The sequence below is a fragment of the Dermacentor variabilis genome, chromosome 7, assembly GCF_050947875.1.
Source record: "Dermacentor variabilis isolate Ectoservices chromosome 7, ASM5094787v1, whole genome shotgun sequence".
NCBI lineage: Eukaryota > Metazoa > Arthropoda > Arachnida > Ixodida > Ixodidae > Dermacentor > Dermacentor variabilis.
In genome coordinates this window covers 45,550,807-45,694,985 of record NC_134574.1, presented here as the reverse complement: position 1 = coordinate 45,694,985, position 144,179 = coordinate 45,550,807, and the positions used below count along the sequence as shown (strand labels likewise).

At 45.3% G+C, this 144,179-nt stretch overlaps 1 protein-coding gene across 1 annotated transcript; it reads right to left on the bottom strand.

Moving 5' to 3' along the window:
* Nucleotides 1-46,476: 46,476 nt before the first annotated feature.
* On the bottom strand, nt 46,477-111,642 carry LOC142587418 (cytochrome P450 2U1-like). Its single transcript, XM_075698428.1, has 9 exons — nt 111,495-111,642; nt 94,002-94,248; nt 85,805-85,929; nt 84,162-84,268; nt 82,617-82,921; nt 79,320-79,435; nt 75,544-75,802; nt 54,367-54,557; nt 46,477-48,523 (listed from the first exon to the last, which is right to left on the bottom strand). The coding sequence occupies exons 2-9, from the start codon at nt 94,214-94,216 to the stop codon at nt 48,333-48,335; spliced, it is 1,509 nt and encodes a 502-aa protein (XP_075554543.1). The 5' UTR covers nt 94,217-94,248; nt 111,495-111,642; the 3' UTR covers nt 46,477-48,332.
* Nucleotides 111,643-144,179: the final 32,537 nt, after the last annotated feature.

Here is a 144,179-nt window from a genome sequence, read left to right as displayed (position 1 = left end):
ATGACAGCGTGGACGACAACGATGATAGTAATGAAGACAACGAGGAGGACAACGGATGGTCCTTTTTCAGCAAGCGGAAACCAAACAGAAAAGTCAAGCCCGAACAGCTTCGCCTCGAGCGGGTAAGTCGACCTCATTTTGCACTCTCGATCAGGCCACTTAACAAGGTACACGTCCATGACATACCTAAGCAGGCTATAACAGCAGCACTAGAGATGACGGCAAGAAGTTGGGAACTTGCAGAATTATCAATTTTCCGCTACGACCCTGCAGCGAACTGCATAAAGGTTACTGTCAGGGATGAAGAACACGCGAAGAGGCTTGCGGCGCTGACACGATTACCTGAGAAAATGAGCGGTCGCGTTCGTACGTATGAAGTGATAATTGAAAGAACACCAACACAGAAGGTGGGGAACAGCCGGGGGGTCATCAAGGTGCGTCCCGGCCAGACCATTGAATATATCAAGGATCACTTGAGATGCGAGACGGCAACTATCCTAGAGGCACGTCTGCTCGGGAAGACAAACATGCTGCTGCTAACATTTAATACGGAATCTCCCCCAAACAGGCTCGCGTTCGATTATGAGATCACAAGGGTGCATGAGTACAGACCGAAGGTTATAGCTTGCTACAATTGTCACGGCTTGGGACACATTGCCAAGTATTGCCCTTCAGACGAAGTGTGTAAACAGTGTGGTAGAAAACACCCTGAAGACAACGAATGCGATGAAGAGCTATTCTGTGTCGCATGCCAGAAACAGGGCCACATATCGCTAAACTCAGCATGTCCTAGCCGTGCACCGAAAGACATTAAGAAAGCCGTGCAGAAAATAGAAGAAGGTCAGAGGACAGTGACCTGGTCTGAAAAAGTACTGGCGGGAACATCCACACAACCCACGCTATCCGCTCACTATGAGCAACAAATAAAAGAACTAAGAAAAGAAAATCAGCAGTTGAGAGCAATGCTGCAGCAAATACTCGCACGACTACCACCAGAGCAACGAGATACGCAACCACCGCCAACGCCACGGCAACGTGAATCAGAGACGCCGACAGACCGAGAAAAACGCACGCGTTCTAACAGTCGGGTCAGGCGATCAATTAGTCGGAAAACCACGGCAAACTTTAGAAAGCTGCAACACGCAGGACCTGCACAGACCCAGCAGAACCAGGCACCGTCAGTGCCAAAACCACTAACAGCCCAAGACTCGGCGTATGCGCAGATGCTGAGCATCCTAAGGCAGGAAAGACACACTGAGACCCAGCGCCTCGAAAAGAACCTACGGGAGGAATTTCAGACAGTAACGAATGCAATACAAACTCAGATGCAGGCGATATTCACGGAAATTCAGAGAAATATTCAGAAACAACATGACGAACCTAAAAGGCGCAAGCCAGCAGATGAAAGATGACGGCACGGCCTATATGCATCCAATGGAACTGTCGAAATTTTACGCAGAATGGATCCACACTAAGACAGCAAATTAAAAAATTCAAACCCCTTGTTGTGCTTCTACAGGAGACAAGGGGACAATGCACTATTCGAGGTTACCGAACCTTTCAGCAGGCTACGATACGACACCAGGGCAAAGGAAACCAACAAGCGCAAGGCCAAGCTGCTCTTTTAGTAAGACATGACTGCACCGCAACCCAACTGCAGATACCAGATTTGTGTAATGATTTTAGAGAAATTGTGGCAGTAAAGCTATGTCCACACGGCCACCGGCCAATGGTTGCAATCTCCACGTACTACAGACCCCTAACGGGCAAGCACCGGAATGACTCCTACCAATGGCTCAGTAAGGTGCAGGCACAAGCCGGAGGCCTTCCCATTCTAGTGGGGGGCAATTTTAACGCCAAGCACCAAACATGGGGCTACGCCAAAGCTGACCCGAGAGGACGCATACTGCACGATGCAATAGAAATGTCAACTCTGGATATATGCAACACACCAGAAACACCAACCCGCATAGGGCTACACGCGCGACAACAGGACACAACGCCCGATCTGACACTAGCCACTCCAGGGCTCATAAGGCAATGGAACGTAGAATCGACGACATGGGGAAGCGACCATTTACCAATAATTATCACGCTCAATCGCAAAAAGATCCGAGAGAGGAGAGAAACGGTTCTTTTTGACTGGAAAAAATTTAGAATGGCTACCGGGGACTCTTTTGCGGACTTTGAACAATTCAGCGCTATGGTAGCGGAGGCACGGCCGGAGGCCAGGGAAACTATCCAATGCGATGACACTGCAACTCACATGGATATGCACCTTGCAAATCTATGGCGGAAGGTCAACCGCCTCACACAGCAATACGGGTATAAAGGAAAGCGTCACAAAGATCTAATGCGCCTTAAACATCAATACCGACTCATCAAGGAATACCAACAACAACTCGAAGCAGACACGTGGCACAATACGTGCGCGAAGCTTGGCCGGGAACCCGGCCTAAAAAGGCTATGGCAGATTTTAAGGAGCCTGCTTGGGAGCAAAAAAGGCGCACCTCCTCTCGCGGAGCTCTTTTTGCGAGATGAGCCTGCCGTGCTGCAGGACCGCGTCATCCACACTTTCTTCCCACATGCTGCCGAGGCACTTCCTGAACCGCTGCCTTCTGCAACGATAAACAACGCGAAAGAGGAGCTAGAAACGCCCTTTACGCTGGGTGAACTCGTAGCAGCCCTTGCACAAGGCAAAACGAAATCAACACCCGGGCACGATGGAGTGACTTGGCAAGAACTTCGAAACCTCAGCAATGAAGCTCAAGAACAGCTCTTAACAATTATCAATGAATCCTGGGAATCCGGACTAATGCCAGATTCACTAAAACTAGCTCTCATCTACCCCATACCGAAGCCGGGCAAAGACCACACGAAACCAGCTAACCTACGCCCCATAGCTCTAACGTCAACTGTCTGCAAATTGATGGAAAGAATGCTACACACAAGAATGCAGCACTACATCGAATATGTACAACCGGGTTTGCATCCTGCGCAGGCAGGTTTTCGGCCGAACATGGGCACACATGACTGCCTCTGGTTGCTCTGCAGAGTGATCAACCGTAAGTCTCGCAAACAGATGCCTGACTATATTCTTGCAGTCGATATGCGTAAAGCATTCGATAACGTGAAACAAGAGGCCATCTTACAGGAACTGGCAACCAGGTACCCTAGCCAAAGAACATACAATTGGATACGTAGCTTCCTCCAAAGCAGACCAATCCAGCTCCATGGCAAGGCACCGGGATGGAGTCCGAAGACCAATTACTTGGATAGGGGAGTGCCCCAGGGCTCCATCCTCGGACCTATGCTATTCAATCTGGCCATGACACGTGTGGCAGAAAGTCTTGAGCGAGACACTTCAGCCCGTTTTACTATTTACGCCGACGATATAACAATATGGACGGAAGCGGCGGATTATTCCGCCATACAGAGCATGCAAACTGAGCTGCAAGCAGCGATCCTGAGCCTTAGGAACACTTTAGATAACCTCGGACTGCAACTCTCGCCAGAGAAGACAGAATTGATCAGCGTAGACGGAAAGAAAGCAACCAATGTAAACAAGCAGATCACTTTACACATCGGCCAAAGCGATATTACGTCGGCCAATGGACAAATTAGGATTCTTGGAGCACAGATTGCTAGCTGCAACAGCCGCCAGCTATGGATTCGCACACTAAAGCAAAAATGGAGACCGCTGTTGCACATGGTTAGACGAATATCGAGCAAGTATGGCGGAGCGCGTCAGAAAGCGTGCCAAACGCTTGCAAAAGCGGTCGCGGTTGGAAGGATTCTTTACGGGGCACCCTTGTACGAATTCTCTGAACGAGACCTCGGCGACATCGAAAAGTTACACAGGGCCACCCTCCGTACGATCACTGGGCTACCAAAGCACACGAGGAACGAGGACCTGCTCAAGCTCGTAGCGATTCCACCCATACGGGACATAATCAGTGAAGCACGAATTCGAATGCGATCCCGGTTGGAAAACACGACCCAAGGAAAACAGATCATGGCATGGGATAAAGAAGTCCATGCGAATCCAGAGCCCGCGGAAGCGACCATAACGCCACCATGGGAAGCACCACTGGGCATACGGAGGCAACAACGCCCTATCGCCAAACGAAACGCGGAAGCTAGAAAAATATTTGAAAAGAGATTGGGATTAAGCACGCCGCAGCACACCACTGACATCTACACGGACGCTGCAATCACAAACGACATAGCAAGCATGGCCTGGGTTAGCACATCTGCACCCCAACACAATGGCTATCACACATGTCAGCTTCCTGGGGGTGCAACCTTGCACGCTGAGCTCTTAGCTATATGGGGAGCGGTCAACACCATTCCCATTGACATGGGAGACATTGTAGAGCAGAGTGTGCGAAATAATTATCGGATCCTTACTGATTCGTACGAAGCATTGGCCGAATTAACGGGGCCTACGACAGATGATGCGGTGGCCAACAACACCAGAAAAAAGCTAAAGAGAATACAGGACAATGGGACAAATGTTGAAATCCTATGGACACCGGGGCACACCGGCACGGATGGGGGAAACGCAGCCGCTCACGCAGCTGCCGCGCAAGCGGGTGGGCTTGATTACGCGTACAGCTCCCCACACTCCATTTCCTCGCCAAACCCCGTGGACCAAAATCCATACCTAAAGATATTGGCTGCAGGCTCTCCTAGCAGAGCACTGATGCATTACATTCGTACTAAAATAAAAGCAGACAGTAAACGGAGATTATTAGAAGCTACACCAGTACATTTGTTTGACGACAAGGGCGGGCTTACCCGCACGGAAGAGGTTTTCTTGAATAAGGTTATGGCCAACGCTGCATACACACCACACATACTTGAGAAATGGCACCAACCCAGACAAGCTACGATTGCGAAGACTTACACCCGATGTACACATTGCCAGGAGTCATGCAGAGCAGACTTGCAACACCTCATTTGGAGCTGTGCAGCTTTTTCACAAGGGAGATCCAACATTCAGCATCTACTACACGGAGACATTAGAACACTAGGAATTAAAATACAAACTAACCCTGAAACACAGAAAGCCATTGCGACATATGGCAGACAAAGTGGCCTGTTTCGAGTAGTGTAGAGGGGGTCGATCAGCCATTGTGAGAGCGGCGGAACTGAACATGCACCTGAGCCTGCATAAAGCGGAAGATCCCAGACTGAGATGAAGAAGTGTTTCAGCCAACAGTCTGGGTACCCACATTCCCTTCCCTCCTAATCCCCATCAGCGGCCTAGAGCCGTCCCCTTCCTTAAAATAAAGGCTTTATTCATTCATTCATTATACGCAAATACACCCATGCTCTCCGGCAGGGGCGAGTAGCCAGCGTCTGAGCGATCGGTGGCAGCCATCTTTTATTCCTTTCGGAACGGGGCAGCCTGCGGCTATTCCGAAGAAAATTCAGTTTTGTTCGGCATAATAATGCATCTTTATCGCGTACACATCACTTTGACGCGGTGAGTTTTTGCGGTTTTGTGACGTCGCGTGACAGGCAGGTGAAGTGGGCGCAGCCCGAAAATTTTTTACCAATAGCCGAGGGCTAATGGCGAAAAGGGGTCGAATCAGAAATAACTGTTTTTCTATTTTCTGTCGAATCACGCATAATCAGTGTGCACACATCATATCAGATGGGGAGGTATCGCGGTTTTCGTGACGTCGCGTGATAGACAGGTGAAGTGGGGGTGGTCGAAAAAAGCTTTTGACCAATCATGGAGGGCTGATAGCAGAATTGGAATAGAAAAGTTTGGAATAGTTTTACGTTATAGCACCCCAGTTTTAGATTTCACAATTTGGAAATGTGGCACATTGTGGCTCGCAACACACAATGCAAAATATATTCTTGGGACCGCTGGTGTGCGTCTATAATCAGAAAAAGTCATCCTCTGTCAATATTGCACGTAATTCGTATGCTTGTATAAATTTACTGCTTGGTTCTTCCACGCTTTTTTCTAACTAAAATGGAGTATATTCGATAATTTGTAAGAGAATGGACACATCCACATTGCACTAAACTTAATACAACAACAATATTCTCCCTCACATGTCCCTCAGCGGAAAATACACTTTTAGTCAATACCGACTTAAAAGAATGCTTATAATGGAGAAAATATATAAAAATTTCTACGCTTATAAATGGCTCATTCCAAGCAGACTACTGCATATGCCGCCTATTCCATGTGGCTCTCGCATGTTTGGCCCGCATTTAAGCGGCCCCATTTGTTGCAGAGAAGGGCAGCTTGGAAAATGCTCCGCATAACGGCAAATCTTCATGCGGTATTTCACATCAAATATGTCCCGCTTACTAAACTTCTCAAAAATTATGTGGCTCAAGATTACGCAGCCCTACGGAATTTTTCATCAAAAAAATATTTTTTATGGACAGGCCAGTGTCGGCCAGAGTCGTTTTTCACAAGGTTTCGTACATATAGCTGAGAACCACATTATATGAAATTGGTATCACTCATCACACAAATATCGAAACATACATTGCACAAACATGGACACACTGGTAATCGAACCCGGCTTGACTGTGTCATTACCGAACACTGCAGCTGCTGCATCAAATCACTACGCTGACACAGAGGGCTCGCATAGCTATTTGTACTTACATTTGTGCTTCCGACCTGCCGTTTTATGTCGATTGGTCATGTCGTGTCGATTGGTCGGTGATTGTGTGCTGTATACATATAGTTCGTGTAACTGTTGCCTACGCTTATGTGGTTGGAGATAGTAAAGATGTATTTAAATAAGTAGCAGAATGCGACTACGGCTTTCAACAGCTCTCATGTGCGGCGGAAAGCCTAAATAGGTAAGATAACCGAACATGGGAGCTGCGCGAAAAAAAAAGTGCTTCGACAGGCGAATGTTGTCCTTCTATGTTTTGTATTTATTGGCTGTGCTATGGATTTTTCGCTGCTGTGGCTGTTTAACCAGGAACTTGGCCGTTTCTCGTTCACAAGTTTCAGAATAATATGATCCGCCGCCAGCATGCACCAGCTGCTAATATAGGTAACTGCACTTGCTTCAAAGTGGCCCTGCCTCGACGGTATAATGGCAATACGGCTCCACTAATCTGAGACGTAGAATAAACGGGCGATATTCTGCCGGCCTGTCTAAGTTTGTTGAACCAACGAATATTTCTGTTCACTTCCGCTGGCCGCAACAGAGATGCCCCGTCAGTAAGAATGGCAGGTATAGGTATTGTGAGTACAAGAAAAAGGCTCTTGATCCGTGCATTTATGCCGCTCCATTATAGTTATTGATTCAGTATTTATTTTGAAGCAGAAAGGCGCATCACTATCTCTGTTCGCGAGCCTACCGTAACTGTATTGCAAATACCGGAAGCTTCAGTACTTTCAAAAGCCAGCTTGTTTTCATCTATTTACCTGCCGGGCGCATGTGACGTGACGAGCACCTATCGTGGCCATACCTGCAGTGCCATCGATGTTAAAAGAAGGAAGACAGGAAAGATATCAAAGAGTGCTTAAAGAATTTATTTTGTTGAACTTACCATCCCGGAACTCCTGTGGATTACGAGGGACGCAGTAATGGAGAGCTCAAGATTAATTGTGACCGAATGGGGTTAATTAGGACGCACCCAAAGGGTGATACAAGCGTTTTTGCATTTCAATCGAAATACGACCGGTGGGGCCGAAGCGCTAGACCCACCAGGATATCGCGGCGACTCTCGTCGAAATAAAGATTCAGCTGTTTGAAAATGTATAACTAGGCGCGATTTTTGCCTGCGTATCGAAGCGCCAACAGCTTCATTCCTAGCCTTTTAAGTGTATGGCTGCGACGCAAAATGAACCTGGAATAAACGCAATTTGCCCCTTGTCTTGTGGTACATTTGTATGATCAACACCACCGCAATCGGTGCTTTGTGCTTTCTGGAATGCAAGCAGTTCCCCGTGCGTAAGACGAGCCATATTTATGCACAAACTACTTATGTCTATACATATATGTACAAATTCCAACTGTATTATAGTAGATGTGCTGTATTGGGCGGGCACGACACTTATGTGCTGTGTGTCATGCAAAGTAAGGTGGGCCAAGCAGTGGGGCTACATGATTGCTCACCCAATTATCTCGAAGGAAAAACTGAATCAGGATTAAGGTATTGCGTAGAATAGTTAAGTGCCTCCGCCTTCATTATCTTTGTTTGTTATATCAACTGCACCCACCTACACCGTTATTAAAAGCATAAGTTTTTCTCTTACCACGCGAAGTATGCTTTACTAGAGTATCCACTTCAATTGTGTACGCAATCTCAAAGTGTGCTCTACATTCATGCCGACATGTTCATGCAGACATGTTCATGCAGACATGTTCATGCAGACATGTTCATGCAGGCTTAAACACATAACACATTTTTCAAAGGAAACTGATTTATTTACAATACAAGAAAGTGCGCAGCATAGTTTCACTGTAGGTTCTTAGCACAGAACGAGCACTTATATACCAAGCTATGACAGTAAAGAGTAAAAGAAAAACTGCAGAGGAAATGCGAAAGCAGACAGGCAGTATTCCCGCCTACACCTTTTAAAATGTGAAATAAGCATAACCTTGCATGAGCTTCATGCGGTTCTGACCAACAATAGTTGCTCCTCTCAGCTTGTCACTTTCTCCTTCATTAAAAAATTGTTTAGGACCAGAATTATGCAAAATAGGAGATAAGTAAGATATCACTCACAGAACATGCATACGTCCCAACCTTAATGTAACGTCACATTTTCCATAGATAGGGCCAGCGAAGTGTTGGCAGCTAATAACTAGATAGCTATCCATGACTAGCATGAAAAAAGAAAGAACGGTAGTGCTCCAAGAAAATGTACGCATTTGAATTGAAGAACACTTGTGGGCTCCAAGCAACATAATTCTTTTTGTCCTGTGGAGCACACTCGGTATAAGTGTCGCAATGTTTGGGTGAGCAAGGGGAGACGCTAGTAAAGTTCTGTATGTGTACATTGTCAATAAAAGAAAACAAAAGCCTTTTCAAATATTTCTTATTGACATCACTGCTTTGTCATCCCAATCACGTCAGCTATCCTTCGTATATATTCGGAATAATTTGGCTGTGGCGCCAGGACCTCTAATGAATTCTCCTACATGGAATGAAAAAGTTCCACTCAATGTTAGACACTTACAGAAACTGTTTCATATGTCCGCGTGGCCTAATGGGTAAAGCGTCTGACTTCGGATCAGAAGAATCTGTTTCACCTTGGCCCCGTCAGGGCTTTGTTTTGTTCAATAGTTGTTGAAGGCCAATATAGTAGTAATCTTGAACTAAATAGGTTTCACTGTTAACCGTGAACTTCTGAGGTTGTGAGATAATGATCCGAGATCTCTGATGTGACTGCCCTCATGGTGGTGTAGCGAGAAAACCAAACGCGAACGTACTTATTGAATCTTGTTTGGTGAGGGAACCAGTGCCGAGACTTTGCATAACGCCTTGCGTGGCGCTGCTACATTACATGCGGGCAGCTGCTAGAGTTGCATCGCATTCGTGTGCACACACTCGTTTCCTTTTTTTTGAAATATCGGATCTCCTGTTTCCTTTTATAACATTTATGGCTTTTCCCCAGCACCGAGTACTTCACTTCTATTTACGCTGCCTAACATGCCTATCTTCCAATCTTTCTTCCTCCTACTTTCAAGATTATGTGTCAGCATTATAAATCTTACCTAATGTGAAAGGCGCGATGACCGCAACGGACAATCAAGTCAAGCCAATCTAGCCAATCCACTCAAGCTAGTCAAGCGCAACATGGCTAACATGTGCCTGCTGAATGTTTTCAAGCCCTGCCCGCGTCAAGCTGTAGAGAGTTTTCTTAAGCACATTAAACGACGAACAGAGGCACACTGCCCCAACTTGTGCCAGTTTCCGTAGCAGAAAGAACCCTGGTGAAGTTGCGAATTCGCCGACTGGCCCAGGAGCCACCTCTTGAAGAAGAAAATGTTACCGTCATACGTTAAATACACGACATGTCGCGTCATTTTAACAAGAATGTCCAGTGGTGTAATAATGTAAACGTAGCGTTTTCTGCCCCGTGCAAGCTTTCAAGGATCTTCAGAATGGCAAGCCCTTTTTACGCAAGGCACCGACCTGTGTCACAAATCACGAAAATAAATGCATCAATTGTCAGGCAGGAGTCATTTATGAAGTTCCTTTGTCCTGTGGTAGAGAGCAGGTGGGACAGACCCAGAAATGCGGGAACGTAGGTCGAAGCAGTATCAAAACAATGTTAGGAATGGGTGGGAGGGTCACCTGGCAATCCATAGTAGAGATTGCAAATGTAGGCCAAATTTTCACGCCCACGAGGAGCCGTGGCCAATAGGTTTGTAATTGAGGCCAAAAGGATCAGTAAGCCAGGTGATAAGCGCATGAGTGTTGCACACAGGGCCGCCTGACCGTGTTGATAATGTGGGCAGACCATCGCTCTGACCAGTGGCCAAGCGCGAAAAACCCGGCATAGAATCGGAAAAGGCATAGCTACAAAATACCGGCCCTGGGCAGCTTGTCTTATCTAATTGTCTCAAAAGAGGCGAGGAGCATGCTCAAGTGGAGAGGGAGTCAATGGGGCCGAGCCACCACACTGAATATCGATAACCGGTTGAAGAGGGTCGTGCCGGCGTCTGCGATTGGTCCGCTTTCTCTTACTTAGCTTGCGGTGGCTCGTCGACAATCGCGGCGGCATGCAATGGCAGCTTAAGAATGACGCGAAAACGGATCCTCAGCAAGAAATAGTTGGCAGAACGAGGTCGTAAACGTACCAAAAGTTCTCGAAAACGTTTCACGGCCACACAAAAAGTTTTATTACGCGCAAATAAACCCATGCTCTCCGGCAGGGGCGAGTAGCCAGTGCCGGAGCGATCGGCGGCAGCCATCTTTTATTCCTTTCGGAACGGGGCAGCCTGCGGCTATTCAGAAGAAACTTCAGTTTTGTTCGGCATATTAATGCATCTTTAACGCGTACGCGTCACTTTGACGCGGTAAGTTTTTGCGGTTTTGAGACGTCGCGTGAGAGGCCGGTGAAGTAGGTGCAGCTCGAAAACTTTTGACCAATAGCTGAAGGCTAATGCAAAAAGGCGTCGAATCAGAAATAATTAATTTTGTTTTGTTCGATCAAATTATGCAAAATCAGCGTGTACACGTTATATCAGATGGGAAGCTACCGCGGTTTTCGTGACGTCGCGTTACAGACAGGTGAAGTGAGGGTGATCCAAAAATGTTTTTACCAATCGCGGTGAGCTCATTGCAGAATTGCAATAGAAAAGTTTGGAATAGTTTTACGTTATAGCGTCCTAGGTGGCCATTATTCACTACAGAAAGCTGAGCATTCTGTGTCAAACACTTCACATGTACATGACGTATAAGGGTTTGTGAATATGAGAATGTGTCCGACCTTTCAAGTTACAGCACCATGTTTGAAATTCCACTGGCATTATTAGCACCAAAGTCCATCGCAACTTAATCTGAATACTATGACTGCATGCATAGGATTCAAGCGAAAGCAATATACAAATACATCTAATGCTCTGAGCAAGCAACTAAAGCGAACAAAATGCGCCCAGTTGTGTTCTCCACATTCTGCACAAACACATTTGACATATACTTGTCCTCTTAAGAGATCAACTCAATGTGCTTTGGCCTATGGTTTATTTCGCAGACTTAATTCTTCACATTTGCAGGTAATAAAGAATTCACCTACATCGCCAGCTGGCACTCAGGTGCACTCATTTATGTCCCTTACACTTACCGGCTTTCAGCCGCACCCTCCTTGATTTACGCTTGCGTAAACTTAGTGACTTACCAATCTTGTAATATTGTCAGAAATGAGTGAGAGTGCTCTCTAATGTGTGTCTTGCTGTAATAATAGTACAGCGCGCGTGAGAGCTTGAATGTCATCCACATGCGGGCAATATTACAAACGCTTGTCTCTTTCTGCACCCCACCCCACTTTTGTGCTGGCAGAATATTAGTTTTTTCTTTCTTCTTCTGCTTCATCATAAGCACACGATCTTTGGGCACTACAATAAACAGTAATTCTGGGCCTGATTTTTGCTTATCGATGCTGCGGTCCACTCGATTGTTACACTGGAGAGCCAGTAGTTCTACTTGCTTTGGTGGCGTTGTTATTATTATTGATCTCTCTTGATTTATTCCGGTAATGAAAAAGAAAATCAGTTAGGTGATTATAAAAAGAAATTACAGAAATTTAATAATCTGAGAAACAAAACCTCCAAGGAAGTGCGTTATTAAGGCGAAATGTGGGGCCAGTGGGTATCTCAAAGTAAAAAATCAACACCACATAGCAATCACTATACATAGGCAAAATGTCCAATTTCTTATGCTTTTTCCATTCGTTCATAGTTTTTTAGCAATGCGGGGCTGCTTTTTGACAACATTATGAAATGACACAGGTACTCAAATCCACAGATATTGCAGTGACATATTTTATGAATGACATGGGAATATGCCCACCTTTCAAGTTACAGCTCTGTATGTTAAATTTCAATGGCATCACTAGCACCAATGTCCATCCCTATTTAACATACATAGAATGAGCGCATACGTAGTGTAAACCAAGTATTCAAGCCATGGCAATAAACGAACGCACGTAATGCTCTGAAGAAGCAAGTAAAGCGTGTAAAATACTCTCACTTGCGTTCTCCAGGTCGTGCATGAGCAAATTTCACATATATTGTCCTCTTCGATATCAACTTAATATGCTTGGCTTTTATAGTTTATTGCAAAGTCACATTTCTTCACACATGCAGGAAATGAACAATTCGCCCACAAATGTCAGCTTGCACTGAAGAGTACCCATTTGTGTCCCTTACCCTCACTGGCATACAGCTGCGCTTGCGTTCATTTACACTTTAAATTGACTCAGTGACTTCCTGCTCTTGTGAAATCAGCGGAAATGAGTCAATGTGCTCGTGAATTTGTGTCTACATGTAGTGATGGTACAGCACATGCAATTGCTTCAAGTCATCCGCATGCGAGAAATATTGCAAACAGTTGTCTTTTTCTGCACCCACCTCACTTTTCTGCTGGCAAAATATCAGGTTTTTTTGCGTGCTTCAGCATAAGCCCATAATCTTTTCGCAGCGCAATGAACGTCCATTCTGGGGCAGGTTTTTGCTTACCGGTGCTGTGGTATACTGTATAGTTGCATTGGGGAGCCGGAGATTCGGCTTTCTTTGGTAGCGTTGTTATTAGTGTCGACATCTCGCGCTTTGGTCCTGCATAGAAAAAGATTCCCTTATTTGGGAATATTAAAAATTGCAGAAATTTGGTAATTTGAGAAATTATTTTCAGGACAAAAGTCCTATTAATGTCTAATTTGGGGCTGGTGGGTACCTCATAGCCGAGAATCAAAGCTACATAGCAATCAAGAGACATAAGCAAAATGTACACAGGTTATAGTTTGTTTTTGTTCTGGCATAGTTTTTAGCAATCAAGAATGCAGCGCTGCTTTCTGATACACTATGAAACGACCAAGGTACAGGAATCCACAGATTTTTCAGTCTGCAATAAAACTTGAATCTTCTACCTTGACGTGAGACATCGCACCATTGAAATTTTACCAGTGGCATAGAACTCCGCCCTTTCTACAAGTAACGCGTGTACCACTCCTCTCCAAAAGATATTGTAACGGTGCAGTTCGACAGGACCGTGTGCAAGTGGGAGACGAAGAAGAAGTTGTCTACTCTCTCCTGGAGCTGTGACCTTTGTACCAGCCTGCGCAATTACCACTAACTTCCGCCATGTAAATAGTTGTAAATACATTTGTGCATTGGGCTTCCTCTTCGTAACATTTGGTGGACGAGTGGAGTAACGTCTGAAAATAGAGCTTCGCAGTTGCCGCCGCTTCAGTCCTTCACCGATATCGCAAGAGACCACGCCTAGTTCGGCAACGCATGCGTAGACTATCGAACTCACGCATCCACGTGATCCAGGAACCTTCTGCAGCACCAATGGCGCCGACGTCGACGTCCACGACTGGCTGGAGATGTATGAGCGGGATAGCAGCAACAACATATGGGATCGTACAGTGATGCTCACGACCATAATTTTTTACGTGAAGGGAACTGCGCCAGTGTGGATTCAAAACCACGAAGAACTCCGTGACTGGGATACCTGCAAGCAGAAGCAGAGAAATTTTTTCGGAAAACCACTGGCGTCAGAAGGTCGTCGCCAAGAAAGAGTTGGCATCATGCGATCAGACGTCCACGAAGGCTAGGCTGCATCTATACCAGACGTGCTGGCACTGTGCCACCTGTAATGCGACGCTAAAATGCTGGAGTTTTAAAAAATCGGACTTGTCTTAAAAGGTTTCACCGATGAGGTTATCAGTTTGCTCACGTGTAAAAGCTGTATTTTGGTTAATGGTATAATCATGGAGTCAAGCGTTTCGAGCAGGTGATAAGTTGTCGTATTTATCAGTCATTTGCACAACTTCGCAATATGGCAGCAACGTCGTCTTATAAAGAGTGACAGGACATTCTTTCACGGCAGCAGCAGCCTTCAGAGCAGCTGACGAAGATCGTGCTCCTTGAGCTGCAAGCCATGCGTCCCACGGCTCTGTACCCACCTGTCAACATTACATGCGCTCCTGCGGTTCCCATTTTTCAGGCTGTTCTACACCTAATTCTCGCCAATGCCTGCTTGGAATCAGTTTGCGACGTGACCAGTTCCTAGCAAACCGCACAACCTTCCGTCCTGCACATTGAAAATCAGTGGATCCCTCGATGTTCTCGCAACATGGCGGAATGGCGAAAACCGGATGACCGACCTATTTGCTTGAGTTGTCACCGCGTTGCTCATGTCGCCAGATACTGTCGCAACCGTTGGTCCTCGACGCGGTTCTCGAAGAGCCCTCGTCCAGACGATGGTTTTCGCCATATCCAGCCTCAAGCCCAGCCGAACATGCACACCACTGACAGTACGACCACATGGCGCCGTCGATCACCGTTTCCGAGCAGTCACCAGTCCCGTTCACCGCAAAGCCGTCGCCCGTCGTCCAGGTCGCCCCAGTCCTATCGCCCGTCGCCGTCATTCCGACCTGCACGCACTTAAAAGAAACTAAAGGATGCACATCCCGGAGGTAACGCTGCATTGTTGACGTCTCCGCCAAATCCTCGCACCTTGCCGACCAAACGTAATAAAGTCGATGTAGACGTTGACAGTGTATTTGTTCCAGCGCTTGTTGATGCCGGAGCCCATATCTCGGTGATGAGCAACCGTCTCCGCTGCCACTGGACGTGGTTACCTACACCTGCCGCATCTCGTGCTATCCGGGTTGCTGATGAAGCAACCAGCATTCTCCTTGGCATGTAGACTGCCCGAATAATTTGCTGGTTTCAACACTTCCGTTTTATTTGCTGTTCTGGAACGGTGTTCCCATGACTTGATCTACGGCCTCGACTTTTTATCGGACCATTTCACCGCTGATTGTCTGTACGGCTTGCCTCCTCCAACTCAAGCTGTCTATTTACTGCTGTGCTGCAAAACCAGCAGAGCCTTGTTCGTGTTCTGTAGCCTTCATATGGTTACCGCCTCAAGCCTCCAGATATATGCCTTTGATGTGCTTTGACGGTGACTATGTGCTGCATCCTAATGTCAGTGTTCTCCTGCCACGCACAGTTGTCGTTCCTCAAACCATTGTAGCTATCGCTGATAACTGCGGATTTCTTCCTGTTTTAAATTTTGCTTAAATACGAAACTTATGCCAAAAGGCATGTTGCTCGGCAACGCTTCTCCAATCGGCAATTCCGCCATCACTGTATTAGATTTGTGCTCGTCTGCAGCCACCTGCTGTCCCTCCAGTTCTGCAACGTCCGATCTCGGCATATTTTCGAAGATTATCGCTCAAGACCTGCTCCAGAGCTCGCTGCGGATCTTTGTCGCATCCTCGTGTCTTATTGTCACGTCTTTGATTTGCAGGATTTCGCGCTTGGACAAACTTCAGTAGCAAACCATAACATTGGCACCGGTGATGCTAGTCCTATTTGCCGACGACCTTATCGCGTGTATCACGCGGAACGCCCCATTATCCTAGCTGTAGTAGAGAAGATGCTAACCAAAATTGTAATTGAGCACTCTTCTAGTACTTGGTTGTCACCGATTGTAGTGGTCAAAAAGAAAGATGGCAGCTGGCGATCGTTTGTTGACTACCGTCAACTGAACCAGGCCACGAAAAAGGGTGTATGCCCTCTCCCGCGGATAGACTACGCTTTCGACTTCCTGCATTGATCGAAATACTTCTCTTTAATCTATCTCCCATCCGGTTATTCGCAGATTTCGATAGATGAACTCGACCGTGAGAAGACCGCCTTTGTTGTGCCGGACGGCCTTTACCAATTTAAGGTTATGCCTTTCGGGCATTGTAATGCCCAAGTAAATTTAGGAAGAATCATTCACTCTCTCCTTCAGGCCTATAAGTTGTCCACCTACTTATGTTATCTGCACGATGTCATCGTATTTTACCCTACGCTTGACAGCCACCACAGTCGCTTCGCCACTATTCTTGAAGCGTTTAGGGACTCTGATATTGTGAAAAATTCTCCTTCCAGCGGAAACCTACACTTTTTTTGCTGCTACTGCGTCGTCGGAATAATATTGTTATTTTCGCACCAAGCAAGCTTCAAGCTAAATTGGGCTTTGAATTCTAGTGAACTCGAAGACGTTGAAAAAACCACGTACAGGTTAAAGAAAGAGAAAATCCCTTGCTAAAAGGCTACACGTGATTACTAGCGACGCGTTAAAACGCAAGCCTTTGTGAAAATCCGATCATGATATTTCCACGTAAGAGCACCTGGCTACGCAAGCAAAAAATATCGCCACCAATAATGCAGTTTGAGGATACGGAAACGGAACTACGCCGGCAATTATTGATAGCTCACAAGCCAAAACTTCAATGCGCACGTCCGCATCAGTACTACCTGTTCACATGTTTAATCACCGAGATTCGTTATCTGCTTGCTCATAATAACGCAATGGAAGAAATTAATCATTTAGTATTATGGTAAGCAAAAACCCGCCTACCGAATCAATAGTGGTTCGCAGCTGTCCAGCACACACTTCAGGGTCCTGCGATCCAGTACACATGGAGGCCCACCGCTGCTGTTTGTTGCCTCGTGCACTGGCTGTTGCACTCGCTTCTTACAATTACCGGTAACATCGGCGGAATTTAACGTCACTGAGATCGTTCATTGAGGCCGCCGGATGCTCTCACATGGCGAACGCAGTCGCATAACGTCTCTCGTACATAGAAATGACGATAGTTGCCACTGAAATTAATCGCCTCGTCCGCCGGCTCAAGCCATGTTTTTGCTCTATCTGGCTGGCGCAGTCTTTCCTCCTCCTCCGTCAGCAAAGCTACGCGTAGAGGCGACATCTTTCTTATAATCTGTTCGTTCTCTCCTTTCGATTTCACATTTCTTGCTCTCTCACAGCTTCTCCCTCATCGCTCATTGCACCTTTGGCTTTGTAACGCTCTCGCAGCACTCCTGCGCGCTTTCTTGGGGCCAAGTTTGCAGCGCTGCGTATAAACGTTACGTGTGCTCATTGGTCGCATGCATCCGAGAGCAGCGGGTTGGCCGCGTTTTTTCACGCATGATCTCGCCTGAAAGTACGCTTATACGTGGTGGTCTGGGATGAACGGAGAACGTACCGCTTATGCGGAGGACGCTATGGAGAACTTTACTAAGTGAAGGCTTAATAATTCACAGGATCCATATTTATATATCGTCGTACTTGTTACGAGATTTTATATTCGAACTCAGTAGTCATGACAGAGTAGCCTATTTGATGAATTTTGCGCTAACAGGAAAATAAAGACTTAGGAAGGCAAGTGAGAAATGACAGTTCGAGCGCTGAACTTCAACTGATCCTATTCCCATAGCTGAGCAGGGTAAATCACCAAATGCGCATGCGTACAGCAGTGTAGTGTATAGCGATTAGAAAGACGTTTCAAACAGTTGCATTTCGTTGTCAAATAGAAAACCGGCGTATCGCTAATGCAACTCATGCGTATCTCTTTTATGGGCTATGCCTGCAAAAGTTATGGTGCTATCGTATCACCACACCTGCCAATTATCTTAATCTCACGCAGTAGTGCCGTACATCTGCCTGCCAAGCAAACCATTCAATGCGCAGGTAAATGCGCATTACTTTTGTTGATTATAGACAATTCATGCTCCCGTGGGCGGTCATTGATAAATATCCACGTTTAGTCGACGAAGGACTTCCCACATGTCAGCAGTATCTCGTATATAACGCCCGTCGCACATTTCAGGCATGGTCTGGTGTCGTTTTTTCTGGTATCCTGACATTTTTGTTATGCCTGCTTACGCGCGGACACAGTCCAGCCAAATTTTGGCCGTTCCACACGCGGACACTTCGGTCTATGCAGTTTATTTCATGTAGCTGTGCGGATAGCTGTTTGGCTGTCTGCGATGTTTAATAAATGTTCGCGGTCTCTTGCTGAAGCAGTTCGGGCACAGTTGTACCCGACTTGGTTGCGACGCAGGCAAGGAACTTTGTTCAGCTTGCTCCAGGTTCCAAGCTGACTGGCTCTTTAACGTCGATTTGCTAGCTCTCAACGCATCCGCGTCCATAATGGTACCGGTCGGCTCTAATCTGAACATACATCTTCTTCATGTTGTAACGGGTACGCCAAAAAGCTAAGGAAAAAAGAATGAGACGCTTTGTTTAGCCCGACATCTTTTTTCTCTTCTTTTGCACTCCCGCCGTCAGTGTCTGTCTTCTTCCTCTTCTTTGAAAAGTATAGGAGCCTAGTACATCCAATTTCTGAGATCGTTGAGTGATTCCTGTGCCCGTATTCCTAAACGAGACGCGTCCATATCAAGAATAGGATGATTGTTAAGAACAGCCTTGATTCGGACAGGTTTGGCACAAGGCACCAAACGGTCGTCTGTCTACAAACGCCTTAATTACGTTTTCCTTCACGCACCTTAAGATAAAATTCTTGAAGAGACCCGCACCGTAAACGTCGCGCAAGGTGCTTGAGTGTAACGTGCATAGGGCAACAAACGCCATTCTGAAACTTTCTGTGATAATATAGATTATGTGGGCACAGCATTTATTCACAAAGCAGTCAGGTGGTTTGTACAGACAACACCGACTATATTCCACAGACGCTGTAATCTTTACATTGACCCAAATCGGGAACAATGATAATCGTAATAGTCTATTATTTCTAGACTATAACAAATATGATTTTCTAGAATATCTGGCAAAGTCTGGAATACCTAACGCGTCTGAAACCCGCTGACCGTCCTACTCACCGGTGTGTCGTCTTGGTTGCCATAGAAGTTGTCGTCATGGGTGCTCCGCTACGCAGTCGGACGTCCAGTATCTCTCCGGTGACTTGTGCCGTGCCATGACTCGGCAGCAGTAGAAGCACAGAGCAAGCCGGCGGGACACTAGGCCGCTGCAGTACAGCTGAGTGGATAGCCAGCCGCTCTTGCCGTGAACTGCGGGTACATCAGATCGCCTGACCCGCAGGCGGTTCCCTCCTAGATAGCAGGACGCGAACGCCGCAAGCCACCAGCCCCTCCGATCAATTACGACGCCACGCGGCTATGACAGCCAGGTTCAGGTTGCCCAGTACACCCGGTCGAAAAGAAGCCAAGACTCGAGCCACATGTCAGCGAGCTGCGGCCCGAATCGCTTTACGCTCAATACTTTTGATCCTGTTTAGGTTATTCGCAACCCACTCCGGGGGATCGGCCATTACTCGGGCGGTGAAGGAACTGTTAGGATTTTTTTTTATATATTAGGATGAAATGAAAGAAGTATCTCGCAGATGGAATTTAAAGTGTGTACTGTTAAAGATATGAATAATCAATCATCTATGTAATTTGTGAATTTTGTTTGCGTAATAAGTATTTAGAAGAATTGTAGCATGAAATTTCTTTAGACTCAAACCGAAATATTCGCTCTAGCTGTTGTTGTTCTGAGAGGCTGGGGCCCATACCTTGCTTCTTCTTCCTCTCATCACGGGCACAAAATACACATCATCATACTGTCTAATGATTCCCAATGAGGGGACACAGTGTCATCGGCCACGCCTACGTACGAGGTCTACCAAGCGTGACACAGTTGGATTAAACAGCGTACTAGAACACGCGTTCGTCAGTGCTCCACTAATCAACGAAGCAACACCATCATCATAACGCACCATCATCCTATCAAGGGCGTACATTTGTTCACATACATACAGCCCACTTCTTCCACCAACATTTGGGAAACGAAACGCTCTACCTTTGTAACTATTACGTTATCAGTATGCGAGGCGTAAGAGACTAACTTGCGTGTCTCTTTATTTTGCGGAACTTTGCGAGAATAGGAGGGATTGATTTGCCACGGCAGTAGGCTGTTTAGGCAAAATACTTTCCTTTGAGGTTCCGGCATCTTGGTAAGTGCAGCTTTGTATGATTGAGTACAGAGTAACCGACTAGGGCTCCCTAGCTGAGCTCAACCTCTGTTTTTTTCCTGTAAATAAATTCTATGGTTATCATATGAGCGGTTTTTAAATAAACGATATTCAAGATACCAAAGCGTTGTGAAAATATTCTGATCGTACCTATGATAGTCGTTCTTTTTGTGGCATGACAACAAATAAAAGCTGTGAGAAAGGTCAGCGTATCTGTCTGTATTCTTGAGTCGGTTAACAAGTCGCAGTTCCAACCCAAATGCGAAGCATCGTTTGCGCTATGAAATTGGTGGATACGAACTAACGATCTTAGCTTTCTTGGCCATATAAACTTGTAAACCCACGCATACGCATTAATTTCATAAGGATGGTGTCATGCGCGCACAAGCAAGCAAGATCACATCTCACTCGTTGACCTCGGACTCTCGCTGTCCAAACACTGCAGTCAGGAAGCGTGGCAGCAGGAGCGAGCTAATTGCATTTCGTTATGGGTCTCGCATCCGCGCGAACTAAATCACGCAAACAAAGCACGCGGTGGAATCTGTGCACCACTCGGCGTGCAACGTGCCAGCACTCCTTAGCCTCTGCATGGAGCCTTGCGCGCGATGGTGGACGGCTCGCTTCCTTCCAGCATCCCTCCTTTGCGTACGTGGGATTGAGACGCGATCCCCTGCTCACCAGCGCACGCTTTAACTCATATATGCAGCATACGACGTGCATCAAAGATTGTATCGCCCTTAAACCTTATCTCGAACCTCACGCCGATGCCGACAGCGGTAGCAGAACTGGTCCAGGTGTGTCCGTGGTATTGCAATCAAAGTAGCTGGTGTAGTTGATGGTAGTACAACGGAGATACCACGTGTTTCGTCCAACACTTTCAAATTGTTCTTAAGTTACCTGTGACAGGGGGGACAGTGCGATTCCAGCCTATAAGCTGGTCTGCTGGAAGAGGCAGACATGCAAAAGAAAGAAATACGTCATCGACTAATGAAGAAAAATTGCTAAATATTGTTTAGCTTATTAACTTATGATACAGACTGCAATTTACAAATTCTAGCCGGGAAGTTTGTGAGACTAATCATCTTAGTAAGAATTCTTAAGATGACACCTGTTTTGAGATAATAATTACCGAACTTTGCGGAAAAACGCCATTGCGTTCCAGTGGTTTTTGAGCTTCAATGCACAAAACGACGCTTTGTTAAGAAAGTAAGTGGAATGACAGCGCATTTTTAATGCATCTTTTAATGCATACCACATCTCTCATAAGTGGTGTCATCAACACAATTTTTTACATCTCGATATGCCTTGAAGTCTCACACGCTAGAATTCTTAAATTGCAATATATGCCATAAGGTAATTAGCTAAAAACCTAATTAACGATAATCTGGTACTTATTCGATTGTGCATTCCAATTTTTTTGCAAGTAATCTGCGCCTCTTTGAGTACACCAGTACATGGAATAAAACTGGGTTGTCAGCCACGTGTAATTTTTTTTTCATTTGAAACTCTTCGCCGAAACACCGTTTATAAACTCCTGCTCGATCACTGAAATTTTTGGTACCTGAAATCATAACAGGAAATAGATATTTACTACAAACTGCCTCACATCCGTTATGCCAAATAATACGCATCCTGTTTCACTCAATCCAATCTGTCTTTCTCGCTTTGCACAAAAGGTGTGTCACACCCGTAAGGAGAATTTACAGCCATGTAGTTACTGAGCTCAGCTCTAGCCTAACCCGTACAATGGCCAACATTTTCTAATATTTGTTTAATTTATTCGTCGTATGCAGTCTTTGGCGACGCTCAAATATTTTTGCAAGCTTTATGGCTCAATTTTCTTTCAAAATAGTTCCAGATGAGGCATCTGCCCGACCAATTATTGACATCACTTATACCTATCACTGAAGCGAATTTCCGTTACCATCAGCGCATGCGCATGACTCATACAGCCGTGAATTTGCAACGCTATTACAGCGGAACACAAACAGAGAAGCTGGATTTCTGAGCAATAAACCCACCCTGCAATTAAGTGTAGCAAAGATCAGTATTTAAGTAACAGTCGCCGTGCCACTCTTCTGAATGTTTCAGGCGTTTCAGCAATTCCTAAGCATAATAACTGCCAATCACCAGTATTTAAGCTTCGCGTTAAAGCCACATTCTCCGACCTCGTTGTTGATATGTTCAAATAAGGATTTTCACTGGGGAAGGCGCAACTTCCTATCAGGTTCCTCAAAATTTTTATATCGGTAATGAAATGGCTCCATTCATTGGAAACGATCTTACTTCAGCATAGATCATTGCTAAAGTAGCATACGAATTGAATTATGGGGTTTAACGTTGGGGTACGGCGCAGTAGGTAATGAGGTTATGAGGAACGCTACAGCAGATGGTGCGGGCTCCAAATTATTAGAACACATAATTTACAAGCAGATTTTTTTCGTACATGTCTGCCAACAACTTGATAATAAGAAACTCGCCCATCTTTTGATTACGGTTTTCTACTATGACCCTACTGATCGAATTACCACAAGACATTGGCTCATCACTGAAACCAATTCTTCTAATTGACACTACATTGATCCACTATTCGAAAGCATGCAGTGCGATTTGTCATACCGAGCTTATTCTCATAATGGGGGACATATTTACTGGTAATCATTCTCACATTGTAGAAACAGTCAACCCGCCGCGATTGCTCAGTGGCTATGGTGTTAGGATGCTGAGCCCAAGGTCGCGGGGTCGAATCCCGGCCACGGCGGCCGTATTTCGATGGGGGCGAAATGCGAAAACATCCATGTACTTAGATTTAGGTGCACGTTAAAGAAGCTCAGGTGGTCGAAATTTTTGGAGTCTTCCACTACGGCGTGCCTCATAATCAGAAAGTGGTTTTGGCACGTAAAACCCCATAATATTTATTTAGAAACAGTAAACGGCATAACAGCAAAACTGCAAATCACGAAGCTAGCGGCTTAGTCGGATAACCTGAGCCTACTAGAACAAGTGACTGTCGAAGCACAACGATAGCGGTGAGCACTGTCGCCGATTGTCGAAAAGCTCATCTTTGGTTCAAGCGCATCAGCATTGATACGTCACTAGACGAGTGCTCCAGCATAGCCATTGGTGGACGGGTGCCTTCCAGAAGAAACTGCACCCTGCGCGCCCCGCATACGATCAGATTACTGAAGGCTAGGTAACAACGGAGAACGGATAGAACTATTACAAAAAATGAACAAACTTATGATATATCCAGGCGCATCCGGCGTTGAGCGATTACGTTTTTCATTTTAGCCGGTGAAAAGCGTTCACCGGAAAAACATACGCAAGTAGACGTGTCAATGCCCCCCTCTTAAGAAGCATCGTCCAGATGCTGAAAACAAACACTATAGTGAAAGCAAAAGTCCCCCGAAGAAAAGAAAAGAACAAAGAAAGAAAGCGCTAAAGTTCGTCAGTGTCAGCGGGCGTAGGAATGCTTAAGGTGTACCACGTGGGCGACTAAAGATCATACGTGGCGCCACTGTGGTTACAATATGTGATCTTGCACAACCCGATAGTGCAGTGCGCCAATAGGACGGATCATGTTTCAGGCTTCGAAATAGGGTCGAAATAGTTTGTCTACAAGTCCCAGTCGCGGTGCAGGCGTCCAACCGCAAACACAGTGGTCGGGTAGCTATTCCACCTAGCATCATCGAAGATTGCAGTGTCGACTATCCGTCCTTTGCTGGCTCTTGATGCTATGCCAGGCGAGCTGTCGGGCTTCTTGCGCGCTGAAGAAACCAGGATTTCTTCGGCGCGGCAATGTTGACATTTGCTTCATCGGTGACGTGCGGCAGCATGGCGTCGAGAGTAGTCGTCGTGTTCCTTCCGTAAACCAGCCTGAATGATGTCATTTGCATTCCTTCTTACATTGCCGTATAAGTGAAGGGTACGTAGCGCAGAACGATATTCCAGGTCTTGTGCTCGACGTCCACGCACCTCACTAACGCGTCGGCGAGCGTCTTGTTGAGTCGTTCCGTGGAAGCATTCGTCTGCGGTTAGTATAGGCAGTGGTCCTCCGGTGACTTCTCCGGGCATACAGCAGTATGGCTTGAGTCAGCTTGCATAAGTTGTCGGTGATCAGTGCTTTTGTAGTAGCATGTTGTAGCAGGATGTTCTTGATCAACAATGTCACTACTTCTGCCGCGTTCTCTTGGGCGATCCACCTGTTTCCGCATGTTGACGTCGTAAATGGCACAAGTCCACCCCAATTTGCTGGAAGGGTCTACAAGCTGGCTTGATCGGCTGCAACGATCCCGCTGGCGTTCTCGTGGTGTCCTCCGTAGCTGGCAATATCGGCATGCCCTGAAGTAGTGGAGATTATCGGTGGTGTATCGTGGCCAGTAATATTTTTGCTGAATGCACGCGACCGAACGGAAGAACCGTAGATTCCCTGCCATTGGATCATCATAAAGGCCTGAAGAACCTGTGGTCGCCGTGCAGAAGGTGCAAACAATAGGTAGTTGGTGAGGACTGGCGAAAAGATTTACAGCGAAGATGCTAGCCTCCGTCTCGTTAGGAATGTTGCGACGAGTCCTCACGAAAAAAAATGCCTTCAGTGTTTTAAATAGAAAGCCTTCAGCGATTGAAACGAAAAGCGCATAAATTCTTTAATATCACGCATCAAACATACAGCCCAGCACTGGTTTCAGTAAAGAACAAGTACTGAAGAAGCAACCAAACAACATCATTAATGACAAGGCGCTCCTGCTAACAGTGGGCATCACGTGTTGCTTCCCGCATACGTTTCCCGCTAAGGAAAACTGCGGCGCAAGTAGCCGCAGTGACGCCCGCTTGCGACGGGAGATTGACGTGACTAGCCTTTTGTTTATCCAAGAAGCGGCCTAGCCACTGCTTTCATTGTTGTTGCAGCACTTCTAGGGGAGGGAACTCATAGTTAGGACTCTCGAGGAGCAGTATGAATACACCGCGCGGAAAGGGAAAGCAAACGACAATACAAAAAGCAGCGGCGTGCTGCTAAAATTACCAACACTCGCAAAACTACCATTACCCTAACCTAACGTTAATATGAATACCAAGCAGTAAACAAAGCACGCCCTTTGCAGCAGTACTAGAGGTGGTTTTCATCAGCTTCGCTGGGCATCTACTCTTGTGTAATGGTATGGCGAGTCACTTTATTTGTTTAAAAAGAATTCATTTTGCAACTTTCTCGAAAATACCCTTGTAACAAAGTATTTCTTTCCTTTCAAGAACTATACAACGCCTCATAGCTCCGGGTCCACGAGCCGCTGTTCATCGAAGTCCTCCGCGCCTATTGTTCTCATGGAGGTGTTGTCATCCTCATCTTCTTGTGGCGTCGGGTCAATGGAGGCAAGTATAGGTCGACGGCATCCTAGTGTTTTCTTCCGGACTTGTAAACGACGGTGTTGTTATATTCCTTTCAAAATTATGGGGTTTTACGAGCCAAAAACACTTTCTGATTATGACGCATGCCGTAGCTGAGGATTCCGGAAATTTTGACCACCCGGGATTCGTTAACGTAGATCTAAATCTAAGTACACGGGCGTTTTCGCAATGGCGCCCATCGAAATGCAGTTGCCATGGCCGGGATTCGATCCCGTGACCTCGTGCTCAGCAGCTGAACACCATAGCCACTGAGCAACCACGGCGGTTTGTTATATCCCATGAGTGATTCCATCGTGCCAGGCGTCCTCAAGCATATCTTGGGAGCTCGGCTAAGTGGAGGCAATACGTTTTGACAGGTTGAGAACGGAGAGTTGACTTCCTTTATTCCACAGTAAAAGCAGGCTTGCTGAGTGGCTGTGGTTGCGCCCCTGTCGGGAAGCCACATCACTTCCAAGAAAGAGCTAGGCCAATGACCCCAACGTGGAGGTGGTTAGGCGAGGTAGCTAGATTTCTTAAAAGTGGGGTACAACCTACAGTGACGGACGGTCGCCTCAAAGGCTCATCCTCTAGAATGCGGGGGCTTAAGTGGGAATGGCGGAAGGAATCAGGCGGTAATTTTCACGATAGGCTGGCTTCAGGGGCTGTGACAACGCTGTCTCTTCTTATCCGCGTACGCCAATCTTCAAGGTTTTCTCTGAATGCGAAACCACACGAAAAGGGCCTTCATTGGAAGAGTCAACGGTGGCTTGATACAGTGTCGCCGCAGGTAGGCGTGCATGGTTGTCTTCATTGTTTGGAAACTAAATACAGGCTGTCCGCGGGCATCACGGTGCAGATCGAAGCTAGTTGAGACAGGTATGTAGCCTCCCTAACGGCTGCGTGGCCGCTGGTGGAGTGCCTTGCCTGGTGCCGAGAAAGTGGTGTTGAACGCGGATTGCTATTACATAGAGCAGCTCGGCTGCGATGATTCCGAGGCCATCCTTTGCTCGCAGTCCTAGGAGTACTAGGGGTGCCCTTTTCACCTAGTGCGGTCTCTCCATCGTAGCAGTCTATGATGCCTTCTGTTGTTGGTGGAGACGCTCGACCGTGCCATTGCTCTGTGGACGGTAAGACATGCTGTTATAAAATCGCTTACCAAGCAGTCTCGCCAGGGCAGGAATAAGCGAGCTTTTTAATTGTCAGCCTCAGTCAGTAGTTATTCGCAAAGGACTACCGTACTGCGAATCCATGTAGCAATAGACGCTTTCGCCGCTGTTTCGGCCGTGATATCATGCACAGGCATCGCATCAGGCTAACTTGAGTGCCAGTCGAAACACGTGAGGAGGTATCTGAATCCTTGGCAGGGCAGAATAGGTCCCACCAAGTCTAAATGCGCCTGGTCCAAACGGCTCTCTGATGGCCAAAACGGCTCTACCGCTGAATGCGTGTGAAAGTTCACTTTCAAGCTTGACCGGCTTGCCATCTTCTTGCCGAGCTTCGAATATCTTTCTTGATCCCAGACCGAAAGAAGCGGGCAGTGTTAAGCCTCTGTGTCACTTTAATTCCGGGACTGTTTAGCCCTTGCAGTGAATCGAATACTTGCCGCCCAAACTGATGGTACAGGAGCGGGCTAGGAGTTGCTTGCGATGCGTAGCACGTGACCAATATTGTTGTGTAAGGAAATGGCACCTCCGAAGGCTGGCTGGAGCGATGAACCTTTTTTCCACAATTGGCGGAGCACGGGGTTGTTTTGCTGGGCGCAGGCTAGAGCTTCGAAATCCACAGGGCCAGTCGACATCGCGCCGATTCACGAAAGCACGTCTACTGCTTGGTTTTTTATCCCTGAGATATGGCGGACGTCTACAGAAAATTTGGAGATAAAGCAACGTTGGCAAACCTGACGTTCTGAGTAAGAGAAACTGTTCTTCAAAACAAAAGTGAACAGCAAGTGGTCGGTCAGAAGGTAAAAACTATAGCCTTCTAGAAATAAAAACAGAAATAAACAGAATATATGGCCAATATCTCCCTCCCGAAGGTGCTATTGCTAGATTCTGTGGGTTTAAGGCGCTTTGAGTAGAATCCCAGTGACGTCCAGTGTCTGCGATTGTGCTGGTGCAGCACTGCATCCGCTTCCGTGTTCGACGCGTCTACCATAAGGAGAGGTGGGGCGTAGGGCATTGGATAAATCAGCAACACGGCGCAGGAGGTCGGTGAGGGTCTAAAGAACTTGCGCATAGGATGGTATGAAGCACCTGTGAAAACTTATAAGCACCAGAAACTCGCGTAACTTTCGGAAGGAGGTCATAGACGCGAAGTCTTTGATTTCCCGCACCCGTGATTCAGTTTGCTTGATGCGTCGGGGTGAAATGAGATGGCCGAGAAAATCCAGGGCTTCAACTCGGAAAAAGCATTTCTGGGTCTTTAGGACTAGGCCATGTTCGTCTCGGGGTTCAAATAGAAAGCGAAAGTGCTCTTTGTGCTCTTCATCTGTGCGATTTGCAAGGAGAAGGTCGTCAAGGTAGACGAAAATGAACTGGATTCTGCTCGTAACCTCGTCCATGAACTTTTGAAAAAAGTATGCGAAACTTTTTTCCAACCATATGGCATAAGGGCAAATTCAAATTGGTCAAATTCAGTACTGATTACTTTCTTTGGAATGTGGCTTTGATCAATAGGAATTTGGTGATACGCACTCATCAAATCGATCTAGCTCTATATTTTGCTTCCTGTAGACGAGAGCTGAAGCCAGGAGATATTGATCCGGAGTAGTGATGGTATTCAAAGCTCGGTAATCACTGCAAGGCTTCCAGTCGCCACTGTCCTGCTTATGGAAGCAGATCGGGAGTTGAAGACCACTTGCTGGAGAAAGGAAGGATAAAACCGAACTGTAGTATGTGTTTGAACTCATGGCGGATGGGCGATTGTCCGGAACCCATATGAAGCGACGGCAGTGTTGTTCACTGTGGGGAGGGTAGGTTCGGACTTAGGGGGGTGGCGATCTGCGCCAAAGGCGGGGGCGATAGGCAGCTCGGCTGCGGCATCGGGCTCTAGAATATGAGCAATGGTAGGTATCTTTTGTGGATCATGATGGACTTAAAATTGTTTGACGACGCGAACCAGAAACAGTTTTATTCTAGGTGAAGTGACACTTCTCCGATTTCAGAGTGAGAGCTGATTACTGGATGGCCGCCTAAGCTGATCGTCGAACTTCTTGGTAATGACAGCGATTTCTTTCAAGTGGACGAGAAAGGCTTGCCACTCGATAAAGATAAACGAATGACACCATGATGTTTTGATTGCTCAAGTGCATAACTGTCGTCTTACAATCAGGATTTCAATCTGATAACTTGATCGATCTCAGTCCTCAGCATTCAGGCTGTGTAAGGTGTGCCACAAAGCTGTGCAATGGGACCAATTTTGTTCCTTATTTATAGAAATGACAGCGGTAATTCATAGCTAACACCAGCACCTAAAGTTCTTCTATACGGAGATGAGTGGTTCGATGCTCAAACGTCAGTAATTCTCGAGACCAGGGAGTGCTTAATGATGTTTTCTCTTTCTTCTATGAACAGAGCTGCACATTTAAAATGAAAGTAAATTTGATATAAGCTGTTATTGTTATTTCACTAATAAGAAACATCCACTACACCTTTTCTATTCTCGCGGCGGACATCGCCTAAATACGAGATACACTTGCTTTGTTGGTGTGAAGTCATCTTCGGACCTCAAATGTCATAAACTCGTCACATTAATGGGGTTAGCCATTAAGTAAACTCAGCAATTGTAATCTTTTAGTTTTTATTTATTTTTACCAAAAATGACCCTACCTTCCTTTCTTCACGGCCTATGTCTCTTTCTCCCTATCCCAGCATAGCGCAGGACCTAGAAGTGATAGGTAGGACAAAGTGCAGTGATCATAGATTAGTGAGGGCTAGGATTTCACCTCAATTTGAACAGAGAAAGAAGTTTGCAGGCATGGCATGGCCACAATTAGTACATGACAGGGGTTGTTGGAGAAGTATGGGAGGGGCCTTTGCCCTCCAGTGGGCGTAACCATGCTGATGATGATGATGATGAATTGAAGTGGGAGGTAAGGCACCAAAGCAACCAGTAGGCATGAGCTCCCAAGTAACAAAGGGCCTATTAAAGAAACTACAAATAATCTAAACTGCTACTCAGTAGATAAGATACAATAGGCAGAAGTGTCAATAAGATATAATAAGTAGAAGTATCAACAATGCTCAATAAGGCAAAAGTAAGTGATATTCGTAACTATAACGTCAGAAAAATTGAAGAAGCCGTAAAAAATGGTCGCAGCCTGAAATCAGTGAGAATGAATCTTGGAGTAGAAGAAACAAAGATCTATAAACTCAAAGATAAGCAGGGTAATATCATCAGCAATATCGAAGTTATAGTAAAAGCAGTGGAAGATGTCTATACTGACCTGTACAATACCCACAGGAGCCGCGATACCTCCATTGGAAGCAGTAATGAACTGGTTGCAGAGACTCCGCCTATAACTAGTGGTGAGGTCAGAAGGGCCTTACAAGACATGAAACGGGGAAAATCGGCAGGAGAAGATGGAATAACAGTAGATTTAATCAAAGATGGATGAGGCACATGCTTGGTAAACTGGCAGCTCTCTATACGAAGTATCTATCGCCTGCAAGGTGTCAAGGAAAACTGGAAAAATACAAACATGCTAATCCACAAAAAGGGAGACGTTAAAGAATTGAAAAACCATAGGCCCACTAACTTACTCCCGGTATTATATAAAATATTTACCAAAATAATCTCGAATGGAATAGGGCCAACAGCGTACTTTAGTCAACCGATGGAACAGGCTGGTTTCAGGAAGGGATACTCTAGAATGGATCACATCCGTGCCATTATACAGGTAATCGAGAAATTCGCAAAGTATAATAAACCTCTCTATATGGCTTTCATCAATTACGAAAAGGTATTTGATTCAATAGAGATAGCAGAATCCATAGAGGCATTACGTAATCAAGGAGTACAGGACGCTTGCGTAAATATCTTGGAAAGTATCTACAGAGGTTCCACAGCTGCCTTAATTGTCCACAAGAAAAGTAGGAATATACCTATAAAGAAAGGGGTGAGACAAGGAGACACAATTTCTCCAATGCTATTCACTACTTCTAAGCCTTTCCAGTTTAATTGCTTGAGTACTTCTTTCAAGAACGCAGTGATCATTATCTTTGTCTTCTGCATACTAATCTTCAACGCCACTCTCACAGCCTCTCTGTTAATGTCCTCAATCATTTGTTGTAACTCGTCTGCAGTGTTGCTGAATAGAACAATGTCATCTTAAAATCGAAGGTTGCTGATATCTTCGACGTTGATCTTTACTTCTAAGCCTTCCCAGTTTAATTGCTTGAATACTTGTGTCAAGAACGCAAAGATCAACGTCGAATATATCAGCAACCTTCGATTTGCAGATGACATTGTTCTATTCAGCAACACTGCAGACGAGTTAGAACAAATGACTGAGGGCCTTGTCTGACCTCGTCAAGCTTCTAAGATCCAAGGCCGCGGCCACGGCTTGTGGTTGGAACTGTTTTCTTTAAATAATTTGTGCAAATACAATATATGCCGCAAAATTCTGATTCCTGGAACCGTCAAAATAAACACGGAAAATTTGTAGACGGGCGAATTATAAAGAAAAAAACCACGTGCTCACTCACGGATGCAGCACCACGCCATCTGGTTCAACGGTACGCTGTTCCCCGTTCCTCAGGACTCCCGTGGCCGAAGGCTCTTTCTTCTTCGCTGTTCCCAGTTTCTCAGGGCTGCTTTGGACGAAGGTTTAGCCTTGCCGCTGCCACAAGTTATTAGATCTTGACGTTGAGTGCGGGAGTTGGCCGACGTTGAGGAGGATTTTGAGAACTGAAGGTTTATTTAAATTATTTGCAGTAATAACGCATAGAAATCGAGTCATAAAGTCATCGACGGCAGGCAGCGATCAGGACGCTGCGGCCAGCGGCAAGAAGAACAAAAAAAATGAACGAATTAATGTCTCTTCTCTATGTCTGCCGCTTTTAACCCCTTCGGTATTTCGGGGTCGCGTCATTTTCAGCCAATCGCCGAGCCAGCTCACGTGTCGTCATTTTCCTCCAATGGTAGGCGCCCGAGCAAGTGCCGTCACATTCGGCCAATGGGGACGCTCCAAGGGTTCCACTGTCCGATGGGTGACTTGCCACCGGCGTTGCCTCCTTGCCCGCAAACGCTCAGCTGGAAGAGACGGCTTATTCTCGAACCACCTTCCATAGCTGCAAAGCAGCTTTCCTCGGGACCAAGATCAACTACCTGGAGCCGGGCCAGCCTCCCGTTGCACTTTCCGGAAGAGTCAAGCAGGGAGGGAGACAATAGCTCGACGCGCGGCGCATGAGGTGGGGGTCGCCAACCTGCCTGACGGGTCCGGAAACGTGGTAGACGCGCCCCTGCGCACCATAATTGGAAGGCGACGGCGATCAGATGTGGTCGGGGAACTTTAGTGATGCCAGGAAAAGAGTCCGTATCCAACACTACATTCAAATGACACCGAGACATTAATTACTAGCTATATGGGGAGCTCCATGGCTGGAATGTTTTGTCGAAAGTGAATGTTGCCAAAACATTGCGGGGTCGTTTTATCACTTCAGTCAACTTCTCCTAGGGAAAACCAAGATGTCCCATTAGGAAAATTTGTGGGCCATTTCCAAGAGATAAGTGGTTTTCGGCAAGAACCAAAATTTTACAAACCATTCCGCATAGCGCGCAGCTGGCTTTCCCACTCAACAAGCACGTGTAGAAGCGTTAAAGGCTCGTATATCAACGCTACGATTGAAACTGAACGCCACAGTAAGTCAGCTATCTTTCATAAATTGAAGAGCTCAATTATTAGCAAAAGTCTGCCGTTGTTTATTCCAGCAAGCCGACGTGGAAGCACCCGGTGCTTATTTCTCGCAGACTTTGATGCAACAGTTTCTTTTTTCTGGAATATGCGCACATGTATTACGGACTTAGGCGAGAATTGACGCTGATGAACCAGTTCATTTCACAGCCATAGAACTTTAATGCCTATCAGATCATTAGTGATATCTCACCCGGTTCATCACGGTTTGAGTGCACTCAAACTTCCGCGAAAAATATTCTTACGCAGTGTACCGGCGAGTAAAATTTGTTTTTGGAATACTCAACGCAGCGAGTAATATCAAGAAGCATCGGAATGTATTTGCTGCTGGGGAAGCTGTCATATAGCAAAAGCCTTAGACAGCTTGTGGGACGAAACATCATATATTTTGAGTTACACCGTCTGTTGTCTCGGCATCGAATATAGCGCCAAAATTTGTAGAGAGGCGAACCCGCGACCTTTAGTGAGACTCAAACCCTCGACCTTTAGTGAAAGTCGGACCCACATGGAGATGTGGGTGAACCGGCCATATCTCCAAGTTGTATTCAAGTTTCTATTGTGAAGGTGGAATGTTGAACCCACGTCTTTGGTGTTAATGAAGGCGAAGTTAATTAAAGCACAGGTAATTATGATATAGTTAATGAAGGCACCCCAACCCGCAAGCTTTGGTGGGAGTTGAAGCTCCGACCTTGACTCTAATTAGTGCGAATGTAATTAAGGTAGAGGTAAATAATGCACTCACAACCCGACCTTCCATGGGAAATAACTTTATTGCGCCTGCTGCGTGTTGGTGGGGAGGACCAAAGGCCTCACCTAGGTGACGGCCAGGAGTTCGTGGGTCCTGGCGGAATCCTCGGCCCGCTGGACGGCCCATAGTTGATCCTCGAGAGCGGCGCGGAGCAGCATGGCTTGCCAGCACGTGCGACGGCTGTTGCTAAAGGTCGCGTTCTCGTTATTATTACGTATCCATCGGCATTCCCAAAATATAGGCTCCAGAGTGGCTCTGGATTCACATGTGTTGCATTTGTCCGTTTGATATATATCCGGATATATGATGTGCAAGAGCACATGATTCGGATACGTCGTAGTTTATGACTGCCGCCATGCGACAGACAGCTTTTTTGTCAATTGTGGGTGGAGGAAAAAGAAGTAATAGGAAATAACGCATTCAAATGAAAATGTTAAGTAATGTAATGAATGTCTGGAGAGCGCACAGGTTTTTGCATTCATTCTCTTTAGCGTATGCATAAAGTCACTGCCAGCTTTTTATTTGCCACAGAAAAAATTTAACTTGAGCCAGAATATTTTCTAGTTGTAACGGGCCGAAAGCGAACTGAAATATAGACCGGGGAGGAGTGGAGGCTACTTTTCTGCTCTGCTTGAAAGCCGAAGGCAATAATTGCAGATAGCCTCATATTGGTCATAGTGCGCGTATTGATGGGCAGTTGTCTCGTTCATCTTGTTGTTCGTTGTTCCATAGTGTGCCGGAAAACGTATCGTTTGGTGTTATTGCAAGTGTAAGCGTTTGAGCTATTTCCTTTCACAGCCTAATTGCGGCAGCAGGCACCACTAGCATAGCAACGTCGTGTCGTCGATTCATGCTTGCCGTCAGTAGTCGATAGCAAGCACTGTCACTCACCACCGTATCATGACAAGTAACCTTGAAACTTGTGTTGCCACCTGCAGTTGGCTTCCTTCTATCGTATAACCACCTGAACAAGAAAGTAACGCATGGTGGATCCCTAGAACACCACAGATGCGGAAGCCTTCCGGCGAAGGACCGAGGGGAGCTATTTTTGTACACGTGTTAAGTTATCGGCCTTTGTTACTAAATCCCATTTCCGTCGATTCGTTGTTTTAAATGCACGGTTGCCCTTTGTTAAATTCGCACCGCATCAATGAAAACTCCTCACACAAGACTTTTCTACGGACGTGTTTGGCCCGGAGGACGTAATTCGACGACGAATGACTGGGCTAGTCGCTATTGTGGTGTGTGTGCTAGGTTTTTAACTCGTGCATCTGTAAGTCTCATTCTTCAGCCTCTCATGCGTATAGTCCACTCTTGCGTAGTGCCGATATTGTGAGTGATTCATTTATGGATATTATATCAAGCATCTATACCTGTCGGAGATTAGCAGATGACGAAGAAAAAGAATGGATCGTGGGCTGCTGCCTCCGCGCCTGGCGCCAAGAAGTGCGCGCACCTTTATCATCATCATGACACCTTTGTTGTCCGTCTCTCGGCATTAAAAAGGCTTTGGTGGGTGTCTCACGGCTCCGTTTTTTCTGGCGACGCGACCTATAAGCGGCCGGCATTCTGCAACATACGGTGCCGAAACCTGGGACAACGAGCGGATCCAAACAACGTGGACAACGAGCGACGGTGCCGACAAGTTTCTTCTAGAAACTGCAGCCGGAGCAACCTGATTATCATCGGAACGGCACCCAGGGAAGCACCGCGCGGAACCGGCTACAGTACGAGCAAGTAAGCCGCGATCCTCACGAAACATGGACCCCCTAAAAGCGCAACGCTCTGCAAGACGAACTCAATCAACGAAAATTATGAATGAGGCGACGACGCTGTTGGAAAGCAACTGCAACGACGGCACTGCGTTCATCAAGCTTTAGACAAGTTTGTCGCCAGCTGTGACGAGCTTCGCAAGATCAGTGCCGAGCTTGAGGACGTGATTCCCGTCGAGGATCTTGACAGAAAGTACGAGTCTGCAGCGCATTATGACGACCAGACGCTTGAGACTCTGACGCGTCTCCGGGGCCGTCTCGACGATCTCAGCATCGGAAGCACGGTACAGACTCCTCCCTCGACGATGCTCAATACGCCACCTGCCCCAACGACAGTTGCGTCACACAGCTTCGTACCTCGTCTCCCAGCGCTGACCATCAAGCCTTTCCATGGGGAGGTGTGTCAATGGACATTGTTTTGGGAGAAATTCAACGGCGCGGTCAACGCAAATACAACTCTGCGCACGACTGATACGTTCCATTACCTCCGCAACTACCTGGTGGGGGAAGCAGCAGCTGCCATTGCCGGACTGCCAACGACTGAAGCATGTTATGAGTATGCCATCCAGCTGCTAAAGCAGAGGTTCGGGGACAGGAGCTGGATTGTACAGCATCATTTCAGAGCGCTCCCCGAACTGCAGCCCATGACGTCTACATCGGATACGAGGGAGTTGCGCAGACTGTGCGATGAAGTCCAGCTGAATGCGCGCGGCCTCAACGTCCTAGTAGTTCCAACTAGCAGTTTGGGGGTGATGCTCTCCGACGTTCTGCTTCAATCCCTGCTACAATAAATCATCCTGGCGTTCCACCGCCATAGCCGTCTCCAGAATGACGCACAAGGCACGGCATCCTCTACTTCACGGGAGGCAATCACAACGTCTTGCAAGAAACTCGAGCGGCTCTTGCGATATAGACAGATAGAGCTAAAAACAAGAGAGCAGTGTGCTCCATCGGCATCCTCCTTGAAAGGCGGCGGGTCCTACAGAAAGAATGTGCCATTGTCATCTGACGTGTATGCATCGGAAGAATCGGAACAAATGCCCAACCAATGTTTCTTTTGCAAATCTACAAGACATGCAACCAAGGCAGCAAGCGCTACCTTCACAATATCACAGGAAAAAATCCGGCTGGCTCAAGCTGTGCGGTGATACCGATGTACTCTAACGGACCACCACGCAAACCAGTGCCGGAGGAAGTTGGTGGGCGCGGCATGCAAAGGCAGGCATGCTTCAGCGATCTGCGACCCAGATTATCGAGCGACAAGGGGCAAGAAATCACATAACGACGTATCTAATGCTACAAAGCCAATGAAGGCAGAGAGCCCGCGGTCGACTGCGGTGACAAGCTGTCAACACGACGAGGCCATTAATTTACAGACTTTTTGTTCTTGGATCTTCGGTTTGAACGAGACGTCGTGTATCAGCGGCATCTTCGATGGAGGCAGTCAACGCACGTTCATTAAGGATAACCTGGAGGGGCGGTTCGGAGTAAAAATTATTAGAAAGACATGCCTAGCGGTGAACACGTTTGCGCCAGACGCCCCTTCTCGTGTGAGAAATTGCAATGCCATCGAAGTTCGTCTGCGTAGTTAATTTGATGACAGCGAGCACATCATTGTAGCGATAACTATGCCAGTAATTTGCCACGACATCCCTACCACGGCTATGGAAAGTTCCTTCGCAGCTAAATTCGGCACCAGCTACTGCGAGTTCCCATAGATCCAAAGCATAACCTAGGAGACAAGCTAGAAGCAACGTCTTAGCCATCTAAGAATACGTAGCAGGAAGATGTCACCCATCATACTTTCAGTGTCTTAAAATTCTGTCTACAACTTTTAGATACATTTTTTGTATGATTTTACATTTTGCTGGATTTGTTTTCTTAGAAATCTTCAATAAATGCGAGCTAATGTTCGTAAGCGGAAGCGCTAGCAACGTGAATAATGCAATTCCGTGTGATGGCAAACAAGAACCAGGAAAGAAACTAATATATGGCGTTGCCCATTGCTACTTTGTACCACGAGCTAGCGTAGTTTATTGTCATCGTTTACTGTGCTGTATTAAAAGTCACAATAACTGGTTAGCTGCAACACCTTGGTCATTTATTTATGTCACGAGAACTTCAGCTCTAAATATTTGTGAGGCCGTCCGGAAGAACTGCGTTTTTTATTTTTTTGCTCTGCAACAGCGAAGTATAAATTGATGATTTAGTTACTCTGTGGCTTATCCTCCTGATTTGGAGCAGCGGTTGTCCTCTGCTCTTTGCCCGGTATACAGGTCTTGTAGCTACTTGTAGTTTTCTGTGGTGAAATAAGTGTTCAAAAGGGCAAATATTCTTTTTTTGGAAACTTATTGAACCTTGTAGCTTACAAGGACATCACGCAGTGGCCCAAGCTGAGAACTAGCTGACAGTGGAAGAGTGAACATACAAATCCGAGCGTTTTATGTGCCGAAACCAGGTGATTATAAAGCCATCGAGTAAAAGGGCACAGCAGAAAGCATCCTGATATAGAAGCTTCTTTTGCAAGGTAATTTCCCCCACATGGTCTTCAGCATGGTGTACTTCCCTGCATTAGAGCTTTGTTTCTGAAGCTTCTTGTGGGATTTGTCATAGTAGCTGAACGGCTGCACTCACAGGGTTGGGTGCTAAGTGCACTTGGGAGTTACTGCGGGGCAGCAAAAACACTGAGTCGTTTATACTAAGGCGAAAGACTTGAGTGTCTATGTTGTCGGAGCCCTTGGCGAAACTACGCCACGAGGGAAAATGGCCGCGCCGCAAATAGTGAATACACCGGAAAGAAATGCTAGTACTCAGGTCACATTTCTACGGGAGGGTCGTATAAACAAAGTAAGTTATTGGCTTTGAAAATAAAATATCGGGGCTTTTGTTGCAGGCGGGGAATCGAACACGCGCCTGCAGAGTGCGAGCCGTGCATGCTTCCCTGTATCCACATCTGATCCACAGTTCTGGCTTACGAAAGGCGTGCCAAGCGCGTGCCTGTTTCCACACGTCGCGTCGCAGCCAACTCGCTGACCAACGCGTGCGTCATTGCGGTGCACGTGACGGTGCGGAGGAGGTGGCGCCACGTCACGAATGAATAAAATGTGCGCGTTGATGATTTTTCTAAGGTCTACAAAGGGTGTAAGGCTTTCGCATACACGCAGGTAAGCAGTCTTGTCGGCCGAATTTTAAGTTTACTAATTGCTTTCGCGCCAGGTGCTGTTGCGAAGAAAACCGGGCGCGTGCACTCTGTGCATTCGTGTCACACTCGGAGCGGCAGCGGCGGCGAAGGTGAGCCCGCACGCTCGGGCAGCTCGCGAGCGCGACCACGCAAATACGCCACTGCGGAAGAAGTGCGCGCCGCAGCGCCTTAGTACCCCTCGCATGCTTCCCATCGCCACTCGTTTTGTCTTGCAAGAAGTCTGGCCCCGACTGTACAACTAAATGAATTACGAATATGTCTTACAAAGAAGTCTAACCCTGGTGAGATAACTGCGTGCATTACCGAATGTGAAGCAGGTGTTCGCATTGTTGCGTTACAAGAGTGTAACACCTCCCGAACTTTTTTGCCGGCCCTTCATGGAGCACGCAGCGGTCTGCACTTTACGGAATGTTGCAGTCACTTTCTGTATCGTGTGCTAGAATGGACGACATATTTCCCACTGGTCATGCGTCCAAACGTGATCCAGCACACAGAACCCTTATAAGAATTTCAATGCGACCAGTCTAGTCCCCTTACAAAGGGTACTATTTTGCCACAATTTCATAGTAATTTGCACACGATTTGGTGGAACTTGAGTGCCGCCGGATAAGTCTGTTATACAAAGGCATGTTTCAATTTGTCGTTGTAGTTTACTGTCCTACTCTTCCGCTTCTTTTTTTTTTTTTGTTTCACTCCCTTCTAATATATCTCCGGCTCTTTTTACTATTCTTTTTTCAATGTACCTCTTTCCTGAAGCAGCAGGCGTTGTGACCCTCCAGGTGGCACTTCCGGCTAGTCCTCCTCGTGCTAATTGATTTTATGCATACAAACGAAAACAAATAAACGACACAATTTGGACTACTTGGGAGTATTTCACGTGCACCTAATGCAGTGTAAACGAGTGTATTTTGCTGTTTCCTGAAAGAGCTGGTCAAGGACCTACCAAGTGTGCGCTTGAAATATTGTACGCAATATGGGCAGAGGAAACCACAAATCAAGAGAAGATCGGTGAATCACGTACCCATGTTTCTTTTTTTTCACATTGGCGTTCACTTGTTTATATGTAGCAAAAATGCACACACAAAAGTTCCATCCTTGCAGATTTGCTATGGAAGCCTGACCTTTCGGCTCTAAAGTCTAGTGTATTCAAATCTACAATATGAGCCCTTCATCCACTGCACAAAACAAAGGGAACTACGTGTGCCTTCATACTTGTTTAGACATGATCGTAGTGTAATCAGTTAAGGATGTGGCAACAATTTAGTTACCATGCCTTTATTTCTTGTGTATGTATTTGCAGAATGCTTCGCATTCTTGGCAGCTGCTTGGTATAGTGCTCGTTTCACCTGAGGCAATTTATCTCCTATTCCACTACAGCAAATGCAAATCCGCTTTTGCGCTGTCTACTTCTAAGTGCCGTATTATATGAAGATTTGCCAGCTGCTTTTGTAGATTCCATATGCCTAGTCTGTTGAAAACCGCCTACATATTCTCTGGAGTTGTCATGAAACATTTATAGGACGCTACGAGTTGGTACCAGCCAAGTATGAATGGAAAATAGGAAAAATAATTCCTTTGCACAAATCTGGCAGCAAAACATCTCCTACAAATTATCGCCCGATATCATTAACCAGTACCTGCTGCAAACTGCTAGAACACATTATTTTTACAAAAATTGCGGATTTTCTTGAATCTAGTTCATTTTTTTCGTCATCACGTGGTTTTCGAAAATAATTCTCATGTGAATCAGAATTATTAACATTTACTCACAAACTACACCAAATACTTGACTGTTCTTCTCTTGCCGATTGCATCTTTTTAGATTTTTCGAAAACCTTTGACAAAGTGTGTCATAAACTTTTACTTTATAAACTAAGTAAATTAAACCTCGATCATAACGTTCTCAAATGGATTGAGTCATTTCTCGCTAACCGTTCTCAGTTCGTAACGGATAATGGCCATGACTCACCTCATAGCGACGTTCACTCCGGTGTGCCCCTAGGTTCCGCCCTGGGACCTCCATTATTCCTTATCTGCATTAATGACTTACCTTCAACAATAACCTCTGACGTACATTTATTTGCAGACGACTGTGTAATCATCAGAGAAATAACTAACGAACACGAAATCTCCCTGCTTCATGCCGATCTCAATAACGTCAGCAAATAGTCCCAATTGTGGCGAATGGAACTCAACATTAATAAATGCAAATTTCTGGGTGTCCCGATCTAACGATAATCTGCCTGTGTACTACTTGAATAACGCTGCTTTAGAATCTACTAACTCATATAAGTACTTAGGCCTACATATAACATCTAAATTAACATGTGATCATCACGTCGAATACATAATCAAGCTAACCGCTTGATGGGATACTTACGCCGTAACTTTTCTCATGCTCTCTCTCCTTTAAAATTACTACTTTATAAAACCCTGTTACGGCCAAAATTAGAATACGCTGCAGCTATATGGGACCCTTACCACGAAAACCTAATACGTTCCCTTGAACTCATCCAAAACAACGCCACTCGTTTTATTCTTTGGAATTACTACCGTGGTGCGAGCGTATCTTCAATGAAATCGAATCTGGGTCTTCAACCGCTAGCAACACGTCGAAAAATTTCCCGCCTTTCATTTTTTCATAAGCTGTATCACCACCCTACACTTCATCCAAAATTCATGTCGCTACCATATTACTTATCTCACCGTTCTGATCATCATCATAAAGTTAGAATTGGTACATGTAACACGACACACTTTTTACATTCATTTTTGCCACGTACGTCGAAAGATTGGAATGAACTTCCTTCTGATATTGTTTCCGTTAATAACAATGATCATTTTCGAAAAGCACTAGCTAACAATGTACAATAGCAAACATTTGTACGAACTGCTCCTGGTGTTTTCCTTTTTCTTGTTTAATGTTACTTTTATATGTCATGTTCTATTACTGCTTTTATCATACTTTCAGCTAACATTGTATAGTTAGCAAATGTTGTGTATAAGCTCATGATTTATTTCCTTCTTATTTTTTGTATAACCCACTCCCCTCTCTAATGCCGGAAGGCCCTGAGGGTAAATAAATAAAAAATAAAAAAATAAAGTAGCCTTTAGGGACACTGTGTAGTCGATTCCGTACAGTAGTGGGATAAAAACGTTTACTCGCGGCCAAACTTTTCGTAGTGACGATACCGCAGTACCGACACCATAGGTGGTGAAAAAGGGATGCCTTAGCCAAAAACCAATTTTGCCAAAGGAACATGTCGCAATGCCTGTTCCAAGCTGCTATTCTACTCTTCATCTATTGTTGATAAATTACATGTTCAGCCAACAAAGATGTGACCAATTTTCTTCAATTTTGAATAATTGTGATTCATGACTGCATATTTCGATTGCTTACGGCACAGGCAATCGTTGAATTATTGAATTTGTGTAAACAGTCATCATCATCATCATCATCATCATCATCATCAGCCTAGTTACGCCCACTGCAGGGCAAAGGCCTCTCCCATACTTCTCCAACTACCCCGGTCATGTACTAATTGTGGCCATGTTGTCCCTGCAAACATCTTAATTTCATCCGCCCACCTAACTTTCTGCCGCCCCCTGCTACGCTTCCCTTCCCTTGGAATCCAGTCCGTAACCCTTAATGACCATCGGTTATCTTCCCTCCTCATTACATGTCCTGCCCATGCCCATTTCTTTTTCTTGATTTCAACTAAGATGTCGTTTACCCGCGTTTGTTGCCTCACCCAATCTGCTCTTTTCTTATCCCTTAACGTTACACCCATCATTCTTCTTTCCATAGCTCGTTGCGTCGTCCTCAATTTCAGCAGAACCCTTTTCGTAAGCCTCCAGGTTTCTGCCCCATATGTGAGTACTGGTAACACACAGCAGTTATACACTTTCCTTTTGAGGGATAGTGGCAACCTGCTGTTCATGATTTGAGAATGCCTGCCAAACGCACCCCAGCCCATTCTTATTCTTCTGGTTATTTCCATCTCAAGATCCCGATCCGCGGTCACTACCTGCCCTAAGTAGATATATTCCCTTACCACTTCCAGCGCCTCGCTACCTATCGTAAACTGCTGTTCTCTTCCGAGCCTGTTGAACGCTATTTTAGTTTTCTGCAGATTAATTTTCAGACCCACCCTTCTGCTTTGCCTCTCCAGGCCAGTGAGCATGCATTGCAATTGGTCTCCTGAGTTACTAAGCAAGGCAATATCATCAGCGAATCGCAAGTTGCTAAGGTATTCTCCATTAACTTTTATCCCCAATTCTTCCCACTCCAGGCCTCTGAATACCTCCTGTAAACATGCTGTGAATAGTATTGGAGATATCGTATCTCCCTGTCTGACGCCTTTCTTTATAGGAATTTTGTTACTTTCTTTGTGGAGGACTACGGTGGCTGTGGAGCCGCTATAGATATCTTCCAGTATTTTTACATATGGCTCATCTACACCCTGATTCCGTAATGCCTCCATGACTGCTGAGGTTTCGACTGAATCAAACGCTTTCTCGTAATCAATGAAAGCTATATATAAGGGTTGGTTATATTCTGCACATTTCTCTATCACTTGATTGACAGTGTGAATATGGTCTATTGTTGAGTAGCCTTTACGGAATCCTGCCTGGTCCTTTGGTTGACAGAAGTCTAAGGTGTTCCTGATTCTATTTGCGATTACCTTAGTAAATACTTTGTAGGCAACGGACAGTAAGCTGATCGGTCTATAATTTTTCAAGTCTTTGGCGTCCCCTTTCTTATGGATTAGGATTATGTTAGCGTTCTTCCAAGATTCCGGTACGCTCGAGGTTATGAGGCATTGCGTATACAGGGTGGCCAGTTTCTCCAGAACAATCTGACCACCATCCTTCAACAAATCTGCTGTTACCTGATCCTCCCCAGCTGCCTTCCCCCTTTGCATAGCTCCTAAGGCTTTCTTTACTTCTTCTGGCGTTACCTGTGGGATTTCGAATTCCTCTAGGCTATTCTCTCTTCCACTATCGTCGTGGGTACCACTGGTACTGTATAAATCTCCATATAACTCCTCAGCCACTTGAACTATCTCATCCATATTGGTAACGATATTGCCGGCTTTGTCTCTTAACGCACACGTCTGATTCTTGCCTATTCCTAGTTTCTTCTTCACTGTTTTTAGGCTTCCTCCGTTCCTGAGAGCCTGTTCAATTCTATCCATATTATAGTTTCTGATGTCCGCTGTCTTACGCTTGTTGATTAACTTAGAAAGTTCTGCCAGTTTTATTCTAGCTGTAGGGTTAGAGGCTTTCATACATTGGCGTTTCTTGATCAGATCTTTCGTCTCCTGCGATAGCTTACTGGTTTCCTGTATAACGGCGTTACCACCGACTTCTATTGCGCACTCCTTAATGATGCCCATGAGATTGTCGTGCATTGCTGCAACACTAAGGTCCTCTTCCTGAGTTAAAGCCGAGTACCTGTTCTGTAGCTTGATCCGGAATTCCTCTAGTTTCCCTCTTACCGCTAACTCATTGATTGGCTTCTTGTGTACCAGTTTCTTCCGTTCCCTCCTCAAGTCTAGGCTAATTCGAGTTCTTACCATTCTATGGTCACTGCAGCGTACCTTGCCGAGCACGTCTACATCTCGTATGATGCCAGGGTTCGCGCAGAGTATGAAGTCGATTTCATTTCTAGTCTCACCATTCGGGCTCCTCCACGTCCACTTTCGACTAACCCGCTTGCGGAAAAAGGTGTTCATTATCCGCATATTATTCTGTTCTGCAAACTCTACTAATAATTCTCCTCTGCTATTCCTAGAGCCTATGCCATATTCCCCCACTGACTTGTCTCCAGCCTGCTTCTTGCCTACCCTGGCATTGAAGTCGCCCATCAGTATAGTGTATTTTGTTTTGATTCCACGTCTTCATAAAAGCTTTCGACTTCCTGGTCATCATGACTGCATGTAGGGGCATAGACTTGTACCACCTTCAATTGTACCTCTTATTAAGCTTCACAACAAGACCTGCCACCCTCTCGTTAATGCTATAGAATTCCTGTAATGTTACCAGCTATTTCCTTATTAATCAGGAATCCGACTCCTAGTTCTCGTCTCTCTGCTAAGCCCCGGCAACACAGTACATGCCCGATTTTAGCACTGTATATGCTTCTTTTGCCCTCCTAACCTCACTGAGCCCTATTATATCCCATTACTACCCTCTAATTCCTCCAATAACACTGCTAGACTCGCCTCGCTAGATAGCGTTCTAACGTTAAACGTTGCCAGGTTCAGATTCCAATGGCGGCCTGTCCGGAGCCAGGTATTCTTAGCACTCTCTGCAGCGTCACAGATCTGACCGCCGCCGTGGTCAGTTGCTTCGCGGCTGCTGGGGACTGAGGGCCGGGGTTTGATTGTTGTATTCATATAGGAGGTTGTGGCCCAGTACTGCACCAGGGTGGCCAATCCTGCTCTGGTGAGAGAGTGCGTTAACGGTTCTGGTCACCGGGATCAGGCCGCACTCCAGGCCTGTTTGTGCAATTTTCTCAACACACGTTTTTTTTGTATTTTCCGGTGGAGAATTGCGCTGCACCGGGATTTGAATCACGGTCCTTTTGCACTGGAGACGGATACTCTACCGTCCCCGCAGGAGTTAAATTAAAAATTGGAGAATGGGGTTTTGCGTGACAAAACCACTTTCTGATTATGCACGCCTTAGTGGAGGACTCCGAAAATTTCGACCACCTGGGGTTCTTTAACGTGCACCAAATTCTAAGTACATGGGTGTTTTCGCATTTCGCCCCCATCGAAATGCGGCCGCCGTGGCCGGGGTCCGATCCCGCGACCTCGTGCTCTGCAGTCTAACACCATGACCACTGAGCAACCACGGCGGGTCCCGCAGGAGTTTTACGCCTCATTTAACCTACAGTGGTGCCCAATTTGATCAGTCAAGGTGGGCCAATCTGAGCTCGGTTATACCGCATGGATGGCACTCGGCTAGAGAACCTGGTATTTATGACCTGCACATGTGTGGCCACACATAATTGAGGATATATAATTTTTTCTTTTAGGAGGGTTTCCGTACAGTGATAAAATGAAGGCAAAGACATTAAAAAAAGAAAAAAAAGGGGGAAAAAAAGGAACATAACTTGTGATTTGAACTCGTGATCCTTCAATGTTGCCCGGAAAGGTAGCTCAGTCGGTTGGTTCGTCAAGCCAGCGGTTACTTTCAAGCGCCATAGCTCCTGCTCCGAGCCTCATACTTATGTGGAAAGGGGCTGGTGTTGTCCGCGACAGTCCGCGACAGTGGTTGGAAGGCATAATTTCTTGGAAAAATGGCCGCCAGAGGAGCAGCGTGAACTCGAGCGGCTTTAGAGACTAGGAAAACTGCCTTAAAATATTTAGACTTGAGGGGTAGCTTCGTTAACAAACTATAACACGGCAATCAGCACTCGAATATAATTATAACCCTAATAATAATTGGAAATATTCATCTCATCTATAGGATCTAAAGCGCGCGCTGTTTCTTGCCTCTGCGTGTAGTAGTTAAGAGAGCCAGTTTAAGGGCGGAGAAGAGGGAAGGAAAAGAAAGCAAACTTGCAGCGCCGTGGTTTTAAGGCGCAACCGTGGTAGAGAAACGGAAAGGCGATATAAGCATGCGTGGCCATGATACGCACACGACAAACTGCCTTACAATATTTAGACTTGAGGGGAAGCTTCGTTAACAAACTGTAACACGGCAATCAGCACTCGAATACGACGAGAGAATTAATTGAGACGTGAAAAATTCCCTTGAAATAAATCTGGTTTGCGAGACAAATGCTTGTATGTATTGAATCTCTTAAAAGATGAGGGGGGAAATATGCGCTCACCGAGAGGGCATCGTCAGCACGAGACCACCACCAGGCTCCTTACGGGGATGTGGAGAGCTTCGCGGCCGGAACGAAGCCTCCCCTCTCCGCCGGCCAGGCGTGGAAAACGCGCTTTCCGATCGCTCAAGGTTGCGCAGGAATAGTATAGTTCTAGCGTCTAGGAAAAGCTTTAACAGGTGCGAGGACGGCACGCATAGCGTGGGAAGCTAGCCGCCGGAATAGCTATCTTCGAGAGCTATTCTATATTATATTATATTATACTTCGAGAGCTATGACTGATGCTGTAAACAGTATTGAATCCCAAAAGATTCGGAAGCTGTTTAGCACTGAACATGGTGCGAAATAATAATTTCCCAGCAATTTATAAATTTTGTTTAAAATATAAACGTCGAACCAAATATGTCACATCTGCGTCCTTTACGTTTTTCCTGCAACCACCAAAATTTGTGTGCAAAATTAAGTAAACGTGCAGACGGACGATTGGATGTAGCTATTAGAAGCTATTTCTTTTAAGTTCATTTAGTTATTTCATTATCATACCGATTGTGCTTGAGCAGTGGTCGCCGCCTTCTACAACTGAGGACATGCCACAGATATGACTCACGGCCGTGGTGCCTCCTATATCGAGGGAGCCAGTGTGCAAGAAGGCTTGTATGTCGCCCACTGCAAATGTACGCCAAACGTTGCACGCTCGAGGGTCTGCGTAATCCATGGCAATCCAGATATTCTTTAGATTTAATGTGTTGGGGCCTTGTAATGTAATGCTATTCCAATCTCCTGACGTCATAGTTACGTAACCACTGACGCAAGCATCGGGCTGTAACCTGCAGCGTTGTTTCAAAAGCCCCATCAAACGCGCTCCTCGTTTATGCAAGTCTTATTTTTTCTGTCAATGCGAATAGCATCGCCTGCATTGAGAAGATTTTCTTATAGAATTGACTGAAAAGAGGCGAGGAGCCCGCTCAAGTAGAGAGGGGTTCGATAGGGCTGAGCCTGTGCAGTGAAAGTATAGATAACAAGATGAGTAAGATGGTGCCGGCGTCTGGTATTTACCCGCTTCCCATTACTTAGCTTGTGGTGGCTGATAGAAAACCGCGGCGGCGTGCAACGGAACGTTAAAAATGCCGCCAGTACGATCCCCAGCAAAGAGTAGTTCGCAAAGTGAAGTCATATACATGCCGAAAGATATCTGGATGCATGATGACTGACCGAGAAGTCCATATCGCCCCCCTCAACGGGCCGAAAAGTCTCCATAACGTTATACTGTCCTGGAAAAATCATTATTATACACCAATAAATCAATGCTCCCTGACCGCTCGGAATAGCTAGTGCCAGAGCAATCGGGGGAAGCCATCTTCTATTCCTTTCGGAACAGGGCTCTACCCGGCTATTCAGGAAAAAAATTTCAGTTTTGTTCGGCATATTAATATGTCACGCCAATTAGACGAGGTGACTTTTCGCGATTTTGCGACGTCGCGTGATGGGCAGGCGAAGTGGGTGCAGCCCGAGAACGTTTGATCAATGGCAGAGCGTTATGGTGGAAAAGCTTCGAATCAAAAATAATTATTTTTCATTCGTTCGGTCTAATTATGCATAATCAGTGTGCGCACATTATATCAGATGGGACATTTTCGCTGTTTTCGTGACGTCGCGTGGGAGACATGCGAAGTAGGGGTGACCAGGAAATTTGTTGCCCAATCATGGAGGACTGACTGCCGAATTTGAATAGAAAAGTTTGGAATAGCTTTACGTTATAGCGGCCTTGGTTAGGGACCTTGATCTGTGGGCAGTGGAATTCCTTTGAATTTGAACCAGCAAACAAAGGACTAACAGTTAGCGCAACGCTTGTAATACGAGCATAGGCAGGAAGATACTTTAGAGAGGGTTCGAAATGAATTCTCTACTTTCTGAAATGGGCCCTTAGCGTCTATGGCAAAAAAATGTATATAAACATGGCACGGCTCCTTTAGGACGTCGACGTGTGTCTTGGTAAAAAGCGGAGTTTGATGTGACTGACGTGCGAGAGCTCGATGTCAGGGGAGTCCAAGTCACAGTCAATTGGCTTCTCAGGAACGATGTGATACTTCTGAAGCAGGAACGTGACCAAAAGGAATATCTCCATCGTGGCGAACATGTCTCCTGGGCAAGCTCGGCGGCCTGTAAAAAGAAGAAACATTTATACGCTACTACTAATGGGTTGATGGCGGTTGTCTCATAAAGTGTGTCAAATGTATATGATCGATGTTACGCAACCACAGACAACCAGCCGAATGCAAGGCTCATATATAATTATGGCAAGGACAGTAGAAAACTAGTAACAACAGGTTTCGCCGATGGGACTAGGAAGTCAGGTAGTGCACGGCAACTGGCGGAGGTGCATAAATACCAGCGTTTTATATATAAGACATTTACTGACAGGAATTGGAACACTTAGCTGGAGGTAAACAGGAGATGTGGACATTAGTTCTCAAGTGACGCTACTCTTTCGCTAAGGGCACCAAATTGCCTCTATCTAGTTTGAACATACATCTTGCGAAAGCTGCTTTGAAATAGGCACAGCGAAATAACCGTTTATTGCCATTTTACTCCTCATGAAGTCTTCTGTAGTTTATGCGCTGCGTGCTCGCTGGTTGCTATCTCGACTTGTGAGTGAGTGAGTGAGTGAGTGAGTGAGTGAGTGAGTGAGTGAGTGAGTGAGTGAGTGAGTGAGTGAGTGAGTGAGTGAGTGAGTGAGTGAGTGAGTGAGTGAGTGAGTGAGTGAGTGAGTGAGTGAGTGAGTGAGTGAGTGAAGAAACTTTATTGCAGGTCCGGCGAGGGCGCGAACTGGCTAGTCCCACCTGGCTAGTCCCACGTCGGGACCGGCAGGTCTAGCCCACCGGCCCGGTCGCTGGCATGCCGGACAGCCAGGATTTTCTTTTCTAGAGCAGGGCTACGCAGAAGCAAGTCCCACTCCTCCTTGATGAACTTGGAGTACGCCGACCCGCACTCCCAGAGCATGTGCGCTAGAGTGGAGGTCTGCTCGCAGGAGGGGCAGGCGTCGTTGCGATACACGTCTGGGTAAGCCTCGTGGAGAACGGACAGAAAGGGATACGTGCTGGTCTGCAGAGGCCTAAGCGAAACGGCTTGCGCCCTATTCAACTTGGGGTGAGGGGGTGGAAAGACCCTTCTAGACATATAGAAGAATGTAACAATCTCGTTGTGAGTAGCGGAAGCGTCCCTGTCAAACTTTGGGTTAGGGTTGCGCGCCCGAACCAATAGACAGCATGTGTCACTTGTTATGCGAAACTAGGTATGGGCCAATGCAAATGGGCTTATTAATGGCCAATACTACGGAATAAGTAGTAGCAGCAGGCTTTAATCATAGAAAGGCGGAGCTGTAGGCCCCGTGTGTGAAGAACGAAACACCACAATTACTACACGTGTAGTAACACGTGTAGTAACACAAGCGGGACTGAAGACCTCGATATAGCTGTATATCTACCGTACGCATACGCCTATCCACAAGATTATTTTCTCTATGGGCGTAATACATTTACATCGTCCTAATAACACAGGCAGCTGACAAGTACTAACAAGAATGCGGTGCTCGTGTGACCCGGTAATGCATCTGCCTCGATAACGATAACAAGCTTCGGATCATTTAGATTCCAATAGTGCGCTGTATCTGCACGTTTTCTTTTGTCCAAGTGAAGCTTTCTTTACCTCTTGCCTTTCGGGGTACTGTATTGCTGGTTTTGAACACTACTTCAGCCACTGATCATATGACACTGGGTGTGCGCCAACGAGTACCAAATCATATGGACCACTTGCTCTTGGCTACTGCGTTGCGGACTCGACAGCTTAGGCCACTGGCTGCGTGCCACTCATTGTATTCGCATTTTTCTTTCCAATCGCGCACCATAGCTATGTACTACTGTGAAACAGGCATTACAGGAGCCCTGCATATGCTCAGACGCGTTTCCTACTTTTAACTGTGTCTAAACTTTTCATGAGAGAGAGAGAGAGAGAAAATTTATTTTGGTTCCTTCAAGGATTGAAGATTTTTCCCGCCACAAGCATCACCGCTTTTCTATGACTGGATTGCGCTTAGTATCAGACTGACGGCACAAATTGAAGAAAGAATACCAAAGAACAAGAAATGGGCGTGCGCAGCGTAAGTGAACCTGTTGCGGTACATACGTCCCTTTCTTGTACTTTTACGTTCTTTATTCAAGTTGCTCCGTCACTGCAATAGTAGGCGCAATACAATCGCGAATGTCCGCCAACTAGCCCCGTTCAGTGCTTTACTAAACATTATCGCTTTCGTTATTGTCGAGCTATTATCTTGCAGCTACAGGCGGCGAATCTGTTCTCCTGTCATACGCTTCTGCTGCTACATCGCTAACTCAAATAAGCTCACCATAATTTCAACAACGACAATGCGCCGGGCGTTTCTTTTTATTTTTGCGGAGTGTCTTCATTACATCTGGTCTGCTGAAAAAATACCATAGCAAGATGGAAGGGCCCATAGAGTTTCTCCTCATACTTGGGCAGTGGCAACAGCGAAGCAATGTGCCTAAATACTGGAACTTTTGTGTTCCATAGTTGAAACGGCTGGTAGTCGCACGCTCTACCTACTTATTTTATTTATTTAGGAATACTGGAGGCCTTAGAAGGCCCAGGCAGGAGGGTAAAAGTACATACAAAAAAGAAAACCCAATAGATTGACGAAGCAGTAGATGAAGCTCCGGAAAATGTAATAGAGAGTAGGAATGCATGATGAGTAAATCACCTAGATAATGCATAGAGATTGGCGAATACAAATTGAAACACTGTTTCATAAGCACAACTTCGAATTACTGGAAATGTAATAGAGAAAAAGAGGAATGTATAATTCAAAATTATTACAACGCGTAAATCAATATTGCACAACGATTCATATTGAAACAATATTTCGCAACAACAAGCACTAATTTTAGATAGTAATGGACGCTATTGAGTCAGTGCTGACAAGTTTGGTATAAGGTAGGCTGTTCCATTCCGTTACTGTTCGAGGAAAAAAGGAATACATAAGGACATTGGTTCTACCATTATAAGGCGTTAATGAGGCAGCGTGGTGATGTCTTGTTCGGCGGGCATTAAGGGGTGTTATATAAGGTTTGGAAGAAAGAGATTTATTGTTACTCAGTAAGAAGACAAATTTAAGCCTGTGAATTTTTGTTCGTAGTTGCAGACTGAATATTCTGTTCAGCCATTAACTGATTTGGGGAATCACTTGAGTGACATCTATAGAAGATGAAACTTACTGATTTACGTTGTATCATTTCTAGCGCATCGATGTTAGCTTTAGCATAGGGAGCCCATACAATAGCGGCATACTCGAGTTTAGGATTGGCAAGAGAGGTGTAGGCGATAAGACGGATTTCAGAAGGAGCATGCTTTAATTTATTCCTGGGGTAGCAAAGCTTTTTAAAAGCTGAGTCGGAGAGATGAGAGATGTGCGAGTTCCAACTAAGGTTACTGGCTATTGTAACGCCAAGCTACTTGTATTCATTGACCTCCGTAAGAGGTTTGGGTGCTAGGCTATAGGTAAACGAAAATTTATTAATTTTTCTAGTCATCTTCATAAATGCTGTTTTATCAATTTGAAGCTGCATATCCCAGCGTGCACACCATGCTAGTATGTATTGAAAGTTAGAGTTTAGAGTAGCTTGATCTTTTTGGCAGGTGATTTCATTAAAGAGGAGACAGTCATCGGCAAACAGTTTTATTTGTATGGGCTGAGTAACAGTGTCTGCAACGCCATTAATATATACATGTTAAATAATAATGGTCCAAGAACACTACCCTGAGGAACACTAGAAGTGACAGGAAGGATACTGGAAGAACAATTATCAACTACTACGAATTGCGTACGGTTGGAAAGATAAGCGTGAATCCAATTTACGAGATGTGAAGGAATGTTGAGATACTCAAGTTTTTCTATTAGCTTTGCGAGCGATACAAGATCAGATGCTTTCCTGAAGTCCAAAAATATGATTTATGTTTGCCCTGATTTGTCGACAGTGCTAGTGAGACTGTGAATTACAGTGGTTCATTGGGTTACAGGGGAGAGGCCCTTTCGAAAACCATGCTGCACAGGAGATAGAATGGCTCCATCATAGAGAAATTTATTGATTTCAGAAGCAATAATGTGTTCTAAAAGTTTGCAAACAAGATGAGGTTAGTGATATGGGGCGGTAGTTTGCCACAAGTGATGGATCACCTGTCTTTAGTATAGGGACAATACGAGCACAAAGCCAGTCGTTAGGAAGCACCACCGATGAAGGGGATGCACAAAAGATAATTACAATAAAGCGTAATAGCATTTCGGCGTACCTGTGAAGAAACGCGTTTGCTAGGTTACCATGCCCTTGAGAGGATTTTGTTTTTATATTCAGAAGCATAGAAAAGACGCCAGACAAAGAATAAAACTAAAATCATCATCCTGTGCTACGCCATTCACACGACGGGAAACGGGCGAGTTAGAAAAGACACTGTTCAAACAAGCATTGAAGTGATGAGCGATATCTTCTCAGCGACGACAGGATTGCTTTCATGCATAATATGGTTTACGTTTTTTTACTGAGATAGCCCCAAAACTTGGAAGGAGCAGCTCTGATGAAGTTAGGCAGGTTTAACTGGGAATAGTGAAGTTTAGCACCTCTGACAGCCTCATTTCATTGTGCTTGGTAGGGTCCTACTATGTCACGAGAAATAACCTGTCGTCTTAGTCGTTTGACCTTTGTCTTTATGTGCACTATGTTCCGAGTCATCTAGGGAGTCATCACTGTGAGCCGGCCTAGTTCAACTTTATTCATTGTGAAAGTTTGCGCTAAACGAACGGGGACAAAGAAAGCGCTTGTAATTGTGTGTATTTCTTTATTCCCGTATGTTTAGCATAAAGTTTCAAGTTCGATTTCCGACGTGCAAGTTGCTTCCGCACTAAGGGAACGTCTATTACCTATAGACATCCGTATCGATCCCGGTTTGTGTGTGGCTGCATTGAACTGTCGGCTCCATCTATGATGGAGTGACGCTGCACGACCCCAAGTCGCATACGTTCGTGTTAAAAAAGAGGTCATACACTGCGGCACCTGCAAGCTGCCACAGTTCACGACCTTCGGCATAACGATGACCAAAATGCATCTTTTTTAGTATTGTTTCATGCGCGCATTGTTTTTTTTCTTTTCTTCATAGTGCGCTACTATTCATTATGTTTCATGCACATATGTTTTGTCTACATTTTCTTGCCCGCGATGTAAGCACATTGCGTTTATGAACTCTTACTACAGGTCTTCCTTCCGAACTCACGACATATGCATCGGTTATCTGTATTCTTGCGTGTCTTCACGAACTTTCAAGCCTGAGGAAGAGCGTTGGGTGTCGCCAGCAAATGCCTTATTTGTAGTCACAAGCTAGGTTGCAAAGCTTTCCCACGTCTTCCGAATGCAGAAATAGTTGTTACCTGTGTATATCTTCAAGTGTTCATTATGCCACGATGAGTGTTTTCGACAACAAGCCAGGTTGCATTCTTTCTTCGTATGGGGAGAAAATGGTTCTTCGTTTATCAATGAACAATTGGATAACCACGAGCATAGATTTTCAATATCTCCTGATGTAAAAAAGGTTTGCATTGGACAATTCAACTCTGCAAGTTTACCCAGCTCATTTTCTTTCTTTGTTAGACACCACTCACAGAAAGAGAAGCGTTTCCTGTACGGCTCAATTCTATTTTCTCAACTGAGCCTAGTTGAACAGTTTACTTAGTGCCAAATGTGTTCCTAGTTATTTATGTGCTTACCATGGAGGTCAATGCCGAAAACGCTTTCTTTGTGCGTTTTCTCAGTCACTATGCAATGAAAAACTGGCCTTACATGTGACGTTCAGCAAAGCCTGATCTTTACAATCTCTCTTGTCCTCATCACACTGTGATTTAGCGTTGCTGGTTTGCGCTTTCCGTAATAAAAAAAATCACGTACCTATGCAAAATGGTATCAAATGTTCGGGTTTATGCGAAAACAATGTCCCATCTTCATTCAGATAGCGTTCCGGGTAAAATTTTGTAGGTTCTTTCCAAAGAGCTGGGTCGTTGTGAACCGCCCAAATATTCGGGAGAACAACCGTGCCCTTCGGTAGGAAGAAGTCACCAACCACGACATCCTCTGCACACCTGAAAGAAGGGGCAACAAGCATTTTCACATTGCATTTTTTTTATTATTATTACCAGCGCAGCTCACCCCCGCTTGAAGTTACGCGCACATATGCGATAGTTTGTTTCAAATACATTTCAATATTTCTTTCCCCTCATGTATAAATTAATGTCTGCTAGTCAGTTGAAGACAAATAACTTGTTCGCTGACACGGCATCGAGTAAAACAACGGGAGCAGTTTTTCAAAGAGCCTAATGTACAGTATTTCATTACTTACGCATTCTATATGTAGAGACGTGTACGTGCTGAGGTGCGAGGGTATGTATTCCAAAGCCTGGTTCGTCTACTTATGCTCCATTCATGCGGCATTGTACACGATAGAAATTTGGCTTCCTGCGTAGTCGCAAAAACTGAAATTTCTTGTAACCATGCTATAGTGTTAGTGATGGCTGTCCTAGAGCTCACGTAATCTTTGTTGTTTTCTGTGATGTAAAGATTGCCGTGTAGGTATTCAGAAGTGCCTGTGCCCTATTTAAGGTGCCGAGGTGTATATAAAGGCTGAAGGTATAGAGGCTAGCATGCTCTCTACATTTACGTCCTGCTCAATTGCTTTTATCGGGCTTTAATTGTCCCGACGTTTTACGTACGGTGATACGCTGATAAAAAGTGACATTAAGTAAATAACTCGTGTTTTCAGCCTCGCAAAGCCTGCTCCCATAGTTTACGGCAGCGTATTTTAGGATTTATTCTCAGAACGATCTCTTACATTATCGCAACCACCCTCAATAAAGTTCATTATGGGTAATTATATATATCTTTTTATGCTAGAACCCCGGCAAAAAATATTCCAGAAAGGAAGAGAGGCAAATAAAACAAACCGCTGCTGCGCTATTTCTCCTCCAGGTGCATGGTTCCTCAGCACTCACTCTTTGTACCGCCAAGGTTTAACAAGTCGATTATATTTTTTGTCGTTTAAGTACTGCTTATTAGACAACTGCCTATAATACTGTGACCACGTTTCTCAAAGACGCACAGCCAAAATGGATAAACTTATGGCTTGGTCTAGCGCACTGTTCAATGGCCTTTTTTTATTTATAGTGTACAGAAATCACAAGGATCAGCTTTTATTCAAGGGCTAGTACTTACTTCAGTTTCAAAACATGCCTATGAATCTCAGCTAATATCCATCTTACAGGCTCACTGGAAGGGGGGAAGTAGTGATGTGAGGCTATACCCTCACGATCACTAATTTCCTGCTACTAGGCCAGATAATTCATCAGTGCTGGTCAACATACTTTAACGTGCACTTACTATATGAATAAGGATTCAGGTTCACGAAACATCATCTTTTTCAATTGCGATCGCGATGTATCCTGCATGACGTTCCGATGCACAAATCTTTATTGATCTCTATTAATTTTAGCATTATTTGATTTCACAAGCTTGCAAAATATGTGTATGAACGAATAAATAAATCATTCCTTTATTTATCGCACCCAGGATCAACCCTAAAGTGTGATTAATAGTGGACGGCTACATTAAAAACAAAAGAAAAGGTGGAGGCAAATATAAGTAAAAAGACATTGATTAATATATAGAGGATGTTTAAGTTTCGCCTTTACGATTTCAACGCGATAGAATTCAAAGATGCCTCCCCGATTATCCCGCTTCCCGGCAAATGCAGCTCATGTAACAGTGATGTATTCTTGGAAGCGCTGGTGCCGAACGCATTGCATGCAGCCGAGCTTTCTTGGGCGCGTCGCTTCTACTAAGATAGACTTCAAACGGCAGCTGCAAAAGGAGTTTGTATTTGAGTTTGCGCGTAACAAAATTATGCTTTCTTGTACGTTCAAATTACATTGCGATGCTACCATGTCTGCAGGTTGTGTGCAAGTTGTACTTTAGGAATTTTCTGACCGAGTTACTTCCCGAAATTCAGCTATTTTAGCAATACCTGTGCGCCACACGGAGGGCCTGCGTGAATCGGGATGCGCAGTTCAGGATTATTTTTTTTTCACACGGACGTCACCGCCGCCGCCTGGGGCGCCAGCATCGACACCGGATCTTTTGCGACACATGGTGTTTAGCACGGTCGCATTAAAAAGAACTAGCTTGAAATGGAGAGTGCACGTACAGCAAAGCGAACGATCAATATAATATAAAAAGGAGGAGAAGAGCAGTTTCAAAATGAGCGAAACTACGACACAACATTTTGCAGTGTCTTTTTCGTGTAGCGCGTATAGCACAAGGACGTCGAAGAGAAAACAGACGCCCTTTTGCTATTTGCTATACAGAAAAAAACTGCAACATGTTACACCAACAAGCCCAAATATGTACACTGATACAATACAACAACGCAAAGCTCAGACAAGAGTAATGACAGTGCGTTATGATGACTTTTCAAGTCATGAAAATATGTGTTATGAAGAATCTACTCTGTGGGGCGGGACGGTTGACTGCTGGTTATGACTGCCAGGAATATGGGAACGTCTATGTTTTCTGGTGATCTTGCGTGGCACACGAAAAAGGGTACAAGTGAGGAGTTCGGGGCTAGTGAGATTACCGTGAAGGGGTTTGAAAACAATCGGAAGGTATAAAGTTTAAACTCGATTGAAGGAAGTGATGACGACGCCCAAATTATTTCGGTAAATTGGGTAGTTCTCAGAACCAAGAAAGTAAATTTTTCGGTCCTTCGAAATGTATAATTGTAACGACGCGACGCGGAAAAGCTACCGCTGCATTGTATTTGCCGGTAGTCGATCCATCTGTCGCGCAAACCGTGACGTAACGAAATCAACCTACCGAGGCGGTGGGCGAGTCCGCTGTTTCGGGCATGGGCGCTGCGTGCAGCCTCGTCAAAATAAAGCTAGGGCCTTCAGTATGACACGTAGTTGTTTTAACGCGACAGCTTTAGAGCGAACGCTTTAAGAAAACGCGTATGTGTCAAAATTAGAACGAAATTACAGTTTTTTACTCATTTATTTCAGAAAGACTTCGTTAGATGCAGTGCAAACAAGCGAGTTTCACTGTTTCGAGTTCATGCCAACATTGAACCTTACCTTAAGGGGAATGGAAATTGCTTCGTTAAATCAGGAACTTGGTAAAATCAGGTTTCGTTAGATTGAATTCTAACTGTAATAATAAGTATAATTTGGTTTAAAATGCGGCTGGAAAGAATGCATACAGAGCCGATGCTTCGAATTTATTTGCCAAGAATAGATTAGTAAATATAAACAAGTTCAATAGCTGTACGCCCCAGTACCACAATCTGATGACGAGGCACGTCATAGCGTGGGAATCCGGAATAATATGCACTACTTGGGGGTTCTCTACAATGTACTCAATGCGTAGATGGCGGAGTTTCCGCATTCCGCGACCTCCAGCTCCACCGCACAACGTCATAGCCGCTCAGCTACCACTGCTCATAATATCAGCAGCTTTAAGGCGATGAGACTGACCTATTCGTACGAATGGAAGTCTTTAAAGTGGTGTGTTGATAAAGTACTTCGGATTTTTTTAAACTGAACCCGAATGTTCAAACCCACCGCGGTACCTCAACGGATACAACATGGCACAGTTGAATACGAGGTGGCGCCTTCAATTCCGTCCGCTGCAGCGAAATTTCGATTGGGACAAAAAATGCAAGAAAGCTCCCTACATAGATATAGTGGCACGTTAAAGAAGCCGAAGTGCTCAAAATTATTTTCAACTGCCCCACTATGGTGTGCCTCATAATGATATTGTAGTTTTGATCCGTACAGCGCCATTATCTCATGGCGTTGTACGGACATTATCTAATGTCTTACCCAACAGATTTTCAACCTTGTTCGTAGGAGTCTCAGACACGAGCCGACTTGGGTTGGAACATTTCAGTGGAACAAAGGCATGGAAAAAGCAAGAAGGCTAAGGCTATCATTAAAAAAAGAACGTCTGGTTAGCTGCCCTATGAGGGGGAAGTGGAACAGAGGAGCAGACGATAGGGGAATTATTTGCGAAGCAGCCGATATATCTGTGGGGCAAATTCAAATTCGAAATTGCAACGCATCACTAACGAGGAAAGTTGGGCGACTTGATGACTAATCATCAGACCGTGTGGGTGAAGCACGCCACTGACCAGTGCAAAGCGGGGAGACTTTCCGCTTTGATCTGGTCAGTGTGAGGCTACACCCACACGTTTTAAGATGATTCATATTTAACAAAACATAAAATTGTTGCAGGTTCAAAAACAAGTTTTTCTTCACAAACCTAACCATATACTGCTCTTAATCAAGTTCTGTGAATTTCTGGAAATGCGGACACTATAACCAATTTCACATACTTCTCGTTAAGTTAACGCGGAAGAAATTGGCTTAGCGTGTGTTCAGTTGATGAAAATATTATTTGCATCTTGTGTCAAAACACTCAGCAGAACAGCACTAAAGTTACCCTTTGTCCCTAACGTTCTAGGACCGAGCTCCGAAAAAGGAATTTCACTCACTTTACAACTAATGACTCTTAAGTTTTCTGTACGCATTCTGATCAGCTATCTGCGCACAACTGCAGCTTCTGGAGGTAATGAAAAAAGCAAAGGAAGCTTCATGTGGCATGCACTTAAGTGCATTAGCCATAGCGCTTTGGAGCGCTGCCGCATATTGCAGCAAAGCTGTTAAGGGCGAGTTCCCCCAGGATCGTGTGCGTGTGTAGACACAAAATCCTGAAGATTGTGCAATGCCGGGACGACCCGCCGCGGAAATGAAGCAGGCGTTAAGCACTCCAAATAAATGGGGCGATCCCGAAGATAATTCCATGCCAAGTTCCGCATCACGGTTAAAATAGCACCAATCGCGAGGAACATCGACCTCAATCTCCATTAGCGTCGCAGGGAGGCAGAGGTCGAATGTCTCCAGAAAACTAACGCTCCCCAGAAGACAACGGTGCATGTGGACGCAGCCATATACACAAGAAAAAGAGGAACCAAGAATGCAGTATCAACGATGGTCGACTTAACCCTACGAGAGAGAACCAGCGTTTCGCTACAAGACTGCACGGTAGTCGAGGCTGAAGAAGTGGCCGTCGCTCTAGTGGCAGCGGAGAACTATCGGATTGGACAGTCGCTAACAATACTCTCGGAATTGCAAACGGCCTGCTGCAACTACTTGCATTTGGAGTGTGCTTTTGGAACCACACCCTTGCTTTCCCTTGAAGATAAAATAGTATGTTGGCTAACAAGACCGTACCATCCCATCGGTTGTTCTTACTTGCACGCTCATAGATCGCCAACCACTCTTCAATGTCGACATCACCCGTCCCACAAAACGTGCACGGGTCTCTTGGCTGGTCAACGACAGCTGTTGACATTGGCACTGTTACGGCTAGAACAGTGGCAAGGGTCCCGCCGTATCAAGTTGCTGTACCGAGTTGGTACCCTGCACCTCCACCAAAAATGTGGCGGGATTAAGACTAAGCAAAACGAAGGAAAAATGTATTTGTGTATATATACACAGAGAAGGTGATATGGCGGAACAACAGCACGAGCGATTTTTCGATCCTCGTCTTGAACTCGTTGCGCGCGCCTTTTCCTATGTACGGGTATGGTGTGTAGGAATATGAAACGCAGAAGTAAAAAAAAGCCATCAAACCGTATGATTAACTACGAGTCGCACGTACTTTTGCATTGCTCAACCTACGTTACCGTCAATCCCTCCCCGGTAGTCGTTGTGGGAGCTGTTAACGTAGACATCTCAAAACCGGAAACAAAGCACTGGTTCACCCTTTTCGTGGAAGAGTTTGGCCTCGGTTACTTTAACTATCTCAGTCAGCGAGCTACCGTACGCAGGTTATAAATCTATATAAATTTGGCCAAAAACATTTCACAAACAATAATCGAAAGCTTCAGTGTGTATCATAGCGACCACAATGCAGTTGCAGCAGTCATTTCAAAGTAATAAATGAACAAAAGTTTTTTAATCTGCATTGAAACTTCTGTTTGTGTCATATGTGTCACTTTGAAGAGCCATGTGCGTGATGAGCGCACATCATGGGAATGGTGGTTGACAAATCGCCCTAAATGAGGCGCAACATATCTACATCTTCGCTGACCAATCACCTTCAAGATTCAATTGGCTATGATTTTGTTTTGCTGAATTTACTCCTTTTTTATGCATTACTTTCTTGATAGTGATTACCGAGGTAAAAATAAAACGCAGGTGACAGCTTTTATTGGTTTATTTGTACATACTGCTGTCTATACAGACCAAGCAGGTGGGCGTATTTCTGCAAACACTCATTTAAGACAAGAATAATATGTGCTTTTCTGCTGCTCATATGAAACAGAAAGGGGAAGAGAAAAAGGAAGAAAAAAAGAACAAGTTGGCCGTTTTGTGTTGTAAAGGACGATATTCACATCATAAGGAAAATGCACTCGTATAGTCAATATTATATCAAAATAACAAGTTGTGTTTTCTGCTGACCTTCCCCCAGAACAAAATACACTTGCGTAGGGGATATTAAAAATAACATTAAAAGGAGGCAGAGAACAACATTCCCTATAACGACAGAAAGCTGAGCTAGTTGGTAAGGATTCATTATGCAAAATAGAAGTGAGGCGTGCAGACAGGACACAGGAGTAGAGAAGTGGACAACAAGAACGCCGATCAACTGAAGGGGGCACTGAGGCGAAAAAAGAAAGAAGGCACAAAACTCATCGGCGCATGCACAGGAATGGTAGCACCACATGTCAATCGGGTAAACGTGCCGGCCTACGTGAGAGATAACTGTTAAGGTACTTAATCTCTTCCTTATGTAAAGTAATCGAAGGCTGACTCACGCACGCACTTCCACCATTATAGATATGCCATGCCTCTACCATAAGACGCCTATCTTCATTCTTATGCCTGTACAATATCGCGCATTCATCTAACTCTGGCGTGCAGTTACAATCTCGGCAATGAAGCGAAAGATTAGAAGGCGATCCACCGGTTAACGACCTTTTACGTTCCATTAGCCTCTGATTGATGCACCGTCCCGTTTGCCCTACGTAGAACTGGCCACAGCTAAGGGGAAGTTTATAAACCACACCCATATGACAGTGAGTAAAACTGCTGTTCTTATGGTGCTTCACTGGACATATATCTGTTCGTTTTTTGCCTTTTACCCGCTCCTTTTTATTCTGTACGGCAGCGCATATCTTACCTAGCTTATTGGGAGCAGTGAAAGCAACATTAACATCATATCTACTAGCAACTTTTTTAAGCCTGTGCGACACTGAATGAATATACGGAATAGCCACTATTCTTTTTTTGCTATTACTGCTTTCTGTAACCACGTCCGTCCCTCTCGAAACCGACTTCTTTAGGCGCTCAGCCACAGTGGCCACCGCTACACTAGGATACCCTGCTTCTAATGGACGCCGGACCTGCGCATTAAAACTGGCGCTCATTTTGTGCATGCACGATCTGGTGAGGGAAGACTTAAGGCACGACATGGCAATTCCGTTTTTTACTAATTTAGAATGCTTGGATTGAAAGTTTAGCAACGGCTTCAAAGATCTTGGGGAGTACTGCCAACAAACATGATTTTGTTCGAATATCAAGGAAATGTCAAGAAACTGAATTACGCGTCGCTGAGGAAATTCCTTGGTAAACTTTAATCCTCCCCCATAAAGTTTAAATTGCTCATTTACTGAGGTAGCAGCGGAATCGAATTCTTCCCTATTACAGAAAATCAGGTAATCATGAACGTAACGAAATATCTTGATAACACTATCACCTAAGGCTTTCTCTAAGCAGTTGTCAACCTTACTCAGGTAAATGTTGCGTTCGTGTTGTCCACTTCTCTACTCCTGTGTCCTGTCTGCACGCCTCACTTCTATTTTGCATAACATTCCATATTACTGTGCAAAATACGTGAGTACTGCCCGCTCAAACTTATCAGCACAGAAAATTTCTGAGGGTAGATCATTCCACTGAACAACAGTACGAGCAAAGAATGAATTTTGAAACAGGTTAGTGCGTGCGCGGAAAGGGAGCAAGTTGTGAGCGTGACAATGTAGAGACGCGCGTGACCGGTAAGGCTGAATGTATGTTCGTCCATTAAATTAAAGCGACTTCTCGTACATCGTGAAAATCAAGTTTAGTCGCGCCACAGTTCTTCGTGCTTCTAAAATAGGGATATCGTTTTCAGTCATTATTTGTTAAGGCGAATCAGTGGACCTAAACTTGTTGAAAATGAAACGTACTGCTCGCTTCTGAACCATTTGAAGCTTACGCTTATCCTTTTATGTAATATGAGTCCCATACTATTGAGGCGTATTCTAGTTTTGGCAATACATAAGTTCTGTATGCTAGAGTTTTTAAATTTGAAGGTGCTCTTTTCAATTTACGACGCAGAAAGCCGAGCGTTCCAGAGGCGGATGCACAAACATTCGCAATGTGTTTCGACCACGATATAGTCTTTGTAATCGTTATGCCTAGGTATCTATATTCCGAGAATTTCTTTATTTTTGTACTATTGATGCAATATGTAAATGCCATAGGTTGATTTTTGTTCGTGGCACGAAGTAAGACAGTTTTGTCAGTATTTAGGATTATCGACTAGGTGGTGCACCATTCATTAGGTCTGGCTAAGCTAGTGCTTTACAGAACTTGACCATCACGGCAAGTAATCTCTTTAAAGACCAGACAATCATCTGCAAACGATATGATTTTAACGTGTGGATAAATGGTGCAAGTTATATCATTAACATATATTAGGAAAAGAATCGGACCGAGTACGCTTCCTTGAGGTAATCCACACGGAACTAGTAATACAGTAGAATCCTGGTCCTTAACGTCTACGAAGTGACTATGGATTATTATCCAGTTTATGATAAATGTGGGAAGGTCGAGCTTAGTAAGTTTTCCAAGAAATTTACCGTGAGGGACACGATCAAACGCATTGCTGAAATCAAAGAAAATAAGATCAACTTCTCCGGAAGAATCAAGCGTTAGAACGATTTTATGAACTATTGTTAGATGTTGCGTACATGTCGAGAGTTTCTTTTGAAATCCATGCTGAAATGGACAGAGCAAGTTGTTACTTTCAAGAAAATTAGTTATGTAATGAGCGATGATGGGTTCTATTGTTTTACAGCACATGGATGTCAATAAAATGGGACGACAGTTTTCAATGCTTAGGCGATCACCCTTTTTCAGGACTGAAATGACACGAGCCACACGCCAGTCATCAGTTAAAGTTGCTGGGCTCATACATAAAGAAAAGACAGCTGTTAAAGGGAAGCTGAAGTGTTTTCCAGGAAAACTGAGTAAAGAGCTGTACATCATGGTTTTCAACCCTTCGAATTCGAATATCGCATATAAGATGAGTGAGAGAAAGTGCAAACAGATTTTATTTCGGCCAAAAGTGCAGCAGAAGACTTGGAGCAGCTGGCGCGCCTCGTTTCCTCTTGAGATTGGTCGGGCGCCTCGTGATGTCAACAACGGTGTTCGTCCAGACCGACTGCTGCCGCTACACATGAAGCACGGTGCAAAGTAGTTTGGTAGCGTTTTTCTGAGACGGTAATGGGAATTTTCGAGAGCTTGCGTTTCTCTGAGGAGTTCGGCGTTAAGTCCAAACTCTACGAGAGCGATTTTGCGCGCGACGGTGACGGGCGACGGCTTCGAGCGACAAAACGGACCGTCGCTTGAACAAATCGCTCGGTGTTGTCACTCGATCACTCGTTTCTAGAAATCTAGAACTCGTCCCTCGTCATCCGGAAGTGCTATGAGCGACTAGCCAATAGCGCGAAGCCGGAACTGGATGTACATCACTGAAATACTACTGATTGTCGCGCGGAACGAGCAAACTATTGAATTTTACATCTCCAAGAATAAGAACCTAGTGCAAGACCTTCAAAAATAGTTTTTGCTCCTTTTCACAGTAACACACATGAACTCAAATGAATAAAGCACGCATCACGCTACTTTCGGCGCGTATATTGCTGCCCTCATACAGTGAAGTCGTCGCTCAAAGCCGTCGCTCGCATGGAGTTCGGCTTGTAGGCGACGAGTGAACGCGACAGCCATCTCCATCGCCTCGCTTGTCGCTATCGCATGCAAGATCACTTGCATGGGGTTTACATTTAGTAAAGCAATCATACTCCCTACATGGACGAGCCTATTGCGAAGAGCCGGCCTCTCCAAGAAGCCAAAAATGCTGGTGCAAGCAGTGCTTTCTACGCGAACGAAGGCGAAGGGTTAGCATCTCCTCGTGTGGAAATTTTCTTTGGAGAGTATGCTTTTTGCTAAGCTGCACTCAGCGATCCAGTCAGTTCCTTTCCGGGCAAACATCTGTAGTGTTCTGTTCCTGCATGCCTCCTCCTAGAACGTAAGCGGTGATGGAATCTTCGGCAACCGTGCGCTGCCCCAAAGCTGTCGGCATTCTACAGAGACGGTTTAAACGCGGGAAAGTTCACCGGTTCTTGTAGGACGTGCAGTGTAAAACCTTCATCAGCACGCCATCCGCACGCTACTCGAAACCGGAAAATTCCGTCAGCTACGTATGATAGGTCGGTTTCTCTATGTGCTCGAGAGAAGGGAGAGTGCAGAGTCCTGGCGTGAGCCTGCTTTCCAACACATTCAAACTTTACACTTGCACTGCAATATGTTACCTGCATGCAGGCTGTTTAACAACACACGTGCGAATAGAAGATTCGCGGTGCTTGGCGACGAAACCTGCATCAAGGGTGGGAGATAAACATGCACCTTTCCTTCAGCGTGCTAATGCGAAGGAGAACCCAAATCACGCAATATTGATAAACTCTGGTAGTCATCGTCGTCACGGAAGTAGTTAGAGCACAACACTGTTGTTCTTCAGCCCTCCAAATTTTTTTTGCTTCACCGCAGCCTCCCACTTAGCTCAAAGCTCCTTGCCTTGCGGGAAGTAACGGAAGACAACGTCGTCGCGGCCGCTAGTTTTCGTGCAACCGTAGGCTGCACAGAACGCCGGCATTGTCGGCCCAATATTTCTATTGATGGTGCGCACGTTAACTACCACTCTACACATACACAAACAAAGGAATGCAGGGTTGAGCGAAGCAGCTTATGGTGGCACGCACGCAGAAACAAGCACGGTCAGGCACGGTCGCGGAGACTTCCAAGGAACGGAACACCACAGATGACGTCATTACTCCGCAGTTTCCGGTCTCCGCTCGCATCGTCAGTTTAAGCAGCAACGCGCGACGTTCGACCGGGGGCGGAGCGACAGCGGAATTTCAACCAACGATTACGTCGTTCCTAAGCAAACAATCCCTCCCCCCTAACTTTCATCTGCATGGTTTATAAGGAACCCTCATCCGTATATGAGCCTCTTATTGAATTCGACAGACTCCTCAGCTTCCCTTGAAGATGTATGCAACAGGCTCGGCGCGACGGCGAAGAAAAGAATTTGGTATGCCATCCGGCCCCCTGAAGATTTTTCTTTACCGTTACGCAGTAAAGAAAACACGCCTTCAAAAGATACGAAGTCTGACACTTGGCACGGAGAAGATGAAACATCCATGACTCTATCAGCGTTGGTGAAAACCCAATGGAAATATTCATTCATTTTGTTAGATATTTCCGGAGGATCGCTGATCGCAATGTCGCGTTGCCTTATTTCTTGCAAATGTGTATTTCTACTGCCAAAATATCGTCAAAGTTCATCGCGACTGGTTTTTAATTCGACAAAGTATTGGAAAAATATTTTTGTTGGGCCAAAGAGAATGCGTCTGAAAGCTGGACTTGCAGGTGGCGAATAACTTTCGGCGCTTTTGGAGCGTTTTAACCTGCGTTTTATGCGTATAATTTTTCTGTCAATCCATGAGTTTCTTCGTTGTGCTTTAATACGTTTAGTCGGCATGAAGACATCAATACAGTAGTTAACGAAGGTCCCAAACGCATGCCACAGTGAAGTAACATCAGTTTTTAGTAAGTTGTAAACCAGCTTCCATAGTTCATCAAGGATACACCGATCATTGGCATTAACAAAGTCTTGAACAGTTTTACAGGGCTTAACGCATTTCATTCCACAACTATCAAGCCTACTACTGACCAGCACAAGCTTGGGCTTAGATATGCCCTTCTCCACACGGTCGTCGAGCTCTCATATTTTGGCTAAGAAATACAAGATGCAAAATTGAACCAGAATCAGCATTGTCACGTGTGTTTTCAAGCACAACTTCCTCCATGTCAAATGCAAACACTATGTCGAGAAGAGGACTATCGGCCAGCTGCATCTCGGGCCTGTGCAGCCAATTAGCTGTGGGTAGGTTGAAGTCGCCCGCCATGATAATTTTCCGGTGTTTCAGCACAGTCATGTAGTCACGCAGTGATGATAAGAACTCGCGAGCGGATGATGGTGGCCAATAAACCGCGCATACCAACGTGTCCCCAACACTGTCCTCAACATGTAACTTTACATGTCCCAAACGATTAACTTTCAAAAGCAGACTCTCATGGTTTTCGATCTGAGGAAGTATTTCTGCGGAAAACGTGCTTTTAAAATAATCGCAATGCCCAATACTCCAATAATCGCAATACCTCCCCCTTGGGTTTATGGTCCCGACGGAAAATGTCATGTGATGGTGATACCAGTGTTTCGTTGCTAATACCATCATGCAGCCAGGTTTCCGTGACAATTGCAATATGGGGGTCGCATCTGAATAGGATGCATTCAAGCTGTTATACCTTATTTATTTTGCTTCTGGCATTGAAATTTAGCACTCGCAGGGTTCGAGAAATGGCTCACGTGTTCTGTTATGCATTACTAGAAGTTTTATTTGCACGGCTTCGCGACAACTCGTTGAAATATACTGTCATCCAAAGCGTAAACGCAGCCACCAAATTTCAGTTTGTCATTACTAAGCAAAAGCACGTTTTTCATTGTCGGCATCCCGCTTGACAGTTTCTCAAAGAAGTTTTCGTTTTCTTGGATTTTCTTTGCTGTAATCATTCTGGATAGATATACCACTTCCCTCAAGCTAACGCACGTTGCGAAAAACACCCTCTTTTCCAAAAATTCCTGGAAAAGTCCAACCTTCAAAGCTAACATTCGACGCACTTGTTCCAGGTTAGATTCTAGGAGAAATACACACCTAACTATTTAACATCATTATATATGGCTATGTGATGGTTATGTAAAAAGTAGCTACTGAGTATTTTGCTAAGTACTGAGTACAGACAAGCATTTTACACATACAGAAACAGTCGTAAGCTTGTGCGGACAGTGAAATGCACGTATAAGACAAACTTCCGGAAGCCAGGGTGACATGGCGTTATGGCTGCATCCTCTCCACTCACGCACCTCCTGGCCTGCCTGAACCCTAGCAGATTTGCTTTTTCGCCCGCCGTGTGACGTCGAGGCTCGCACGTGACGTGACGTTGCAGCCAATAAAATTTCAGGTGTCCCGGAGAACGTAGGATGCCGGGCAATGAAGAGGCAGACATTCTCGCAAAGAGCGCCCACCACCCAAGCGTCCCCCTCAGCCCTGCTGTAACGGCCGCGGACTTCACAAGACACAGGCTGCGCCGGCACATCATCGCATGCCATCCTGATAAACGGGTATCCCTGGGACGGCCTCCACGGCCTCTTCCACAGCACGGCCTCCCACGAAGGGATACCACGTTGGTTCTCCGACTGCGAGTTGTTTGCTACTGGACCGCAGCCTGCCGGCACCACCTTGGGAAAGCCACCTCGCCAGCCTGTGCCTCCTGTGGTGACCCAGAGACTCTGGAGCACCTTCTTCTGGCATGCCCTGCTCACGTGCAGTCCCGGGGCCGACTTTTGCAGGAATTCTCCCGCCTGGGGCTCCCATGTTCACGACAGTAAGACATCCTCTTCCCCAGTCGTAATCAGCTACCAGCCTTCCTAAGTGTCGTCGAGTACCTCGACTCGTCGGGGCTATCGGCGAGACTCTAGGAAATTTCTTCAAAGACGAATAGCCTAAGGGCTATTCACCACCTCAGGCCTCCTGATCCGCCTCAACTCCGCTTTTCCTGGGCCACCTCCTATGGTATATTACGAATCCACTCCTCCGGTCGAAGCCACTGGGCCTTCCAGGCCGGACTGCTCCGCTGTTGCCATGGCGAATCTCTACCTTTCTCCCTCCTTCTATCTCCTTCACTCGCATATCCTACCCCCTGCTGGCGCTGAGCCGTGCTCCCACAAGGGTGGCAGAAGATAGTGCCAGCCTTTCCTCCTTTCCCTACAAGAACCATTTCTCTCGCTTCACTGCTGCAGACGCCGGTTTTATCGCTAAGTGGGCTATTCCAGGTTTTCTCGCGAATAAAGATTTTGCCTGGAAGATAGCCAATCAAATGGTATGCCACACAGTTGATCCACGCGAATTTTAAGTGAATAGGTTATGTCGAATGCAAGCATGGAAGGGACGTACAGCAGTACGTCCGACGCATACTTCCGACGTCAGTGTTCGGTGATGGCGGCACAAATTATTGTCGAGGCCCTTTAGTAAGTGCACTGTGACGTTTACGATGGCATTGGTGTGACAAAAATCATGTAACCACAAAACAAATGATGGTAAGAAGATGGTATAGACATGTCGAAGGTGGTATGGCAACAACGTTATCACAACAGCTCGTCGACGGCGTCATAAGACGGTGGCTTGACAAAAAAAGACAAAAACACCAGAACACAGAAAAGGTCTGTTACCTCAATGGTCATAATTCTTCCATTTTTACCGTTTTTTCACACACACAAACAAAAAATCTTGCAGTGTCACCCCAAAAACGAAGCATTGACACAGATAGCAAAGTATTTGACAACTACAAGAAGTAATGTTCGTAGTTTTATCAACCATATATATACCAGAACGCACTCGCCTAGTGTTTACATTGTCACGAACGAGCAGGCAAACCTGTACCGATCTCACTCTGTCACCGCGGAAATTTGCTGTCCGGACGCTGACGTGACGACGAGCAGGAAGAGGTGAGCGAACGCTTCGTGCTACCTCCAACTTCCATGCGTCCCTGAAACTTGCCATTACATGACCTGTCGGTCTGCCAGTTTTTGCACCCGCCGAAGATTCATCATTAGCAGCAGGAGCTTGGCTACGCCCACGGCAGAGAAAAGGCCTTTCCCATATTTCTTCAACTACCGTGATCATGCGTTAACTGTGGCCATGCTTTCCCTGCAAACTTCTTTATATTATCTGTCCAGCTAACATTCTGTCGTCCCCTGCTACGCTTCCATTCTCTTGGAATCCAGTCCGTAAGGCTTAATGACCACCGGTTATCTTCGCTCTCATTACATGCCCTGCCCATGCCCATTTCTTTTTCTTGAATTCCACTAAGATGTGATTAACTCCCATTTGTTCCCTCACCCCATCTTCTCTCTTCTTATCTTCTTTAACGTTACACCCACCAGTATTCTTTCCATAGCTTGTTGCATCCTGCTCAATTTAAGTGCAACCCTTTTCGTAGGCCTCCAGGTTTCTGCCCCGTAGGTGAGTACTGGCAAGACACATCTGTTTTACACTTTTCTCTTGAGGGATAATGGCAGCCTGTTGTTCACGATCCAAGAGTGCCTGCCAAACGCACCCCAGCCCATTCTTATTCTTCTGATTATTTCAGTCTCATGATTCGGATCCACGGCCACTATCTGTCCTAAGTAGATGTATTTCCTTACCATTTCCGGTGCCTCGCTACCTATTGTAAACTGATGTTCTCTTCCGAGAGTGTTAAACATTACTTTAGTTAGTCTGCAGATTATTTTTGGACCCACCATTCTGCGTTGCCTGTCCGGGTCAGTGAGCATGCATTGCAATTGGTCCCCTGAGTTACTAAGCAAGGTTAGTTCAAAGCTAATGGGCGGAGTAACCCATGCTTTCCGCCGCAGCGTGCGCATTCAGGTCGGAATTGAGGAGCCGCCTGCCCTCACAGCCGCAATGAGGCAAGTGGGAGACAGCGCCCATCAAACCAACGTCTTTCTAGGTTCCTCCTGACACAGTGCACCTCGCACGTCGTGTGCGGCTCGATAGTACCACACCCCGCAGCGAATTCATGCGGAACCTCACGAAGACACCCATGGCAATGGTGGGAATTCTACGGGATTCCTAGTGTTGATATCACGATAAGAAGATGTACGGTGTAGGTACCCGAGTCATACTACTGAAACAATGTTTGCATTAGCTGTGCTCGAGATTGATCTTCATTTAAACACCATTGTACGCAGCTCAGAGACTTGTCTATTTTTCATTGTTCAAGTGAGCTAATTCATTCTTGACATGATGAAATTTGTATCACCGCAGTCCATCGTTTGCATGAGGCTGAAACTCTGCCCGTAGATGTGCACTTAAAGGGCGAAAAATACCGGTTGCATTGGAACAGGCACGGATTTTCGTGCGAGGACTCCAGCTTGAAAGGTGGCACATGGCCTGCGTACCTCCGGTATGGGAGAGCTCGCACTCGATCATTCAAGCAAGCTACACCTCGGCATCCAAAGCATGAGAAGCCATGGAATAGGCTAATAATCTCTCCACACTCCGCTTCAGGACGTAGTACGTCTTTTCAATAAACAATACTTTCTAGGTTTTCTTAACCATGACAAATTGGTAACATATTCGTTGATGATGGCTGTAATATAACTAAGGGAAATGCTTTTGATGAGCCCTTTAAATGTTATAAATAACTTTTGCGAAATGGGAGAAAAAATGACGAGATATGCTGCTTACTCGGATGGCCTTTTTGTATATTTAGGAGTTACGTTGCGCCAGTATGTACACAATTTCCCATTTACAGGTGTTCGGAAGCAAAACTGCATATATGCAATGTTGAAATAATTGAATGTGAAAAGTATTTCAATTCTTACCGATGTGGCCGCAGTGATAAAGCAGGAGGTGGCGTCCTAATCGCTGTGTCGTATAACATTCACTTCTTTCACATTCCTATCGTTAGCACTGTAAAATAAGTGTGCACGTGTATTCGAATCAGTCACCGCGACATGCTTTTGTGCCTGATACCGCTCACGAACCGCACCTTCATTTTTTTGTTCTGAGCTTTATGACGTATTAAATGGGTGACTTCAATCTCCTTAAAATAATTTGGTATGGCATGTTTCCAATACGCTCTGTTACTTCTGGTTTAGAAGAGGATGTTCTGGATCTATGTTATGACTTTAACTTTGCACAACTAATAGCTAACCCAACCTGAACGACATCTACAAGTGCCAGCATACTTTAGCTCGTCCTCGCTAAATTCGGCGATGTTGTTACCTCCCTCAACATGTTGCCTTGCCCAAGTGACCATTTGTTTCATAAGCGTTATGCTAGAGGGCAATATCAAGCGAGTTGCAAAGAAACGGAAATATACGCGGCATTATTCGGAAGCTGATTTCATTATGATTAACGAAGGATTATCAGGTTTCATTGATGACTCCGTGACTGAATAAACCACTTTTGCTGAATAAACCATTGAGTGTAATTGGTATTTGTTTAAAAATAAAGTGAAGTGCCCGAATACCAAATTTGTGTCATTGCGTATTATTCCTTGCGGACGTCGTTCGGCGTGGTCCAATACTTCTTTAAAACGCATTCTCAATAAGCAAAGCGCACGTTTCGTAAAGCTAAGCGATTGAACAACTCTTAGTTGTGGAGTAAGTACCGTCTCGCATTTTCAGCATTTAAATATGTCGCATCTAAAGCAAAGGATGATTTGTTTTCAATAAAACTTTCACATCATTACTTATAGAAAATCCTAAAATGTTTTGGATCATATTTGGTGGTTCTAAAGACAGCACAATCTTATTAAACAATAATGAGGGTGTCCCTACTCTGTCAAAGTTGTTCCATGTTAAACGATACGTTCGCAGTGTCTTTTTCCCAAGTGTCAGCTGTTAGCCAAGTGTCATCTGCGTATTGTAGAATGGGTTACCCACCGATGGATCCTGTGCTTATAGATTCTTTTGGTGTGTTGCACTTAATGAAAAGCTTGAAATTGTTTTCGTCATGCGGAACGGGCGGTCTCAACTCAAAATTTTTGAAGAACACTGCAATGTACTCCTCATATATAAAGAACTTCTTTCACAGCCCATCATTTCTGCCCAGTTACCTGGCAATTGGAAGGTGGGTGAGGCGGTACCGCTTTTAATGTCTGGTGACGTCAATTCACAATATAAATAGACCTATATCATTAGCTAGCCTTCCTTGCAAACTATTAGAACATATTATTTACTCATGTTTAGCTCATTTCCTGGAGTGTAATGCGTTCGTTATGGCGAAACAGCATGGGTTTTGCATATCATTTTAGTGTGAGACGCAACTAACTTGCTTGACCAATGAACTTTTCGCTGTTATTGACAATGGGGGTTTTGTCGACTGCATATTCCTAGATTTTCGGAAAGCGTTTGACCTCTCTCACTCTCTACTTCGTGTAAAGTTAAGCAAATTAAACATTGATCCTAACATTCTTGCCTGGATTGAACGCAATTTGTGACAGTGAATAATTTTGATTCCTCTTCCAGTCCAGTTACTTCCGGTGTGCTGCATGGTTCTGTCCTCGGCCCTCTTTTCTTCTTAGTCTAAATTAAAGAGATAGCTAATGTAGTTCAATCATCCATCAGGCTAAACGCTGATGACTGCTTAATTTATCGCATAATATTATCTGACACTGATCGTGCAGCACTTAAATCTGGCCTCGCCGCTATAACTAACTGGTGCAACGCGTGGCAAATGCATTTGAACGTTAAAAAATGTAAAGTAATGAGAATTTCCCGAAAAGCTTCTTGTAACCCTCCTCGTTATCACATTGATGACGCTGTACTTGATGAGGTTACCACGTATAAGTATTTGGGTTTTCAACTGACTGCTAACCTTTCTTGGCAAACCAATGTTCACTACATCGTTAACAATGCTAATCGCGCGTTAGGTTTCTTACGCCGCAACTTGTCAAGGGCACCAGCTTCTCTTAAATTACCATTGTACAAAACAATTGCAAGGCCTAAGCTTGAATATGCATGCGCTTTATGTGATTCCAGCAAAGCATTTCTTAATAACCAATTAGACTGAGTACAAAATCATAGTGCGCGTTTCATTCTGTCAAATTATTCCCGCTTTTCAAGTGTATCGTTGATGAAACACATTTCGAAACTTCCTAAACTTCCTCTGCGCAGAAAATTATTTTGTTTATCCTTATTTTATAAATATTTTCATAATCCACACCTGAAAAATTAACTTCCTAATGAGCCATCTTATTTGTCTTGACGTACTAATCACCGTCATAGCGTTGAAATCCCTTTTTGCCATCCTAACTTATTTTCCGATTCATTCTTGCCAAAGAGATCGAGGAAATTAAACCATCTGCCCACCTCCGTCGTCCCCATTCCAAGTGTTTTTACATTTAAATCCGCTGTCGACAATTATTATTGTTTATACTAGCCACCAACAATCACAACAACGATGTATTTTTCCCTCCCACTCCCTTCTGTAACGCCTTCGGGAATTCGAGGTAATGAAATAAATAAATTACCAGCATCCCTGTATTTCTTCTTCTCAGTATCCAAAACTCAACAATCACAGCAGAACGCGCGCACAATGAGAGTCGCTGGATTGCTTCCAGGACCACCGATGGCGCTTGCCTCCACGCTTGCAAGGAGCGGCAGCGCGGGCTGCACGAATAGCGTTCGCTGCAAGAGTATCCTAGTAAAAATTACGGTTGCAAAAGCTGCAGTCGCCGGGAAGCAGCAAATGCAGCACACGATACAGGAAGTGACGTCACTACACTACCATATAGAAAAGAAGAATCCGCTGGGCAACCCACTTCATTTGTCTTGTGATAGCGCTATGGAGAGGCTAAGCATAGGACTCCCGAAGAACAGCGTGAACACAATGGCCGCCGACGGGAACCGCAATGGTGATATGCACGAAGGCGTCATGCTCAGATCAGGCAGGAATTAGCGACTCCTGCCCATAGCAAGCCACGCGCAGTAAGGACGCCTGATTAGCCGCACGAATACGATGAGTGACGAAATGACAAGCAATGTAAATATGCACAACGACACCGTGCTCAGACTCGGCCGGACCAAGCCCTAGGTTACGTCACATTGGTATATCGAATCAGGCGATACCACAACATGCCACCTTCACTGTGTTGATTGTAGCAAAGGTTTTTCAAATGTAACCCGCAGAAAGTATTTCGAGAACTCTAAGAGTAAGCCGATAACATTCTGTCCTCCCACAAATTCAATGCGGTTCTGTTGTAATGATAGAATATCCTATTCAGAGTGGTCGGGTGCATATTTTCAAACCAATCTGAACCCGTGAGCCTATTTCTGGGTATGTATGGCAATTATTACGTTGGATATTGTCCTAATGCTACAACGTACAGTGGTATTACAGGGATACAGCGATATTACGCCTTGCTTCCGTTAACTACATGACCAGCTTTTCGCAATAACCCGCCGTGGTTGCTGAGTGGCTATGGTGTTGGGCTGCTGAGCACGAGGTCGCGGGATCGAATCCCGGCCACGGCGGCCGCATTTCGATGGGGGCGAAATGCGAAAACACCCGTGTGCTTAGATTTAGGTGCACGTTAAAGAACCCCAGGTGGTCAAAATTTCCGGAGTCCTCCACTACGGCGTGCCTCATAATCAGAAAGTGGTTTTGGCACGTAAAACCCCAAATATTATTATTAGCTTTTCGCAACCTTAGAAAGTCTGCTTAAAGCGCAAATACATCGCAGACGGTTATGCCACAATACTTTCTCGGGGGATAAGATAAGAAGTAGCGTTAATATTTCTTTTATTTTCCAGTAATTACTTTCTTTTTTAAGTTCTACAATGGCCGCGAAACAACATTGTAAGTTTGTACTGATAAAAAAGCAGACAAACATGCAACTTCGTACGAATTATTTAAGACTTTCTTCCGAAGGGGAAGCATGGCCCATAACGGTCATAGAGCCTTCTACAGCTTCTGTATGGTCCACTTTATAATTTTGTTTATTGGTGCTACCTCACGCCAAAAAAAGTCACATTGAGGAGTACTGATGAACTACGCATGCTTACTCTCTCGGAAGGCCAAGCGGGCCAGCGGTCTTCCATCGGTCCGCTTCCCAGACGCAGGCCAACGTGTACGGCATCTGCTTCCGGTCCTCCCAGGTTGGCTGGCGATCGTGGCCGACCACGTCATCAATTTCACGTTGCACCCGTGCTTGGACCGTGTCGGGGTGTCTCGCAAAATTCAGCATCTGCCACATCATCGTACTGGTTGTGCTGAAGGTACCACCCATGAGGAACGAGTTTACGTTGCCAACAAGGTAGCGGTCTGCACAAAATTCGGGCGAATAGGAATTCGTATTCTCCTAAAAATGCGGATTAAATGTACAGCAATTGAGGGCACGCAATCCATGCTCTTGAACAGGATTGATTGTGTCTCTGCAGTAAACCTCCGCTACAAGTATGAAAAAAAAAGAATGCTGTTGCACCAGCAGTATAGACCTTTTAGCTTGCTGTTCAGAACATCGTTCCTGCTATAACGTCACAGCTGCTCAGCACTGTGACGAATACGTCAGTTTACAGTCGGAAAGGGCTTTAAATGCTACTTCAGACACACTAAGTTTCAAGACTGCTATGTTCCATGGTTACTGTTATTCTTACGCATTGTCATAGGTTGTCAAACTCATTAGTCGACTCACTCAGACTCATATCCGCCCGTGTATGTGGGTTATCCCGGATGCGTCGACTTTGGATGAGTCTGAGTCCGAGTGAGCATGGGCGAGTAGAACTTTAGTGACCCTGAGTCTCAGTAAATTCCGCTTGCTTTTTCTCTTGGCCAAACTGAACTTGAGAACTTAGCTAAAGTAGCGATGACGGCGGCGACGCGATGAGGCGCGCAGCCTACAGCACACGTATGCATAAACGAAATTGCCGGGCCTGCACGAAAGACGTAGTCCAGCCATAACGTATACTGAAGGATCTGCCTACTTTTAGCTTGTCTTAAGCTATTTGAGGATGCCTACAGCAAGTAGTGATCGCGGACGTAAGTGGTGTAGTGTGCACACATACCTGTATATCCGACACAGTTTCGCGTGGTTTTGGTTCTTGGAGGCGAAGCTTCGGGGCCTCATTTTCGGCAGCACGTACGTGAGAATATTCGCGATGATATCTTTTGGTGTCATTTTCTCAAGCAGGAAACGCATTGTCGGCCCGGAGTTGACGGCGAGGTGCAGCTTCTCTCTGCACGGCGCTCTGTTGAGCCCCGACGTCCCCTGGCTGCAGCCGTACGAGAAGCTATACGTTTCACTAACTCAGTAGTAGTTCGCTTTGTGAGAAGGCGCCACTACTTGCATCGAAGAGTCATGGCAGCGTAGCGTTAATATGACCATGGCCGTTTGCTCAGTGCCATCGACATACAGTTAATACAACGAAGCCGCTTATAGCGCTCATGGCTATGAGTGCTATGAGGCAAAGCTCGACACATTAATCATGCGTTGAAATCGGCATATGCAAGGGCATTGCCGTGTTGCAATACTGGACGGGCGCGCGTCTACTGAAGATAAATTGCGATTCAGGCGAGATTCGCAATCAGCGTGATCCGAAGCCTTCTCGCTGTGGTGGAACCATCTAGTGCATGCGCCTCCAACGAACCCTTTCACCCTTTCACGCTTCGTAAATTTTGCATTATAGTTTTATAAGGAGACCATCGAATTTTTCTCGAATATATACGAAATACACTCAACGCACTGTTCCATACTTACGTGCTAAGTGTAAAGTGAATGTTCTTGCGTCAAATCTTCATTTCTCACTTCACTTTTCACTTCTTGCCACTTTTTCAGCAAAGAACTTCCTCTGGAGTCAGTGTATTACCTCTGCAGCTACTGAGGCAATGAAAGTAGCGGTGAAAAATTGGTCGCGCCGTCGGTGACTGTAGTCGACACGGCGTAACGTCTGGTGCTGTAGCGTGAAACTTCAACTTCAGCACGCAACTACGTAGCTCCACAGGTGGCACCTAGCCCAGCAGGATGACTCTAAAGAGCCTCCTTTCAAATATTTTTGCGAGCGCTCGTCTGGCTGAGCGGTAACATACTCGACTCGGGCGCCGATTAAACGGTTTTGATTCCCTCTGAAGCTTAAGCGTAGTTTTTTTTTTCTTACAACAGACGATAGCTGCTATGAACACCAGTGGAGGCCGCCTACAATATCATTTCTTGGTGTAAGCCCATAACAGCTCACGCTGTAAAAGAAGTTCACGCAGAAACTGCACTGTAGCTGCCTAAGTATGCGAAAGCATTGTGCCACTCTCTCATGCCATTTGCAATGTCAGAGAAAATGTTGCAAGAAGCGAGCGAATTCACGCTGTTGGAGTTGGTTGAGCTTAGTAGGTTTGGTCGGCTCAGTTACCATTTCCACCCAACGGCTCGCTCGGCCCCTTCTGTTTTGACTGGATATAGCGTAGGTGCTCTTCCTTTCAGCGGATGCTGTGCTCACGGACTCCAAAATGGGGGGGGGGGGGTGGCAGTCGCCACCATAGATTCTAAACCAGTGGTGGCATTCTCCACACTGAAACGCAACGAGCTCGGACAATGCAACGGTTTCATTTAGTCTTACCGAGGTTTTAGTTGTCTTAAACAATTGGCATAATTGAGGAAAACGCGCAGCTGAGCAGCCATTGCACACTATTGCAGCCCTGGCCTCAAGAGCGCTGCAATGCCTGGGCTGTTTCGCATTAGTGGACAAAAAATAGGCGGGAAGTAATTTTTGATAAATTTTAAATCGAATTTTGTAGAGCTATTTCACTACCACAACCTTAACAGGCTGGAAAACTAGCTACTAGTTTTTATCGCTACACACATATTAAGAGATAGTTTCTTATCTCATCATTGTGTATCAGTTTCAGTTCTAATGCTGTTATTGCACTGCCAATAACAATTAATACGTCTAATAAAAGCTTTTTTTTGTACGTTGCAGGGGCTAAAATAGAAAGATCTACGAACTGTATTGATAGAAACGAGAACTAGGTGATTAAGAAACTTTGATAATACTACCTTAGGTACAGACGACTAATAAGTTACTGTAATGGTTTGGTCACGTCCTTCTCCGTGAGATATTTTATTAGTATCTGTTTGTTTAGACGTCAGGTAATTCTAGCTATTATTCCTTTTGTTGTATTCACTGCTGCAGTATCTTCCGAGGGCCCCACAGAGGCTGCTGGGGCGATTGATTTAAAGCTAAATGCAACCTTCTAAAATTGTTGACTTCCAGACGAATCAGTACTTGAGAGCGTTGATAGCCCGACTCTAACATCTTTATGCAGTCCTAAAGATATGCTTTCTATGATATGTTCTGGTCGAAGGAAATTCTGGTTTGAAAAAGGCGCAGTTTTATGGGCGATCACATATATCTTGCCTTCCTCATCATATGTTTACATCGTGCTTCGCATGCACATCACTTCAGCTACATGAATGCTAATTGAAATGTTAGTGCACACAACGTCATGACCACCCACTGCTTCTAGGCGGCCCCGGCATATGGTGTTTAAGTGCGATCGTGCTCCGCTGTGCTTATTTATCACTGCGTTAGCCATCGCGATGCCCTACTCTTTCACCCATAGCAATTAGGGGTTTTGTATCTATCCGGCATTTCATGCGTGGCAAAGCAGAAACTAAGTGTGAGGCCACTGGACGTATCACGTGCAGAAAATCATTTGTCGTGGACAACCACCCGTTGCTAAAGCAACTTGTACTCATGCATCTTAATCTGCAGCTTTGCTGCCGAGTGGAGCCGATTCTATTACGGGTTAGATTTTAACGATGTGAATGAATTCTATGATTCGTAACACTTACCAGTAAATAAGGGATTTGATTCTCCTCTGCTTTCTTCTATCTTCTTGATATATCCATGAATAAAGTCTTTGCATTCGTCTCCAAACTTCGCCGCCTGGGATTCTTCAACTTGCTTCCTTAACAGGGGACCACGTCAAAAGAACTGTTTAGCCAGGCTCAAATTGATTACTGCTTCTATGACAGGTGTCTGCTATTCCGATATTTATTACTAACCCTCTCGTTACCGAACAACCTGCGCATTCATGAGAACGTTACTTTATAAAAAAAGAGAAATTTTCCCCAATATCGCACTAAAACGGTATCTCTAGGTTTAAACAAGAATATATTACACGACATGGCACATATTGGTGCAGGTACACATACGCATACACATGGTACGTACACACACATGGTACGTAACACGATACATATTTTGTAATCGCTTCCGATTCCGTAGGTCACCTTACTGTCGCTCAAAATGTCACATGCTATAATATCGCAGGTAAACATTTGCTTTATTTTGTAATTACCTGGAAGAGAGCATGTTTGTTTTGGGGATGATTGATGTTCCTCATTAACATTTTTATAGTTGTTGTTGCTGCTGCTGTTGTTTTTTTTGGGGGAGGGGAAAGAGGACGCGGGTGAGTTTGTTATGACTACATTTTTTTAATGTGTATGGGAACAATAATGATTTTGTACCTCAAAGGATGATCTATATGGAAAGGAAGATCATTTGTGCCGTGGACAGTGCTGGGCTCTTTTCCAACTTACTTCCATATCATTACGTTTCATTGAACTACTGCCTACATTGCAGGACTATTGCAGAAGAGCTATATTAATAATATTACAAGAAAAACAGAAGCTGTACCATCCTGTGCTGCAAAATACACTATTTATGCTTGTAAATAATATTACTCTATTCGCACGTTTATAACGCGCACCTAGTTTGTATAAATGGTGCGTTCGAGTTTGCATGCGCGTCAATATCGTAACCAATTCAACTCAAAAACGACACGTATTCTTACTGAAAAAAAAAGAAGCTCAGTGCAAATTTGCTAGCCACACTGCCGCGTCAGGGCTGTCAGAAGAAAGTGACGCTCCGAGACATCGCAAGTTGGGCACGTGTTACGTGCAATGCCCTCTCGCAGGCGGTGGTTGCGCGAGTCTTCAAGAAATCTGGCATTTTAATGGAATAAATGAAACTGATTATGACTTTCTGTGCTCGATAGACAGCGAACAGCAGCTGTCGTCCGCCTCCGATAGTGACTAGCCACTAAGGTTCAGCTGTGCACGCGTCTGTGTGTCTTTGTATCCTCTATAAAATTGTTTCAACACGGTACGCGTAGACTCAGGTTTCGTTATTTGATGTGCGCGGTGAAATTGGCACCAAGTATTTTTTTTATATTTGAGCAGTAACACACCTGCGCATTACGGTGGGTGGTGCGGAAGAGTCGGGCAAATACGGTATTACTGCAGCAAGGGAATTGAGCTTGTATGTTCGCACAAGATTTCCAGCATTGTGTTGTTTTATGCGTTCTAACTAAGACAGCCACGATAATCAATTTGGTATAGAGGTGCGTGAGACTGCTGGGGCAATTTGCCGCTGCGATATGATGGTTCTGTTCAAAGCAAAATTCAACATACGCTTTCTTTTGTTTTACTACTTGGTGAAGTTTTTTTCTGCCTAGTTTGGGGTACAAGTAAGGTAAATGTTTGGAAAATTGCTACTATTGCTACTGTCCGAAGAACCATCATTCGACAAATTCGAATTTTTCCGACATCAGGTAGCCTAATACGCATTAAAAGCTATTATGAAATGTATACAGTCAACGTCTTGTAGATTCGAAATGAAGAATTTTGAAGCTTTGGTAACCCTAATGGCGCCATTACTTCCAAAAACACCGTTCTACTGGAAAACCAAAAAACTTGCCACGATCCTTTTGCCCCTCATAATGTAAAGCACACGCATTAAAGCAACATCGTACCGCATTGTTCAATATTTATATTGAATTTATATAATTATCATAAATATCAGGGCATTTATACTACATTCGAGAATTTGAGAGCATTACTGCTACGTCATAGCGGATCTGTTTACGCCAAAATGTAAAAAAATAGCGTTTCGACACTTGTCAGGCAACCAATGAGAGGCCCAGCAGGGTTTATCCATAAAAAGCAAAACAGCGTAAGCAGTATCTTGATACAGCGTCTTGTCGCTGGTTCGTTCAAGAAAATGCCACCTCCAAACTGAACATAATTTATACTGCTGATTCACTTAGGCATAACAGTGTAGTAACTGATAATCATTCATATATTTTGCTATGACACATTGTAAATATCTTCAACCACTTACGCGGATCACACGGCAATTCACGAAACTTCTTAAGTTCCTATCAGATAATTCCTAGCATTCGTGTGAACTATAGAAAGGCTGCAAAAAATGCCAGCCGACACTTTTCTCGTCTGTTCACTTTAGACTTTGTTTACCAATCTACCAGTGAGCCACTATATGAACTCGCAGTGGAACGTGACAAATACCTGCCCTGTCCCCAAGGTATTTTTTACGCGCCTTCTTTGGACTTGTCGCAATGGGTTTCAATCTGAGTGGCCATTTCGTGGCTCCCTTCACGTCACCAACAGCCATTTCTTCATCGCTAGCACAAAGCACGCCAAGCTCCGAGCTGGTGTTTTTCTGGTCAGCACTGCTGAATGTCCGGTGAATGAAACATCCTGGTATACCTCCGGCTTTCCTAATAAATCCAACTTCTTCAGGTCATTAACTGCCAGGTAGGTGTGTGATTGCACTGAAGAGTTGTATGCGGAACGCGTTACGGAGACCAAAAAGGTCAAGGGAAAAGAAAAGCCTGCATTACCTTATTCTGCTATAGAACTAACCCTCATTTTCTTGGTGCTCCCAAATTTACCTATACGGCCGAGTTTCACTGAGACCACGAGCAAATATTAAAATTTGTACCGGAGAAAACAGCACCAAACTAAGCCTGTTAGTTTCCACCCCACCGCCGTTAGCAACGCTCACTTTCCAACTGATTCAACGAAGATTTTCAAGACAACACCAAAATTACTGAAACAAATACGTTTCCTGTTGTGCACGAATCTCATCATGGAACTAGCACGTCTATGGATCACACTTGTTGACCAAAAAGACATTGTAGTGCCTTGAATACAACCGTTCTTTTAGACAATCTAAGAAATCTGAAAAAAAAAGGTTCTTTCTTACCAGGCCAATACGAATTGATAGCACTGGTGAAATTCATTTGTACGTGATACTGGTTTACAGGAAAGGTAAAGTGCACGTACTCTGAAACCGCCTCTAGTTGCGCCAAGGATTCCTTGATGCGATGGTTTCTGGTGAAAGGAAGGTACGAGAGCAGCTTGCGCAGCTTCCATGGCAGGAATTGGTGGAAGGACCCCGAGTACATGGCGAGGCTCACTCGCTTCATCACGCAGTGGAGCTCGCGGCGAGTCGGGTGGTCGTGCGTCAACTGGCCGCCGTAGAAGAACGACACGATGTTGTTGAAGGCGCACGGCATGACGTAGTCGCTCACGTTGAGCGGCCTCCCACCAGCCTCACCAATGCTGTCAGCGACGCGGCCGAACTCTTCCTGTCATCCGCGGAGCGTCGAGAACGTAAGTGGCGGTAGAGCCATGCGGAACAATGAAAACACGGGCAGGAGAACGCTGAACTGTGAAAGGCCTAACGACTGTCCGAAATGACCGTAAATCGAATCATCCAATCAGTTTCAACAAAGTTTATATTCTTTAAAATTCAATTTTCATTAATTTTGTAAATTGATCACTAAACATAAAAATCCATGCTAAAAAGTTTCTATTTCTTAATTTTACGCAGTAACCCCAGCGCTGGTGCGGCATTGTAAAATTATGCAATTCCAATTTTTTTTTCATAAGTACGCCATTGTGACGCAGTGATAGTTTTCGAAACTTACTAAGAGCAGCGTTCCGCGCTTTATAATTACATGTAATAATAATAATAATAATATTTGGGGTTTTACGTGCCAAAACCACTCTCTGATTATGAGGCACGCCGTAGTGGAGAACTCCGGAAATTTTGACCACCTGGGGTTCTTTAACGTGCACCTAAATCTAAGCACACGGGTGTTTTCGCATTTCGCCCCCATCGAAATGCGGCCGCCGTGGCCGGGATTCGATCCCGCGACCTCGTGCTCAGCAGCCCAACACCATAGCCACTGAGCAACCACGGCGGGTATAATTACATGTAGGCGCGCCCTTTATTAATAGGAAATTAACTAGGCCCGAGCAGGCACCGCCTAAATCAGTGAGATCCCGGTGAGCTGGTGCGGAAACATTAGTTCATCGTAACCTGGCCGTCTTTCACTCTTTCTTTATTACCGGCTGACTAAGCATTTTCCCAGCGCAAGAGTGTCGTTGTGGTATTGGGGAACGGTAGCTCATAATGACGGCTCAAAAATTATTTTATCTGATATTACTTCATAGCATTAGGGAACCAGGCGTGCATTGCTGGTCAATGGCTTCATGGGATTTATTGGGTGCCTCTTCGTGGAGAGCTACCTTACCAGTTTGATCTCAGTAGCTTTTTATGACAACTAATTCCTAGTATAAATTGCTCCTGGAGAATAAATTTCAATTCAAATCCAATTTCGAGGGCTAAAGCGGCGCATTTTAGGCAAACTGAGGACAATGGTTGGTACCGCTGTGATTAGACAACTGTCAACTTCCAAGCCAGCGTAATGTATAGTACAGTGAGTCGCTAAAGTATCCAGCCAAAGAAAGAACCCTAATGATTTATAGTGCCAGTTGCATTTAATCTTTAAATTTTAAATTTTAAGAGAGCACGTAGCTTACCATCATGCGGTCCTCCATAGCAGTCTTTGCAAAACCCAAGTCACGCAACATACTCAAACAGAATTTCCTGTTTGCTGACCAAGCTTCCCCATTCAGGGAACCCACACCTGAAAAAGTAACTTAAGTGAAAGGTATGCTGCGCACATTAAGTGACGGCTTCTCTGACAGCGCCAGACAAAAGCTTATTTCGTGCAAGGAAGATTCCATTTTACACTTGTCATGGCTGCACAGCAAACCAAACCTTCCTTGACAATTAGACATGTTTTAGGCCTTAAAGTAGGGCATATATACATTGCAGAAAATTTTTAAATGATGGGGTTTTACATTAAAAATCACGATTTGATTATGAGGCATGGAGTAGTAGGTCATTTTGGAAGTTAGGACAACCTGGGGTTCCACACACTCGTGCTTATCAGTCAAGCACTATAGCCACTAAGCAACCACGGCAGGTCAGAAAAATGTTAATTTGCTACATAAATGTAGAATAAGCACAATCGACGTAAAAGAAGAAAAGTCCTGCGTAAAATGTTTTAGCAATAGAGCGGAACACAAAGCAGAAAAGTAGGCCTGTGCTTCACTGCAAGGCATCTATGACTGCAAACAAAATTCGTACACGTTTATCTCATACTATGTGACTCATTGGTAAACATTTTATTTGCTTTGCATAACGTTTGTAACACCATTGCAGCCGGAGATCTTGCATCTGTCTGTCTCCTCTTACCGGGGTGCAAAAGAATGCGAGTCACGCGCCAAATTCCTTTTATCTCGTCTTGTGCTCCTGCTACAAAGCAATCAATGGCAATTGCTACCAGTCATTCAGTGCTGGCCGAAGACACTTACCCAGCAACAACGTGCTCTAATAGCGAATATCAGCATGAAAAACATTCTTTTGTAGTATGTTGCTTGAAGGTAAAACTCTTCAAAGAAGGGAACTAGCCTCGCATTGCTGTGACTGGACAGACACGGGGCGAGCGAATTTGAAGCATGTTGTACCAGCAGGCAAAGCACACATATGAAGTCACAGAAAGACCGCAAAACTGTAAAAATAGCTTGGAAGTCAAGAAAAGGGTTCAGAACCTTGTTGAGGTCAAGCAAAATGTTGGTCCGATTCCGAAAAAGTTGCCGAACCACTTTGGATAACCAGGAGGCTTGCAGAATCATGTGTGAGCCAGAATTATCAAATAACTAGATGCTATTGAAGCTTCACATTCTCCCTAATATATCTGTCGCGCTAAAACACAGCAAAGAACACTCTTACGGGAGGACATAACTTCTTGAAAAGCCAGTGACATCCCACTTATCGTTCAGTCTCGTTGTAATCACATAATAAACACCTTTGGTAACACACTGGTCCCATGTTTGATGCCTGGTTCAGCGCGAGTTTTTCTTCAGCTGTAAAGTTGGATTATTGAATAGCAGCAGGCCGAGTTTAATGCCAGAGTATCTATATCTTGCCTCACGTTCGCAAGATTTAGCTAGAGATTATTCGTGACCCACACCCTCCCTCAAGCCCCCCTTTCTACGTCCTGTGCCGACAGTAGAGAATCGTGTGCTTTACAGGAAAGGTTCCTTAATGGCAGTTGACAAACCTACCAATTTACTTTTTGAAGCATGTCATTTCGTTTAAGGATAGATAAAATTACCTTTGTAGAAGTCCCGATAACCAACAAAAGTGGATGAACGCCATAGCAGTTCCTTTGTGTTCAAGAATTTCTTGATGTTGTCGAAGTCGTTGAGGATGACAACGTTCATGAAATTTACTTTGAGCCTGGAAGAAAATGCAGCACGTGTTACTCGATTGAACCGCCCGGGAGAAGAATATCCGCAAAAATAATATTTCTCCTAAGGCACCAATGAAAACTTGACGAATTGTTTATGCTAAATCGTCGGATTTCAGTATATGCATTTCAAGACGATTGTTTTAACGAGAATGGAGATCTCAAGTTGGGAGCATTGACGTTCGCATTGGTTATCTGACGCGGCTCTCTACAAACGAACCTCTCCCAAGTAAATTATGAATCGCACGGAAGAATTGTAGATGTGCGCGTGCCGTAAAACAGTGTGGCCGTGGTAGCGAGCAGAATATTATTCGTGATCTTATCCTGTGAGTTGCGTAATTTGACTGCACTATGCGTCTCAATACACAGCATATACTCAAGTTGGCGGGCCTCATTTCACTGACGCGCCCACTGCATCAGAATATATGTACACTTTCAGCGGAACAAGCCAATACAACTCCTGCTAATACAGCCATATGGTCGTTATAGCACCAATATTCTATTTCGGCTGAAACAATTTCCCTCCCGAAGAGATGCTGGCATACATTCAGCAGAAGTTCATTCGTAGTATCACTATTTTAAATTTTATTTTCACTAATATTATTACTCCGATTACTTTATTATGCCTCAGTCATGTATAATGGCATAAGTGACTCAAAGCGCATGCCAATTAAGGGCCCTCGAGATAGCACAATAGTATGTATTAAAATCGTTTTGTTGACATGCGCGACAACTTTAAATCTCTAACAATTATCCTGCACTTCCGTCAATTATATGAAGACGTAGTCGGATCAACGTCTTCTTTTCATGTAATTTCTTTCGTTGAATTTTTACACGATGTAATGTGCTGGCTTGTCAACTGCGGGTTCCGAAGACGACTACCACGGGATGCAGACACTTCCACGTTCCGCCCTAAAGACTGCTAAGTCTATGCAACGGTTATTTTCCGCATAATAATATATTTCAAAACGCGTCCTTTTCCTTCTATTCCGAGCCTCGCATTTCGTAATGTGTCTTCATTCTTGCTGTACTCTCTGCTCTCTTCTCAGTTTCACTCTCCTTCCGTGTATATGCACCGTCTCTCAATCATGTGTTGCTGTAATTTTGCTCGATACGCAGCTGTATTGCAAGGTATTCCTTTCTTTTGCTTTTCTTTAAATTGTTCTATCCCGTTCCATTTGATTGAACTTGTTTTACATTTGTATATTTAGGTCTTCTTTTCCACTGTACAGCAGCACTCAGACTTCAGTGCTGTTCCTGGGAATGTTAAAAGTATTAATTGGTTCACTATTTTATAATATTGCTACGGCATAGTATTTCCAATGACGAAGAGCCGAGCAGTAAGAAGACGACGACGACGATTAGAAGCTAGCGCCGGCTGTTGCCTCTTGGCCAACTGCGGCGTATTGCCTTGTAAATATACTTGTAAATAGCTTTTCGTCGGTGTCTTCTTACGTAACATATCTGGTGGAGGAGGACGTTTCCTGTACCTCGTCACGGAGCTTCGCAGTGGACGGTACGTCGAGCCTTCCTTCATGGCTCCCGGCGACGACAACCCGACTCCGCGGGCTCCGACACCTGCTGCCACTTCGACGACCTACATCACCCTCTCCGCTTCCCGTGATCCTGGCGTATTCTCAGCAAAATATGGGGAAGACGTGGAGGACTGGATCAGCCTGTACGAACACGTCAGCCGCAATAACCGGTGGGACCCTACTATCATGCTCGCCAACGTAGTCTTTTACCTCGGTGGCACACCTCGAGTTTGGTATCGGACGCACGAAGATGAGCTGACCAGTTGGGATTCGCTTAAGCAAAAGCTTCGAGACTTGTTCGGCAACCCCTACGGTCACCAACTTGCCGCGCTGAAGGCGCTTTCCGGTCTTGTGCAGATGTCAACGCAGCCCTACGTCGCGTAGATTCCGGACGTCTTGGCTCTATGCCGCAGAGTTGACGCACACATGACTGAGTCCGACAAGGTCTCCCACATCCTCAAAGGCATTGCCGATGACGCCTTCAACTTGCTCGTATTTAACAACGGGGCGACGGTGGATGCAGTTATAAAAGACTGCCGCCACCTGAAACTCGCTAAAAGCCGACGTATCGACCAACAGTTTGCCCGTCTGCCCAACACCCCAGCGACATCTTCCTGTGCCGACGCTCCTCGTCTCAACAACACTGGCGATGTTACCAGGATTGTCCGGCGTGAGATCGAGGCCGCCTATCCGGCTGCTTTCGACTCCAGCCGCTCCAATGCACCTGCAGTCACTATTTCCCTGATCCAGGCAGTTGTCCGCCAGGAGTTCGCCAACATAGGTATTCACACCATCAGCTCGGCCCGTCGCCCTGATACCCACCCGGCTTCTTCTATTCCAGCCCCTCCCGCACCTTCTTACCCACCACGTTTCGCAACCCCTCTGAATGGCGCACTGCAGACGACAAGCCAATTTGTTTTCACTGCCATCGAATTGGGCACATTTCTCGGCACTGTCGCAGTCGCTGGATTTCCCTGAACCAGTCTACATATACTGCCTACTCTCGCCCCCCAGGTCGCCTTTCTCGTCCCTATGCTGCCCGCTAAGATAATGCCGCCACCGATTCTCCTGCGCCGAGCCGCCCCTATTCTCGTTCGCTTTCGCCCCAAAGACGACAATCTCGCTCCCCCCAGCCCCGTCGCTCCTATTCGCCGACTCCCTTCGGACGCCGCTCCCAGCCGGAAAAATAGACGATGCAGCGCCTCGAGGTGACGCTGCATTGCTCCCTACGCCACAAAATCCTCTCCTGACGTTGCCCACTCATCTGAACCTTCTTGACATGCAAGTCGACGGCGTTCCTGTATCTGCTCTCATAGATACTGGGGCGCATTTGTCGGTAATGAGCGCTGACCTTCGTAACCGGCTGAGGAAAATAATCACGCCCGCCACGACGCCTGTTGTCCGTGTCGCCGATGGCGGAACAGCCCCTGTAATTGGTATGTGTGCCGCCCACGTCTCCTTCGCCGATCGCTCCACTACCGTGCTATTCACAGTCATCGCTCACTGTCCCCACGACATCATCCTCGGCCTAGACTTCCTCTCCGCACATTCTGCTCTAATCAATTGCTCCGCCAGCACTCTCCGCCTCGACCTGCCTGTTCTGGATCCCACTGAACAACACCCTACTCGCCTCAGTTCCGTCGACTTCGTTCGCTTGCCACCTTCGGCACTGACTTACGTTGACTTCGTGTCATCCCCACCAGTGCCCGACGGTCACTACATCGCGGCTCCTATGCAAGACGTCCTCCTTACACACGGGATCACACTACCTCATACCGTTTTATCTATTACGTCGAATTGCGTCTTCCTGCCAGTGGTCAATTTTGGCTTGACAACACAAGTGCGGCCACGCGGGATATCTCTGGCCCAACTTTGCTCATTCGAGGATCACTCTAGCATCGATTTCAGTAGACGACAATTCAACCGATTCTCCTCTACCATCGCAGTCGGCAACTTGTACCATCGCCAACTTACAGAAAATGATTGCACCCGACATGCCGTCCGAGCACGCTCGTGCGCTCTACCGCGTTCTGATTTCCTACCAAGATATTTTCGACTTTAACCATCGTCCTTTGGCTCAAACAACAGCTGTTAAACATGGCATTAATACCAGCGATGCCCCTCCTATTCATCGCCGCCCGTATCGAGTATCACCGGCTGAGCGTCAAGTTATTCACACCGAAGTTCGCAAAAAGCTTGCCAAGAACATTATTGAACCGTCATGTAGTCCATGAGCGTCACCTGTTGTGCTGGTAAAAAAGAAGGATGGCTCATGGCGCTTTTGCATGGATTATCGGCACCTGAACAGGGTTACCAAAAAGGACGTGTATCCCCTACCTCGGATTGATGACGCCCTTGACTGCCTCCACGGTGCTCGCTATTTCTCCTCTATTGACCTTCGCTCCGGCTATTGGCAGATTGCCGTGAACGATCTCGACCGCGAGAAGGCTTCCTTTGTAACACCCGACGGTCTTTATCAATTCAAGGTGATGCCGTTCGGTCTATGTAACGCTCCTGCCACTTTTGAACGCATGATGGACTCCCTTCTTCACGGTTTCAAATGGTCCACATGCCTGTGCTACTTGGACGACGTTATAGTATTCTCCCCAACATTCGCTACGCACCTCGAGCGCCTCTCAGCAGTCCTGGACGTTTTTCGGCGAGCCGGTCTGCAACTCAACGCATCGAAGTGCCAATTCGGCCGTCGCCAGATTACCATCCTTGGACATCTCGTTGACGCGAACGGAGTGCAACCGGACCCAGGCAAGATCCATGCTGTTATGCACTTCCCTGTTCCGAAGTGTGTCAAGGATGTGCGCAGCTTCATCGGCCTTTGCTCGTACTTCCGCCGTTTCGCGGAAAATTTCGCGGCCATAGCACGACCACTAACCGAGCTTTTGAAAAATGACACCCCTATCCAGTGAGGCGATAACGAGGCCTCTGCATTCACGCTTCTAATCGACCTTCTCACAACGCCTCCCCTTCTGGCCCATTTCGATCCTTCTGCGCCAACCGAAGTCCGTACTGATGCCAGCGGTCACGGAATTGGCGCAGTACTGGCACAATGCCAGCCTGGCCACGACCGTGTTATCGCTTACGCAGCAGGCTCCTCTCGCCCGCTGAGCGCAACTATTCCATCACTGAGCGTGAGTGTCTGGCCCTAGTTTGGGCGGTTGCGAAGTTCCGCCCATACTTATATGGCCGACCCTTTTCCTTTATCACAGACCATCACGCGCTTTGTTGGTTATGCTCATTCAAAGACCCTACAGGAAGACTTGGTCGCTGGGCCTTACGCCTCCAAGAATATTCGTTCTCTGTCACCTACAAATCCGGCCGACTACACAAGGACGCTGACTGCCTGTCTCGCTACCCGGTAGACGAGCCTGACGACGCCGACAGTAGTAGCGCAAACGGCATTTTCACTGTGTCTGCCTTCGCTAACATCGCCGATGAGCAGTACCGAGACCTATCGCTGCGAGTACTCATCGAGCGTCTGCGCTCTACACCTACCGACCCATCCGTTCGCCGATATGTCCTCTAGGGCGGCATTCAGTACCGAAGGAACTTCCTCCCTGATGGCCCTGATCTTCTTCTTGTCGTGCCAAAACATCTACGACAGACTGCGCTCTTTGAGATGCATGACGCACCCACTGCAGGACATCTTGGGGTAACCCGCACGTGCGACCGCGTCCGCCGCCGCTTCTATTGACCTGGTCTCACTCGCTCCGTCCGACTCTATGTTGCTGCCTGCCATCCCTGCCAGCGTCGGAAAACACCTCAGGTGCTACCTTCCGGTCATCTCCAGCCGATCACCGTCCCTGTGGAACCGTTCTTTCGTGTTGGATTAGACCTCCTCGGTCCCTTTCCCACGTCATCCTCTGGGAACAAATGGGTAGCCGTCGCAACTGATCACGCCACCCGATACGCTATCACGCGGGCTCTCCCTACCAGTTGCGCCACTGACGTCGCGGACTTTCTCTTGCATGACATTATTTTAGTGCATGGCACCCCGCGACAGCTGCTTACTGATCGTGGACCCGCCGTGGTTGCTCAGTGGCTATGGTGTTGGGCTGCTGAGCACGAGGTCGCGGGATCGAATCCCGGCCACGGCGGCCGCATTTCGATTGGGGCGAAATGCGAAAACACCCGTGTGCTTAGATTTAGGTGCACGTTAAAGAACCCCAGGTGGTCAAAATTTCCGGAGTCCTCCACTACGGCGTGCCTCATAATCAGCAAGTGGTTTTGGCACATAAAACCCCAAATATTATTATATCGTGGTCGTAACTTCCTCTAGAAAGTTATCGCCGACATTGTGCCTTCCCGCTCTATTCAACACAAGCTGACTACCTCAAACCATCCTCAAACCAATGGCCTGACAGAGCGGTTAAACCGTACTCTTACCGACATGCTGTCCAAGTACGTTTCGAAGGACCACCACGACTGGGACGTTGCCCTTCCTTACGTCACATTTGCTTATAATTTCTCCCGGCACGACACCGCCGGATTTTCTCCATTTTATCCACTCTACGGCCGCGAACCGACCTTGCCCCTTGACACGGTACTTCCTCCTGCTGCGACCTCAACAACCGAGTATGCGCGCGACGCCATCGCCCTCGCCGACCATGCACGCCAGCTTGCCCGTGCTCGACCGACGGACTCGCATACCACGCAGTAGCGTCAGTACAACGCCCGCCACCGTGACGTACAGTTTTCGCCTGGTGCACTCGTGCTCCTGTGGTCGCCCTCTCGTCACGTCGGACTTTCATAAAAGCTCCTTTCGCGATACACAGGGCCCTACCGCGTGCTGCGCCAGGTGACGCCTGTGACGTACGAAATTGCTTCTGTGAGCTCAACCTCGTCATCTACTCTGGCATCTAGTGATGTCGTGCACGTCAGTAGGCTCAAGAGCTACTACACTGCTTCAGATTCCGGCCTTTAGTCGCTCCGGGACGGCACTTTTGCCACCGGGGGTAGTGCTACGGCTTGAATTTCCAATGACGAAGAGCCGAGCAGTAAGAAGACGACGACGACGGATGGAAGCTAGCGCGGGCTGTTGCCTCTTGGACAGCTGCGGCGTATTGCCTTGTAAATATACTTGTAAATAGCTTTTCGTCGGTGTCTTCTTACGTAACAATATTATTGTAACTATTACTATTATTCTTTTTATTGTTATTATGAACAGCATACAACCGTAAATGATCGGTTGCGAGGATGTTATATAGACTGGGACAAATAGTGAAAGGAAGTTCACTTTTGTGCAAATGATAACAAAATACAGGCACAACATGAAAATTTCGTATCAGTACATACAAAATATGTGTTAACACTCTGCAATGGTCATCTATTATCAAGTATGTTACTGCGATACAACAGGCGCTTATGAGACATTGGTTAGTTGCAGGAATATAAGCACTTTGCAAAAATGTGCTCGCTTAACATACCATTCACCAGCAGCGCGTTTTGGAAATCGCTCTTTCGTGCGCTCAGTTAGATTGGTTCAATTACGCAGTGAAGGCTTCAATAACGCATGCAGATTCGATCGGCGGCTATTGTTGTTGCAGCCATAGTAGTCGCCAGGCTATATTTCACCCAATAAAGAGTTAGATGCCAAATTCACATTTCTGGTGCTGTTTCATTTTCCTGCGTCCACGACAATGCGGCACTATATTAATTCCAGTATTTTAGGCGAAGTATCGAAATTTTAGTATATGACGCGGCTTCATTGGCACAGCATGCTCGAAAACTGTGTTTCTCTAAACCAAGCAGTTACCTAGGGAACATAGAAGCATGATCATACGCTGGACATAAAATAAAACACAGGCCATAATTAACATCACAAATGAGCGTATTAACCATAAAACCAGCGTGAAATTTCAAAACTTAGAATTATCTTGAACCATTGGTCACGCAACCTATCTGCTAATTTCAATCTTCCGGACAGCATGCCTTGTGTGGTCTCTTGACTGTGTATAAAAAGACTCCAATTCACTTTTTAAAAAAATTTTAAATTCTTACTACTAATTTCCTTGAAATTTAGATGCGTAGGATGGGCTTTCCTTACCTCAGTATCGAAATTCATATCACAAAGGATTAGGCGACCTCTATATTTCTTCGACACTCAAAGGAGCATTACCCTAGCTTAAGCTCGTGCGTACGCGCGTCCCAATTTCTGCCTACGTCTCACGAATATTTTGTATTATCCTATGGAAGGTCTGCCAGACATTGTACTTGTGGAATGCCTTCAGCATGGTGAGCCACTGTACTTGAAGTTAAGGAAACGGCCACGCAGAAAAAATTCTAATTGAACAAGGTGACACCACCGTTTTACACGCTCTCTCGGCTCTGTAGGTACTACAATTTGCATATTTTGCTTTTAAATGTACCCAATTCAACACTTCAGAAATAGATTTAGTCTACGCATGCACTATTGTGTCCTGCCTGAGCTCATTTTCTGATATCAGAAACGCTTCACGCTGCGTTTGAAACGGGCGTCAGTGAAGACGCCAACCATTTATCAGCCTACATACCTGATGACTGGTCCGTGCACCTTGGCCCACTCGAGGGCTTTCTTCCGGTAGAAGTCATGGCGGTGGACTTCGACGTGTCCTCGGATGCTGCTCGCGGGAGGAATAGGCGGCAGCCTGGTTCCAGGAGGAGAGCGCCATCGCAAAAGCCATTCGCTCAGAAAGTTAATAGCGACCCAGATAACAGATGCCACCATTGACGTCAATAGGATAACCATCCCTCTGCTTTGCGGTGAGACTCGTGTAGATCCTGGTGTTGAGTGAGATAATGCCACTGAAATTACTCTCTCTTATCCTGTTATAGACATCCTACGTAAACCTAATTCGACTTCCTGATTCTAATCCAAAAATGTTAGGCAAAATCTCCTTTTCACGCCATCCGTTATTAGTTCTCATTTATCCGAAAACGCAAAAACAAAGCTTATGGCGCTAAGCAGAAAAGGACAAAGTGAGACACAGACTACGCATACGGGCCCCGACTTTCAACTGTTTATTGACCACCAACCCGCGCAATCTTATACAAAAAACCTAAGGGAAAATAAATCACAGTAGAGATAAGCAGTGGTTATAAAGACTAACACTGCCGCTGGCCAGTGATCTGTAATCAATTATCATGGCAGGTACACATGAGCACGCGTGCATTACAGGGATAATCCGGGAATCCACCCAAATGATGCAGCTGCACGCGCTAATCATAGCGGCGATTACATGCTATCGTTTATGAAAGACATTTCTTTGTCCCTAAAAGCTAGTGACGGCGTGCAAACGCACTTGTTTGCTACTCTTTTTATGAAGGAACCCTCGATTATCTACCTTTCAATGTGGTTTCCTGCTTTCCTTACAACGGTCGTTTTGTCCTATCATCCTTACTCATCCCTACTGGGATTACTTTTCACTTAAATTTTTGCATGCAATTACGTGGGTTCTGGTGAATAAAAAATTGGAAGTCAGCGCCCGAATGTGCCGTTCGTGTCTCACATCATCCTCGTCTGTTTAACGCCGTAACCTTTCTTTTATTTCTGAACCAATTCGCTCAGCAACAAGTTCTTTTTTATATCGGACAACGTCATCTCAGCGTGTCTGACTCGGAAATTGATTCTTTCGGCACTCGCAACTACCAATGTGGGTCAGCCCACAACCCTCTTTATTTTGACACTATTGACGGTTTTACTGGTTTAGTGCCATGAGGTGTGAATATTAAGCAATTTGTTCGTACTAGATGTCTCTTATTTTTTCATAACCATACCACACAGTTTATTATTGGTTAATAAATAGTGCGAGAATAATTATCAATGTTCTCACCCAAAATACACCTTTTTCTAAATACACGTTAAGTGGTTGCTTTAGATGAAATATCTTTTATTTTGATCAGCATAAGGTACCCCTTGCTAAACCGGCATGTCAAGAAAACATGTAACAATATTATCGCCTATGTCTTTCGAACCGTTCTATCCATGTACGTTGCTTTGGTAGTGTTGTGTAGAGAAAGGAACCATAAATTTGTCGTACATGTGTCACGTGGGCAGATGGCACTAATGTCGCACCTCGCTTGACACTATTGCAGGCAAATCTAGCCACGCGCATGGCGCTAAGAGAGGCGTGGATCGGCAGTACGTTTGACCATGCGAGCGGGCGTGGCTTCTTTACAGATAACTTACTATGTCATAATAGGCATGATGCATCGAATTCAAAGCAATGCTCATCAGGACTTATAAGGCCTCCAACTGTGAAGCTGTTTTTCAGAAAGTTCAGGCTTGCTCTGCTACGACACGCTTGTGTTCGAGATGTAGGGTCTGTGGTGAAGACACATCAAACATACGTTTGTGCCTGGTGTTCACAAACTATGTTTTTCGCCGAGCCCGCTCAATCAGGCGGCAGCCTGATTCCGCTGATTACACTGCTCGCACACCGTCAGCGCGCTGGGCGTGTCCTCTTCCTCTTTTGTGACCGGACCACTGTAGCACGTAGTAGTGGGTTACAGGTCCATAGATGGCGTGAAGAACTCGCACAGCAAGGCAGAGGGAGAGGCAGCCCTTATCTCTACGGCGAATCATAGTTGTCTGCATAGGAAGAGCAAGCGCAAGAGATTGTCCTCGAGCGCAACTGGCTTTAGCTGCGCCAGCCGCTCTCGGGCACCATAATGTAGGGGTTTAGTTTTACCGTAGTGCCATAACGCCCACTTCAAAGCAAATGGCCCCTCTACAAATAGGGAGCGACCACGTTTGCATGAGACCTTTAGAGCTTCGTTAGCTGCAAAACAACTGAAGCATGTAAGCTTTGTCATGCGTGAATGAATGTGAATTGTGTATAATTATAATTAGCAATTTTGCCTATTTCAGGCGTTTTAAATCTATCTATCTATCTATCTACATTTTATAATCATGCTATCAGGATTCTTTGCCTCTTATTGGCTCATTGAGGCGTGTGTATATATATATATATATATATATATATATATATATATATATATATATATATATATATATATATATATATATATATATATATATATATACATATATATATATATATATATATATATATATATATATATATATATATACATATATATATGTATATGTATATGTATATATATATATATATATATATATATATATATATATATATATATATATATATATATATATATATATATATATATATATATATATATGCCCGGTGCCCGGTGCAGCGGTGGCGTAGAGGTAGAACACCCGCCTCGCGTGCACGAGGTCCGTGGTTCGAATCCCGGTGCCGGCAGTTTTCCACCGGATTAAAAAAAAATCCGCGTGTTGATAAGAATTGCACAAACAGGCCTGGAGTGTGGCCTGATCCTGGTGACCAGAACCGGTAACGCACTCCCTCGCCAGAGCAGGATTGGCCATCCTGGTGCAGTACTTGGCCACAACCTCCTATGAACACAACAATCAAACCCCGGCCCTCAGTCCCCAGCAGCTGCGAAGCAACTGACCACGGCGGCGGTCAGACCTGCGACGCAGCAGAGGGTGCTAAGAATCCCTGGCTCCGGACAGGCCGCCATTGGAATATGAACCTGGCAACGTTTAACGTTATCTAGTGAGGCGAGTCTAGCAGTGCTATTGGAGGAATTAGAGGGCAGTAAATGGGATATAATAGGGGTCAGTGAAGTTAGGAGGCCAAAAGAAGCATATACAGTGCTAAATAGCGGGCACCTCCTGTGCTACCGGGGCTTAGCGGAGAGAAGAAAACTAGGAGTCGGATTCCTGGTTAATAAGAATATAGCTGGTAACATACAGGAATTCTATAGCATTAACGAGAGGGTGGCAGGTCTTGTTGTGAAACTTAATAAGAGGTACAAAATGAAGATTGTACAGGTCTACGCCCCTACATCCAGTCATGATGACCAGGAAGTCGAAAGCTTCTATGAAGGCGTGGAATCGGCGATGGGCAGAGTGAAAACTAAATACACTATACTAATGGGCGACTTTAATGCCAAGGTAGGCAAGAAGCAGGCTGGAGACAAGGCAGTGGGTGAATATGGCATAGGCACTAGGAATAGCAGGGGAAAGTTATTAGTAGAGTTTGCGGAACAGAATTATATGAGGATAATGAATACCTTCTTCCGCAAGCGGGATAGCCGAAAGTGGACGTGGAGGAGCCCGAACGGCGAGACTAGAAATGAAATAGACTTCATACTCAGCGCTAACCCTGCCATCATACAAGATGTGGACGTGCTCTGCAAGGTGCGCTGCAGTGACCACAGGATGGTAAGAACTCGAATTAGCCTAGACCTGAGGAAGGAACGGAAGAAACTGGTACATAAGAAGCCGATCAATGAGTTAGCTGTAAGAGGGAAAATAGAGGAATTCCAGATCAAGCTACAGAACAGGTATTCAGCTTTAACTCAGGAAGAGGACCTTAGTGTTGAAGCAATAAACGACAATCTTGTGGGCATCATTAAGGAGTGTGCAATGGAAGTCCGTGGTAACTCCGTTAGGCAGGATACCAGCAAACTATCACAGGAGACGAAAGATCTGATCAAGAAACGCCAATGTATGAAAGCATCTAACCCTACAGCTAGAATATAACTTGCAGAACTTTCGAAGTTAATCAACAAGCGTAAGACAGCCGACATAAGGAAGTATAATATGGATAGAATTGAACATGCTCTCGGGAACGGAGGAAGCCTAAAAACAGTGAAGAAGAAACTAGGAATTGGCAAGAATCAGATGTATGCGTTAAGAGACAAAGCCGGCAATATCATTACTAATATGGATGAGATAGTTCAAGTGGCTGAGGAGTTCTATAGAGATTTATACAGTACCAGTGGCATCCACGACGATAATGGAAGAGAAAATAGTCTAAAGGAATTCGAAATCCCGAAGGTAACGCCGGAAGAAGTAAAGAAAGCCTTAGGAGATATGCAAAGGGGGAAGGCAGCTGGGGAGGATCAGGTAACAGCAGATTTGTTGAAGGATGGTGGGCAGATTGTTCTAGAGAAACTGGCCTCCCTGTATACGCAATGCCTCATGACCTCGAGCGTACCGGAATCTTGGAAGAACGCTAACGTAATCCTAATCCATAAGAAAGGGGACGCCAAAGACTTGAAAAATTATAGACCGATCAGCTTAGTGTCCGTTGCCTACAAAGTATTTACTAAGGTAATTGCAAATAGAATCAGGAACACCTTAGACTTCTGTCAACCAAAGGACCAGGCAGGATTCCGTAAAGGCTACTCAACAATAGACCATATTCACACTATCAATCAAGTGATAGAGAAATGTGCAGAATATAACCAACCCTTATATATAGCTTTCATTGATTACGAGAAAGCGTTTGATTCAGTCGAAACCTCAGCAGTCATGGAGGCATTTCGGAATCAGGGTGTAGATGAGCCAAATGTAAAAATACGGGAAGATATCTATAGCGGCTCCACAGCCACCGTAGTCCTCCATAAAGCAAGCAACAAAATCCCAATAAAGAAAGGCGTCAGGCAGGGAGATGCGATATCTCCAATGCTATTCACAGCGTGTTTACAGGAGGCATTCAGAGACCTGGATTGGGAAGAATAGGGGATAAAAGTTAATGGAGAATACCTTAGTAACTTGCGATTCGCTGATGATATTGCCTTGCTTAGTAACTCAGGGGACCAATTGCAATGCATGCTCACTGACCTGGAGAGGCAAAGCAGAAGAGTGGGTCTAAAAATTAATCTGCAGAAAACTAAAGTAATGCTTAACAGTCTCGGGAGAGAACAGCAATTTACAATAGGCAGCGAGGCACTGGAAGTCGTAAGGGAATACATCTACTTAGGGCAGGTAGTGACGGCGGATCCGGATCATGAGACGGAAATAATCAGAAGAATAAGAATGGGCTGGGGTGCGTTTGGCAGGCATTCCCAAATCATGAACAGCAGGTTGCCATTATCCCTCAAGAGAAAAGTATATAATAGCTGTGTCTTACCAGTACTCACCTACGGGGCAGAAACCTGGAGGCTTACTAAAAGGGTTCTACTCAAATTGAGGACGACACAACGAGCTATGGAAAGAAGAATGATAGGTGTAACGTTAAGGGATAAGAAAAGAACAGATTGGGTGAGGGAACAAACGCGAGTTAATGACATCTTAGTTGAAATCAAGAAAAAGAAATGGGCATGGGCAGGACATGTAATGAGGAGGGAAGATAACCGATGATCATTAAGGCTTACGGACTGGATCCCAAGGGAAGGGAAGCGTAGCAGGGGGCGGCAGAAAGTTAGGTGGGCGGATGAGATTAAGAAGTTTGCAGGGACGGCATGGCCACAATTAGTACATGACCGGGGTTGTTGGAGAAGTATGGGAGAGGCCTTTGCCCTGCAGTGGGCGTAACCAGGCTGATGATGATGATATATATATATATATATATATATATATAGTTATCTATATATCAGTCTATCTATATATCAGTCTGTCTATCCATATACCTAGCCTCTTGCGCCAACCCACCGACCCAAGTTTTTCCCAGATCGGGCCGGTAGACACGCGCTAGGCGTCATGATGCCTTTGTGGTAGTTCCGTCGTCGACATTCAGCCTTCGTCAACCGACTTTTGCCCTGTTGTCGTCATCATGCCCTCCTCATCATAACGGCGTCATGATTAATCAGTGTCGTGCCATTGTCGTAATACACTCGTGTTCATTCCAATGTTCTCACACCCTTGGCATGCCAGCTTCGACGTACACCCGTCGCCATACAGCCATCGACAAGCATTCATTATTATCATCTTCTTCTTCTTCATCATCAGCCTGGTTACGTTCACTACAGGGCAAAGGCCTCTCCCATGCTTCTCCAACAACCCCGGTCATGTACTAATTGTGGCCTTGTCGTCCCGACAAACTTCTTAATCTCATCCACCCACCTAACTTTCTGCCGCCCTCTGCTACGCTTCCCTTCCCTTGGAATCCAGTGCGTAACCCTTAATGACCATCGGTAATCTTCCGTCCTCATTACATGTCCTGCCCATGCCCATTTCTTTTTCTTGATTTCAACAAAGATGACATTACCTCGCGTTTGTTCCCTCATCCAATCTGCTCTCTTTTATCCCTTAACGTCACACCCTTCATTCTTCTTTCCATAGCTCGTTGCGTCGTCATCAATTTAAGTTGAACCTTTTTCGTAAGCCTCCACATTTCTGCCCCCTCCCTGTCTTTCCTTTGCCTTTCTCTCTCTCTCTCTGCCCCGAACGTGAGTACTGGTAAGACACAGCAATTATACACTTTTCTCTTGAGGGATAATGGCAACCTGCTGTTTATGATCATAGAATGCCTGCCAAATGCACTCCAGCCCATTCTTATACTTCTGATTATTTCAGTCTCATGATCCAGATCCGCGGTCACTACCTGTCCTAAGTAGAGCTGTATTCGTAGTTATATTATTGGTATGCCGTCGTGGTAACTCCATCGTCGTTATTCTAATTTCGTGATCCGACTCTAGCCATACAATTGTCGTCTTGCCATTGCCGTTGCGCACTCATCGTCATATCGATGTCGTCACCTGGTGATGTTACCATGATTACTTCAATAAGGTCATCCCGTTGTCTTTATGACATCGTCGTCATAGCGATTTCGTCGTTGAATGGACGCCAACACTTCTTCCTTCAATTGTCATTACGCCGCCGTTGTCCTGGCATCGTCGTTATTGCGTGTTCCTCAGACAGCCACTCTCACGCATTCATTATTCTACTGTCGTCGTTAACGCACCGTTGTTGTGCCGTCGTCGTTGTTTTAAGTAATTCATCTGACTCTCATCAAGCCGTGGTAGTCATGACATCGCAGGGTCGTTGTCATACCATTCTCGGCAATCCATCGTTGTGACACTGTTGTTTTACAATCGCCATCACTTCAGTAACATCATCCCATTGAGTCTTGCCGTCATCGCCATACTGCCTTCGTTAATTCATCGACGTCGTTCTTTCTTCGTCATTCTATCCTAATCGGGCCGTCATCATTACATCGTCATTTGGCGCCACTGTCACTAATTTGTCGTGGTGGCGTCATCAGATAACCGCTATCACGCATGCGTTTTGATACCATCGTCATCAGACCACTGTCTTTATTCCAGCGTGTTATCTTGTTTCCATACCGTCTTCATGATGGCATCGTCCTCCTCTACTCGTACTCAACCCATCGTCAGAGTCCTTCCATTTTTTTTTTCTGGTCACGAAACTGCCGCCTCAGTTTCATATGTAGCCAGCGCCCGCCGCTAGAGGCGCAACCGTGCATGAGAGGGCATGCGAACGCCGCTACCGCTGGGGTTGTGTGTGGGGCAGACTCGGTATTCTATCTTTCTCAACTTCCTCAACCGTCGCTTTAGTTTCACGTAACTATTTTTTACATTGAATATGCTTAAATTACTGCCTGAGCGCGTCTTCTGCCATGATATGAGCGCCCGGGACGAAAAAAAAGCCGCACATAACATGGAGCTTGCGGCGGTCTCAGACAAAATAAAAATAATCTGGGACTTTAAGAGCCAGAACCGCGATACGATCATGAGGCACGCCGTAGTTGGGGACTCAGGAATAATCTTGATCACCTGGGATCCTTTAAAATGCACCTAAATTGAAATAAACGCAAATAAATGTCTGAATGAGATATTGGTAGGATTAATGCAAGACAAACTTCGCTACTAAATGTCTTTAAAATGCTCCTAAATTTAAATAAACTGGTGTTTTGCATTTCGCCGGGGGCGAAATGCTTCCGCTGTGCACAGCCGGGTGGTCTCGGTCCATATTTCTACATCATCGCCATTCGCCTCAACACTTCAGTGGCCTCCGCTTTTTAATATTTGCCTGAAATTATACACCGCGCATTCGCAGCAAAGCGCCAGTGGTCCCACTTATCACCATATGCAAACATATGGGCTGTCACCCCCGCTTACCAGTAAGTAAGCGCCAACTCTCCGTTGCGCATAGCGCCAGATTGTTCGCCGAGCACAGCTGTTAACTTTCTGTGAAACTGTGGCAGAGAAGGACTCTGACTGTGGGCAGTATCTTATAAGGAGATTAAAAGAATCAAATTGTTATTGCGAAGGGCTGCTACCGTAGAATACTTAATGACAAAGAAAAGGAAATTCAGCTGCTCCGTGCGCTTAAGATTTCTCTGCAAAGCGATGCCATTTCTGAATGAGATTTAGGTAGGATTATTGCAAGACAAACTTCGCTACTAAATATCTTCGGTGCGGCTTTTAGCAACGGATTAAGGCGAACGTGAAGTCTTAGTACCTGCGCAGTTGAAACTAGCTGTATTGTAATTAGGCAATTGCCTTAGCAAGCAGTCGTTTAGAAGCGCCAGTAAGCCCAGCACTTATTCATGCTGCTCGTGGTTTCGACGCAGGAACGACGAGACTAGGTATTTTGGTTCTTAATGCGCAACTATTTACAATATGTTAAAAGCTTTATAATTCGATTTTGTTAAAAGCATGACACTGATATAATAAGCATAAAGAAATAACATAAAACGTGAGAGATGCATTGGGGGGCAGGAAACAAACACCAGCAAACGAATGGCAATAAATACAGAACGCATAATCGATTGTTTCTATAAACAAGAAAGTGTAAAGCATAAGCCTTTCATAACACATGGCAAAACAACTCTCAAACGAACACAAGTAGCCACATCACAAATACAGCAATATATGTTTTTTGAATGGCTTGTTAGAGATACCACCATTCCACTTCTTCAGCTGTTACTTGCAACACGTGTTCGGAATCGTTGTCCCATCCCGCCACTTCAACTAAACAGCCCAGCACTCGAAAAATAACGCAGCACATGCACAGAACGCACCAGACCACTCGCCTCGCCTCGCACTGCGCACGCGTTTCGGTACGCGAACGATGCCCTCTGTGGCACAGTGGCGCCGCGTCGCGGCACCTTTGGGCAGCATATGAACCTCTCCCATAGCGTGATGGCGGAGTTTCGTGACCAGAAAAACATGGAAGGACTCTGCCATCATCCTCATCTGGTTCTCACGCAGTCATGGTTTACCACCGCCATCATTTATAAGTCGTCCTCTCAGTGGCGACATACTACAGTCATCGTCCCGCGAGTGAAGTTCCATCAGCGTCTATACCTTCCTGATTACATCGTCGTGACTGCGCTGCGGTCATACAGTCGACGTCATGCCGCCATGCTCTTTGGCAAACTTCGCAATTCAGTCGTTGCCGGTGTGTGTCGCATATAGTTGACGGAACTGAAGCCTCACATTGATCACTAGAAATTTTAAAAGTGGCGTCAGGAATATCCTGTGACACCACATTGCCCAAATTCTAATCGCATTACCGCCGACAGAGATCGCGAGACAATTTGCAGGAAATTCTTTTGTTATGCTATTTCTACTCCCACTAGTGGCCACGCAAATTCTGCAGAAACCACACGACGCTTCTTTTGCGAAGCTTTTCCTGCATTCCTGATATGACCTACCAATTTTTATTTCTTTGTGCAAAAAATTTCCTGCTCTGAAAGGTTAATAAAACAATCGGTTCTGTTTGGTGGCACACACACCGTGTTGCCGGGGCTCAAAGTGGAGTAACTCCATTTACCTTGCTTTCCGTGTTCTGGCCTATGCGACTCCCACATGCTTGAAAGGAAAGGAGTAAAATATCTGAGGACAATTGGATAAAGTCTGCTACCCTCCTCCAGTTAGTTGTGTAACGTGTTATTGGCAAGACGGTAGTAGTCGGTGAATATGTAATAATCACTTATTGACTAATTATTATGTGATGTACGCTCATTATTTTTCCAGCTGCAGTGACTGGGCTTTCGTTGATTGTTCAGTCTGTGCTACTGACAACAACAGTACGTCTAGCCTACTGTGCGTCAGTGCTTGTAGCCCTTTGGGTCCCGTCTAATAGCTTTTTCATGTAAGGTGCGGAGCGCAGCTGAAGGAAGAGACCACTGAGGCACTCATTTCGCTTCCGGTGATATGTAGTCGCGGCGAAGAGCGCGGCTATTGTGGTTGCTTTCGGAAACAGCGTGGGCAAACGAGCTGGTTAAAGCCGTAAAAAGAGAGAGTTTTTAACAAGAAAACAGATGACCTGATGTCTGACTCAACTGTTTTATTTGCAGTTGATATGCGTCTTATGTACCGAATTGAAACGATAAGAAATTTAAGAGAAGCGAACCGGACAAAAAAGGAGAAACAAACTAAAAATGTACATATCGCAACCCGTGTTTTACCTGGTCTGCTTTCTTGTCATTATCCTGTCCATTATTATCTATGGAAAGGAACCGACTACCGTTATTGATGCACTGATTTTGTTAGACAGTTTAAAGCTTAGCGGTCAGAGTGTTCAATACTGTAGTGATAACGAATGAACATAGTACAGCATATTACAGATATTAAGAGGAGTTCCACAAAAATTTTCTTGCAGAGACATGCGAGAGCGGGGTAGATATTAAATGCTAAAGCAATTAGGCGCGTGTTGGAGTTAAAAATTCGCTTTTCAACTTCATTATCAATGTCTTCAAAATAAATGTTTTTTGCCCTATATCTCATTCAAATATAAAACAAATTATACGTTCGGTGGTCGTGCAGTAATCAGCTATATTTACTTTTTAGGTCGCGTTTTACCTGCTCCACGTTGGAGGTAAGCTAGGAGTTTCTACGGCTGCAACAGCGACAGCCTACGGAGAGTTGAGGCAATGCGGCTTCTGTGGGAGAGCCGTCCATGTCATCACTAAGTATAGCCAACCACGAATGCGCAACAAAAACTGCCATTGCGGGCTAGTGAGTACATGCGTAAAAGAATAGATCATCACCCTCGTATTCCAGAATGTTTCTCCACCCAACACATCCCCTCTAATGAAGAAATGTCGCGGCTGCGCCCCCCTCGGCCAAATTAGTCACTGGCCTCATTGCCCCTGCGCGGAAAATATTGAAAAGCGTAGCGTCTTCTTTAATTGAAAAACGCCGCTGTACAAAACTCGGTGGAGGTAGGGAGAGTTCCACTCAAGAATTGTTTGAGAATACGCGGGTTACTGCTCGAAGCGAAAGGTGTGACTGCGAACATTTTTGGCATCCTCCTTCGACTTTAATTCTGCGGCTGCTCATACTCCAGGCTGCTGTATTGTCAGTTATAAAACAACTTGCGTTAATGGGGATGTGCCACTGAGTATGTGCCCATGCAGGCCACATGGGCCACTGCATATATCTAACGGGTCATGTGCTACTGGGTATGTGTGCTTGAATAGACAATTTTGGCCCTTCCGTATTTGCAGCTGGTCACGTTTACCGGGCATGTGCCGGGATATACAACTTGGATTGCTATGTACTTACAGCTGGGCTTATAAATGTTCTAATGCGAATACTATTCTTCCCCTACTTCACATATTTTGAGCAAACCGTCTGTCAAGGTTCTTATTCTAACCCAGTTTCCTAAGTTCTATACCAGCTTGTGCAGCTTGCTATGTGCTCCTGGCCAAGATGCCATCGCTGCAGTTCTATTGTCGTAATTCCCTCTTGGTGATCGTACTCTCGTCGTGAAGCCGTTGTCACGTCACTTACCCCATACCCAACCTCACACCCGAGCAGTGGGAGGCCGTGCTGACTAGATCGGACACTCGTAACCAGCAGCAACTGTTGCGGCGGGCCCGGGAGACAGCAAGAGCCGCAGGAGCCCTGGACTAAGGGCGCCTCCCACACAAGCAGAAAGACACCTGCTTGTCCTTTCTTTTTTTAAATAAATGTTTCTCCTCCTCCTCATCTTCCTCCTGGCCAAGATGCCATCGTTGCAGTTCTATTGTCGTAATTCCCTCTTGGTGATCTTACTCTCGTCGTGAAGCCATTGTCACATCACTTACCCCGAGAGTGTTGCCCACGTTGTTTAATACTTTAGGCCAATAGGTACGGTTTCATGGTCGGGCTGCCTTCGGGGCATTTGCATCACCGTCAATTCTCCGTCAATACTCGCCATACTCTTGTCGCCACAACAGTGCCGACTTACATCCCACATGCATTCCTAGTCGCACTGGTATAGTGTGGCCGTTGTGGTCGTTCAATCATCGCGATTCCAGATCCGTGAGCTGAAACTCGTCATGCTGTCGTGGTCACGCCATCTACTCCAGCGCGAAGCAGCTTGCTTCACTAGGTATGTGTTCGGAGTGGTCACTCCATCATCACGAATCAACCTTTGCCATTGGACTCTCGTCATAACGTCGCCATCCTGCCAGCATCGTCACCCCATTGTCGTCTACCGCCTTGGTCGTTCCACCGAGATCATTTTATTCGTCATTGAACTGTAATCATACTTTCGTCTTTAAACCATCATTATGGGGTCAAGTCACGCCCTCATGATCACTCAGTATAAGGCCCCCGTTGTCATATCGTCGTCGTGATGTTGTCGTGTTCGTGAAATCGTCATCCCTAAAGCTACGTCAGCTTACTCCCACATGCTTACGTCGTCAAGCGATTCTCATCATGCAAATTTCGTGATGTGGTAATGCTCAGGTTATTCTCACCTTCATCATCATCATCATCAGCCTGGTTACGCCCACTGCAGGGCAAAGGCCTCTGCCATACTTCTCCAACTACCCCGGTCATGTACTAATTGTGGCCATGTTGTCCCTGGAAACGTCGTAATCTCATCCGCCCACCTAACTTTCTGCCGCCCTCTGCTACGCTTCCCTTCCCTTGGAATCCATTCCGTAACTATTAATGACCATCGGTTATCTTCCCTCCTCATTACGTGTCCTGCCCATGCCCCCCCCCCATTTCTTTTTCTTGATTTCAACTAAGATATTATTAACTCGCGTTTGTTTCCTCACCCAATCAGCTTCTTTCTTATCCCTTAACGTTACACCTATCATTCTTCTTTCCATATCTCGTTGCGTCGTCCTCAATTTAAGTAGAAGCCTTTTCGTAAGCCTCCAGGTTTCTGCCGCGTACGTGAGTATTGGTAAGGCACAGCTGTTATTAACTTTTCTCTTAAGGCATAATGCCAACCTGCTGTTCATGATCTGAGAATTCCTGCCAAACGCGCCCCAGCCCATTCTAATTCTTCTGATTATTCCAGTCTCATGATCCGGATCCGCAGTCACTACCTATCCTAAGTAGATGTATTCCCTTACCACTTCCAGTGCCTCACTACCTATCGTAAACTGCTGTTCTCTTCTGAGACTGTTAAACATTACTTTAGTTTTCTGCAAACTAATTTTAAGACCCACCCTTCGGCTTTGCCTCTCCAGGTCAGTGAGCATGCATTGCAGCTGGTCCCCTGAGTTACTAAGCATAGCAACATCATCAGCGAATCGCAAGTTACTAAGGTATTCTCCATTAACTCTTATCTCCAATTCTTCCCAATCCAGGTCTCTGAATACCTCCTGTAAACACGCTGTGAATAGCATTGGAGAGATCGTATCTCCCTTCCTGACGCCTTTCTTTATTGGGATTTTGTTGCTTTCTTTATGGAGGACTACGGTGGCTTTGGAGCCCCTATAGATATGTTTCAGTATTTTTACATACCGGTCGTCTACACCCTGATTCCGCAATGCCTCCATGACTGCTGAGGTTTCGACCGAATCAAACGCCTTCTGAACTTACACTTGTTGTATTCCCATTGCCCTCATGGTCTTAACTTGCCATTGCCGCCGCTGCCATTATCGTCATACAGTTTGGTGATGCAGTCCTCATGATATAATTCTGGTCATTACATCCTCGTTTAACTGTCACTTCTAAGCATCGTCATCCCAACGTCGTCATGAGGTCGTCGTCACACCACATTCGTGGATTCAACGGCGTCATTTCTTGTTTGTCATTCTATCGTAATCAAGCTGTCGTCATTCAATCATGAGTGTGCCGTCATTGTCATGCCACCGTCGTGATTGAGTCGTCATCACGCAAACGCTATCATGCATCTGTTGGCGTATCTTCACCTCCATGCCGCCTCGGTCCTGCGATCGTCGTCATTCTCGCATCTTCATCCTGTGGTCGTCTTACAGCCGGCGTCACATCATCGTGGTCACATCATTGTCCTCATGCCGTCGGCATTAAATTGTATTTACTATACCAGTCATGAATTTGGAATCGGCATGTCATTGTCCTCGTGCCCTCGTCTCTATACCCCTTTGTCGATCATTTGATAAAATTCATTTTTCTTCATTTAATCGGCAGTTCGTCAGCGTCATACAGTCATCGTTATATCTTGCCAAGGTCGCTCATACGCGACCTTGGCAAGCGAGTGCTATACAGCAAAGTTGGAGGATATCGGAGTATGTACCATAAAGCCGAATCAAAGAGCCTAAGAATTACTACTACCCGCGTTAAATAAACGGGATTTAAGACGTATTATTTGTCGCTACATTGCTCGATTGCTATTCGCATTAGAAGTGACCGTCATCACGAGGTGAGTTCTGTCAAATTTTCGCTTTGTGCCAGGGACCTGAACTGGGACGTATCCTTAGGAATGTGATCATATATGCAAGCACAACAAGAGGTAACGAGTCAAGAAGTTGGCTACGAAGAAGTGGCTACGAAGAAGTCGGCAGCAGAAGTTGTTAAATGATGAGTAAGCATTCAAGTGAACTGAAATTTATCAGCGCGTGCATAGAGCAAGGAGTGTTCAGTCATACACATCAATATGGAAGGGGAAGTGAATAAAGCTTCGTGTATAATCAGTTCCCACCTCTGAGAAGTAGCAGCAGTTTTTTAATGAGAAGATTTTTAATGTGAAGTCATGATCGTGTTTATGAATACCTGATTGGAAACAGAGAGGCGAGCGCGATAGCGATGGTACGCTGGCTATGCTGCGCAGAGAAGTACGACCGTCGCAATAAGAAAATCTTCTACGATGTTCCTAAGCTTCTGTTCCGGTGGTTCCTGCTTCGTTTATTGTTTAAATATATCTGCAATTCTAGCTACGTCAATTGATGGTTTCATGTCAACTCATTTGGTCCTATACATGTACTGTCCAAGTTTTTTTTTTTTGCCTAGCGATGTCGAATTTTCGACACGATACGACATTCCTTAGAGTGAACTGTACTGTTATACATGCGGCGCCGTTCAGCGTGTTGCCCTTCGGAGGCATGAGGTCTTCTGAAAACTAGATCAAGCTGAAGAATTTTATCTCGAATGTACAATCAGAAGTTGTATCTATAGAAGCCAGCTAGAAGACGTAATAGGCACACTATGCATGGAGGGACGCCATGGTTCTGTTGTTCCACTTGTTACAGTGTAGGCGACACCATATTGTAAGCTTGAGCTTTGCTTAGACCCCAACACCGCATGGAATAAAGCACGAACGCCTTCGAAATGTAAAGAATGTTAGCTGGGACAACACTTATTGTGCGCTTAATATAGGCCGGCTAGCCTACAATAACGTTCCATCACGTGGTAATAATTCCTTACCGCGAAGGGTCTCGACGTGCCGTCTTTTGGGACTTTTTGAAGAAATATGAAATTGTATAATTCCCACTTATACAGCTAACATTCGGCTTCATGGCTATAAATCATGGTGTTTATATTTCCCCAAAAATCACATAACAGGTTCTGCGCCGTTAACGGTCCCTTTAGGCAGTGAACACAACCGCTCCAGTGGGGAATCGCATCTTCAACCACTTGCTAAGCAGCAAAACGTCATAGCCGTTGCGCCACTGTACCTAGTACAGTAGCAACTGACACGGATTCTTTATCAACACTTTCTTTGCCTCAATAGGCCGCGTTAAAGAACTGGGTACTTTTCAGGACTGCTTGATCCGTGCCATTGCATAGAAGTTGTCGTGATGTCCCTTTAAAAGGTGTAGAGCCACAAACTGTAGCCCGCATACCGCGGTGGCCTAGTGGATATGGCGTTGCACTGCTGAGAAGATGCAAATCCCTAGTTCGATTCAGCATGCGGTGGCCGCTTTTCGATATGCGTGAATTGCAAAAACGCCCTTCTAACAAGAATTATGTGCACGTGAATGAAACCAAGGTGTTCAAAGCAATCAGGAGTGCCCCCCATTCGGCGTGCCTTGTAATAAGAGCGCGGTTTTAGCAAGCAAAAGCCCATGCTTTTATTTAAGTAATTTTAGGCTGCACTGTAGACAAAGTGCAAAGAGTAGCAATAAATATTTTGATTTTAAACGTCTTTTCTTCAACCTAATATTGCCGTTAACGTATAGCTGCGTTGAGGGCTCGATGTCGTAAGTAATATTGTCCCAGCAAAAGTTAAATGGCGCTGTTAATCTAAGTCTTCGTTTCTTTGTGTGTGTTTGTACTGGTCTCTCAATGGTTACATTAAGCGAGCGCAACTGAAAAAGCCCAGAACAGAAGATTGTAACGTTTTGAATTTATTTATATTTTAATATTTTAACAAATTTAAATATGCCCACTAACATTTTTCAACTATTGGAACGCAGGTAACTCTAACACCACCATAGCATATCAATAAACATACGCATTTTTTAGAGCTAGTCACAAAAATGAATTATATAGCTCCGAAAACTCAACCTCGATGTTAGTGCAAAAGAAAGTGGGCTACATTTGAGATTGTTTGGGAGTTTCTCAAGGCGGTAAATGTGTTTAAATAGCAATAGGAACAAGGCTTCCGGAGGACCACTCAGTGCTAGAGCCAAAGTTCTTACGCGTGACTCGCATTGTGCGTTATGGCAGTTTTATCATATTTAAGGCCATATTTCGCAGTGCTCTAGCGTCAACATCGTCAGAAATGTGCTTTTCTATTGTGCTCGAACTCAACTTACTCTTGCAGCGTCCCACTCAGCTGACGGTGCGCCATTTCTCAGTAATTATTCATGCCTGTAGCTGTTCGAAGCATTGACATTAGCAGCAGTATTACACTGGTTGCTGCAATGGTCAACTCCACGAGGCGCACTTTCCTTGTAGAAAGGAACCAGAGTGCGCAGCGACACTTCATTGTGTTTCCGCTGGTTCTCCCACCCTAAATACCAATTTCTTGTAGTTACAAAGAACTTCAAACAACATTCAGCCGCGGCAGGATATCTTACGGGCTGTTCATGTGAACAATGCACCCTTCAAACTTCTAGACAGACCTGTATCTTGGTAGCTCCTTCACCCCAGGATCGTACTCGTGGCAAAGGGAAGAGTCAGCACCGGTTGCCAGGACATTATGACAGCAGCGTCACGGACTGCATGGCAGCAGCATTCGGTATTCACCTGCTCCTCCTCTCATTGTTGCGTATCTGCGTGCCACGTGGCAGCTTTGCTGCTTTGCCTGTTTTTTACGTATGTATTGATCGCTTTTGCAGCAAGGTGAGCTGCGCATCGCGCGCCAGCTACGCCACACAGCCCAGCAAGGCTTTTTGCCATAGTCGCCTCCCCACGCGAACAGGTGTCGGTTGCAGCATGTCTTTTATATATATTTTTCCCATCAAAGCAAAAGCCACGTTTTCGACACAGCAAATGCTGCACGAGCGGGCGCTTATGCGAGTTCCCACTGGTTCTGCTGTGGTCTCCAAATTAACTCGGGACGTTTTAGAAAGAAATGTTGAATTTTATCGAAGCTAATTAAGTAGAGATAATACGTACTAGTCGATAACACATTATTAGGCGCTCTATGTAATTAAATGTCTCATTACCACGAAATAAACAACTTAACGAGTTCTGCAATCATTATAGCGGCTGTTTTTTCACAAAGCCAGAACATTCCGTAGGCACGACGATACATGGTACTTACGATAGATAGATAGATAGATAGATAGATAGATAGATAGATAGATAGATAGATAGATAGATAGATAGATAGATAGATAGATAGATAGATAGATAGATAGATAGATAGATAGATGATGGATAGATAGACAGACAGACAGACAGACAGACAGACAGACAGACAGACAGACAGACAGACAGACAGACAGACAGACAGATAGACAGATAGATAGATAGATAGATAGATAGATAGATAGATAGATAGATAGATAGATAGATAGATAGATAGATAGATAGATAGATAGATAGATAGATAGATAGATAGATAGATTCCTCTCCTATTCAAATTGATTTATTTTTGAAAGAGATGGTGCTTTTTCCTCATGTAGGAAAGAGAACAGTTTATTATGCTTTCGGGAAAGCATGCGGCAGCCATTTTTTAAGAATGTATTGAAGACATACAAATTTTCTTGGTAGACTTGACTAAACGCATTGACATCTGACATAGCAATACTGTGTTTAGGATGATTGCATAAAAACTTTGTGGAGATATGGAGATAATAATTTACACATATGAATGACTGTTCAAAACGCAGAATGCGACTGTGAAAGAGACAAAGAAACACCGGCCACGCTCGTGATGCGGCTTGCGTTTCTTTTTGCAGTCGCACTTCGCCTTTTGCGCAGCTATGAAATAACTCGCACAAATAAAAAAAATTAATCAGTATTTTGGAAATATGTCGTTCTTAAAACCAACTTACAATAAACAAATACGTGGTAGAATTGTGCAATCAATTTCAATAGTCCTTGTCACCATATTTCAGCAAACATTCGCGCTGTTGCCACGAGTTCCCTCGCATGACCTTGTCAGGCACCAATGCGTTTCACACATTCACGAAGGCTAATCTTACAAGGTCTTGCATAAATAAATACACAGCTTGTGCTGCCATAACGTCATCTTCACGTTTTCATCATCATCATCATGAGCCTGTTTTATGACCGCTGCAGGACGAAGGCCTCTCCCTACGATCTCCAATTACCCCTGTCCTGCGCCAACCGATTCCCACTAGCACCTGCAAATTTCCTAATTTCGTCACACCATCTAGTATTCTGCCATCCTATACTGCGCTTCTCTTCTCTTGGTATGCATTCTGTCACCATAATGGTCCAACGGTTATCTAATCTGCGTATTACATGACCTGCCCAGCGCCATCTTTTTCTCTTAATGCGAATTTGAATATAGCCTACACTAGTTTGCTCTATGATCCGGACCGCTATCTTTCTGTCTCTTAAAGTTATGCCTAGCATTCTTCGATCCATCGCTCCTTGCCCGGTCCTTAAAATGTTCTCAAGCTTGTCAGTCTCCAACTCTCTGCCCATTATGTCAGTACTGGTAAAATGCACTGATTGTGTACCTTCCTTTTCAATGATAATGGTAAGCTTGCAGTCAGAAGCTCACGATGTCTGCTGTATGCGATCCAACCCATTAATAAATACTTATCTGATAGTTTTCTTCTCATGATCAGGGTTCCCTGTGTTTAATTGATTTAGGTAAACTACTGCTTCACAGATTCTAACGGCTGACTTGCGATACTGAACTCTTGTTCCTTTGCCTGATTATTCATCATTATGTTTGTCTTCTGCATATTAATCTTCAACCCCACCCATACACTCTCCCTGTTAAGGTCCTCAATCATTTATTGTAACTCTTCGGCAGTGTTGCTGAATAGAACAATGGCATCGGCAAATCGAAGGTTGCTGAGGCATTCGCCGTCGATCCTTATTCCTAAGCCTTCCCAGTTTAATGGCTTGAATACTTCTTCCAAGCATGCAGTAAATAGCATTGGAGAGATTTTGTCTCCTTGTCTGACCCCTTTCTATATAGGTATCCTCCTGCTTTTCTTTTGTAGAATTAAGGTGGCTGCGGAATCTCTGTAGATATCTTCCAGGGTACTTACGTAAATGGTCGGTACGCCTTAACTAGGCAATGCCTCTGTGGCTGCTGGTATCTCTACTGAAATATATGCATTTTCGTAATCTATGAATGCAATATAGAGAGGCTCACTGTACTCTGCGGATTTCTCGATTACCTGATTGATGACATGGATGTGATACATTGTAGAGTATCCCTTCCTGTAACCTGCCTGTTCCCTTGGTTGACTAAAGTGCAATGTTGCCTTATTTCTATTGGATATCATCTTGTTGAATACATTATATAGTACTTGGAGTAAGCTAATGGGCATATGAGGCCTTCAACGTCATGTTGCTGCTTCGTATTATTGCGCTCCAACGCCGGAAACACCGTCCTGGCACTTGCTTGAACGTGAATGATATAGCACAGCAGCACAGTTCCTTCAAAAGAGCGTGGACAACGTTGCTTGGACGCGTAGCGGCTGACAAATTATGATCAGGCGTTCTCATCTCGTAGCCCACGATCTGGCACAAACAAATTACGACGCAGCAATGCATGCTATAAGGTTATATACACAGACAACATACTGGTGTACAGATAAGCGCCTGAGAGCCCATATTGTAGCACACATTTTTGTACGGGCTGCCATATTGAGCGGCGACGCTTGCTATCCCTAGGGCTTCTCAAGGGCTATGGAGCTAGCAGCATGTTCCCAGGAATCGGCACCAATGGGTATTCTGTAGGAAAGTAGGCAGCAAAGGCAACGAAATATGAAAATAAAAGCAGAGTCATGGCAAAGGAAACTAAAATTCTGAATAGCCGCTTGCTCAAGGGCGAGATCACCCTTTACGAATTTGACGCATCGAGAGAATACGCAGTCCAGGTAGTTGTGATTAGCGGAAGCTTTCGTTGCTAACGAAAAAAGAATGAACTATGCGGCTTAAAGTGCCAAAACTGCAATATAATTATGAGTCACGCCGTTGTGGGGGACTCCGGTTTAATTTTGACCACTTGGGGTTCTTCGATGTGCACCCAATGCACAATACACAGGCATTTTTGCATTTCTTCCCCATGCAAATGCGGCCGCAGTAGCCGGGATTCGGTCCCTCGCCCTCGGCCGTAGCAGCGCAACGTCAAAACCACTACTCCACCACGGCGGGTAAGTTGCTAGCCTTTGCGTTCCCGACCACGTATCACGTCATGGCGGAGAGCACTGTGCTCATTCTCACTACCTTAACCCCCTTTAATTTCCACGCCTTAGCAATGGTAGATGATGCAGCGCTGCTCAAACTGGTGTCCCCGCCTAGTGGCCTCCAAGAGTTTGTTAATTCTCAAACACTTACGCCTCTTCCGTCGATTGGTATAAGTGCTAGATTACACGGATCTAACTTTAAATGAGTCAGCGGATGCAGTTGCGTTGCCATGTCTTAAAGGACCAGTCCTGATTGTTCCACAACTTCCAGCGCATATTAGTACCGCATGATTCTGGAAACTTACTGATCACTATCATCATGCAAATCATCCGTCTTAGCTAACGCTTATTTTTCGCAACTTGGCTTTCCTTTCCACAGCCAAAGGTGTTTCATGAAAAAATGGTTGATTTTGTGGATACCACTGCATAATTTTTATTCACGCTAAATGTATAGTTTGGCTGCTTCCAATTAATAATAATATTGCAATGAACCTCAAAACATGAAAGTGTTGGTTTTATAGCATAACTATACAAAAAACCTCTTTTGGCTGAACGTCCCGTTTCCCACATTAGTCTAGACATTACAATCTCTTTACTACACTTCCTGACAACGTGTGTCATAAGTTTCTCCAAGAAGAATATATGTGATGTCCTGCCTAAGCGTATGAGTAATACAAACAGACAAGCATGCTCATTCTCATTAAAAATTTTTTTTCGCTGAGCATAAATGACTCCCAAAAATCGGCTGTTTTAAAAAATTTCCTAATAGTTCTAATAACAGAACTCAAATAGGCTGCTCTATTGTGTATATTTATTATCATACTAATATTACCTCTCTCAATACTTCTCTTAGATATTACGCCAATTGCAAGAAAACTTTGTAGCGGGAAGAGTTAAAATACAGTGTATAAATCTATTTCTGGGGGGGGGATTATATATATATATATTTATTTGTGGGGTCATGCTTGTCTAAATCTCCGTAGTTGTTATTCAGAAAATGTATAAGAAATCTTTGTGTGGTGCCAGGCCTTAGAACGTTAGCCAGCAATTATAGAAAAACTCATTTGAACTAAACAAGTACTAACAAGATCTATAAACTCCGGCAAGCGTAATGATGAAAAAAGGAAAAGAAACGAAAAATGCTTATTTAGTACGTATGCCTTGTCATAAAATGGAGTAACATCAAACTTTTTGGTACGAATTTGTTTTTTCTCAATTCGTTACAAAGCCTACTATACCTAACATAGGTGCGCAAACTGTCAGTGAAAAATCTTCATTAGAAAAGGAGTTATGCTGGTCGGTGTGTAAATGCGGTGATACACAAGAATGGTAGCATATTCGTTTCAAACACATCAACGACGAAAATGCGATACACCTTCCGTACTTACAAGGCATCCAGGGCAACTACGATTCACCAGATTCATAGCTTGATGTTCCCTGATTATTGTTTTTTATAATTTTGTCTTTCAAACAGGCTATATTTTTTGCAAGTTGTTTTGCAGTAAGTGCGGTACTGTACTATAAACACATGCGCAACGTATGTACAAGTGCATAAGACGCACGCAGTCCTGTCCACTTCTACTTATGTTGTCCGTGTGTATTTTCCCTCTGGTGCTGCTTCAGCTGCTGGCTGCTTTATTGTCACTATTAAAACAACTTGGGTCAATGGGTATGTGCCACAAAGTATGTGCCCAAACAGGCCACCGCATGTATCCAAAGTGGCATGTGCTACAGGGTATGTGTGTTAGAATAGACAATTGCGGCATTTTGGTGTGTGCAATTCCACACGTGTTGCTGAGTATGTGCCAGAATATACAACTTCGATTGCTATGAACGTACAACTGGGCATTGGGTGTTTTATTGCGAATACCATTTTTCGCCTACTGCAGCTGTTTTGAGCAAACGATTTATCTAGATTCTTACGCTGACACAGTGCCTCCAGTTCAGTACACGCTTGTGCAGGTAGGTATGTGTTCCTGGCCAAGCTGCCGTCAAGGCAGTTCCGTTCTCGCAATAACAGCTTGGTGATCTTGCTCTTCTCATGAAGCCGTCGTCACGTCGCCTACCCCGAGAGTGTTGCAAGTTGTCTAATATCTTCGGTTTAAAGTTATGAGTTTGTAGTCTGGATGTCGCTGTGGTCTATGCATCGCTGTCTATTCTGCTTTGTCATCTGACACTCGCCATACCCTTTTAGCCACGCCATTGCTGCCATACATCCGTCATGCATTCGTAGTCCCATCGGTATTGTATCGCCGTTGTTGTCGTTCATTCTTCGTCAGTGCAGCTTCGTGAGCTGACAGTGGTCATGCTATCGTCGTCACGCCTTCTGCTCCTACCCGAAATGAACTTTGTCGCTAGGTATGTGGTCGAGGCCATCATAGCATCGTCCTCAATCAACCTTTGTCATCTGCCTCTCGTCATATCACGCCAGCATCATGTTGTCGTCACGCTGTTGTTTTAACATTGCCATCACTCCACTAACGTAACCCACTGTGATTGATTAGTGGCTATGGTGCTGGGCTGGTGAGCACTAGGTCGCGGGATGGAATCCCGGCCACGGCCACCACATTTCAGTGGGGGCGAACACACGTGAGCTTAGATTTATGTGCGCGTTAGAGAACCTGAAATAGTCGAAATTTTCGGAGTCCCCCACAACTGCGTGCCGCATAATCAAATCGTGGTTTTGGCGTGTAAAACCCATTAATTTAATTTTGTTATCTTCAGTAACGTCATCCTATCGTCGTCATACCGCCATCGTCGTTCCATCAAAGTCAGTTTTCATCATTATATTCCAATCATATTGGCCTCATTCAATCACGATTTCGGCGTCCATATCATGCCATCGTCACTCGGTATCAGGCATCCATTGTGATACCGTCAACCTGATGGTGTCGTGATCGAACCATCATATTCCCTCCAGTCACGCGATCCGACTCCGAGCTTTCGCCATGAATCGATCGTCGTCATAAAGGTTTCGCGATGTAGTCATGGTCACGCTATTCTTACCTGGCACTCGTCGTCTTCCCATTGCCCTCTTGCCGTTATCTTGGCATTGTAGAGACTGCATAACTGTCATACAGTCTCGTCATGCATTCGTCATCATATCATTCTGGTCATGTCATCCTCGTCAAGCTGTCGCTTGTGAGCATTATCATCCCAACGCCATCATGCCGTCCTGTTCACGCCCCCTTCCTGGGTCTATCGACATCATTTATTGTTTGCCATTTTATCGTAATCATGCTGTCGTCATTCAATCATCAGTGTGCCGTCATTTTCATGCCGTCGTCGTGATTGAGTCGTCATCACACAGACGATATCGTGTATCTGTTGGCATATCTTCACCTCAATGCCGTCTCGGTCCTGCGATCATCATCATTCTCGCATCTTCATCCTATTGTCGTCTTACAGCCGTCGTTTCACCATCGTGGTCACATCATTGTCCTCATGCCGTCGGCATCAAATTCTATTTACTATTCCAGAGACATAAATTAGGAATCGGCATGTCATTGTCTTCGTGCCGTCGTCGCTTTACGATAACTTTCATTTTTTGCTTAATTTCATCAGCAATGCGCCAGCGTCATATAGTCATCGTCATGCCTTGCCAAGGTCGCTCATGTGCGACTTTAGCAAGCGAGTGCTATACAGCAAAGTTGGACGATATCGCAGCATGTACCGTAAAGCCGAATCGAGGAGAGTCTAATGGTATCTTCGACTGGTCGCCTGTATGCCCCGAAGCAGAGTCGGGTAGATCGGTCGTTTCCCGAGCTAAAAGGTAGGGGACAAGCGCGCAAGCCGAATTTGCGACTCGCTCTCGGAGGAGGAAATTGCTGATGCGAAGCCACGTGACTACTCCCAACGTCCGATGTTTCGCCTATCCAAAGCTCCCAGCGCTGCCGGAAAAACCGGCGGACGTGACGGCGGGAGAAACGTTCATCGAGACGCCAGTATGCAGTGGCCTAGGTTGCCAAGGTTACGGTGGGCCGTCGCCAACAGCAGCGACGCAGCGCTGCGATGACGTTTCAATCTCGATGACTGCTCCGACGACAGGGCTCGGAGCACCTCAGAGCACTCCAAGATAGAGGAGAGCAATCGAGAAGAGCCAGCCGAACGCAGGGCGCGCACCCTCTTTCAACCAGCCGAAGACAACGCCGCTCGCGAGAGCGCTCCAGAGCGCTCAGAAACGACCAGCCGAAGATAGCATAAGAATTACCATTACCCGCGTTAAATAAACGGGATTTCAGAAGTGTGATTTGTCACTACATTGCTTAATTGCTATTCGCATTAGAGGCGGTAGTCATCGCGAGGTGAGTTCTGCCGAATTTTCGCTTTGTGCCAGCGACCCGGAACTGGGACTTGTCCTTAGGAATGTGATCCCATATACAAGCATAACTAGAGACAATGAGTCGAGAAGTCGGCTACGAAGAAGTGACGAAGTAGGCAACAGAAGTAGTCAAATGTTGAGTGAGCATTCTAGCGAACAAAAATTGATCAGCGCGTGCATAGAGCAAGGATAGTTCAGTCATACACATCAATATGGAAGGGGAAGTGAATAAAGCTTTGTTAATAACCAATTACCCCATGTGCGAAATAGCAGCAATATTTTCATTAAGAAGTTTTTTTTGTCTCTAATGACACGATAGTGTTTATGAATGGCTAAATTGGAAACAGAGAGGCGAGCGCGATAGCGATGGTACGCTGGCCATGGTAAGCATAGAAGTTCGACCGTGGCAACGAGAAATTCGTACATGATGTTCCTAAGATTACGTTCCTGTGGTTCCTGCTTTGTGTATTGTTGAAATATTTATGTAATACTATCTTAGTGCTTTAATGATTTCTGTCAACTCACTTGCTCCTATACATGTAAGGCCAAGCTTTTTTTCAGCGAAGCAATGCCAAGTTTTCGAACTCGACACTACATTGTATAGAATAAACGGTACTTTTATACGTGACGCGCCATTCACCGTGTTGCCATTCGGAGGCATGAGGTCTGCTTAAAACCTGGTCACGCTGCAGTGAAGAATTTAACTCGAATGTACAATCTGGAATTTTATTGCGTTGTTTGTCTAGCTAGTTTCTATGCATAAAGTTTCTGATTGTACACAGGAAGAGTCCATTTTTATTAGGTTTTAACAAGACCTCATGCCTCCGAACGGCAACACCGTGAGTGGCGCGTCATGTATAAAAGTACAGTTTATTCTTAGGAATGTCGTATCGAGTTCGAAAACTTGGCATTGCTAGGCTCAAGAAAAGATTGGCCTGACATGCATAGGAGCAGATGAGTTGACAGGAAACAATTAAAGTACGTAGATAGTATTGCATAAATATTTCAACAATACACAAAGCAGGAACCGCAGGAACGTAATCTTAGGAATATCGTATATGATTTAAGGCGGCCAATGTTCTGCTCTTCCACTGGTTACCGCGTAGGCAACATCTTACGACAAACGTGAGCTTTGCTTAGACCCGAATATATCATGATCTGAAGCGCAAACGACTTTAAAGTATAAACAATTTAATTTTATACAACACTTATTGTGCGCATATTATCGGCCGACTCGCCTAAAATAACCTTCGGTCACGTGACAATAATCCTCTACCGCAAAACGTCGCCATGTGCCATTTTTCGTGACTTTCAGTACAAATATGAAGTTGTGTAATTCACACCTATATGGCTAATGACACGTTCGGTTTCATGGCTATAAATCTTGGCATTTATATTTCCCCAAAAATCTCATGACACGTTCTGAGCTGTTAACGGTCCTTTTAGGCATCGCATATAGACCGCTGCGGTGGGGAATCGCACCTTCAACCATGTGCTTAGCAGCAAAACGTTATAGCCGATCAGCCACAGTACCTGGTACTGTAGCAACTGACTCGTATTCTGTATCAAGAATTTCTGCGCATCAATAGGCCTCGTTAAAAAAGTGGGTGCTTTTCAGAACCTCCGTGGTTGCACCGTGCAGCTGTGTGCAAGTTGTCTTGATGTCCCTTCAAAAGGTGTAAAGTCACAAAGTGTAGCGCGCATGCCACGATAGCCTAGTGGATATGGCCCTGCATTGCAGAGAAGATCCTACTAGAGGGTTCGATTCTGGTTGCGGTGGCCGCATTTTGATAAGGGCGAAGTGCAAAAGCGCCCATTTTATTAGAATTACGCCACACGTGAAAGAGCCCAAGGAGGTCGAAATAATCAGAAGTGCCCCAATTCAGCGGGCTTTGCAATCTAAGCGCGGTTTTATCAAGTAAAACCCCATGCTTTGATTAAATTAACTTAAGCTGCAGCATAATCAACGTAGAAACAGTAGCAATAAATATTTAGGTTGGAAACGTCTTTTTTATCTAACATTGCCGCTAACATATAGCTGCATCATTTGCGTGAGACCGTGAATCATATTTTCCCAGGAAAATTCATCACATCTTTGCTCAGACCTTTAACAATGGGAGACCAAGGAATGACGCTGTTAATTTAAGCCTTCGTTTTTTTGTGAACTTGTCTCTCCATCATTGCAATAAGCCAACGCAATTGAAAGTGGCCAATACGATGAATCTGACCTCTTAAAATTATTGATATTTCCATAAATTTCAACTTGTCCTGTAATTTTTTCACCTATTTGAGTGCCAATAACTTCTAAACCACCATAGCATGTAGCATTATGCAAGCACGCATTTTTCAGAGGTACTCACAAAAATAATTCGAAATAGCTACTAAAACTGAACGTAGGTCACCCTTTAAAAGAAAGGGTCTACTTTCCGGATTGTTTGGAAGCTCCTCATAGCGACAAATTGCAATGGGAACGAGTCGATCGAAGGTCCACTCACTGATACAGCCGAAGGTAACAACTTCGGCTGTATCAGTGAGTGGACCTTCGGTCGACTCGTTACCTGGGTTACATGGGTTACCGACTTGTTACCCATGACTCACATTGTGTTTTTTTGCAGTTTTATAATATTTAAGGCCGTATTTCGCAGCGCTCTACTTTATACATCGTCATAAATCTTTGCTCTTCTATTGTGCTCGAACTCAACTTACTCTTGCAGTGTCCCACTCAGCTCACAGCGCGTCATTGCTCAGTAATTTTTCATGCCTTTAGTTGTTCAGAGCATTGACATTAGCGGCAGTATCAAATGGTTGCTGCAATGGTCCATACCGCGAGGGGCATATTCCCTGTAGTGAGGAATCAGAGTGCGCAGCAAGACTTTAATGGGTTTCCCCAGCTTTACTCACCCTGAATATCTTTTTTTTTTCATACGTACAACGAATTTCAAGCAATATTTAGCCGCGGCAGGGAATCTTACGGCCTACCCACGCAAACAACGCACCCACTAAATCTACTGAACAAACCTTTCACTCTAGCTCCTTCACGCCAGGTTCGTATTCGTGGCAATATGAAGGCTGAGCACCTGTTTCCAGGTTGTTATGGCAACGTTATCGCGGACTGTATAGCAGCAGCGTTCGTCATTCACTTGCTGTTCTAGTCCCTGTGGCCGCTCTGCATGCAATGTGAAAGCATTGTTGTTTTGCCTGTTTTTTACATATGTGCTGCAATGTTTCGCAGCAAGGGGACCTGCACGTCACGCGCCACTTGCCACAGTGGCTGCTCCACGCTAACAGGTGTCGGTTGCAACATTCCTTCTGGGTATTTCTTTTTCTCGTGAAGTAAAAGGCACGGTTTCGACACGGCAACTGTTCCACGAGCAGGCGCTTATGCGAGTTTCCTCCCTTTCCACTTTTGCATCCAAATTATTTTGTCATGTTTTTAAAGAAATATTGATTTTTATCGAAGCTACTAAAGTTGAGATAATAAGTACTCATCAATAACGCATTATTATGTTCTGTATGTATGACTAAATTTACAATAAACATAAAATAAACAATATACCTAAGTCATAATGCACTAATTGTAGTAGGGTATTTGTCACAGTCATAATTATGGCATAGATACATGGTACTTAGATAGATAGATAGATAGATAGATAGATAGATAGATAGATAGATAGATAGATAGATAGATAGATAGAAAGATAGATAGATAGATAGATAGATAGATAGATAGATAGATAGATAGATAGATAGATAGATAGATAGATAGATAGATAGACTACACAGACAGACAGACAGACAGACAGACAGACAGACAGACAGATAGATAGATAGATAGATAGATAGATAGATAGACAGATAGATAGATAGATAGATAGATAGATAGATAGATAGATAGATAGACAGATAGATAGATAGATAGATAGATAGATAGATAGATAGATAGATAGACAGACAGACAGACAGACAGACAGACAGATAGATAGATAGATAGATAGATAGATAGATAGATAGATAGATAGATAGATAGATAGATAGATAGATAGATAGATAGATAGATAGATAGATAGATAGACAGACAGACAGATAGATAGATAGATAGATAGATAGATAGATAGATAGATAGATAGATAGATAGATAGATAGATAGATAGATAGATAGATAGATAGATAGATAGATAGATAGATAGATAGATAGATAGATAGATAGATAGACAGACAGGGAGACAGACAGACAGATAGATAGATAGATAGATAGATAGATAGATAGATAGATAGATAGATAGATAGATAGATAGATAGATAGATAGATAGATAGATGATGTTTCATTTAGGAAGGAATGGTGCTTGGTCTTCATACAGGTAAGAGAACAGAGTGTTTATTATGCCTTCGTGTGGATATGCAGCAGCCATTCTCAATAATTCATTCAAGATATACAACCTCTATTGGTAGGCTTGACTAGGGGCATGAATACCTGCCATAGCGATGATGTTGCCCTCAACAGAAAAATACTTTGCCGAGATATCGGAATCAGGAATTACACAGAGGGATGACACAACGGGCGCTATAACGTAAGACTATTCCAAACTTTTCTATTTCAATTCTGCTATCAGCCCTCCACGATTGGTCAAAAACTTTTTTCGACCACGCCCACTTCAACTGTCTGTCAGGCGACGTCACGAAAACCGCGATACCTCCCCATCTGATACGATGTGTACACACTGATTATGCATGATTCGACATAAAAAGGAAAACAGTTATTTCTGATTCGACCCCTTTTCGCCATTACCCCTCGGCTATTGGCAAAAAGTTTTCGGGCTGCACCCACTTCACCTGCCCGTAGCGCGACGTCACAAAACCGCACAAACTCACCGCGTCAAAGTAACGTGTACGCGATAAAGATGCGTTAATATGCCGAACAAAACTGAATTTTTTTCGGAATAGCCGCAGGTTGCCCCATTCCGAAAGGAATAAAAGATGGCTGCAGCCGATCGCTGAGACGCTGACTACTCGCACCTGCCGGAGAGCATGGGTGTATTTGCGTATAATAAAACTTCTTGCGTGGCCGTGTAACGTTTTTGAGCCCTTTCGGCACGTTTACCACCTCATTCTGCCAACTCTTCTTGGCTGAGGGTCAGTTTTAGAGTCATTCTTAAGCTTCCGTTGCATGCCGTCGTGATTTTCGAGCAGCCACCACAAGCTAAGTAAGGGAAAGCCGACCAATCGCAGACGCCGGCACCACTCTCTTCATCCGGTTATCGATTTTCAGTGCACTGGCTCTGCCCCAGTGAATCCCTCTCCACTTGAGCGTTGTCCTCGCCTCTTGTCAGCCAATTAGATACGACAAGCCGCTCAAATGTTATTCGTTTTTCAAGGAAACAAAAGTGACCTCCTATGAACGAGGAGAGCGTTTGATTGGTCTGTTCAGACAACCCTGCGGGCGACCGCCCGGTGCTTGCATCGGTGGTTACCCAAAGTTGACGTCAGGAGATTGGAATAGAAACAGATTGAAATAGTTTTACATTATAGGGCCCAACGTTACTCTGCATGAGCGTATTGTAAATATGTCGTCCTCAAAACAAACGCACAATGAAGAAGTACATATTGTAATCGTGCTATTCAGTTGCAATATTGCTGGTAGCCATATTTCATCAAACATTTGTGCTGTTGTCTAGAGGAAATCATGGCCTAGTCAGGTATCAATGTGTTTATCACGCCGACGATTACAAATATGAGAAGGCTTTAGATAAAAAAGAAATAAGTACATAGCTCGAGCAGGCATAACGTCGTCTTCATCCATCAAACTATCACAAACTTTGTTTCTGCTTCACTATATTGTGCTGCAACGCTCTGAAAACACCGCCCAGGCACTTGCTTGAACGTCAAAAAATCTAGCACAGCACTACAATTTCTTCTAATAAACTTGGACAATGTTGTTTGCATGCACAGCGGCTGACAAACCATGATCAATCGTTCTGATCTCTTAGCCCACGATCCGGCAGAAACAATGTACGGGACAACATAGCATGCTATTAGGTTATATGCCCATAATGTAGCTCGCACTTTTGTTCGGGCTACCATACTGAGCTGCGATGCTTGCAATTGCTAGCGCTTCTCAATGGCTATTGAACGAGCAGCGTGTCCCGAGAAGCGCACCACCGCCGTATTCTGTTGAAGAGTAGGCAGAAAGAACAACAAAGTATGAAAATAAAATACCCAGTGATGGCCAAGTAAAATAAACTGTTGAATAGCCGGCGACCATAGGCCGAGATCACTCTTTACAAATATGACACAGTGACAATACGCAGTCCCAGTCGCTGTGATTAGCTGCATCCTAAGTTGCTATCCCAAAATAATGAATTATTAGGTGTAACGTGCCAAAACCGCAACATGATTATAAGGCACGCCGTAGTGGGGGACTCCGGTTTAAATTTGAGCACCTGGGGTTCGTTAGCGTGCGCCTAATGCACGGGCCTTCTTGCATTTCGTTCCGGTTGAAATGCGGCCGTCAGTACAGGGATTCGATCCCATGCCCCGGGCTTAGTAGCGCAACGCCAAAACCACTACGCCACTACGGCAGGCAGGTTGCTAACCTGCGCATCCTCGACCGCATATCTCGTCAGGGCGGACAGTCCGGTGCTTGTTCTTATTAACTTAAACCCCTTTCCGTGCATTCCTAAGCATGGGAGACGGTGCTGCGCTGCTCAAACTGCCAAAGTTATACATCAGGGCATGTAAAATTTCAATTGTGGATAATGGAACGCAAAAGAAAAATCTTGAGGCACACGTAAGACTGCTTACGTGTTTGAATGCGAGAGCATTGGTGAAATGCCTTTCTGTGCTCATAGCTTGCCCGCGCAAGCTAGCCTGCGTTTTAACTGCCTTGGTAAGGCCAAATAAAAACGTTCCAAGCGACTTAAAGCCCTCGCTTTCCCGTGAGGCGTTCATAACTCGAAGGACCGCTCATCGGCATTCATTGAAAATTAATGCTTTTTATTTGATAGACCCATTTTATACACTCATTTCGTGGCACCGCTTCCTACCCATTGATTGGGCCGTCACCTGCCAAACGACGCACACACTAGGCGAACATTTAGTTAACCATAACCATGGAGTCACCGTGGTGTCGCGGAAGCGTGCTCATCTGGAACCCCCGGTGGCGTGGTTTCGTTTGTCACGTGCAGACGGAGTTTCACCTACTATTCTTTTCAAAGGCATCTATTTACATTGTTTACATTAACCTCCGCGACAAATTTGAAGTCAGAATATCTCTTGACGTGTTTTTACTTTTTACGTTTGGCCATTCTTGTACCAACATTCAGTAACGCCGCCGACCACAACAGCGGTTTTCGCGCAATGGGACATATAATGATTTCGCATTAAAATTATCCTGTCTCTGAACGACACTGATATTACGCAAACGAAGTTGGGAAATTACAGATATCTCAATTTGGGACTGTCAAATACATCACGTGAAAAGCAGCCTGTGTAGGTAGGGAGTCCTCCGCAACAAAAACTTGCTTACAGTAACAAAGCCCGGTGACTAAAGCTACTAGTGGGATGCTTCAGTGACGAGAGCCACTAGAAGGCATGGTGCTCTGTCAATCCGGAGAACTTTTGGCTAAATCTGTAAGACAGGAATTTACTAACCACTCAAAGTTATGTTATCGCGTATTTAGTCTCACGATTTTCCTCAACGGGCAAATCAAAGTGAGGTATTTGCTTACATTATTGTAAAACTTGCCTTTTGAAGCACTACGATAGCAGCCGGGTAAGCTAAAAAAACATTTGGGGTCTCGCTGTCGTACCATCGGCGTCGGCGTAAAGTTCGGTGTGAAGTCAACATGAGCCAATATTGGTACTATTGTGAGAAAATGGATAAGAACTGAATAATATACGGTGTCTTCAGAGCTGCAAACAAAAAGAACGTCGTCAACATCTTGTCCGATTGCGAGACATTTCGGCGAAATTCCTAGCAAGCTGCGAGAAGCAGCACAAAGGACTAAGAAGTTTCCCATATCTTTTGCTAGGCAAATAACAAGAAATTTCAGGTGAATGAGAATTTCAGATGACATTGAACGTCGTTGACGCTTGCAAAGTGGCAAGTTGGTGATTTGGCATCGCCAAATAAAGCATGAAATACAATTTACCCGAATAACCACGGGCCAGAAGACAGAAAAAAAATGTGGCCGGAAGGTTCAGGAGGTTGCATAATTAGGCTAACCGACGAAGTCATTGTGATGGAAAGAAAAGCAGAACATTTACAACCCTAAAATATTGGCTAGGCATAGGCCAAATTCCGTAGCGCTAACGTCATAGAGATTGCCCAGCGTAATCAGGGCTTAGCCGGGCCACTCGTGGTGGTTCTTTGACTGCTAACAAAGACAGCAATCTGGTAAGCTTGCAATTTAAGGTTCAAGTTCACCATCATTTACTTAGTGTTTCTCAATTCCGCTACTCAGCTTCCCAACGCTTTTTCAAGAAGAGTTGCAGGCGATACACTTAACGCATTTAAAGCTGCAAACATCCATTTCATAAGCTTTTATGACTGATTACCTTTCTGTTTTTTTCCGCTTTGTCATAGTCAAATTTATCGAAAGGTTCAACGACGCGTACCCGCTGGCGTCCTGGAAAGCTCTCTTCTGATTGTATAAGAAAAAACTTTTTTTTTTTGGAAGGGGGGAGGTCTTCCGGAACTACACCGCCATATCTAATCAGGTTTCTCTCTCTCTCACCTGCCGACACATCTGAACAGTGGACACGCGCGAGTGGAGCCCATATCTGTGCCTACCAGATATTGGAAAGGGCGACGGAGAGGTGGGCGGGCGCCAGCAAATTGCGTAAATACTTCTAAAACGTTTTCATATTCGCCGGTGAAAACTGCATTAAAGCACCTATATATACCGAATAGTCTCTAGTTACCTTGTTCTTCTCGTAAGGAACTTTCCTGTTTTTTGCATCTCCCTTCTGGTCGTACAGGTGTCAGCCGTCACCACTTCTCCCAGAAAAAATTTCCTCCCGCGTTCTTCCAACAGCAACAAATAAATAGTTTTTTCCACCACCAGAATTGCTGAAACCGACGCTGCCGCATAAATAGCGGCGTTTACATGAATACGACAGAAGCATATCGTATTAACTTTCAAGCGTATCGCATATCGTGTAAACGATGTAATTCGCTAGGAAGACGTATCGCATTCAATACGCCAAACAGGGGTAGTTTGAGATGGAGAATGCGCATTTAAGCGGCGCATGTAAACAGAAGCGTATCGCATCAGGAATTACGGGAAAGCATTCGCTGCGGGATTGCAACCAGCCAACCAACCAGCGCTGTGGCCGCTGCCGCACTACGAGACATCAAAGCAAAATGGCGGCTGAAGGAGCAGGTGCGTCGCACGGTGTTGTTGCTCGTGAGGAAGCGTCAACTCGCGTTTCCTTTACACGCCAGGAAACAGCATCGTTTTTAGCTATAGTTAGTGAGACGAATATAAGTGAATTGTTGGATTTCCGGCGTCAGCGAAATCAGGCACACGTTCAAAAAATACAAGCCGCGATGGCCGCGCTCGGCTACCATTGATCTTGGCAGCAACTGCGGACTCACTGGAAAAACCTGAAGTCCAGATACAATAAGGTATGTTTCCAATTTTATTTGTTCCCCTTCTCGGCCTGTGCCATAGTGTTGGTTGCTTAGAACACCTTTCTCTTTTTTGACATGCCCTAGGAGCTGCTAGAGCAAAGCAAGAGCGGCGCGGGAAAATCCACTTGGCAGTGGTTTTCTGAAATGAATGCTCTACTCGCACATGGTCCTATGAGCCAAGCGCTGCATTACGGGATCGACAGTAACGAGCCGGACGAAAGTGAAGACTCCCGAGCCGGTAAGGGAGAACAGTATAACACTCGCCTACTTTGCGGACTGCGCAAAAGCAGCGACGTATGTGGGTACGAAGCGCTGAAAACTTCGCGTGAACGTTGCGTACACAGGGCAGCTCGCAGCTGTGAAGAGGCGCGGCCAGAAGGTGCGAGAACACAAACCGCAGGGGGCTAGGGTTATGTAGACAAGCTTCCCGCGAAAAAGATTAAGAATTGCGATTGCAACCGAAGATATCGATATCCCTATGTGTACCGCTCGATGCTGCCCGCATATCCCACTGCGGTGGGCATCTGGCGAATTCACGAACTTCTTTTCCTAGCGTTGTAGGCCCGCGTTTAGGAGTATCGTCTTTACAAAAGAATATGTGGTCATTTGCATGCCTGGCGTTCGTCACTTTGTTGGAAAACCCTAGCTCTGTTTGCGCCAGTAAAATAAAATGTGCCACTGCTGACATGTTCACCATAACTGGAGACGCAAGCACATTGAATGTAATGGTGCCTTTGCAGGTAATACCCAATATGTATTTGTTCCGCCTTCTTTTTGTAATTAAATGTGAAAACTAGCAGAAGACTCTGCGTAATGTGCACTTACTTATAAGGCTGTTTGTATTTATTTTTTTCGCAGACAGGTGTGCAAGTGAAGCTGATGACGACGCCGAAAAGATCCGAAGTACACAGTCCTGTAAGTCACTGGTTCCTTTGTGTCTAATCACATACGCCCGTTAAGAAACCTTTAAAATTAGGGGGTTTTACGTGCCAAAGCACTTTCTGATTATGAGGCACGCCGTAGTGGCGGGTACCGAAAATTTCGACCACGTGGGGTTCTTAACGTGCACCTAAATCTAAGTACTCGGGTGTTTTTGCATATTGCCCCCATCGAAATGCGGCCGCCATGGCCGGGATTCGATCCCGCACCTTTTGCTTAGCAGCCCAACGCCATAGCCACTAAGCAACCACGGCGGGTTTTAAGAAACCTTTTTCGTGCTCACCTGGACAACAAATGAAAAACGCTGGAAACATTCTGTGAACGTTAACTTGGGCAATGCGACTGCGCTGTGCATAAAGAACCTTTGCTAAGAAGTATATACAATTTTGGGTAAATTAGCATTACAATCCGAGGTCACAAGATCTGCGATGCTGAAATTGCAGAATTGCAGAATATTAGGGAAATCCAAAGTGCTCCTCTTCTTCGCAAGCAAATCTTAAAATTTCCATGACGTGACAAGCGAAAAGAACAAAAGGTTCTGTACTGGAATAGGTTTCTTATGACAAAGTTAAACTATTCAACTGCTTGTGTTTGCGTGCAGCCCCAGAAGCCAGCTGTTCACAGCCACCAAGGAAGCGCTCCAGATACAGCAAGCACTCGGAGCTGCGTGAACTGTTCGCTGATCAGCAAAGCAGAAGTGCTGAGCTCTTAAGACAGCACACAGACAGGATATTTCAACAGCAGCGGCAGCTTTTACAGGAGGAGGGGAATAACATGAATCAACTCATGGCAAACATTACAACTTCCTTCCTTCAAGGCACTCAAGCCCTTTTGTCACAAGTGTTCAGCCAACAAATGCAAATGACAGGCCACCAGCCAGCAGTGTTCAGCTTTCCTGCACAAGGACCTTTTGTCACAACGGGGGTGGCCTCCAACAGCACAAGCTTCCAACCATGTCACCCGTCAAACTCGACGCAAGACATCCCAGTGCAACCGATTTTTTCTGGTTCAACCACATCAAGGTCACCTCGCTCATAGGCGACTCATATTAAGTGTGTTTCATTGAGTGCTAGAAACAGCTGGTGCTCTCTGATGTTCCTTTAAAAAATTGCTCACAGGCACTGTAGCACTAGTCACTTTCGTTGTTTTTTCTGTGGGTCTGTGGTGCTCTCTCACTCACATTTTGTTTTGCTCGACCCATACTACCTTTTTTTGCGCGTTTTATCTCAGTAAGGGATCTGTGGTGTCTAGCCATTGGTTATTTTTGGCTCTCGGTGGGCTCATTTGTAGGTGGCTCATATTCAGTGTGCTATGCTAAGTGCTGGAAACAGCTGGTGTTGTCCGACATTCTTTGTACTCTAGTCACTCTTGCTATTTTTCCCTGTAGGTCATGTTATTGCATTGCCTGCATTTCTTACTATTTCATCAGATATGAAAACGTGGGTTGTCTAGCCCGTCTGGTTATTTTTGCTGCCTGCCAGTCAGGTTATGTGGTACCTACATTTTTTGTATTTTATCTATTTTATCGCAGGTAAGAGAGCTGTGTTGTCTACTCGCTCGTTTGTTTTGCTGGACCAAATACAATGCCTGCATTTTTGTGTACTATCTCAGATAAGAAAAGCTGTGTTGTCTAGCTTCTGGTGACATTTTGCCTGCATACAGTGCCTACATTTTTTGTATTTTGTGATAGAGCTGTGGTGTCTAGCCACAGGTTTTTTGCTGTGCGACACTGTCAAGTGCCTACATCATTTATGACTCCTATTATACTCAAGAGAACCTGTGATGTCTAGCCAGTCTGGCTATTTTTTTGTTGTGAATGACACTTTATACAATGCCTGTATATTTTGTGTACATTTTATCACGGATAAAAAGTGCTGTGGTGCCTAGTCACTCTGGGTATTTTTGCAGCGGGTCGCACTCAATTATGCCCACATTTTTTTGTGGATGTCCTATCAAAGTTAAGCAAAATTTAGTTTTTGTCACATGTGTAACAAACATGTTTACCAACTGTAGTACAGAAAGACAGTGCCTCCACTACTCCTGCATTTACTGTTTAAGTTTTTTATATATATTACATGAAAGTATTGGCCACTTTCATTGCTTAATGAGAAGCAATGCTGCCTTGTTACTGTTGTGTACAAAGTGTAAGCTGAATTTAGCAGACAAGACGGTGCTTCCAGTTCTTAATAAACATTTGATTTTCACACTTTGTTGCATTTTATCTGCGATATTTTGAAGGTGGAATCAACACCTTGAGCTTAGGAACTTATGTTCCTCACAACCACCTTATAATTTGAACACATAGCACGTGATCTCCAAACAGGTTGCAAGTTTATGAATGAGTAACTGCTTCTCACTTTTATTGGCGTATTGCAGTTCATCGTCTAAGACAGGGCCAGTGTACTTCTGCTTAGGTACATGTTAAAAATGTGTTAACAATTGTCATCTTAACTTCATGACATTTATTAGCGTTCCACCATGAAGCAGAGCGCAAAGGAAATTCTTCTGCCATGTACTGCTTCGAAAAGTCTCTCATAGAATAGACGGCATTCCGGTCCTGAGGACTGTTAGACGGCTGCACATAGATGTTTTGCTGCGTATCTTGAACAGCTGACAGCCACGCATCTGTGATGCTTTCCAGCCTTTGTTCACCGAAATTGTGCAGTATACACGTCGCTGCTATTACCGTTGGCATAAACTTATAGCTGCTATCTGCACGTTTCAAAAATATGCGCCATCGTCCCTTTAGCCACCCAAATGCGTGTTCCACTACATTGCGCCCTGAACAACGGTAAACGTTAAATGACTCCTGTACCTTAGAGAGTGCCCCTGTACAGCCTTTTAAACTCCATGGCAAACATGGGTACGCAGGGTCGCCAAGCAGAATAAATGGTATCTGGAAGCCGCGCAAGGTTCTTTCTCCCTGTGGCAGCAAGTCGTTGCTGCTCCGGTACAAGTTGGACAGCTTGAGCACTGTGGCATCATGCGCTGATCCAAGCACGTTGCAAGTGATGCTGCGAAACCTGAAAAATTAGGCATCGCTTAGATCATGCTTTTTTTTTGCAGAAGAGGTTTTAAGATGTGCCAGGCTTTGTGCTGTTGTCTAATCTCACTAACATGGGGAAGTGTTCAGCTATGCATAAGAAAAAGTAAGGCAAGAATGCACCATATGAAACACGCAACAGTTGCACAACTTTGTACAGAAATCACTGAGTAAATATCGCACTTAGCGCAGCAGAAGTCCTAAGCTGTAAATTAACTGAAGATGCAAGTCCTGGTCATCTACAGCAGCCTTCATGGCATAAAAGCATACTTATAGTAAACAAGGTCGTCAAGCCCTTTCTTCAGAAAATGGGTGCAGTGACTTGCACACAAATGTGAGCTAAATGGCATCTTGCTGCAATACTTTTAGCATTTTATGTTGGCTTTGAGCTGAACTATGAATAACTACAGCACTGGAAAACTATATTTTGTTGTCTATGTGTCTAAGGTTTAGAAAGCATAGCTAAAACACACTTACAGGCCTCTGTCACCCACTACGGCTTGTACATTGTACGATGACCAGCCCTTCCTGTATACGAAGTCTCTGTAGCCTTTTTTCGGGGCAGTTATTGGAATGTGAGTCCCATCAATCGCCCCGAAAATTTGAGGCAAGTGGCACCTGAGCTCAAAGTTTCTGGCTATTGCTGTGGCTTCCTGTGCTGATGGTAGCATTATGAATGCCTTCAAGTAATACTTGGTAAGTGCACGACAGAACATGTAAAAGCACTTTTTACAGTACTTTTGTGCGCGCCAAATTGGTTTGCAACATTCCTGTACTCACAGCAACTAGCTAGCTTGTACAATGCAATGGCCACTCTCTTTACCAGGGGCAAGGGAGCTCTCACTCAGCCAGATTTGGGTGACATATAATCTCCCATGAGAGAGACAAGCTCATAAAATGAAGCCCGGCTCATGCGGAAATTTTCCCTCCAGTAGCTATCCGTGAATCCTTCTAAGACGATGCGACACCACCATACATCAGATCTTGCTTTTGCGCAGAAAGACCGCTTGCGCCGCTCCTTTGATAAACGATCTGTAAAATAATGAACGAATAAGTTAGCGGGAACACTGCAAGCATTTCTACATATTGGTACCTAAAACATGCAGTATTCTCCACAGGCAAGTACAGTGGATTGTTACTTCATATTCAGTTTTTTGTTAACCACAGCCACAGCTTGTGGGACATATAAAAGCACGCGTAGAAAGCTAACGTTTCCTTACAATTTCTTAGTAGTGAAACGTGTTAACGAAACATCATGTCCTACAAAACGCGGCTAGTACTTGGCAAAGAAATAATAATAAAGAAGATAATGCCATGTTGCAATAAATGCGGTTCACATAGATGGAGGAGCAATGCCAGTAGATCATTAACAAAATTGCGGTTTTCACAGCCCCGTAGAAGTGTGCCAAACCATTTTTTAAGTTTTTTTATCAATCTAACGCTCGCTTTCCTTTCAGTGCATTAAATCGATCATGGTACGTGCAGATTACAAAACAATCATATTTCTAACTCATGATGTTACAAGTCGTTTCTTTTTTTTTAAAGAACACGCAATTCGCGTAAACAAGAGTGGGCCACATAATTAGGACGTTTTTCTTACCTTGCATCAACGCCAATCCGCTAAGAGTCGACGCCGTTGTGGCACTGGCGCCAAGTTGCAAAGCTTGAGTGCTCAGCATCCGTATTTGTCGACAACGCTCTTGGGAGCGGATAAGTGCTAATGCAAACTGATCTACATGCAAATTCATCCAAGCAGACAAGAGAAGCAGGACGTGCAGACGCAGAGACGCACTGAAGGACATAGCTCACTCGCTGCGTATGGTATCGCTTTCGGATTGTTCGCGCGGGACAGCGGAAGCATGCTTACCGGAAGTAGGAGGGCTCATTTTCAAATGTGACACTAGACGGCGCTAGCTTGCCAGCCAGAGAGATGCGCATACATGTAAACGGAGGTGCATCAGCGGAATGCGATACGGCAAGATGATACGATACGCTTCTACCGTATTCATGTAAACGCGGCTAATGTGGTTTACACCTAGTGTCTTCCAAGAATTTGTTCATTTATTCTCCAACACTTACGTGTCTTCTGTCGTTTTGTATAAGTGCTGGGTTACATGGATCTAACTTAAGATGAGTCAGCGGACGCAGTTGGGGTGACATGCTCTAAAGGCCCCAGTCCTGAGCCTTCTACAACTTTGACAGCATATTAGTGCCGCAGGATTCTGAAAACCTACTGATAGCAAGGATTCTGCCATATCATCCGTTTTATCTAACGCTTATTTTTCGCAGCTTAACATTCCTTGTCACAGCTGATGATGTTCCAGAAACAAAATTTGAGTTCCCGGATCATCGTCATCATCCTCATCATCAACCTATAATAAGTCCACTGCAGGACGAAGGGCTCTCCCTCGGATATCCAATAACCCGGCACTGCACCAATCGATTCCGAGTTGTGCTTACGAATTTCTTAATTTAATCACCCCAACTAGTATTTTGCCGTCCTCGACTGCGTTTCCCTTCTCTTGGAACCGATTCTATAACCCGAACGGTCGACTCGCCATCTAACCTACGCATTACATGACCTGTACAGCTCAATTTCTTCCTCTTGATGTAGATTAGGGGAGGCACTGCGATCGCCGATGAGTGTACATGTGCTCGCGTCGGCTCCGTGTTCGTGAAATGATCTTGCAGCACTTTCTTGCGAATTGCGGCCTAATTTTTTACACCAGTCGATACGTGAAGCTACCAGGACTTCGTAGAAATTTCATTTTCAGGTGGGACACTCAATTTTCCTGTGCTACGAATATTTACCTGTGCTACAAATACTTTGGTGAAACGCCCGTCACCGCCGCGCGTGCATGCAAGGTGCACCTGCTGCCTGGCGCGCACTCGTGCGAGCTCCGTATCGCCGATCAAGTTCTCTGCCCCAGCAACGAGCATGGATCTCGAAGTGCCCGCCGAGATGGTCTGGCGAACAATTCACCTTCGCCAACCGGCGAAGCTGAGTGACGACTCTTCACCCGAAACTGACTGCACCCAAACCTCAACCACTCGTTGTCGCCCCAAGGCCAGGCCACCATTCAAAGCACAAGTTCACAAGGCTGGACGCATGCCTCCGCTACCTTAGAACCAAATCAAGATTATCATTCGCCCCAAAGGGAGCCCTCAACATCGTCAAAATTTTTGGTCCTACCGTGACTACAGCCTCATTCCAAGCCGCACAGCTCCGCCCAGCAGATATTCAACACGACACTGTGTGCCCCAACAACCAACAAAACATTGTCTTTTCAGTACGCCAAGTCTGCAGAATGCAGACCGGTATGTCTGCATAAAATTCATTCAAGTCAATGGGGTCACGCACGATGTTAACGCGTATTAGACAGCCGGCGAAGACACAACGGAGGGAGTCATCCGCGGAATCCCGCTCTCCGATACCCCACAGCAAATCAATGCCAATACCATCAATACCCGTAAACCCCTCGCACTAGCCGCAAGACGCACTGGAACGACAAGCAGCCTTGTTATCGCCTTAAGTGGCCCCGACGTGCCATATCTGGCCAGTTACAGAGCCACCTTAATCCCATTCTCATTAAACCGCAAACAAATAGAAATTTGCTACCAATGCGGCCGCCTCTGATACCGCATGGATGTATTCCCTGTTCCCAATAACAAGATCTGCCGAGGTTGCGGAGTCGGTAACCCACCTCCCGATCACTCGTGTAACCCTAAATGCTGATTGTGCGGCGGCTCTCATGTTACTGAGGACAAATCGTGTGCGCCTCGCTACAAGACACCATACGTTATTCGCAAATGCATTGGGTAACGCCGAACTGCAGTGCAAGCCGCCCTTCAAGAAAGCGACTTCCCGCACTTCAACTCCAAGCTCTGTTCCAGATCCCGGTCTCCATCACGCTCGAGCCAACACTATTCCGGTACCTCTTCACGTTCGAGACAGCGCCGTCCCCAATCCAGATCTACCTCTACTCCACCCGCCAAGTCTCCTACATTAGTAGGAGACTTGGCGAGAGCCGCGTCACTTCTAGTGACGAGAGCTACTAGAAGGCTTGGTGCTCTGTCAATCCGGTGAACTTTTGGCCAAATCTGTAAGGCAGGAACTTACTAACCACTCAAACTAATGTTATCGCGTATTTAGTCTCACGATTTTCCTCAATGGGCAAATCAACGTGAGGTATTTGCTTACATTATTGTAAAACTTGCCTTTCGAAGCGCTACGGAAGCAGCCGGGTAAGCAAAAATAGAACATTCGGGGTCTTGCTGTCGTACCATCGGCGTTGGCATAAAGTTCGGTGTGAAGTCGAAATGAGCCAATATTGGTACTATTGAGAGAAAATGGATAAGAACTGAACAATATATGGTTTCTTCAGAGCTGCAAACAAAAAGAACGTCTTCAACATCTTGTCCGATTGCAAGACATTTCGGTGAAATTCCTAGCCAGCTGTGAGAAGCAGCAGAAAGGACTAAGAAGTTCCCCATATCTTTTGCTAGGCAAGAACTGAATAATATATGGTTTCTTCAGAGCTGCAAACAAAAGGAACGTCTTTAACATCTTGTCCGATTGCGAGACATTTCGGCGAAATTCCTAGCCGGCTGCGAGCAGCAGCACAAAGGACTAAGAAGTTCCCTATATCTTTTGCTAGGCAAATAAGAAGAAATTTCAGGTGAATGAGAATTTCAGATGACATTGAACGTCGTTGACGCTTGCAAAATGGCAAGTTGCTGATTTGGCATCGCCAAATAAAGCACGGTATACAATTTATTCGAACAACCACGGGCCAGAAGTCCAAAAAAAATGTGGCCGGATGGTTCAGGAGGTTTCATAATTAGGCTAACCAATGAACTGATTCCGTTGGAAAGAAAAACAGAACATTTACAACCTTAAAATATTGCCTAGGCATAGACCACATGTCATAACGCTAACTTCTGTGAAGATGAGCTTTACAGAAGTCCTTACGGGAGCCTCGCGAGAGGGTAGCAACACACCTTCCCCACAGCCCACGGACAACAATGACAACGCAGAAGTAGTTCACCTCAAAAAAGAAAATGCCATTAGCGGAACCTAATTAATAAGTTCTTGCAAGTGGTTCGCGATCTTAAACAATCCAAAACACCCGCTCCTACACCCCCCGCCAAAGCGTCCACCTCCTCTAGCCACGACGCTCCACTGACACCTGTCCCCAAAAAGCCGGCCCTCTAAGAAGTAGCCGCGGGCGAAGTGCGCTCATAGGTTAAGGACATGCTAGTCTCACTTCAAGGCCCGATGGAGACCCTCCAGAACGCAGTCGAATCCATACAACACGCCCTTCTCGTCTGGCACAGTCCATCAAAAGCATTGAAACCCACTTACAAGGTCTCCCCATGCCCGCTCCCTCTGCCCACGAAACCCCGGCACTGCCCATGATGTCATCCCCCAGTCTACATCATAGTCCACACTAACAAAGATACACTTATCTGCTCATGCTATATCCGCAAACAACCAGTCATCCGTCAACACCTTCGTACCCTCACCCGGCAATCGGACGTCATCGTGATTCAGAAAACCCATATCGATTCGGTCACCCTCCCAAGTTACCAACCTTTCATCCCGTGACATGCTTCTCACCGCCTCTGTACTGTCTTCCGCAAAAGAATCACCGCCATTGAACACAATCTCCACGACGGAAACTTCGAGCACCTTCCCTTTGAACTTATACCCGCCAGGAAACGCAATGAAAGTATTTTTTCTCCTAAATGTGTACAGCCGTCCCTCCGCCAAAGTTCGCAGCCGTTTTCTCACCCTTTTCAAGAAGGCCCCTAACGTAGCTGGCACCAACCCTCCCGTTATTGGTGGAGAGTTCAACCTCCCCCTCACGGTATGGGGATATAGCTACTCAACGACGGCGGCTCAAAACCTCTGGAAAGACTCTCAGGACTTCGGCCTCACCTTCAATAGAGACCTCGTGTTCCCCACACGCATCGGTAACTCTGCTTCCCGCGACACGACCCCCGACCTGACATTTACCAAGGGGCAACAATGGGGCAACAAACAGCATCATCTAGGTAGTGACCATTGCATCATTGCCATACTTATCCCTCGGATAGCTGCAATTACCGCCAAACCCCGTGAGTTCATTTGGGTTGACTGGGATGCATTTCGCAACATCGATCCGCTGACCAGCACGCGGAACGCATAACGGACGTTGATGCATGGGTCCGAAATCTCCATATTGATACCAAGGCAGCCAGGCATGCCGTTACCACGGATGTCCCCGTCGAGCGCATAGACAGCAGACTGGCCCATCTCAACGCAGCTAAAACATCCATCTTATCTCGCGGGAAAGGACAACGTCTCAACAGGCACTTCCGAGCGAAAATAGCCCTCCTCAACAGGGAATCGAAGCCCATTGCCTCCCTCTGAGCCGTCAACAGTGGTCTGAACTGTGCAATACTGCTGACGGACAGATACACTGCCCCTCTTCTTGGAAGCTTCTCAAACACTTCCTCGATAGTCAAGCCACCCGCTCTTTCCAACAAGATCGTCTCACTAAACTTCTCTATACAGAAACGAAGAAACAAGGCCGTGCCCAAGTCTTCCTCATTTCATCTCTTCTAAGGCCCTTCTAACTTTATTGCAAGGTATAGAAGGAACCTCTGTAACCTGTTCATTATTTCTTTCAAAGGAGGTGTCCTGTCTGCTCTGCGTTTTGTGCAGGTCTGTACAGAATTCTTCCGCTGCTTTTGCTATATCTCCGAAATTGTTGATTGCTGAAATTGCTGATTGGGCCCTCCTTATCGTTCAGTGCATACGTTTTGGCCTGTCCTATGTCAAGTTTTCTTCTCACTGATTTCATGCTGCGTCTATTTATAACTGCTTCCTGAGTCTTCCTTATGTTATAATGTGTTATATTGTTTATTTTCTCCATGTTGATCAGTTTTGACAATCCGCGAAATCGATCTGATCTCTTTAGTTAGACACTTTAATTCTTTGTCGTTTCTTTATTTGGTACTTCGTTGCTTGGGAGTGCTCACCGACTGGTCGCTTTGGTGCACTGCCTCCCACTTCAAGTGCTGCTTCTGATGCCAGCCTAGTTACGGTTTCAGTCATTCTCTCTAGGTCATCGACATCTCGTTGTTCTAAGGCTGCATATTTGTTTGCAAGTACTAGCCTGAATTGGTCCCCTTCTATCCTCATTGCGTCTAGGTTCGCCTGGTTTTTCTTGACCGATTTTACTCTTTTTCTCTTCAAGTGTAGGTGAATCCTGCACCTCGCTAACCTATGATTACTGCATTTTACCTTAAAAAACTGTACTACATGCTGCACTATGCTGGGATCAGCTTAAAGTATGAAATCAATTTCATTGTTTGTTTGACAATTAGGGTTTTTCCAGGCACACTTTTTGTTGCTACGCTTTCTGAAGAAGGTGTTCATTTTCGCAGCTTTCCTCTCCGCAAATTCTGCCTACATATCTGCTCTAGTGTTTCTAGAGCCGACGCCGTAGTTGTCAATTGCTTGTTCACCAGCCTAGTTTTTCCCCATTCTTGCATTGAACTCGCTCATTACTACAGTATGATGAGTTTGCGCTTTTTTCATGGCTAATTCCACGTCTTCATGAAAGTGATCTACTTCATGATCATCATGGCTGGAGGTTGGAGCGTAGGTTTGTATACCTTTAATCAATACATCTTATAAAATTTTATTGTGGTAACTGCTACTCTCTCATTAATGCTGTAGAATTTGTCAATGTTGCCCACTATGCCCTTATGTATTAGAAAGCGACAGTTCAAGTAAATAGCCCGCAAGACCCGCACAGTTCCATCGCACGATAAGTGGTACCTTTTGGCGAGATAGTGAACATTGTGTCCTGACCGCATCCTTATTGCTAAGCGCTTTAAGAAGTGACGGAGCTGAGAATCAATGACTCGAGAGCCAGGACGACTTCGAGCCTGTCCTTCGTCGAGCTCGCCGGCATCTTTCCTATGTGTGATCGCAAGGCCGTAGCACCTGCTGACAGTCCTCCTGTGGTGTTTTTTCATCGCAACGCGATTGGGGTCGCTGCAGTGCAGACACATAACTTCGCTGTTCCGGTTGTTCAGCAGTCTTCTCGGCTACGGGGTCTCTGTTCACTCATTTGACTGATTTAGCCGGTCCACTGCGCGATGGCACCACTGTGTCCTGGATTCCTGGAGAAGGCTCCAGGCTTGCGAGATCAGTTTCACTCTTTGAGCTCCGTTTGAATTCGTCTGACTCTGCGACTCTCCGTCTTTTTCTTCGTCGTATGTTTCTCGTTCTTTCCTGTTGGCCCCAGGATAAACGTTTTCTTTCGCTTTATTACCGTTACCCGCGTAGGACAATTGCTATAACTAGCTGGATGACCACAACTTGTTTGCACAGAGAAAGTTCTCGCTGCACGCGCATGTTTTGAAATCTTACGGTCCTCCACATTTCTTACACCACTGCTCACCGCGGCAGTACTTGGCCACATGTCCATAGCGCTGACACTTGAAGCACCGAGGTGGTGTCTCAACGTAGTCAATGGTCTCGTGTTTTATGAAGCCCAAGTTGATCTTCTCTGGACGGTCTGCATTTGGAGCGTACGTAAAAACGACGGAGCTGGTTCGCCTGGACTCCCAATCGGATGCGGAAGTTTGAACGCGTCGAGTGACTCTCCTTGCATAGTAAACACCTTGCCAATTTAGGTATTCCAACAGTTCCTCGTCAGTGTACCTTTTCGGTACTCCTCTAATAATGCACATCTTTTGCAGGTACGAATTGGGCACTCGTGCTTAGATTGCAGCCCCTGAGATTGACTTGCAACTAAGAAGGGAGTTGACATGCTCTTCTGTCTGTACATCTAGAAGCAGCACTCCTTGAGCAGTAAATCGGCTGCTAACTGGCGATGCCCCAATAATTTTCTCAATTTCTGTAGACAGAACAATGGGATTCACTTTCTTTAGGTCGGATCCTTCTGTGGCAGGAGTAATACTCACTGAGATTCCGACGGTCCTCTCCTTGCGGACTCTTCTTGCTGATTAGAAATCCTACCGCGTGTAACTTCTTATCTCGGAGTCCTCTATAGCAGAGGACGTGGCCGTTACTCAGCACTGTATAAGCCTCACCAGTTCTGCTAACCTCACTAAGGTCACTGATATCCAAAACAATGCCTGATAGTTACTGAAAGAGTCCTGCTAAGCTAGCCTCACTCGAAAGAGTTCGGGTGTTAAAGGTTGCAAGGGTCAGCTTTCATTGGAAGCCTGTCCGGGTCCCTAGATTCTTAGCACCCTCGGCTGTGCTTCAGGTCTGACCGCCCCCTTGGTCAGGTGCTCCGCAGCTGCTGGGGACTTAGGTTCATGGATTAATTGTAGAAGTCGTGAGGGAGGTAGTGACCGCATACTGCGATTGAAAGGCCAATTCCTCATTTTTTGAGGGAGTGAATTTGTTGAAGCTTAGTGGGCCTTTCTAATTCAATTAGTATAGCCACACTGCTTCTCGGCGTTTCAGTCGATGTCAGGCACCGCTCCAAGCCTGGAGATGTTTGAGTACTGGAGATGGTGAATTCCAGATTACCAAATTCAGAATTTAGAACAAAGATAAAGAAACTTGAGGATTCAAACTTCTGACAACGACAACCGAGCATACAAGTTAGCTCAGTCAGATAAGCCTGCTGGCTTTCTGGCTTTCTTATGGCGGAGAATTTCAGCCCAGAGGATCTTCCGTGACTTAATACAGAATGATTTCGAAACGGTTCTGGCCTCGTAGTTCCGAAATCTAACGTTCGCTGGTAGCCGTGTTCTCTGCGAGGTATATGTTATGGGCGTTACGACCTTCGATTTTTAATTTTAATTGGCTTTAAACCCGTTATTGCTTTTAGTAGGTACGGGTCTCCCCACTTTTCTTTAGTTTGTTTTTATTTTCGGGGAAAAGACGAAATCCGGGGCGTTTCGACGACTTTGGACAACACTTAAAACGAGAAGGAGGCAACATAATGAGACAGGTCGTTCATATCACCCGAAAGGCGTCAAGACACCGGATGCGAATGGATAATTTCGTCTTCATTGCGTCGTCATTATTTCATCGCCCTCATGACATACTCATCCTTACTTCGCTGTTTTCGTATTTTCTTTTATTTTCTTATCTTTTTCGGCGCTTACCCCTTCTCGCTGTGCAAAGTACTCAAAGGGACACATAATATGGTTAATTTATCATCTCTCACCTGCTTTCCATCCCGCGTGCTTCCTTCGTTGTCATGTCATCGTCATTCTTCCACCGTTTTCACCCGGTCGCTGCCACAGCGTTGTCATATCGTCAACATAACCACGCGACCTTCCAGTCGTCATCGTTGTGCTCTCGTCGCAAATCGGCAGCATTTTGTCATAGTCGTTCCGTTTCCGTCATTTTGTCGTAGTGATTCAATTCTCCTTATACCTTCTTCGTCAAACCATCGTCGTCACGCCGTCGTTTTCATTGGGTCGTCGCCGTCGCAGCTTCGCGCAACTGGGCAGGACGATGGCATGTCGAAAACGGTGTGACGGTGACTGGGCAATATTGCTCAGCAGCGGTGAATGTGTGATTCTGCCACGGCAGCTTGTGGGGGAGCCATCCCTAACAGTTGGCTTTGAAACATTATTAATTGTCGCAAGGTAAAACCAGGGCCCATAATGCTTACCCTGCACATGCTTCACTGTGATATAAAATTACTTCATTGAAAGGTGCTTTTTTTACCAGTAGCACGTAGTCGTGGCTTCTCCCGTCGCATTTTGCCGCCTTCACATCGGAGGTCATCTATGACATTGTAAGGCCGCGGCAGTAAAAGCCAGTGGTGTTATACAGCAAAGTCGCTTGCGTGGAATCTGCGAAGCGACCGCACGACCATTGAATCGGTATTAACGTGTGGGCGGCGACAGGTGTTCACTCGTCATAAGAACTGCTAACAAAGGCTTAATATTTATGAAGACCGCGAGAACTCACTCATGCAGCTTCGCTTTGATGTATCAGTTGCTCTCAGTGGCATACATCTGCGAAAGATGTTTGC

Bases quoted from the DNA above. Each gene is read 5' to 3' on its own strand.
- LOC142587418 (XM_075698428.1), bottom strand. From the start codon at position 94,216: ATGGTTATCCTATTGACGTCAATGGTGGCATCTGTTATCTGGGTCGCT. The intron at 75,803-79,319 runs GTAAGTGTTACG...AATTTTGTGCAG, and splicing joins ATCAAATCCCTTATTTACTG to ACCGCTACCTTGTTGGCAAC. The intron at 48,524-54,366 runs GTACGTGATTTT...TTCTTTTTACAG, and splicing joins TTTGATACCATTTTGCATAG to GCCGCCGAGCTTGCCCAGGA.